This window comes from Prionailurus viverrinus, chromosome A1, assembly GCF_022837055.1.
Source record: "Prionailurus viverrinus isolate Anna chromosome A1, UM_Priviv_1.0, whole genome shotgun sequence".
NCBI lineage: Eukaryota > Metazoa > Chordata > Mammalia > Carnivora > Felidae > Prionailurus > Prionailurus viverrinus.
In genome coordinates, this window is record NC_062561.1 from 84,831,339 (window position 1) to 84,975,517 (window position 144,179).

The 144,179-nt window shown below is 38.5% G+C and overlaps 1 protein-coding gene and 2 pseudogenes across 4 annotated transcripts; 2 read left to right on the forward strand and 1 right to left on the reverse strand.

The window, feature by feature from the left end:
• The first annotated feature begins 35,892 nt into the window (after positions 1–35,892).
• Positions 35,893–72,879, forward strand: PGBD2 (piggyBac transposable element derived 2). Of its 4 annotated transcripts, none has more exons than XM_047879422.1 (4): positions 35,893–36,031; positions 39,363–39,487; positions 51,642–51,705; positions 70,475–72,879. In XM_047879422.1, exons 3-4 carry the CDS (start codon positions 51,689–51,691, stop codon positions 72,234–72,236), a joined length of 1,779 nt encoding a protein of 592 aa, XP_047735378.1. In that variant the 5' UTR covers positions 35,893–36,031; positions 39,363–39,487; positions 51,642–51,688; the 3' UTR covers positions 72,237–72,879. The 4 variants fall into 4 exon arrangements, with proteins under 4 accessions (XP_047735378.1, XP_047735396.1, XP_047735386.1 ...); XM_047879430.1 differs by lacking the exon at positions 35,893–36,031 and adding an exon at positions 38,842–38,870; XM_047879440.1 differs by lacking the exon at positions 39,363–39,487 and having other exon boundaries at positions 35,915–36,031.
• Positions 72,880–73,660: 781 nt separating this feature from the next.
• Positions 73,661–109,326, forward strand: LOC125163847 (vomeronasal type-1 receptor 90-like; annotated as a pseudogene).
• A 16,015-nt stretch (positions 109,327–125,341) lies between these two features.
• LOC125163853 (vomeronasal type-1 receptor 90-like) lies at positions 125,342–126,270 on the reverse strand (annotated as a pseudogene).
• Between the last annotated feature and the right edge of the window lie 17,909 nt (positions 126,271–144,179).

The following is a 144,179-nucleotide window of genomic DNA, read 5'->3' on the forward strand; positions in this document are numbered from 1 at the left end:
CCATTCTGATAACCTATGTCATTTGATTGGAGCATTTAGTCCATTTACATTCCAAGTTTCATAAATATGAAACTAGTGCTATTGTATTACCTGTAAAGTCATTGTTCCTGTAGATTTGTCTGTTTATTTCTAGTCTGTGTTGCTTTTGGTTTCTCTTTCCTGCTCAAAGAGTCCTATGTAATAATTCTTGCAAAGCTGGTTTAGTGTTTACGATCTTCTCTAGTTTTTGTTTGTCTTGGAAACTATTTATCTCTCCTTCTTATCTGAATGACAGCCTTGCTGGATAAAATATACTTGGCTGCATATTTTTCCCTTTTAGCACATTAAATATATCATGCCCCTCCCTTCTGTCTTGCCAAATTTCTGTGGACAGGTCTGTTGTTAACCTTATGTGTCTACCCTTGGAGTCTAAGGACCTTAGTCCCTAGAAGCTTCCAGAATTCTCTCTTTAACTTTGTATTTTGCAAATTTCACTATCATATGTCTTGATGCTCACCTGTTTTTGTTGATATTTAGGGGAATTGTCTGTGCCCCTTTGACTTGAATGCCTGTTTCCTTACAAAGATTAGGGAAGTTCTCAGCTACAGTTTGTTAAAAATAAATCTTGTTCCTTTTTCCCACTTTTCTTCTGGGATTCCCTTGTGAAGGATATTATTGAGCTTTATAGAATAGCTGAGTTCCCTAAGTCTACATATGTGCTGTAATAGTTTTCTTTCCGTCTCCTTTTCAGCTTCTTTATTTTCCATGTATTTTATCTATTACCTATTCAATCCTCTGCTTCTTTTATCCTCATTGTGATTGCATAAGTCAGTTTTGCATCTCAGTTATAAAATTTTTATTTCAGCCTATCTAGTTCTGAGGTCTTTTATCTCTGTAGTAAGGAATCTGTTTTTTTTTCTATGCTTTTCTTCAAACCCAGCTACTATTTTTATGACTATTGTTCTAAATTCTTATTTAGATATATACTTATATTGGTTTCCTATCTTTTAAAATTTTTATTTGAATTCAAGTTGGTTAACATTCAGTCCAATATTCATTTCAGGAGAAGAATTAAGTGATTCACCACTTGCATACAACACCCAGTCCTCATAATAACAAGTGCCCTTCTTAATACCTATGAGCTATCTAGCTGATCCCTGGCCCACCTCCTTCCATCTAAATTCTGTTCTCTATCTCTAAGGGTCTCTTATGGTTTATATCTCTCCTGATTCTTTTTTGCCTCTCTATCATATGCTCATCTCTTTTGTTTCTTAATTTCCACATATTTTGTTAGCATAATACATTCTAGCTCCAACCACATCATTGCAAATGGTAACATTTTATTATTTTTGATGATGGAGTGATATTCCTATATATGTATATCACATCTTTTTTATCCATTTATCAGTCAGTGCTTATTTGGGTTTCTCAATAGTTTGGCTATAGTTGATAATTGTGCTATAAACATTGGAATATATGTACCACTTTGAATCAGTATTTTTCTATCCTATGGATAAATACCTAGCAGTGCAATTGCTGAATCATAAGATAGTTCTATTTTTCAACTTTTTGAGGAACCTCCACACTGTTTTCCAGAGTGGCTGCACTAGTTTCCATTCTCACCAGCAGTGCAAGAGGATTCCCATTTCTTTGCATTCTCACCAACACCTGTTGTTTCTTGTGTTGTTAATTTTAGCTATTCTGACAGGTAGGAGGTGGTATCTCATTTTGGTTTTGATTTGTATCTCCCTAATGATGAGTGATGTTGAACATCTTTTCATGTGTCTGTTAGCCATCTGGATGTCTTGCCTGGAAAAGTGTCTATTCATGTCTTCTGCCCATTTCTTAACTGGATTATTTGTTGTTTGGGTGTTGAGTGTCATAAATCCTTTATATATTTTGGATACTAGTACTTATCAGACATATCATTTGCAAATATCTTCTCTCCTTCTGCAAGCTGCCTTTTAATTTAGGTGATTGCTTCCTTCTCTGTGTAGAAGCTTTTTATCTTGATGAAGTCCCAAATAGTTCATGTTTGCTTTTGTTTCTTTTGACTCTGGCAACATGTATAGTAAGAAGTTGCTATGACTGAGGTCAAAGAGATTGCTACCTGTTTTGTCCTGTAGTATTTTGATGGTTTCCTGTATCAGATTTAGGCCTTTCATTCATTTTGAATTTATTTTGGGGTATAGTGTAAGAAAATGGTCCAGTTTCATTCTTCTTCATGTTGCCCTCAAGTTTTTCCAACACCATTTTTTGAAGAGACTGACTTTTTTTTATTGAATATTCTTTCCTGCTTTGTTGAAGATTAGTTTACCATATACTTCTCTATTTCTGGGTTTTCTATTTTCTTGCATTTATCTCTGTGTCTGTTTTTGTGCTAGTACCATAATATTTTGATGACTACAGTTTTGTAATATAGCTTGAAATATGTAATCATGATATCTCCAGATTTGTTTTTCTTTTTCAGGATTGCTTTGGCTATTCAGGGTCTTTTTTTTTCCATACAAATTTTAAGATTGTTTTTTAAAACTCTGCAAAAAATGCTGGTGGTAGTTTTATAGGGATTGCATTAAATTTATAGATTTCTTTGGTTAGTATAGATATTTTAACATTTTTTTTGTTCCAATCATGAACATGGGATGCTCTTTCATTTATTCCTAGGTATGTTCTTGGTTTTGGTGCAATTGCAAATGGGATTGATTTCTTGATTTATTTTTCTGTTGATTCATTATTGGTGTATAGAAATGCAATAGATTTCTGCATATTGATTTTATATCCTGCGACTTTCCTGAATTAATCTATTAGTTCTATCAATTTCTTGGTGGAGTCTTTTGGGTTCTCTAGAGTATCATGTCATCTGTGAAGAGTGAAAATTTGACTTCTTCTATGTCAATTTGTATGTCCTTTATTTCTTTTTGTAATCTGATTGCTGAGGCTAAGGCTTCCAATTCTATGTACATACTAATTGTGAGAGTGGACATTATTATCTTATTCCTGACTATAGGTCAAAGGCTTTCAGCTTTTCACTATTGAGGGTAATATTAGCTGTGGGTCTTTCATATATGGCCATTATGATACTGAGGTATGTTCATTCTATCCTTACTTTGTTGAGAGTTTTTATCAAGAATGGATGCTGTGTTTTGTCAAATGTTTTTTTCTGCATCTGTTGACAAGATTATATGGTTCTTATCCTTTCTTTTATTAATGTGGTGTATCATATTGATTGATTTGTGAATATTGAATCAGACCTGACGGTCAGGAATAAATCCCACTGAATCATGGTGAATAATTCTTTGAATGTACTGTTGAATTAGATTTGCTAGTATCTTGTTGAGAATTTTATCCACATTATTCATGGATATTGGCCTGTAATTCTACTTTTTAGTGTGGTTATTGTTTGGTTTTGGAATCAAGATAATGAAGGGAAAACTTCATAGAATGAGTTTAGAAGTTTCACTTATATTTCTATTTTTTAGAATATTTTGGGGGGAATATGTATTAACTCCCCTTTAAATTTCTGGTAGAATACGCCCAGGAAGTCATCTAGCCCTTGACTCTTGTGTGCTAGGAAATTTTTCATTACTGATTCAATTTCTCTTCTGGTTATGTGTGTGTTCAACTGTTCTATTTCTTCATATTTCAGTTAAGGTAGTTAGTGAGTTTCTAGGAATTTTTCCATTTGTTTCAGATTACCTAGTTTTTTGGCATATAATTTTTCATAGTATTCTCTTGTAATTATTTTTATTTCTGTGGAGTTGGTTGTGATCTCTCCTATTTCATTTGTGATTTTATCTATTTGGGTCATTTCTCTTTTCTTTTTGGAAAGTCTTGTTAGGACTTATCAATTTTGTTTATTCTTCCAAAGAACCATCTAATAGTTTCATTGATATGTTCTAGTGGTTATTGTTTGTTTGTTGGTTGGTTGGTTGGTTTCTCTATCATTTATTTCTGCTATAATCTTTATTATTTCCCTTCTTCTGCTGTCTGTAGGCTTTATTTTTTCTTCCTTTTTTAGTTCCTTTTGGTGTAAAGTTAGGTTGTGTTTTTTGGACGTTTCTTGTTTATTGACATAGGCCTAAATTACAATATATTTTCTTCTTAGTACTTCCTTTCCTGCAACCCAAAGGTTTTGGACTGTTATGTTTTCATTTTCATTGCTTCCACGTACTTTTCAAATTCTTTAATTTCCTGATTAACATATTCATTCTTTAGTAGGATGTTCTCTAACCTCCATGTATTTGAGAGCTTTCCAATTTTTTTCTTATGGTTGACTTCTAGTTTCATAGTGTTGTGATCTGAAATTACACACTCTATGATCTCAATCTTTTGTACTTGTTGAGGGCTGATTTGCGACCCAGTATGTGATCTTTTCTGGAGAATATTCCATGTGCACCCGAAAAGAATGTGTATTCTGCTGCTTTAGGATGGAATGCTCTGAATATATAGCTCTTAAGATGGTTCAGTCTACTGTGTAATTCCTATACCTTGTTTCCTTGTTGATTTTCTGCTTAAATGATCTGTCCATTGCTGTAAGTGGAGTGTTAAATCCCCTTCTATTATGGTATTATTATCGATGAGTTTCTTTATGCTTGTTATTAATTGATTTATCTTGTTGGGTTCTACTAAAATAGGGGCATAAATATTTACAATTTTAGACCTACTTGGTGGATAGATCCCTTAATTGTCATATAATGCCCTTCTTTATCTCTTTTTACAATCTTTGGTTTAAAATCTAGTTTCTCTAAGTATGGTACTCCATCTTTCTTTTGACATTCATTAACATGAGAGATGGTTCTTTGTGCCCTTACTTTCAATCTGCAGTTGACTTTAAGCCTTAAATAAGTCTCTTGTAGGCAGCATAGAGATGGATCTCATTTTTTTATCTTTCTGATACCCTATGTCTTTTGGTTGGAGCATTTAATGCATTTAAATTCAGAGTTATTTTTTAAAGATTTGAATTTAGTGCCATTATGTTATCTGTACAGTTGGTTTTTCTGGTGATGCTCTCTGGTCCCTTGTAGTTTTCATTCTTTTGGTCTTTTTTTTTCTCCATCTAAAGACTTTCCCTTAAAATATCTTGCAGGGCTGGTTTAGTGGTCCCAAACTCCTTTAGTTAGTTTGTTTGTTGTTTGGTCTGGGAAACTCTTTATCTTTCCTTCTATTCTGAATTATAGCTTGCTGGATGAAGAATTATTGAATGCATATTTTCCCCATTCAGCACATTGAATATTCCCTGTTACTCCATTCTGGCCTGCCGAGTTACAGTGGACACATCTGCTGGCAAACTTACGTGTGTACCCTTGTATGTTAAGGACCTTTTCCCCCCTAGATGCTCTCAGAATTCTCTCTTTACCTTTGTATTTTGCAAGTTTTACTGTAGTATGTTGTGGTGTTTACCCGTTTTTTTTTTTATTTTTTAAAATTTTTTGGAGAGTTCTCTGTACCTCTTAGAATTGAATGCCTGTTTCATTCCTCAGATTAGGGAAGTTCTCAGATATAATTTGTTCAAATAAATCTTCTGCCCTTTTCCCCACTGTTCTCCTTCTAGGTCTCCTATGATATGGATATTATTTCAGTTTATGGAAATGCTGAGTTCCCTATATCTACCTTTGTGGTCTAATTGTTTTCTTTTCAGCTTTATTATTTTCCATAATTTTATCTTTTATATCATCTATTTTCTCCTCTGCTTCTTCAATCTTTGTTGTGATTATTTCCAGTTGGTTTTACATCTCAGTTATAGCATTCTTTAAAATTTCAGCCTGACTAATTTTTAGGTCTTTAATCTCTGCAGCTAAGGTTTCTCTGGTGTCTTCTATGTTTCTTTCAAGGCCAGGTAGTAGGGTTATGACTGTTATTCTAAATTCTTGTTCGTATATATTGCTTATGTCTGTTTTAAGCAAGTCTTTAGTTGTGACTTTTTCTTGACCTTTCTTTTGGGGAGAATTCCTCCACCTTGTAATTTTGGATCAGTTTCTCTCTTTTTTGTGTTTTGAAACTTGTTTTTTTTTTCGCTGTACTTAATAGTAATGCTATATTAAAAAAAGTCTTACCATATTCCTGGCCTGGCACTTCATGAAGTGTTTCTAGTGTGTGCTGTATGTTTCTAGTGTGTCCTGTTGTGTTATGGCTGCTCTTTCCCACTGGTCAATCCTTTGCAGAGTTGCTCCTTGCTTGCATTGAGAACTGTTTGGATATTTAATAGGAGGGCTTTGATATTTTTGGTAAAATAAACCTGGGGAAAAAAAGCAAAACAGGATACTAACAAAAGTCTGATTCAAAAAATAAATAAATAAAAGGAAAATAATGAAAATATCCCAACTGACAATCAAAAAACTGTAAGCCTGATGGGGGGAGGAGGACTCAACATGTCAGAGAAGTAGAGGGATCCATACTTCCTATATCTCTCAAAGAAGTGAAGAAGCCAAAGGACTTTGAACACAAGAGCCTGGGAGTCAAAGAGACGGAATCTACTAGGAAGAAAATGGGAAACCTGGAGAAAAGATAGATGGATGACTGCGAACTGGGGGAGATAAGAAAAGGCCGTGTGGGCATGGAGGGGAGGGACCCCCTTCTGCAGAGTGACAAAGGGAAGATAAAGAGCAGCTAAGGAAGTGTAGGACCATATCTGGACAGGAGAAAGACCTCAGACTGAGACTGATAAATATCCCATCTCTAACTGCAGGGCTTTCTTTGGACTGGGGCTGGCTCCCTGTTTGTGCACCTGGGGAGGAGGGGAGCCAGGGGCCTAGGTGTGGTGGTAGGTCAAGGGCTCAGTTGCAGTTGGAGAAAGTGGTTTCCTCCCTAGAGGGCTGCATGATAATACAAAGCCTGCCTGCATCCGCCACCCTGGCGAGGTCAACGGCTTAGTCTACAGTAGGAGAAAGCAGCCCCCTCCCTGGAGTGCTGTGGGAAAAGACAAAGCCTGCCTGTATCTGCCTGCATCCCCACCCCTGCGGCTCAGAGGTGAGGACAGCATCTCAGTCCATAGTAGGAGAGGGCGGTCCTCCCTGAAGTGCAGTGGCACGGACAAAGCCAGCTGGGACCACATATCAGACCACACTGAAAGGCCTTTCCCCAGTACCAGAGTGAATGAAGTGGGACTTTGAATCCTAGTGAAGCACAGGGTCAGGGGAGTTGGTGAAGTGAGAAAGACTGCCCCTTCTGAACCCGCAGCACAGTGAGGATGACTCAAAAGGAGTCCACCAGGTCCGGTTCTGTGAAGAGACTGGGGGATCACCATTTTCAACACTCCCCCCCCACCACCAAGGCGGGGCCTCAGGGATCACACCGGGGCCCCATAGTGGAGTAGGTCCAGATTACACCAAACCACGCCCCTATGCACTGGGTAACTGTATCAACCAGATCTGCACATACCCTGTGGACAGCTCCTCCCAACAAGCACTGCAGCATTGCCTGGATTAATTTAGGTTAATACCAGATATATATGTATATTCTCCCTCCCCCCCCCATTTTTCCTCCTTACCTCTTCCCTCCCCTAGGCTGGTACTGTGGTTATTGGTTTGTCAAAACAGACATATTTAATCCATTGCCTTGGTACATGTTCTACACCTCCTTCTTTACATTCGTTTTTCTCTCTCTGGAATAATCAAACCATATACTTTCTCTGTCTGGGTAACTTTACCTTTGTTTCGTTTTCCCCACCTCCTTCTTTATTTTCCCTTCTCTATCTATGGATTAAACTTTTTAGTCTCTCTGCCTAGTCAATGTTTATTTTTTTTCTTCCCCCCCCCCCACTCCTGTCATTTGTCTGTTTGTATGTGCTCTTTCATCAGCACAGCCTCCACCCTCTTCTTTACTTGTAGTCAATATTTTTGGGTTTCTTGTTTTGTTTTTAGTCTTTAGTTTTTTTTTGTTTGTTTGTTTATTTGCTTGTTTGTGTTCTTTGTTTCTGTGTTTGCATGTTTTTGTCTCCTGTTTCTCTGTTTTCCTTTCAGGGCTACTCCAAGGAGCAAACCAAAGCACACCTGGTGGAGGTCCAAAATGTCACTAGGAGTAGGGTAATAAAATAACCAAAGTCACAACAACAGAGAGCAAGTAACAATCTCTGAAAAAAAAACGTCTCCTGAAGGGTCAGGCCCTGGACACTGTATGACCCTCTTTTAATATAGCAGTGCTGGCAGGTGCAGAGCACATAACAAGCTTTTAAAATGTGTAAGGGACAGAAAACTAGCCAAAATGATGAAATGGAAGAATTCTCCTCAAAGAAACTCCAGGAAGTAGTGACAGCTAATGAATTGATCAAAACCGATTTAAGCAATATAATAGAACAAGTTTTTAGAATAATAGTCATAAGATTAATCACTGGGCTTGAAAAAGGCATAGGTGACAGCAGAGAATCTGTTGCTGTGGAGATCAAGAAACTAAAAAATAGTCATGATTAATTTAAAAATGCTATAAATGAGGTGCAAAATAAAATGGAGGTGGCCACAGCAAGGATCGAAGACGCAGAGGAGACAATAGGTGAATTAGAATATAAAATTATGGAAAGGAGGACGCTAAGAAAAAGAGAGATAAAAAAATCCAGGAGTACTAGGAGAGAATTAGAGAACTAAGTAATGCAATCAAACAGAACAATATCCATATCATAGGAATTCCAGAAAAAGAAGAGAGACAGAAAGGGGCTGAAGTTGTTCTTAAACAAATCATAGCTGAGAACTTCCCTGATGTGGGGAAAGAAACAGGCATCGAAATCCAAGAGGCACAGAGAACTCCCTTCAGATATAACTTGAATCAATCTTCTACACAACATATCATAGTGAAACTGGCAAAATACAAGGATAAAGGGAGAATTATGAAAGCAGCTAGGAATAAACGGGCCCTAACATACAAAGGTAGACACATAAGGATGTCTACCAGACCTATCCACTGAGACTTGGCAGGTCAGAAAGGAATGGAAGGAAATCATCAATGTGATGAACAGAAAAAAATATGCAGCCAAGAATCCTTTATCCAGCAAACCTGTCATTCAGAATAGAAGGAGAGATAAAGGTTTTACCAAACAAGCAAAAACTGAGGGAATTCATCACCACTAAACCAGCCCTACAAGAGATCCTAAGGGGGACTCTGCGAGTGAAGTGTTACAAGGACCACAAAGTACCAGAGACACCACTACAAGCATGAAACTTACAGATATCACAATGACTTTAAACCCATATCTTTCAATAATATCACTGAATGTAAATGGACTAATGCTACAACCAAAAGACTTGGGTATCATAATGGATAAAAACAAAACAAAAAAAAAAACCCAAAAAACAAAAAAAACCCAAGACCCATCTATTTGCTGTCTACAAGAGAGTCATTTTAGACCTGAGGACACCTTCAGATTGAAAGTGAGGGGATGGAGAACTATATATTATGCTTCTGGAAGTCAAAAGAAAGCTGGAGTAGCCATACTTAGACAAACTAGACTTTAACTTAAAGGCTGTAACAAGAGATGAAGAAGGGCATTATATAATAATTACAAGATCTATCCATCAGGAAGAGCTAACAATTATAAAGGTCTATGCACCAAATTCAGACCACCCAAATATATAAAACAATTAATCACAAACATAAGCAACCTTATTGATAAGAATGTGGTAATTGCAAGGGACTTTAATACTCCACTTACAACAATGGATAGAACATCTAGACAATCAATATCCAGCCCTATCTCAAGAAACAAGAAAAATCCCAAATACAAAATCTAACAGCACACCTAAAGGAAATAGAAGCAGAACAGCAAAGACACCCAAAACCAAGCAGAAGAAAAGAAATAATAAAGATCAGAGAAGAAATAAACAATGCAGAATCTAAAAAAAAACCGTAGAGCAGATCAATGAAACCAAGAGTTGGTTTTTTGAGAAAATAAACAAAACTGATAAACCTCTAGCCAGACTTCTCAAAAAGAAAAGGAAGATGAACCAAATAGATAAAATCATGAATGAAAATGGAACTTTACAACTGATCCCTCAATATAAAAGCAATCATCAGGGAATACTATGAAAAATTATATGCCAACAAACTGGACAACCTGGAAGAAATGGACAAATTCCTAAAGACCCACACACTTCCAACACTCACACAGGAAGAAATAGAAAATTTGAACAGATCCATAACCAGTAAAGACATTGAATCAGTTATCAAAAATCTCCCAACAAATAAGAGTCCAGGACAAGATGGCTTCCCTGGGGAATTCTACCAGACATCCTTCTCAAGCTGTTCCAAAAAACAGAAAGGGAAGGAAACTTCCAGACTCATTCTATGAAGCTAGAATTACTTTGATTCCTAAACCAGACAGATACTCAGCAAAAAAAGAGAACTACAGGCCAATATCCTTGATGAATATGGATGCAAAAATTCTCAATAAGATACTACCATATCAAATTCAACAGCATATGAAAAGAATTATTCACCATGATCAAGTGGGATTCATTCCTGCGTGGCAGAGCTGGTTCAATATTCACGAATCAATCGATGTGATACATCACATTAATAAAAGAAAAGAACCATATGATCCTGTCAATCGGTGCAGAAAAAGCATTTGACAAAATCCAGCATCCTTTCTTAATAAAAACCCTCGAGAAAGTTGGGATAGAAGGAACATACTTAAACATCATAAATGCCATTTATGAAAAGCCCACAGCTAATATCATCCTAAATGGGGAAACACTGAGAGCTTTCCCCTTGAGATCAGGAACACGACAGGGATGTCCACTCTCACCGTTGTTGTTTAAGATAGTGTTGGAAGTGCTAGCATGAGTAATCAGACAACAAAAGGAAATCAAAGGCATCAAAATTGGCAAAGATGAAGTGAAGCTTTCACTTTTTGTAGATGACATGATACTCTCCATGGAAAACCCAATAGACTCCACCAAAAGCCTGCTAGAACTGATACATGAATTCAGCAAAGTCGCAGGATACAAAATTAATATACAGAAATCAGTTGTATTCTTATACACTAATAATGAAGCAACAGAAAGAGAAATAAAGAAACTGATCCCACAATACAATTACACCAATGACCATAAAATACCTAGGAATAAACCAATACCAAAGTTTTCTGTATGCTGAAAACTATAGAAAGCTTATAAAGGAAATTGAAGAAGATACAAAGAAATGGAAAAACATTCCATGCTCATGGATTGTAAGAAGAAATCTTGCAAAAATGTCAATACTACCCAAAGCAATCTACACATTCAATGCAATCCAAATCAAAATTGCACCAGCATTCTTCTCGAAGCTAAAACATGCAACCCTAAAATTTGTATGGAACCACAAAAGACCCTGAATAGCCAAAGTAATATTGAAGAAGAAAACCAAAGCAGAAGACATCACAATCCCAGACTTTAGCCTCTACTACAAAGCTGTAATCATCAAGACAGCATGGTATTGGCACAAAAACGGACACAAAGACCAATGGATTAGAATAGAGACCCCAGAATTGGATCCACAAATATATGGCCAACTAATCTTTGACAAAGCAGTAAAGAGTATCCAATGGAAAAAAAAAGACAGTCTCTTTAACAAATGGTGCTGGGAGAAGTGGACAGCACCATGCAGAATATAGCACCATGCACCACTTTCTTACACCATTCATGAAAATAAACTCAAAATAGATAAAGAACTGGAATGTGAGACAGGAAACCATCAAAACCCTAGAGGAGAAAGCAGAAAAAAACCTCTGGTTTTTTATGCTAAGTGAAATAAGTCAGGCAGAGAAAGACAGAGAGCAAATGTTTTCACTCATATGTGGATCCTGGAAAACTTAACAGAAGACCATGGAAGGGGAAGGGGGAAAAAGTTACAGATAGAGACTCTTAAATACTGAGAAGAAACAGGATTTATGGGGGTGGGGGAGAGGGGAAAGTGGGTGATGGGCGTTGAGGAGGGCACCTGTTGGGATGAGCACTGGGTATTGTATGGAAACAGATTTGACTATATGTGTGTGTGTGTGTGTGTGTGTGTGTGTGTGTGTGTATATATATATATATATATATTTTTTCAAATATATATATTTATATATAGTCAAATATATATATTTATATATAGTCAAATATATATATTTATATATAGTCAAATTTATATATATATATAGTCAAATTGGTATATATATATGGATATATATATACTATAAGCCTTTTTCCAAAGGAAAAAAAAAAGTAGAGAAAAAAAGCCTGATCCAAAGGGAGAGAAAGAGAGAGAGAGAGAGAGAGAGAGAGAAAGGGAATGAAAACAAACGAAAACCTATAAGCCTGATCCAAAGGGGGGGGGCATAGTAAGACTAGTCCTATTTTCACCAGAATTGCAGGGAACATTTTGAAGTACTCTATGATAGTAGCCCTCTTCTGGAGTAGAGCCTCTCCCTGCTGTGTCTATTGTCCTTTGTGCAGAAAACAGTCCCATGCTTATGCATTGCACAGAATCTGTGATGTAGCCCTGCAAAAAGCAGAAACCAGGTTATCTGGCTTCTGCACTTCCCTCTACCCTCTGCTGATGAAAGACATTTTGCTGGCACCTGCAGGGTCTTTTGTCCTTGGAGAGGCATTATACCTTTTTCCAAATGGACTCAGGAAGGGCAGTGTTCTCTTCTAGTGTGACCCAGGAGATCCCTATAGCATGCTATGCACTCCAGGGTCAGAGCCCCCCTTCTCCCCAGGAGTGCACATCACGTCTTTGCTGTGGAGAATGTTGCACACTTCAAAAACCTCAGATTTTGAGGTCTTCCCACTGTTTGCAGAAAACCTGGGACACCCAGTATATTTCACTCCCCAGTGCATGGTTCAGAGAGGTTTTCCTCCTGTGCTAACCTGATGCCACTCTCTGTCATCCCCCCTTTCTTTCTCTCTCTTTTGTCTCTGAACAGAAAGTGTTCCCTCCCCTCTGTGGCACTGCAGATTTTCTCTCCTCCAATTCACTTCCACACACCTTGCACCTGCCACCCTGCCTCCCTCCAACTGTGGAGATCCTCCTGCCACTCTGCAGATTGACTTCATGGGTATTCCAAGTGATCTGACCTCAATACAGCTGTGTTTGTGGGATGAGAAGAGAGCAGGTTTCCCCTACTTTTCTGCCATTTTAACTCTTGTCCTTGACTGTTTGTTAAGAGAAGTGTGATAGAAAAAAATATTTAAAAAGATAACAAATTAAAAATACAAAAAATAAAATATAAAAATTTGCTCCTCTTTGTCCAGGAAACAAACAAACAAACAAGCAAAAAAAAAAAAAAAAGAAAAAAACAAAGGAAGATCAATTGTTTCCTCTAGAGCCAAAGATTTTCACCAATCTATGATTAGTAGACCTAGTACATGGAAAGTATTTGTGCTATTTATCTTGGTGGGCAGGGGGTGGGGGTTGCTGGTGCTCTGATTCTCAGGCCTTCTTGCCCTAGGGGAGATGTGCTTGGAGGATGCAGAGGGGTGGAGCTTGGTGTAAGGGCTCTTGTACTCCCCTTGATGGCACTGTTTAGCTCACAGAGGTTGGTGTTGGTGGGCTAGGGATGGAAAACCTGCCTTCATCCTGTCTGTATCTGAGCTGTCTGCCAGTCAGGTTGTGCTGCCCTCCTGGGTTCTATCTCATGTTTCTAAAGCCCACACTTCAGACACCCCTGTAGCCTGGACTCAAGCTGATCCTCTGGGAGAGGGTCTTGCTGCACTGTGGCAGGTACTGACTTGTCCCAGAAAGCAATCGTGCAACTGCACAGTGGCAGTAGCTCAGAGTTTATGATAAATTGCAACACACAGCCAGTACCAGTGTTTGCTGCCCTCAGCCAGTGTCTTTGTTCCTATACTGGTGAACAGGACAGCACTATGGTGCCCACCATGTCTTATGCTTGTAGACAGGCCTTACCACCTCTACCAAATGTACTCCAACAGGGGAACCGCTTCTCTTTGTGTGACCCAGAGGATCCTCAGAGCTTGCTGCCATTTTCGGGTTTCTACCCTGCTTCCTCACCAGAGCACTGCCAGATGCTGACCTCCAAAACTTTAGACTCTTCACTCTGCTGTTTATAAAAAACTGGTAGTACCAAAACCCTCTCCTTTTCCATGTCAATGGTTTTGATGAATAATTTTCTTGTGCAGTCCCCTGCGTGCGTTTTCACTCTTTTTTCTTCACTCTTAGCTCTTCTTCATGATCGGGGATCCCTTTCCACCCCAATGCCCACAGCTCTTTCTCCCCCAAATAAACTCTCTGCAGTTCCTACCTTCTATGGATAGTTTTTTTTTTCTGTTTTTAGTTGTGCAGCTTTGCTAAGACTTCGGATTGATTTCTTGGGTGTTCACAATGATTTGATATTTATCTAGCTGTTTGCGGGAGGAGGAAAGCTAGGGTCACCCTACTCCTGTACCATCATAAATCTATTTTGAGCAAATCCCTGCCTGTGGTTTCCTCTACATCTTTATTTAAGGGAGAATTCTACCATCTGTCATTTTGTCTAGGTTTCTGTCTTTTGTGTGTTATGAAAACTTGTTATGTTTCTTGCTCCTGAGTGTAATGATATATTAAGAAAGGGTTATACACTGTCCAGAGCCTGGTGCTGCAGGAAGAGTTTCTGGTGTGTGCTATGTGCAACTCTGCTGCCGTGATTTGGCTGCTCTTTCCCCCAGTTCAGTCCTTTGCAGAGTTCCTTCTTGCTTACAGTGGGGTGTTTAGACTTTTAACTAGTTTTTCTTTGATTTGCTTGTTAAAATAAGACTGATTTTTTAAATTTCTGGTCCAAAAAAAAAAGAGAGAGAAAAGGAAAAGGAACAACAACCCAACAAAAAACTTTAAGACAAAAAAAAGAACGAAAGAAAGAAAGAAAGCAAAAAGAAGATAAATAAATAAATAAATAAATAAATAAATAAAGGAGCCTGATCCAAAAAAATCAGAAAAGGAAATAAAACAAGCAAAGAAAGAAAGAAAGAAAGAAAGAAAAGGAAAAGACAGGAAAGGAAAGGAAAGGAAAGGAAGGAAAAGAAAAGAAAAAAGAAAAGAAAAGAAAAAAGAAAAGAAAAGAAAAAAAAAAAGAAAAGAAAAGAAAAGAAAAAAGAAATCCCGGTCCTATTTCCACCAGAATTGAAGCTGATGTTTTGGAGTACTCTGTGATAGTAGACTTGGCACATGCAGGGATGGGGTGGGGGGGCTGTGTTGGCCCTCAGAGGTAGAGGCCCACTGCACTGTCTTATAGTCAGACTTGCACCAGTGAAGATGTCCCTGCAGGGCACAGCAGGGTGGATTTGGTGTAGGTGGCTCCAGCCTCCCCTGGGGATGCTGTGTTGCTCATTGTACTGTGACTGTTCTCATGGGTGGGGGAGAAGGGAAAGATGGTGTCACCCCATTCTCTCTTCCCAGGGGAAGGTAGGTCTTGTCTGCCGATATTCAGGGGGGGTCCTCACAGACCAGCGAACGATCTCCCCCTCCTGTGTTTTAGGCTTCCATCAGATCCCTGTCCTCAACCTCTGTGCCTGGGCCACCAATATGCGTGATGCCACACTTCTTTTGTGTTTGTTTTATCTCTGGTGTGCAGCCAGGATTCAAAACTTCAAATCTTAAAAACAAACAAACAAACAAACAAACAAAAAACCAGCAAAGCCTGGACCCTCTCCCTTTCTCTGGAGGAGAGCATCACAGTTCTGCTCCTGGTGTTGTTCTGTCCCAGAAAAGCAATCGCATGTTGCACAGGTGCCTGGAGTTTATGGTGAAGCAAGGAGGAAAGCTGAAACCAGGTATCCACCCTTTGCTTGTGCCTCTGTCCCCTGCTGTTGAAGCACCACTCAAAGGTACTAGCCTTTTTTTTTTTTTTTTGTCTTCAGAGAGGCAATATAGCTTCTTCCAAATGCATTCCAGGAAGGGGAATGTTTTCTCCCAGTGTGACCCAGGGGATCCCCACACCACACTATCCAGTGTGTGCTCTCAGGCCTCTGGCCTTCTTCTCCCCAGGAACACTGCTATCCCCTTGGTTCTACTTGGGAGAATGGTGCAAACTTTCAAAGCCTCCAAATTTTGGCTCAACTGTTTGCAAAAACTTGTGATAGTCAGTTCCTTCCGATTCCCCGGTGAATGGTTTCGGGTAGTGCTTTTCTTGTGTGAACTCAATGCACTGCTCTCTCTTCCTCTCTTCTCCTCTCTTTGGAAAGGGCTCCCTCCCTTTTGTGGCTCCGTGGCTTTTCGCTTCCCCTTTTCATGTCCCCTCACCTGTACCTGCCACATTTTCTTCCTCAAGACATGAAGATTGTTCTCTTAATTCTCCAATTGATTTCCTAGGTGTTCAAATGATTTGGTGTTGATCTAGCTGTGTTTGAGGAGCAAGGCAAGTCCAGAGTCCCCCTAGTACTCTGCCATTTTAACTCCTTCCCAGTTATAGCATTTTAAAATTTTGGCTTGACTAAGTTTAGTCAAAAAACTAGTGTTTAGTTTTTTTTTTAAATCTGTCATAAGGGTTTCTCTAGTGTCTTCTGTGCTTTTCTCAAGCTCAGCTAGTTACCTTATGATTATTGTTTTAACTTCTGGTTCAGATATCTTACTTATATCTGTGTTGATTAAACACCTGGAGATGACTTCTTCATATTCTTTCTTTTGGGGTGAATTTCCCTATCTTGTCATTTTGTCTGGATCACTGTTGTGTGTGTGTGTGTGTGTGTGTGTGTGATTGTTAGGAAAGTCTGTTTGTGCCTTCTCCTGAAAATAAAAGTTATATTAAGAAGAGGCACAAAAAAAAGGTAGCTAGATCTTATTTCCCCTATATCTGGGGCTATGTAGCACTCTGATCAGTAGACTTTGTGGGTTTAGAGGGGTTTGTGCTGGGCTTCTGGGAGTGGAGCCTGCCGTGATTCTCAGGTGGACTCCCTCAAGTGGAGATGCACCTCCTTCAGGGGGCTGATGTTCAGTGTAAGCAGCTCCAGCCTCCCCTTGGTGGTGCTGTTTTGGTCACTAAAGTTGGTCAGTGCTGATGGATGGGGGGGAGGGGAAATGGCATTGCCCCACTCTTTGGTGCACAGAGCAGGGAGTTGACACTCTTTAGGAAGTTCTCACAGAAGAACCAGCAATCACTTCTCTTATGTCCCCAGCTTCCACCAGATCCCTGTCTTCACCCTGCCTGTGTCCATTGTTCTGTCTGCCTACCAGGTAGCACAACACTCCTGTTTTATCTCAGACACGTGGCTGGGTTTCAAAACTGCAAACTCCAAATTTTAGGGACCCAGACAACAGGGGCCCACAGTGATCCTCTGGGGGAGAGTCTTGCTATGCTTACTCTGTTTGCCAGTTTGTCCTAGAAAAGTGATCACATGACTGTGGATCAGTTCAGAGTTTATGGTAAAGCACAGGACAAGCTAGCACCAGGTTTGCTGTCCTCAGCCAGTGTCTTTGTTCCTATGCCAGGGAACAGGACAGCCCAGTGGTGCTGCTGGTTCCTTTCGTCCCCAGAAAGATCATGCTGCCATTCCCAAATGCACTCCAAGGAGGGGAAATTTTTCTCCCTGTGCGACCCAGGGGATCCTTAGACTACACTGCTTGCTTATGGATCTCTGCCCTCCTTCCCCATGAGAGCACCACTAAGCCTCCTGAAGCATGACCTGGCCAAAAAATGGACTACTAAAACTGCAAATTTTGTGCTCCCTGCTTATAATAACTTGTGGTAATAGATCCCTCTCCTTTTCCTAGTCAATGGTTTTGGGGAAGAGTTTTTCTTATGCAATCACCTGCATGTGCTTTCACTCTTTCTTCCTCTTTCTCTTTTGCTCCTCTCTCCATGATCAGGACTCCCTCCCTTCCACAGCACTTGCCCTTCTTTTCTCCACCAACTCAGCTCTCTGCAGCTCCTACCTTCCATGATGTAGCTGTTTTCCTACCTCTAGATGTGCTGTTTGTTCTCTCAGACTTCAGATCAATTTCTTGGCCATTCAATATGGTTTGATATTTATCTGGATGTATTCACAGGATGAAGCATGCATAGGGTTCCACTACTCCTCTACCATATTAACTCCTCTAATCTAAAAATTTTTGCAAAGTATACATACAGATGGATACAGACACATGAAAAGATGCTCAATGTCACTGATTATCAGGGAAATACAAATGAAAATCACAGTGAGATAACCACCTCATACCTCTCAGATTGGTTACAATTAATAACACAGAAAACAGCACATGTTGGCAAGGGTGTGGAAAAAGGGTAACCATCTTCCATTGTTGGTGTGAATACAAACTAGTGCAGCAACTTTGGAACACAGTATGGAGGTTCCTCAAAAACTTAAAAATAGAAGTACCTTACAACCCACTGATTGCACTACCAGGTATTTTCCCAAAGGATGCAAAAACACAGATTCAAAGGGGCACATGCACCCCAATGTTTATAGCAGCACTAACAATAACCAAAGTATGGAAAATGCGCAAATGTCCATTGACTGATGAATGGATGAAGATGTGTGTGTGTGTGTGTGTGTGTATTTATAATGCTAAATGAAGTAATTCAGTCAGAGAAGGGCAAATGCCATATGATTTCAGTCATGTGGAATTTAAGAAATGAAACAGATGAACTTAAGGAAAGAGAAAACAAGATGGAGACAAACAATAAGAGACTCTTTGTTTATTTGAAAGAGAGAGAGAGAGAGTGGGGGAGAAGGAGAGAGAGACAATCCTAAGCAGATTCCATGCCCAGCGTGAAGCCTGATGTGGGGCTTGATCCCAAGACTCTGGGGTCATGACCTGAGATGAAATCAAGAGTCAATGCTCAATCAAATGAGCCATCCAGGTGTCCTGACTCAATTATGTAGAATAAACTGAGGGTTGCTGGAAGGGAGGTGGGTGGGGGATGGTCTAAATGGGTGATGAGTACTAAAGAGGGCTTTTGTTGAGATGAGCAGTGCGTATTATATGTAAGGGATGAAACACTAAATTCGATTCCTGAAACCAATATTACACTATTTGCTAACTACAACTTAAATAAAAACTTTTAAAAAAGAAAAAAAAAGAAAAATAAATAAAGCTACGTTTCATTGTCACTAAAAAAGTAAGAAAGAAAAATAAAAAAAATCAAACTAGAGTCATCACAATTCCAGACTTCAAGTCTTTTTTAGAAAGCTGCAGTGATCAAAACAGTATGGTACTGGCCTAAAAATATACGTGTAGATCAATGGAACAGAATAGAAAACGTAGAAATAAATCCATAAATATATTGTCAATTAATCTTTGACAAAGCTGTAAAGAATATCCAATGGGAAAAAGGCAGTCTCTTCAACAAATTGTATTGGGAAACTGGGACAGCTACATGTGAAAGAATAAAACTGGACCACTTTTTTGTATCATACACAAAAATAAATTCATAATTGATGAACAATCAAAATGTGAGATCTGAAACTAGAAAAATCCTAGAAGAGAACACAGACATTAACTTCTTTGACATCAGCCCTAGCAACTTGTTTCTAGATACATCTTCTGAGGTACAGGAAACAAAGGGGAAAATGAACTATTTGGATTTCATTCAAGATAAAAATCTTCTGCATAACAAAGGGAAGGCTCAACAAAACCAAAAGCCAACAATCAGAATGAGAGAAGTTATTTGTAAATAATATATCTGATAAAAGGTTAGTATCCAAAATATATAAAGAACTTATGAAACTCACTCAAAAAGCAAATGACCCAATTAACAAATGGATCAAAAGACATGAACAGACGTTTTTCCAAAGAAGACATCCAGATGGCCAATGGACACGTGGAAAGATGCTCCACATCACTCATCATCAGGGAAATACAAATCAAAACCACAATGAAATACCACCTCACAACCTGTTAGTATGGCTAAAATTACAACATAAGGAACAACAGGTGTTGGTGAGGATGTGCAGAGAGGGGAACCCTCTTTCACTTTTGTAGGGAATGCAAACTGGTTTGGCCACTACTGAAAATAGTATGCAGGTTCTTCAATAAGTTAAAAACAGAAGTATATGACAGATCATAGAAGCTCTATGATCCAGCACGTACACCACTATGTATTTACTCAAAGAATACAAAAATACTATTTCAAAGGGATACATGCACACAGAAATTTATAGCAGCATTATCTACAATAGTCAAATTATGGAAACAGCCCATATGCCCATTGACTTTTGAATGGAGAAAGAGGATATGTTATACTTATTTATATTTATATATAATGGAATATTACTCAGTTGTAGAAGGAATGAAGTCTTGCCATTTGCAATGACATGAATGGAGCTAGAGATCATTATACTAGGTGAAATAATTCAGTCAGAGAAAGTCACATACTATATGATTTTACTCCTATGTGGAATTTAAGAAACAAAACAAATTAACAAAGTGAATAAAGAAAGGGAGAAGCAAGCCAAGAAAAAAGACTCTTAACTAAAGATAACAAACTTTTGGTTACCAGAAGGGAGGCAAGTGGGGAGTGGGTTAAATAGGTTATTGGGATAAAGGAGAGCACTTGTGATGAACACTGGATATTGTATGGTAGTGTTAAATTGCTATATTGTAAACCTGAAACAAATACTATACTGTATGTTAACTAGCTGGAATTTAACCAAAACTTAAAAAAAAAACTTATGTGTAGAAAAAAAGAAACATATATAAGTGTTGGTAAATGTTATCATAGTCATTGTTGTCACATGATTAACTTAGTAAAATATGGCACAAAACTTGTTTAAGAGAAGAAAGGAATAGAGTAAAATTTTAACCAAGGCTATAAAAATCTCCATTTGAAGTAAAAATAAGCTACAAAACTGACTTAAACCATTATAAAACAGGATAACTAAAACCCCAATATGCTATGCCCTAAACTAAAATGATAGAACCATTTACTTTTATTTATTTATTTTTGGCCAGAATAGTAGGAGCAATACTTTAAAACTCAGAGGGAGGGTAACAGTGGATGTTTTTATAATAGAAAAGGAGAGAACATACAAAGACACAGTCAGAAAGCCATGTGAAGACAAAGGTATAGATTGGCATAATGTACCAGAAGCCAAGGAAGGTAAGGACATCCATTACTGGTTAGGCCCCATCCTAATCTAGGATGATCTCATCTCAAGATCTTTTTTAAATAACATCTGTGAAGACACTCCAAATAATGTCAAATGTTGAGGTTCTGAGTGGATGTATGTTTTGAGGGAGCACCATGAATCACACTAAGTGATGATTAAGACATTCAATACTGTGAGCAAAGCAAGAGTCTTTATATTAAAAAGAAAATTTCTCAATGCACTCTAAGGAGACATCTCAGAAAAGGAGATAAGACCTGATCTACTAAATGGGTTAACCATCTGGAACCCACCACTCTATCATTCCCCTCTTCCCTCTCTTTACCTCAGTCCATCTTTCCATGACTATTTTTTCTCTCTCATTTTGATTTAAACCCATTTCTCCCTTTATCCTAGGATACCCCTACTCCATATCTCTATAATCCTTAGTAGACCACAGTAGGGATATGATGTTTCTGGTGGTTAGTAAGCTGATTTATTCTGGAAAAGTATTAGCCTGTCATTTTTTTCTTCTTCCATTCCCCATTTGAGCTCATTCATAAATGGAGTCACAGTCTCTAGGACATGTATTGCCATATGAATAATAAAGTTCTTCCTTATGCCCTTTCTATTATCTGAGGAGAGAGGTAGGAAACCAGGGTGAAGGGAGAGGTCTTTGTGTAATACCTCCCCAGGTTAAATTCTGACTTAGCTAGAGGTTATGAATATTTCCATTTCCTGATTCTGAGTAGAACAATCTTGTCAACCAAGGAGGGTCTCAGATTTTCAACTGAACACTTACACAGGAGAAAATGGCTTAGCTAGAGATCCTACCTGTTAATTTGGAGAAAGGTTGGTTATGAACTAGATAGGTATTTATCTCTTAGAAAAGATAAGTCAGTCACCTACACTAACTTGCTAAGCAAGATATCTAATATGTCTAACACCAAAGTCCTGACCTCACATGAAACCCGTTCTTCTGTCATCCCTCCTTTCTCAGTTTATGTCAACACTGTTGTCCCGTGAAAGCCAACACTTTGAGTCTTCCTTGACTCCTTTCTCTTATCTTCTACATTGAATCTAGAAGGAAATCCTTTTGTCTCTACTTTGAAAGAATGTCCAGAGTAACCCTAATTCTCTCCCTCTTTATCATAAGCACCCTAGTCCATTGGCCTGTCCATTATGACTGATATGAACAAGTGTAGTAGCATCCCATCTGGCTTCTTGCTCTGCTTCACCTTATAGGGCACTTCTAAAATCTACATTAGACTGCATTCTTCCTCCACTTTAACATTGAGTGAACACTGAAGCTGGCAATGGCCTATAAGACCCCACACATCAGGCACATTATTTATTACCCCTCTGACTTCATTTCTTTTTTTTTAAATCTCCTTTTTTTCTCACTATAATTCTTAATTTTAATTTTTAAAAATTTGCATCCAAATTTCTTAGCATATAGTGAAACAATGATTTCAGGAGTAGATTTCTTAGTGCCCCTTACCCATTTAGCCCATCCCCCCTCCCACAACCCTTCCAGTAACCCTGTTTGTTCTCCATATTTATGAGTCTCTTATGTTTTGTCCCCTTCCCTGTTTTTATATTATTTTTGTTTCCCTTCCCTTATGTTCATCTGCTTTGTCTCTTAAAGTCCTCATATGAGTGAAGTCATATATTTGTCTTTCTCTGACTAATTTCACTCAGCATAATACCCTCCAGTTCCATCCACATACTTGTAAATGACAAGATTTCATTCTTTTTGATTGCCGAGTAATACTCCATTGTATCTATATACCACATCTTCTCTAGCCATTCACCCATCGATGGACATTTGGGCTCTTTCCATACTTTGACTATTGTTGATACTGCTGCTATAAACATTGGGATGCGGACTTTCGGGGAAGATGGCAGTGTAGGAGGACGCTGGGCTCACTGTGCGTCCTGCTGATCACTTAGATTCCACCTACACCTGCCTAACTAACCCAGAAAACCACCAGAAGACTACCAGAACGGAGTATCTGGAGCCCAGCGCAGACAAGAGGCCCACGGAAGAGGGTAGGAAGGGTGGAGAGACGGTGCGCACTGCACGGACTGGCAGGAGGGAGCTGGGACGGAAGGGCAGCCTGCCAGCCAAGCAGAGCCCCCAAGTCTGGCTTGCAAAATCAGAGGGGACTGATGGAGTGTGTTCTGACAGCAAGCGCGACTTAGCATCTGGGAGGTCATAAGTGAACAGCTCTGCTCAGAAATCCGGGAGGCTGGAGGACGAAGGGAGGGAGAGTTGCTGAGCTCCAAGACTACAGAGCTCAGTTTGGCGGGGAACAAAGGCGCTCGCCAGCAATATCTCCCTCGCCCATCCCCCAGCCAAAATCCCAAAGGGAACCAGTTCCTGCCAGGGAACTTGCTCGCTCTGCAAAAACACCCAACGCTGTGCTTCTGAGGAGCCACCCCTGGGGCAGCAGGTCTGACTCCATCCCGCTGCCACAGGGCCCCTCCTGAGGTGAATCACTTAAGGAGAAGTGAGCTAAGCCTGCCCCTCCTGCCCCCGTGGACCTTGCGACACACCCCAGTTAATACACCAGATCCCCAGCACCACAAGCCTGGCAGTGTGCAAGTAGCCCAGACGGGCCACGCCACCCCACAGTGAATCCCGCCCCTAGAAGAGGGGAAGAGAAGGCACACACCAGTCTATGGCCCCAGCAGTGGGCTGGGGGCAGACATCAGGTCTGACTGCGGCTCCGCCCACCAGCTCCAGTTATACACCACAGCACAGGGGAAGTGCCCTGCAGGTCCGCACCACCCCAGGGACTATCCAAAATGACCAAACGGAAGAATTCCCCTCAGAAGAATCTCCAGGAAATAACAACAGCTAATGAATTGATCAAAAAGGATTTAAATAATATAACAGAAAGTGAATTTAGAATAATAGTCATAAAATTAATCGCTGGGCTTGAAAACAGTATAGAGGACAGCAGAGAATCTCTTGCTAAAGAGATCAAGGGACTAAGGAGCAGTCACGAGGAGCTGAAAAACGCTTTAAACGAAATGCAAAACAAAATGGAAACCACGACGGCTCGGATTGAAGAGGCAGAGGAGAGAATAGGTGAAATAGAAGATAAGGTTATGGAAAAAGAGGAAGCTGCGAAAAAGATAAAAAAATCCAGGAGTATGAGGGGAAAATTAGAGAACTAAGTGATACACTAAAAAGAAATAATATACGCATAATTGGTATCCCAGAGGAGGAAGAGAGAGGGAAAGGTGCTGAAGGGGTACTTGAAGAAATAATAGCTGAGAACTTCCCTGAACTGGGGAAGGAAAAAGGCATTGAAATCCAAGAGGCACAGAGAACTCCCTTCAGATGTAACTTGAATCGATCTTCTGCACGACATATCATAGTGAAACTGGCAAAATACAAGGATAAAGAGAAAATTCTGAAAGCAGCAAGGGGTAAACGTGCCCTCACATATAAAGGGAGACCTATAAGACTCGTGGCTGATCTCTCTTTTGAAACTTGGCAGGCCAGAAAGGATTGGCACGAGATCTTTAATTTGCTGAACAGGAAAAATATGCAGCTGACGATCCTTTATCCAGCAAGTCTGTCACTTAGAATAGAAGGAGAGATAAAGGTCTTCCCAAACAAACAAAAACTGAAGGAATTTGTCACCACTAAACCAGCCCTACAAGAGATCCTAAGGGGGATCCTGTGAGACAAAGTACCAGAGACATCACTACAAGCATAAATCATACAGACATCACAATGACTCTAAACCCGTATCTTTCTATAATAACACTGGATGTAAATGGATTAAATGCACCAACCAAAAGACATAGGGTATCAGAATGGATAAAAAAACAAGACCCATCTATTTGCTGTCCACAAGAGACAGGTTTTAGATCTGAAGACACCTTTAGATTGAGAACTATTTATCATGCAGTGGAAGCCAAAAGAAAGCTGGAGTAGCCCTACTTATATCAGACAAACTAGACTTTAAATTAAAGGCTGTAACAAGAGATGAAGAAGGGCATTATATAATAATTACAGGGTCTATCCACCAGGAAGAGCTAACAATTATAAATGTCTATGCACCGAATACCGGAGCCCCCAAATATATAAAACAATTACTCATCAACATAAGCAACCTTATTGATAAGAATGTGGTAATTGCAGGGGACTTTAACACTCCACTTACAGAAATGGATAGATCATCTAGACACATGGTCAATAAAGAAACAAGGGCCCTGAATGACACATTGGATCAGATGGACTTGACAGATATATTTAGAACTCTGCATCCCAAAGCAACAGAATATACTTTCTTCTCGAGTGCACATGGAACATTCTCCAAGATAGATCATATACTGGGTCACAAAACAGCCCTTCATAAGTATACAAGAATTGAAATTATATCATGCATACTTTCAGACCACAATGCTATGAAGCTTGAAATCAACCACAGGAAAAAGTCTGGAAAACCTCCAAAAGCATGGAGGTTAAAGAACACCCTACTAAAGAATGAGTCCATCAACCAGGAAATTAGAGAAGAAATTAAAAAATATATGGAAACAAACGAAAATGAAAATACAACAATCCAAATGCTTTGGGATGCAGCGAAGGCAGTCCTGAGAGGAAAATACATCGCAATCCAGGCCTATCTCAAGAAACAAGAAAAATCCCAAATACAAAATCTAACAGGACACCTAAAGGAAATAGAAGCAGAACAGCAAAGGCAGCCTAAACCCAGCAGAAGAAGAGAAATAATAAAGATCAGAGCAGAAATAACAATATAGAATCTAAAAAAACTGTAGAGCAGATCAACGAAACCAAGAGTTGGTTTTTTGAAAAAAATAAACAAAATTGACAAACCTCTAGCCAGGCTTCTCAGAAAGAAAAGGGAGATGACCCAAATAGATAAAATCATGAATGAAAATGGATTATTACAACCAATCCCTCAGAGATACAAACAATTATCAGGGAATACTATGAAAACTTATATGCCAACAAAATGGACAACCTGGAAGAAATAGACAAATTCCTAAACACCCATACTCTTCCAAAACTCAATCAGGAGGAAATAGGAAGCTTGAACAGACCCATAACCAGTGAAGAAATTGAATCAGTTATCAAAAATCTCCCAACAAATAAGAGTCCAGGACCAGATGGCTTCCCAGGGGAGTTCTACCAGACGTTTAAAGCAGACATAATACCTATCTTTCTCAAGCTATTCCAAGAAATAGAAAGGGAAGGAAAACTTCCAGACTCATTCTATGAAGCCAGTATTACTTTGATTCCTAAACCAGACAGACCCAGTAAAAAAAGAGAACTACAGGCCAATATCCCTGATGAATATGCATGCAAAAATTCTCAATAAGATACTAGCAAAGCGAATTCAACAGCATATAAAAAGAATTATTCACCATGATCAAGTGGGATTCATTCCTGGGATGCAGGGCTGGTTCAACATTCGCAAATCAATCAACGTGATACATCACATTAATAAAAGAAAAGATAAGAACCATATGATCCTGTCAATCGATGCAGAAAAGGCCTTTGACAAAATCCAGCACCCTTTCTTAATAAAAACCCTTGAGAAAGTCGGGATAGAAGGAAGATTCTTAAAGATCATAAAAGCCATTTATGAATAGCCCACAGCTAACATCATCATCAATGGGGAAAACCTGAGAGCTTTTTCCCTGAGATCAGGAACACGACAGGGATGTCCACTCTCACCGCTGTTGTTTAACATAGTGTTGGAAGTGGTAGCATCAGCAATCAGACAACAAAAGGAAATCAAAGGCATCAAAATTGGCAAAGATGAAGTCAAGCTTTCGCTTTTTGCAGATGACATGATATTATACATGGAAAATCTGATAGACTCCACCAAAAGTCTGCTAGAACGGATGCATGAATTCAGCAAAGTTGAAGGTTACAAAATCAATGTTCAGAAACAGTTGCAGTCTTATACACTAACAATGAAGCAACAGAAAGACAAATAAAGAAACTGATCCCATTCACAATTGCAGCAAGAAGCATAAAATACCTAGGAATAAATCTAACCAAAGATGTAAAAGATCTGTATGCTGAAAACTATAGAAAGCTTTTGAAGGAAATTGAAGAAGATATAAAGAAATGGAAAGACATTCCTTGCTCATGGATTGGAAGAATAAATATTGTCAAAATGTCAATAGTACCCAAAGCTATCTACACATTCAATGCAATCCCAATCAAAATTGCACCAGCATTCTTCTCGAAACTAGAACAAGCAATTCTAAAATTCATATGGAACCACAAAAGGCCCCAAATAGCCAAAGTAATTTTGAAGAAGAAGACCAAAGCAGGAGGCATCACAATCCCAGACTTTAGCCTCTACTACAAAGCTGTCATCATCAAGACAGCATGGTATTGGCACAAAAACAGACACATAGACCAATGGAATAGAATAGAAACCCCAGAACTGGACCTACAAACATATGGCCAAGTATCTTTGACAAAGCAGGAAAGAACATCCAATGGAAAAAAGACAGTCTCTTTAACAAATGGTGCTGGGAGAACTGGACAGCAACATGCAGAAGGTTGAAACTAGACCCCTTTCTCACACCATTCACAAAAATAAACTCAAAATGGATAAAGGACCTGAATGTGAGACAGGAAACCATCAAAACCCTAGAGGAGAAATCAGGAAAAAACCTCTCTGACCTCAGCCATAGCAATCTCTTACTCAACACATACCCAAAGGCAAGGGAATTAAAAGCAAAAATGAATTACTGGGACCTTATGAAGATAAAAAGCTTCTGCACAGCAAAGGAAACAACCAACAAAACTAAAAGGCAATCAATGGAATGGGAAAAGATATTTGCAAATGACATATCGAACAAAGGGCTAGTATCCAAAATCTATAAAGAGCTCACCAAACTCCACACCCGAAAAACAAATAACCCAGTGAAGAAATGGGCAGAAAACATGAATAGACACTTCTCTAAAGAAGACATCCGGATGGCCAACAGGCACATGAAAAGATGTTCAGCGTCGCTCCTTATCAGGGAAATACAAACCAAAACCACACTCAGATATCACCTCACGCCAGTCAGAGTGGCCAAAATGAACAAATCAGGAGACTATAGATGCTGGAGAGGATGTGGAGAAACGGGAACCCTCTTGCACTGTTGGTGGGAATGCAAATTGGTGCAGCCACTCTGGAAAGCAGTGAGGAGGTTCCTCAGAAAATTAAAAATAGACCTACCCTATGACCCAGCAATAGCACTGCTAGGAATTTACCCAAGGGATACAGGAGTACTGATGCATAGGGGCACTTGTACCCCAATGTTTATAGCAGCACTCTCAACAATAGCCAAATTATGGAAAGAGCCTAAATGTCCATCAACTGATGAATGGATAAAGAAATTGTGGTTTATATACACAATGGAGTACTACATGGCAATGAGAAAGAACGAAATATAGCCCTTTGTAGCAACGTGGATGGAACTGGAGAGTGTGATGCTAAGTGAAATAAGCCATACAGAGAAAGACAGATACCATATGTTTTCACTCTTATGTGGATCCTGAGAAACTTAACAGAAACCCATGGAGGAGGGGAAGGAAAAAAAAAAGAGGTTAGAGAGGGAGAGAGCCAAAGCATAAGAAACTGTTAAAAACTGAGAACAAACTGAGGGTTGATGGGGGGTGGGAGGGAGGGAGGGTGGGTGATGGGTATTGAGGAGGGCACCTTTTGGGATGAGCACTGGGTGTTGTATGGAAACCAATTTGACAATAAATTTCATATATTGAAAAAAAAATATATAAATAAATAAATAAACATTGGGGTGCATGTGTCCCTTCGAAATAGCACACCTGGATCCCTTGCATAAATGTCTAGTAGTGAAATTTCTGGGTCATAGAGTAGTTCTATTTTTAGTTTTGTGAGGAATCTCCATACTATTGTCCAGAGTGGCTGCACCAGCTTGCATTCCCACCAACAATGCAAGAGATCCTCTTTCTCTGCATCCTCTCCAATATCTGTTGTTGCCTGAGTTGTTAACATTAGTCATTCTGACAGGGGCAAGGTGGTATCTCATTGTGGTTTTGATTTTTATTTCCCTGATGATGAGTGAGGTTCAGCATTTTTTCATGTGTTGGCCATCTGGATGTCTTCTTTGGAGAAGTGTCTATTCATGTCTTTTTCCCATTTCTTCACTGGTTTATTTGTTTTTAGGGTGTTGAGGTTGATAAGTTCTTTATAGATTTTTGATACCAACCCTTTATCTGATATGTCATTTACAAATATCTTCTCCCATTCTGTCGGTTGCCTTTTAGTTTTGCTGATTGTTTCCTTTGCTGTGCAGAAGCTTTTTATTTTGATGAGGTCCCAGTAGTTGATTTTTGCTTTTGTTTCCCTTGCCTCCATAGACGTGTTGAGTAAGAAGTTGCTGCGGCCAAGATCAAAGAGGTTTTTGCCTGCTTTCTCCGTGAGGATTTTGATGGCTTTCTGTCTTACACTGAGGTCTTTCATCCATTTTGAGTTTATTTTTGTGTATGGTATAAGAAAGTGGTTCAGGTTCATTCTTGTGCATGTCACTGTCCAGTTTTCCCAGCACCACTTGCTGAAGAGAATGTCTTTATTCCATTGGATATTCCTTCCTGCTTTGTCAAAGATTAGTTGGCCGTACGTTTGTGGGTCCATTTATGTGTTCTCTATTCTGTTCTACTGATCTGAGTGTCTGTTTTTGTGCCAGTACCATACTGTCTTGATGATTACAGTCTGTGGTACAGCTTGAAGTCCAGGATTGTGATGCGTCCTGCTTTGGTTTTCTTTTTCAAGATTGCTTTGGCTATTCAGGGTCTTTTCTGTTTCCATAAAAATTTTAGGATTGTTTGTTCTAGCGCTGTGAAGAATGCTCATGTTATTTTGATAGGTATTACACTCAATATGTAGATTGCTTTTGGTAGTATTGACATTTTAAAAATATTTGTTCTTCCAATCCAGGAGCATGGAATATTTTTCCATTTTTTGGTGTCTTCTTCAATTTCTTTCTTAAGGTTTCTATAGTTTTCAGTGTATAGATTTTTTCACCTTTTTGGTTAGATTTATTCCTAGGTGTTTTATGGTTTTTGGTGTAATTGTCAATGGGATCGATTCCGTGATTTCTTTTTGCATAGGAATGCAACCGATTTCTGTGTGTTGAGTTTATATCCTGCAACTTTGCTGAATTCATGAATCAGTTGTAGCAGTTTTTTTTTGTGGAATCTTTTGGGTTTTACATATAGAGTATCCTGTCGTCTTCAAAGAGTGAACTTTGACCTCCTTCTGGCTGACTTCATTTCTTTGACTCTCCTTATTCACTCAGCTCATCATGCTGTTCCTCAAACTTGCTAAGCATGCTTTCACTCCAGGGCTTTTGAACATGCCATTATTTTTGCCTAAATTATTTTTCCTATTGAATTCTGAATGGTTTGTTCTTCATATCTCTTGGCTTTTCACTCAGATATAGTTTTCACAGTGAGGTCTTCCCTGACCACACTATGTAAAACTGGATTTGCTATTCCCTTTCCCACTTTATTTTTTTCCATAGCAGTCTCTAACATATATTTTACTTGTTTGTTTATTGTTTTTCTCACTGGAATGTAAGTACCATGAAGAAAAGGTGTGGTTTTTTTTTTCCTCACTGTTTTAACTACAGTGCTTAGAGGAGAAGAATGAGTGTCACAGAGTGCTATTCATTAGACATTTGTTGAATGGAGGAACAAATGAGACACAGGTTCTGGGGAGTAAAGTAATCTGAGAAACACTACCTTTACATTACCTAAAATAGCACCCCACCCTTATAGCGATCATTCCTTATCCTCTTGCTAAATAAAGCAATACCAAAAAAATGTGTTAAATAAACCACATTTTGACACATTACATACTACTTGTTTCTTGAGTGCCTCCTCTATTAGAAAGTGAGTCCATGAGAACAAGCACATTTTGTTCTCTGTTGTATCTGGTGTCCATGGCCTCACTGCATATAAGTGAAATGAACAATGACAAACTTGAGCGTAACATTGGCTGAGGATGTCACAAATTGTCATAACTTATATTTCTTATGTATATATTTCTTATATATAACTTATATTTTGTAACACACTTTACAATGTTAAATAACAAGAATTCAACCAAGTAAATTTTAGAGACCTGTTTAGCTTTATAAGTTTATTCATGGATCAGGCAGCTCCACATATAGCAAGTAGATGTGATGTCCAAAAAGCTATAGAGAAGGTTTTTAAAAGTAGAAAAAAGAAAATTATTAGCAAAGAATTTATTGTTGTAGGCAAGGTTGCCCTCCTGAGGGGAACAGAGAGTGTCTATCATTAAATTTCCTAAAACTGACTAACAAATCTCCCTGGTGACTGGTTAAAGGCTACATATCTGAGGGAGTTGAAACTGTATTCAAGTCCTCCAAGCATGCATTGTATATTTGCTTTGTAAATGAGTATTCTAAAGGAAAACTATCTTGTCCTTAAAGACAATGCTTCTTATCCCTGCATTCCTTGATGTTACTACTTGTGATTCCTGCCTATATGTTAGTCTATAATATTTGAGTTCTTACAAGATGTAAAAAGTATATAACCCTGTAAAAACATCATTTTCCAGAGCACTCCCTTCTTTGGGAAGATGGTGTTTCTTGGGCAGCTGTCTCAACTCTGGTTCAAATGAAACTTTCTTTCAGAGATTCTAAAAGGTTTGTTCATTTTGCAACTCACTTTTCTCTTCTGCCCTATTTGGGGGCCCCCAATCTGATGGTTACCAAGCCAAATTCCTCAGGACACAAGACATGCTTAGTAAGATTTTGTTGTTTTTGCTAAATATCTGCAACTTTCAGGACTATAGTTCTTGGACATAAAATAAATTGGTATGCTGGAAGGTGTCATGCTTGAATCTAGAACTTAAGGATCCATTAGCTAAGCCTTTGGGTTTCTCAGACTTGAACTACTACCTAAAAGGGATGTCCCACTGGATGGAGGATTGTGCATGTTTTACAATATATCTTGTTGCATGGAGATTTTCTTGCAGTTGGTGGGCAAACTAGTGTGAACCTAACCCATTCCATGACCAACTTATCCTAACATAAGAGTCTTCTTGAAGTAGCAAATGATCTAATAGACTTTCAGTCCTAAACTCACACCCCCCAATTTTGCAGCTTTTTGGTCTCAGAAATGCCCGTTAGCAATAGCCCTTATCTACATAAAACAAGACGAACATCTGCACCTTTTTAATCTTTTTTTTAACCTTTATTTATTTTTGAGACAGAGAGAGACAGAGCATGAACAGGGGAGGGTCAGAGAGAGAGGGAGACATAGAATCTGAAACAGGCTCCAGGCTCTGAGCTGTCAGCACAGAGCCCAACGCGGGGCTCGAACCCACAGACCGCAAGACCATGACCTGAGCTGAAGGCAGACTGAGCCACCCAGGCACCCCACGTGTGCACCTTAATGTATTTACAGTAACCACAAAATGTTAGTGCCTCCTGGTCACAAGAATGCCTTGGGTGCACACTATCACCAATTCCCATGGAAACTGTTGAGATTTTCTACCCAAGCAATTGTGGTCTGAAAGGTCAGAGTTTGGCCCTGGGAACATCCTCTGCCAGCTCAGTTGGGCACCAGGCAAACATGGCAGATCAACTGGGTTCCATATTTATGGAAGCTCAGTTGCCTCTGGGAATATCTCCTGGCAGCTCAAGTTGATGTGCCTCGTAAAAGAATGCCAATTAGATTTGAAAGTTTGAATGCAGAAAGTGTGGAAGTCAGAACTGAGAAGAACTTGCCTATAGCCCTTGGAAATGTGAGAAGGACAGGGACTTCAAAGGATTCATGGAGAGCATGCTTATTTATTTATTTATTTTTTTGCATTGTCCCTGAATGTTGCCAAAAGTTTGCTTCGAATGACACTGCTGATACCAAATCTGTTAAATAACAAGAACTCAACAGAATAAATTTAAAAATCTAATTGGCTTTATATATTGATTCATGAATCACACAGCATCCTGTCTGGAAGGTAGAGGGGAGTTCCAAAGGTCTACAGAAAAGGGAAAAAAAATTAAACGTTTTTTAATTTATTTTTGAGAGAGAGAGAGAGAAAGCATGCATGAGTGGGGTAGGGGTGGGGGGTGGGGGCAGAAGATCCAAGGTGGGCTCTGTGCTGATGTGGGCTTGAGGTCAGGAACTGAACCAAACCATGAGATCATAACCTGAGCTGAAGTCAGATGCTAACCAACTGAGCCACCCAGGCACCCTGGGAAAGGTTTTTAAAGATAGAAAGGAATTGACAAAAAGGAAATTATTGTCCATGAACCCATTGTTTTAGACAAGGTTGTCCTCCTAAGGGGTACTGACGGGGTCTCTCAGTAAATTTCCTAGTGCTGACCAGGAAATCCCCATGTTGACTGATTAAAGTTTACATTTCTGCAGAGTTGAAACTGCAGTTAGGTTAGGTAATAATTGTTGGTTTACTGACTTCAGGCCTTAACTTAAGTGACACCATTTTGATTTTATTTTTACAAACAGTGACAAAACCAACCAAACAAAAAATATCTTCTGGAGAATTGCCAGGGTAGACAAGCAAATGCAAAACCTTTGCTACTTGACTCTCTTGGATGTTTAACATAGGTTGTTCCCAAGAATATTTGTGTTTAGACAGAGCCTTTGAGGCCAAGTCACCCTTTTCTGTGAAGTACGCTGTCCCATGTATCTCATAAAGCAGTAATTCTCAAGCTGTGATGGTACAGGTGGGTTGGAGTAGAGGAGGAATTTTGCCTCCTTGGTGTTAAAAAGGAAACCACAGGCTCAAAATGTGTCACTTACATTGAGTTCCTACATTGGGGATTAATACCAATCTAATTGCAGATTTGGGGTGCCTGGATGACTTCGTCAGTAGAGCATGCAACTCTTGATCTTAGGGTTATGAGTTTGAGCCCCACATTGGGTGCGGAGATTTCTTAAAGAAAGAAAATAGGGGCACCTGGGTGGCTCAGTTAGTTGAGCGTCCAACTTCAGCTTGGGTCATGCATGGTCTTGCAGTTCTGAGTTCGAGCCCTGCATCGAGCACAGCATCAGGCTCTGGGCTAACAAACAGCTCAGAACCTGGAGCCTGCTTCAGATTCTGTATCTCTCTCTCTCTCTCTCTCTCTCTCTCTCCCCTTCCCCTGGTCATGCTCTGCCTCTGTCTCTCAAAAATAAATAAATGTTAAAAAAATTTAAAAAAGAAAAAAGAAAATAAATTGTAAACAAAAAAAATTTAAAAATTGCAATTTCAACCTCCCCCAGAAATGTAGTGTTTGTTTACTGGTAAGTCAGGAATTTTTTTGATCAGTGCCAGTTTTCCATAATAGGCCCTCTCCATCCCCCAAAGGCAGATGAGGTCAATTCCACAATAAAATCCCTTGCCTTTACCCACAAGGAAAGTGGTCTTTCTAGGAACAATCCTTTTCCTTTGCTAGTAATTTTCTTGCCCCACCTTTCTTCTATAAAAAACTTCAATTTTGTAATAACTCCTCAGAAGTTTCCTCCATTTGCTAGAGGGAATGCTCCCCAATTTGTGAATGATTTAATAAAACAACTTAGATCTTTAAATTTAGTCAAATGAATTTTTTATTTAACAATGAGCATACTGGAGACATTTTTAGTGGTCATAACTGGAGGGGCAAGGGTGTGGTGTGCTACTGGCACCTAACAGGTAGAGGCCAGGGATGTTCAAATATCCTATAATCAGAATTTTCAGATTTAGCAAAAAAATACATGTAGGGTAGTGTCTCCAAATAAAATACAGGACTCTCAGTTAAATTTGAATCTTAAATTAACACTGTTGTTTAGTTGAAAATCAAATTTAACTGGTCACCTTGTATTTTATGGTGACTCTACCCATAAAGCACAGGACAGAAGAATTATACAGGCCAAAATGTCCAGAGTATGGAGGTTGAGAAAACTTGTCACAGACCAGTGGTTTTCAAAACCTACTTTGTATCAGGATCACCTCAAGGGATGTTGGGCCTGCCCTCAGTTTCTGATTCAGTAGGTTTGGGGTGGAACTCCAGGATTTGCTTTTTTACCAAGTTCCCAGGTGAAGCAGCTATTGGTCTGGAAAACTGTTACCCAAAACTAAGTTCACCTCTTGGTGGATGTGGAGCCAAAATACACAACGAACCCAAAGAATAGGAAGAGTAAGAGTTTTACTTGCAACAGGTAAAGGGTGGTCTTTCCCAAGAGAGTCTCCTTGAACAACAAAATTGGGTAAATTTTAAGCTAAGGGAGCATGCATACTCCTGAAAGGCTTGCACAATGGGGAAGACAACAAGGAATTAGGGTCAAAGTCATCTTAAGTTGACTGTCTCCAGGTTGAACTCACAAGGTCCAACCAGGTGAGCATTATTAGTTCAATGGCTCCAGTAGGTCTTGTGCCTGAGTGCTCAAAGTGGTTTAGATTCTGTAAAGTTAACTCAAGTATGTGTGTCAGGTCAGTCTTCACTTTTGAGTCAGCACTGGGAGTTTTAGCACTGATTATATTGTCTCTTACGTGACTAGGGTATCTTCTGGCTTGATAGCGGCTATTTGCTTTTAAATTCTTTCACAAGATGGTCAGGGTCTTAAAATGACTTTTCTTATGTAGAGAAAGCGAAGTTTGTACTTTTCCAGAGGCCCCCCCCTAACTCATTCTGTTTACAGAACCACCATCCTAGATAGAAAAAAGCCTCCTGCTTTTGTGACCAGGGGCGAGAAAAGTGCCTAGACTAGCACGGGAGGGAGCAGTGCGAGCGGAGTAAACAGGAGATTCTTCGGACACTTCTGCAGCTCAGACCGGCTCGCGGAGGTACTTCCAAGGTCCCTCTAGGCTCTGCGGAGGCCCTGGCCTCTCTGTGGTTGCTCGGGTCGGGGCGTGGTCGGGGGCGTGGTCGGGGGCGTGACTGGGGCGGGACACAGAAGGCAAGCCCAGGCGCTCAGAGCGCTCTGGTGCCGGACGTTGCGCGGCCGCGACGCCCGAGGCGGGCGCGGCCCGGCGCTTTGGGGTTCCCTGCCTCGCGCTGTGTCCAGCGCAGCCCAGCGAGACTTCAGCCCGCACGGCGCGCAGGTAGGCGTCGGCCCGCTCGCGTTGCGGACCGCCCTGGTTTGGGTTCGGGAGCGGTGGGGCCTGGCGTTGCGTTTTCTCAACGGCATCCCAGGCTTTGGCCCTCAGCGCCGCGCGCGGATAGTGGTTACGAGGGACTGGTATGGGGACAATGGGCTTCTGGGCTCCTAAGGCCGAACAGCGGCACTCCCGCTGTAGGGCGGGAGGCGGGCAGAGGGCGGTGCGGACTCAGCCGAGAGAACCTAGAACCTTTGGGCTGGGCGGTAATGCGCTGAAGCAGGATGTACGGGAGTTGAGTGGTCGCCACCTGTGGGCGGAGTCCCGGCTGCGGAGAGACTTGGTAGGGGCTAGTCTCGGGCCGCGCTCCCTCAGGGGAGGGAGCATCCTCAGGGAGGGGTGACCCTGAGCGGGGACTTGCTGGGTGCTTCTGCCTGCCTCTGCGATCGAGGAGTGCCTTTTGTTTTCCTATTCTCCGTTTGATTTTGTAATGGGGAAGAGGAGGGGAGGGGGCTGGTGTCTCACAAAGGCTTTTCCCTAGCCGTTTTGCACGTGGCTCAACTTTGAGGCATTTCCATTTGTAAAATGTCTTATTAAAGAAATATTTTCGAAATAATTTCAGAATTAAGAAAAAGTTTAGAAACTAGTACAAAGAATTCTCATTCTATTCACTTGGACTCCCCAAATGTTAACATCTAATTTAACAGAACCGCAAAACTAGGACACTAACATCTACGGGTTCTATTCAGATCAGTCTGTTTGTCTAGCCCATTTCTTTTCTGTGGTATAGGATCCAAGTCAGTATTTAGTTGCATTTAGTTGTCTTATTGGACAAATTTACATTTTAACCAGTAGAGGCTCTCTCCCCTTCAGAGTGGCATTGGAAGCACCAGATCTCAAATCAGAGGGTCTTTTCTTCCTCCCTGCCAGGCCCAATAGAGAGTGGCAGCTTTGGTCATCCTCTGTATCTTGACCCATCCTGGTCCTAGCCAGCCTCTCTTGATTCTCCTTCTACTTATCAGGGCTATCTCCTTTTGTCCTCAAATCTCTGAAGATGCCCTCCTTGGCCATCTTCTCTTTCAGTCTGGGCATCTTCCCTGGGTGATCTCTTGTGGCTTTAAGGATTGTTGTGGTTTTGAGCAAACCCAGGTCCAGCCCAGGTCATTTCTCTGTCCCAGACTTGCTTAGCCTGTGGCCTACATGATACGTTTCTGGGTTATCTCAAAAGCATTTCTGTCTCAATATGAGCATAAGGCACCTTGAGCTCACTCACATCTGGTCCTCTTCTAGTGCCCCCAATTTCTGTGAATGACATCACCTTACCCTAGCCACCCAGACACTCCTGGGGAAGGCATCCCTTGTCAGCTCTTCCCCCAGCTCTAGCCTGCAGTCAATACAGATTTGGTTACCTTTTTGAATTCTCCCTGGGCTGGCCCACTTTTCTCTATGGGAACCACCATCCTGCCTTTTGTCTACCTGTACTTGCTTTGGTGCCCTCAGTTGGCTGCACCACAGTCAGAATAAGCTTGTTAAAATGTCCAAGTGATTGTGTCGTATTCTGCCTATAATCTTTAAAGATATTCCTTTGCTAAAAAAAAAAAAAAGAAAAAAAAAAAAAAAAAGAGGGCTTATTTCTCACAGTTTCAGAGAATCTTTATAAGTATATTTTGGCAAGGGTCAATCATATATCAAGAGTTCCTAGTTCTGTTCTGAATAAGTGACTGAAAGTCAAAAGGTGAAGATGAAAATGAAGGCCTGATAAGGTGGATTAGGTTCCCTGAACTATGGCCATTTGCTCATTTGTTCAGTTCGGCAAGTATTTATTGGGTGCATACTGCATGCCAGGAGTTGTGTTGGCTTCTGGGGATATGAAGGTGAATAAATTTACCAGGCAACTGCCTGGCCATGGGGGCACTTGGTGAGGTCAACATGCAGTAACACTTGACTTAGATAAGAACATTGCAGGACATAGGGTGGCCTGAGCCTAGGCAGGGGCTCGGTAGGGGAAGGCTCAGGACCAGGCTGTTTAGTGGCCTTGATCTAATACCAAGGCCTGTGCAGTTGTGATCTGGGAAGGTTCTTGGCAGATTGTGAGGATGGGCCAGTGTCAGAATGACTGATTGGGGGCTGTCACTGAATGTCAGTGAGTGGAAGAGGACCGCCTAGGGCACAACAGAGAAAAAGGTAATGAGCTGAGCTGCTGAGGGTTAGCACGACTGTGAAATGGTAACCAGGTCACATTATCTGACCCCAAACTGGCCAGACGTGTTTGGATTTTATCAAAGTCATACTAAAGCACCCCTAATCAAACACAGGATTTCTGCAGCAAAATGTATGGATACCTATAGTTAGAAATAGAGATTGCAGGGGCTCCTGGGTGGCGCAGTCGGTTGGGCGTCCGACTTCAGCCAGGTCACGATCTCGCGGTCCGGGAGTTCGAGCCCCGCGTCAGGCTCTGGGCCGATGGCTCAGAGCCTGGAGCCTGTTTCTGATTCTGTGTCTCCCTCTCTCTCTGCCCCTCCCCCGTTCATGCTCTGTCTCTCTCTGTCCCAAAAATAAATAAACGTTGAAAAAAAAAAATTAAAAAAAAAAAAAAAGAAATAGAGATTGCAGAGAGCCTCACATCATTTTAGATTTTGCTGCCAGAGTTTGTTGGTACATTTTGAAGAATTGTTCAGTTTTCACAGCATTTTTGACTTCTGAGAATTGTGGGGGAGGGATTGTGGATCTCAAATGATAGCTAACACTTTTAGAGCCAGGCCCCTTGTATGTGCTTCACATGCCTTGACTCTTATCTTCACAGTGACCCCACTAGGATTGGTACCATGAAGATATCATTTTATAGGTGAGGAGATGTGGGCACAGACAAGGTTAGCGACTTACCCATTGTTACAGAGCTTGCCACTGGTGGCTCCATGGTCTACATTCTTACCAGGCTGCAGATTTGTGAATGGGAGGTGGGGAGAGGGGTTGAAGGACCAAGGTCTTTCTCCTACTGTTTAGACACCTAGCATCTATAGCCAGCCTGCCTGAGTGCTGAGGAAGGTCAGAGGAGAAGGGAGGTGGGAGGCCCATAGAGGTTATAGTCACATGCTCAGATACACTAAGGGCTTGTGGGACTTGTTTCCGTGATGCCTGCATCTTGTGTGGTTAGGCTGTAGGGGAATTTATATGCAGTGTCAAGTAGACCAGAGGAAGAGGTGAGGTGGTCAGAGACGCTGTGTGGACAAGCTGGGATGTGGGCTGGCTGGGCTTTGAGAAATAAGGATTCTGTAAAGAGACTCTTCATGAGACTATAGAGTGGGGAGATAACTGTTTTCTAATTTTCTTCCTCTAGTTGTGCAAGATACATGTGTTCTGGAACACCACAGAATACCTTCTGCCTGCCACTCCTTCATCACCGCAGACAGCAATCTTCCTGAGGGGCACAGAGTGGATCAACTCACTAGTATTTGCTCACGGGTGTGCAAATATCCTTGTGCCTTTGTGTGTATCTGTGTGAGTGTGCAAAAAATATATAAAATGCATGTGAACAAAAATAATGAAACAATGTTCAATATCCTGCTCAGTTTAAGAAATGGAACCTTATCCAAACCTTAGAAGTCATTTATCTGTCTGCTCCAGTTCATCTTTTCTCTTCAGAGGTAACCACTGTCCTGAAGTATCTTTTAATCATTTCCTTGCATTTCTTTATGGTTTTACCATGTGTATGTGTGTATTTCCAGATAATACATACTTTAGTTTTGTTTACCTTTTTGGTCCTTATAAAATGAATGCATGTAATGAAGTATGTGGGGTTTTTTTGCTAATGAATTGTTTTGCAATTCATTCAGTGGTGTGTGTGGCTGAAGTTCTTCATTCACTTTTTTTGTTGTATTTTATTATACAACAAAAAAAGGGAGATCCTTTTTTGTTGTCATAACTGGAAAGTGAGGTGCTACTGTCTCTAATGGATAGAGGTCATGCATGCTGCTAAACATTCTGTAATGCACAGGACAGCCTCCCCATCTCCAGCCCTCCCACACACTGAAGAATTGTTTAGTCCCCAGTGTCATTGCTGAGGCTGAGAACTCTTGCCCTAGGGTAAATACTTGGGGTGGATTGCTGGGTGTGGGTTTGGGCATAGATACTAATGCACCTTTTACACTCCTTCCAGCACTGAGGCCTCTTGTATGACTCATGGTCCTCTCCAATACTTGCTAATGTCTGCCTGTAAAATTTTTGCCAACCTAGTGAAGTGATGTGTGAAATGATACCTCAATCGTGATTGAAATTTTTATTTCCCTAATAGTAATGAGATTGACTGTCTTTTCATGTTTGCATGCTGTTTGTATTTCCTTTGAGAAGTACCTGCTGATATCCTTTTACCCATTTTCCTGTTGTGTTATTTGTGTTTTTCTTAATTGTTCCTCTGATTTCTTTGTATATCTTAGATTCTTTGGGTCTCCTAGATACTAATCCCTTATATTTATTACAGATAACTTTTTCTATTTATGAGTTTCTTCTGATGAACTAAGAAGTTCTTAATTTAAATGTGGTGTAATTTATCATTTTCTTTATGGTTAATACTTTCTGTGGAAAGATGTGGTTCTTGCTGGTCCCCAGGTGGATGTGACTGCCTTTGGGACCACATTCAGTCAAGGCTGCAGCTGAACCACAGGACTGCTTCAGGGACCACAGCTGGGACTAAGATTAGCTGGTCTGCCACTGGGGGATTGGATTGGTGTGTCTCCCACTGGTTCCCTGGACCTACCCTAGACTGTGGCAGAGAGAGGCTGAAACCATGTCTCAGGGCTGCTTCTGGGTCCACAGCTGACACTGAGGTCAGCAGGCCTCATACTAGAAGAATGGATGGGTGCTGCTGGGTCCCTGGGTGAGAAGGACTAAGGGCAGACTAGAGCCTGGACACAGGGGTGCTTTGGGATCCGTAGTCTGGTCCAAGGCTGGGGGACCTATTATTGGTGTGTGGACACTGTGGCTCTTCCTGAGTTCCTTGGCACATGGGATTGGTTGCAGGACTATGGCCAGGCAGGCCTGGAGCTCAGTCCCTAGGGTGTTGAGGCTGCCTTTGGTTTGTAGGCCACGCTGCATTTGGTGAACTTGCCACCAGAGTGCTGGCCTTTTTTTCAAAGAAGCTTTCCTTAGTCTTGGTTCACCCCAGTTTAGAAGCCTCCTACCTATCCCAAAGCACCTACAAAGGCACTTTTCTGTGGTTGGCTGCCAAATCATTGTGTAGGGAGACACAAGATAGGGACTTTCTGTTCTTCCATCTTGCTGACATCACTGCTGTTTAGGATAGACCAAACGTTGTCAGTTTTGCTGTTCAAGTCTCAGTAATTTTGTCTGCTTGATCATTAATCACTGAAAGAGGTGTATTGAATCTCTCACTACTGTGATGGATTTGTCAGCTTCTGCAGTTAATTTTTACTTTATTTTGAGGTTGTTATTAAGTGCATAAAATTTAAAATTATTATATCCTTCTAGCAAGTAGGAAATTTTTTTCTCTAGAAGTTACCTTCTTTTTCTCTGATAATTGTAAAAATTAACATAAAATAAAATTTGCCATATTAACTGCTTTTCATTAGTGTTAATGTACTCAAATTGTTGTACAGCCAATCTTGAGAACACTTTTATCTTGCAGCATTGAAACTCTATACCCATTAAGCATCATCTCCCCATTTCCCCCTCCACCCTCCACTGGTGTTAGCAACCACCCTTCTACTTTCTGTTTCTATGAATTGGAGTAATTTAGATACCTCATATAAATGGAATCCTACAGTGTTTGTCTTTTTGTGATTGGTTTATTTAGCATAATATCCTTAAGTTTCATCCATGCTATAACATGTAACAAGATTTTGTTCCTTTTTGAGACTGAATAATACTCCATTGTAAGTATATACCACATTTTCTTTATCTAGCCATATATATATATATATATATATTTAATTTTTTTTAAGTACAAGTTAACATACAGTGCAATATTGGTTTCAGGAGTAGAATAAAATGATCCATCACTTACATACAACATCCAGTGCTCATCATCACAAGTGCCCTCCTTATTACCCAACACCCATTTAGCCCATCCCCACCCACCACTCCATCAACCTTGTTTGTTCTCCATCATTAAGAGTCTCTTGGGGCGCCTGGGTGGCGCAGTCGGTTAAGCGTCCGACTTCAGCCAGGTCACGATCTCACGGTCCGTGAGTTCGAACCCCGCGTCGGGCTCTGGCCTGATGGCTCAGAGCCTGGAGCCTGTTTCTGATTCTGTGTCTCCCTCTCTCTCTGCCCCTCCCCCGTTCATGCTCTGTCTCTCTCTGTCCCAAAAATAAATAAACGTTGAAAAAAAAAATTAAAAAAAAAAAAAGAGTCTCTTATGGTTTTCTTCCCTCTCTTTTTTTTTCCTCTTCCATATGTTCATCTGTTTTGTTTCTTAAGTTGCATATTTAAGTAAAATTATGTGGTTATTTGTTTTTTCCTGAATGAATTATTTCACTTAGCATAAAATACTGTAGCTCCATCCACCTCTTTGCAAATGGCAAGATTTCATTCTTTTTGAAGGCTGAGTGATAATGTCCGTGTGTGTGTGTGTGTGTGTGTGTGTGTGTGTGTGTGTGTTTCCATGTGTCCATTCTTCATCCATTCATCAGTTGATGGACGTTTGGGCTCTTTCTATAGTTTGGCTATTGTTAATAAGTCTGTGATAAACGTTGGGGTGCGTTGACCCCTTTGAATCTGTATTTTTGTATCCTTTGGGTAAATATCTAATAGCACAATTGCTGGATGATAACGTAGTTCTATTTTTAACTTTTTGAGGAACCTCCGTACTATTCTCCAGAGTGGCTGTACCAGTTTGCATTCCCACCAGCAGGGCCAAAGGGTTTTTCTTTCTCCACAGTCGCGCCAATGCCTGTTGTTTCTTGTGTTGTTAATTTTAGCCATTCTGACAGGTGTGAGGTGGTATGTCATTGTGATTTTGATTCATATTTCCCTGATGATGAGTGATGGTGAGCATCTTTTCATGTGTCCATTAGCCATCTGGATGTCTTCTTTGGAAAAGTTTCTGTTCATGTCCTCTCCCATTTCTTTACTGGATTATTTGTTTTTGGGTGCTGAGTTTGGTAAGTTCTTTATAGATTTTGGATACTAACCCTTTATCAGTCAGATATATCATTTGGAAATATCTTCTCCTGTTCCCTAGGTTGTTTTTCAGTTTTGTTGATAGTTACTTCACTGTGCAGGATCTTTCTATATTCATCAAGGTCCAATAGCCCATTTTTGCTTTTGTTTCTGTGCCTCCGGTGATGTATCTAGTAAGAAGTTGCTGTGGCCAAGGTCAAAGAGGTTGCTGCCTGTAATACAGCAAAATTCCTCTAGAATTTTGATGGTTCTCTGTCTCACATTTAGGTCTTTCATCCATTTTGAATTTATTTTTGTGTATGTTATAAGAAAGTGGTCTAGTTTCATTCTTCTGCATGTTGCTGTCCAGTTTTCCCAGCACCATTTTTTAAAGAGACTTTTTTCTATTTGATACTCTTTCTTGCTTTGTTGAAGATTAATGGACCATATAATTGTGGTTCCATTCCTGCATTTTCTATCTGTTTCATTGATCTGTGTGTCTGTTTTTGTGCCAGTACCATAGTGTCTTGATGATTACAGCTTTGTAATAGAGCTTGATATCTGGAATCGTGATGCCTCCAGCTTTTCTTTTCTTTTTCAGGATTGCTTGGCTATCTGGGGTCTTTTCTGGTTCCATACAAATTGTAGGATTCTTTGTTGTAGCTCTGTGAAAAATGCTGGTGGTATGGGGGCAGGGTATTGACAGGGATTACATTAAATGTGTAGATTGCATTGTGTAAAATGTAGACATTTTAACAATGTTCTTCCAATCCATGAACATGGAATGGTTTTCCATTTCTTTGTGTCCTCTTCAATTTCTTTCATAAGTGTTCTGTGGTTTTCAGAGTACAGATCTCTTACCTCTTTGGTTAGGTTTATTCCTAGGTATCTTACGGTTTTTGGTGCAATTGTAAATGGGATTGATTCCTTGATTTCTGTTGTGTCGTTGTTGTTGTTTAATGCAATACATTTCTGTACATTGAAATTGTATGCTCCAAATTTGCTGGATTCATGTATCAGTTCTAGCAATTTTTGGGTGAAGTCTTTTGGGATTTCTAAATAGAGTAACATGTCTTCTGCAAATAGTGAAAGTTTGACTTCTTCCTTGGTGATTTGAATACTTTTTGTTTCTTTTTGCTGTCTGATTGCTGAGGCTAAGACTTACAATACTATGTTAAATAGTATGGTGAGAGTGGACAACCCTGTCTTCTTCCTGACCATAGAAGAAAGGCTCTCAGTTTTTCCGCATTGAGGATTGTATGAGCTGTGGAGTCTTTCAGATACGGACTTTATTATGTTGAGGTATGTTTCATCTATCCCTATTTTGCTGAGGGCTTTTTTTTCAAGAATGTATGCTATACTTTGTCAAATACGTTTTCTGCATTTATTGAGAGGATCGTATGGTTCATGGCTTTTTTTTTTTTAATGTGTATCATATTGATTGATTTGTGAACACTGAACTACCCCTGAATCCAAGGAATAAATACCGCTGATCGTGGGCAATAAATCTTTTAAGTCCTGTTGGATACAATTTGCTAGTGTCTTGTTGAGGATTTTAGTATCCATGATCATTGGGAATATTGGCCTGTTCTCTATTTTAGTGGGTTCTTTTTCTCATTTTTGGATTAAGGTAATGCTGGCCTTGTAGAATGAGACTGGAAGTTTTCCTTCTATTTCTGTTTTTTGGAACAATTTGAGCAGGGTATATATTAACTTTTCTTTAAATGTCTGGTAGAATTCCCCTGGCAAGTTGTCTGGCCTTGGACTTTTGTTTGTTGGGAGATTTTTGATAACATTCAATTTCTTGGCTAGTTACGGGTCTATTCAAATTTTCTATTTCTTCATATTTTAGTTTTGGTAGTTTGTATTTTTCTAGAAATTTGTCCATTTCTTCTAGATTGCCCAGTTTGTTGGCATATAATTTTTCTTAATATTCTCTTAGAGTTGTTTGTATTTCTAAAGTGTTGGTTGTGATGTCTCCTCTTTCATTTGTGATTTTATTTATTTGGGTCCTTTGTCTTTTCTTTTTGATAAGTCTGGCTAGGGGTTTATCAATTTTATTAATTCTCTCAAATAACCAGCTCCTCATTTTGTTGATCTTTTTAAATTTCTATACCATTTATTTGTGCTCTAATCCTTATTATTTACCTTCTTCTGCTGGCTTCAGACTTTATTTGCTTTTCCTTTTCTAGCTTCATTAGGTGTAAGGTTATTGTGTAACCTTGTGTATTGAGACTTTTCTTCCTTTTTGAGGTAGGCCTATATTGTGATCTATTTCCCTCTTAGGTCCGCCTTTGCTACATCCCAAAGGGTTTGGACTGTTGTGTTTTCATTTTCATTTGCTTCCATGTACATTTTAAATTCTTTAATTTCCTGGTTAATCCTTTTCATTCTTCAGTAGGATGTTCTTTAACCTCCAAGGGCTTTCCATATTTTTTCTTGTGGTTGACTTCAAGTTTCATAGCATTGTGATAGGACAGTATGAAGGGCATGATCTCGATATTTCTGTACCTGTTGAGGACTGATATGTGACCTAATGTGATCTGTTCTGGGGAATGTTCCATGTACACTTGAGATGAATATGTATTCTGTTGCTTTAGGATGAAATGTTCTGAATATGTCTGTTAAGTCTCTCTGCTCCAGTGTGTCATTCAAAGCCATTATTTCCTTGTGGATTTTCTGCTTAGGTGATCTGTCCATTACTGTCAGTTGGGTGTTAAAGTTCTCTATCAATGAGTTTCTTTATGTTTGTTATTAATTGATTCTTATATTTGGGAACTCTCAATTGGACCCTAAGTATTTAAAATTGTTAGATCTTTTGTTTTTAATTTTTTAAATGTTTATTCATTTTTGAGAGAAAGAGAGACAGAGAGAGAGAGAGAGAAAGAGCATGAGCAGGGGAGGGTCAGAGAGAGAGAGGGAGACATGGAATCTGAAGGAGGCTCCAGGCTCTGAGCTGTCAACACAGACTGCAACACGGGGCTCAAACCCACCAACCATGAGATCATGACCTGAGCTGAAGTCGGACACTTAACCTCCCCAAATTGTTAGATCTTCTTGATGGATAGACCGCTTAACTGTGATGTAATGCACTTCTTCATCTCCTGTTACAGTCTTTGGTTTATTTTTTATTTATTTTTTTGCTTTATGTTTTTTAAATTTTTTTTAATTTATTTTTTATTTAAATTCAAGTTAGTTAAAATATATTGTAAAAATGATTTCAGGAGTAGAATTTAGTGATTAATTACTTACATATAACACCCAGTACTCATCCCAACCAGTGCCCTCCTTAATGCCCATCACCCATTTAGCGCATCCCCCCATGCAGTATCCCTTCAGCAACCATCAGTTCCCTGTATATAAGAGTCTCTTATGGTTTGCCTCCCTCTCTGGTTTTGTCTTATTTTTCCTTCCCTTCCTCTATGTTCATCTGTTGAGTTTCTCAAATTCCACATATGAGTGAAATCATGATTGTCTTTCTCTGACTATTTTGCTTCACATATACACTCTAATTCCATCCATGTTGTTGCAAATGGCAAGATTTTATTCTTTTTGATCACCAATTAGTATTCCATTGTACATATACACCACATATTTTTTTTTAATATTTAAAAAAGATTTTTATTTATTTTTGAGAGAGAGAGACAGAGTATGAGTGGGGGATGGGCAGAGAGAGAGGGAGACACAGAATCCGAAGCAGGCTCCAGCACAGAGCCTGACGTGGGGCTTGAACTAATGACCTGAGCCGAAGATCCGATGCGAGATCATGACCTGAGCCGAAGTCGGATGCTTAACCAACTGAGCCACCCAGGCGCCCTGATATATACCACATCTTCTTTATCCATTCATCAGTTGATGGACATTTGGGCTCTTTCCGTAATTTGGCTGTTGTCGATAGTGCTGCTATCAACATTGTGGAGCATGTGCTCCTTTGAATCAGCATTTTTGTATACTTGGATAAATACCTAGTGCAATTGCTGGGTTGTAGGATAGTTCTGTTTTTAATTGTTTGAGGCACCTCCATACTGTTTTCCAGAGTGCATTTCCACCAAGAGTGCAAAAGGGTTCCCTTTCACAGCATCCTCACCAACATCTTGTTACTGTCTTTGATTTAAAATGTAATTTGTATGATCTAAGTATGGGTACTGTGGCTTTCTTTTGACAGCCATTAGCATGATAGATGATTCTCCATCCCCTCACTTTGAATCTGCAGTTGTCTTTAGGTTAAAATGACTCTCTTATAGGCAGCATATTGATGGGGTCTTGGTTTTTTCTTGTTGTTGTTGTTTTTAATCTGTTCTGACATCCTGTGTCTTTTGATTAGAATATTTAGTCCATTTACATTCAGAATGGTTATTGAAAGATATGAATTTAGTGCCATTTTGTTACATGTAAAGTTGGTGTTTCTGGTGATGTTCTCTTTTCCCTTCTATCCTTGTTGATTTTGGTTTTTTTTTCCCCCACTCAAAGAGTCCCTGTTACTATTTCTTGCAGGGCTGGTTTAGTGGTCATGAACTCCTTTAGTTTTTGCTGGTCTGAGAAACTCTTTATCTCTCCTTCTATTCTGAATAACATCCTTTCTGAATAAAGTATTCTTGGTTGCATATGATTCCTATTCAGCACGTTGAATATATCATGCTATTCCCTTCTCTCCTGTCAAGTTTCTGTGGACAGATCTGTTGTGAACCTGATATGTTTTCCCTTATAGGTGAAGGACTTTTTTGCTCTGTGCTTTCAGGATTTTTTCCTTGTGTGTATTATTTTGTGTATTTGACTATGATGTGTCTTCATGGTGGCTAACTTTTGTTGAATTTAATGGGAGTTCTCTGTGCTTCTTGGGATTGTGATGTCAGTTTTATTCCCCAGATTAGGGAAGTTTTCAGCTATAATTTACTCAGATAACCCTCTACCTTTTTCTCTGCATCTTCTGGGACTCTTATGTTTTGAATGTTATAACAGTTTAAGGAGTCACTGAGTTCCTAAAGTCTACATTCGTGATCTGAAACCTTTCTTTTCCTCTTCTTTTCAGCTTCATTGCTTTCCATAATTTTAGATTCTGTATCACTGATTCTTACCTCTGCATCCTCTCTGTCATGGCATCCATTCAGGTTTGTATCTCGGTTATAGCATTTTTAATTTTGGCCTGACTAGTTTTTAGTTCTTTTGTCTTTGTAGTAATGGATTCCTTAGTGTCTTCTATGCTTTTTTCAATATCAGCTAGTACCCTTAAAATTGTTGTTTCAAATTCTAGTTCAGACATCTTATATCTGTGTTGATTAAATCTCTGGCCATGAATTTTTCCATTTTTTTCTTTTGGGATGGGATGAATTTCTACTTGTCACTTTGGAGGTCAAAAAAAAAATGAGGGAGAAAGAGAGATAGAGAAGAAAGCAGGTATATCTTCAGTGTGTTTTGGTCTCCTTGTTAAGAGACACTTGATCCAAAATAAAAAAGAAAAAGAAAACAAATAGAATAAAATAATAATTAAAAAAATAAAATAGCGTGTGGGTGGCTTAGCCAGTTAAGTGTCTGACTTTTGATTTTGGCTCAGGTCATGATCTCACAGTTTGTGAGATCGAACCTCACATTGGGCTCTGTGTTAACATTGCAGAGCCTGCTTGGGATTCTCTCCCTCTCTGTTAGTCCCTCCCCTACTCACTTGTGCACATTTTGTCTCTTATAATAAATAAATAAACAATAAAAATAAATAGAAAAAGAATAAACAAAAATTCCTTTCTCTGTATTTATATATACATATGTATATATATGTATGTATATATACACACACATATATACACATACATATATATAAATCCAAAGGAGGCTAGATCCTGTTTCCCCTAGAGCTGAAGCTTTGTAGCACTTTATTATCAGTAGACTTGGTGCATGTGAGGGATTTGTGCTGATATTCTGGGGTAGGAGCTGATTGCTCTGATTCTCAGGAGGACTTGCCCTAGTCAAGTTGTACTTGCAGAGCACAGTGAGGTGAGGCTTGCAGTAAGCGGCTCCAGCTTCCACTTGGTGATGCTATTTTGTTCCCTGAAGTTGGTCAGAGTTGAAGGGTGAGGGAAGAATGGTTTTTCCCTGCTTTCTTTTCTCTGGATCAGGGACCTCATGCATACTGCTCCTCAGGAAGCCCTCACAGATGATCAAAGAGTCACCCCTCCTTTGTTCCAAGCTTCTGTCAGATACCCGTCATCATCCTTTGTATGAACTGTCTGCCTATCAGGAGGCACAGCACTTCTGTGTTTTATCTGTGGCATGACTGAGTTTCAAAACTCACCCTGAGGTGCAGACTTCTGCTGATCCTCTGGGGGAGGGTCTTGCTGTGTGCTGTGGCCAGTGCTGGCAGTCCCAGAAAACAGTCATGTGGCTGCACAGCAGTTTGGAGTTTATGGTAAATCACAGCACAAAGCCAGCACCAACGTTTGCTGTCCTCAGCCATTATCTTTGTTCCTTTGCTGATGAACAGGGCAGTTCAATGGCTCCTGCAGGATCTTTTGCCCCCAGAGAGGCCATATCACCTCTACCAATGCACCCCAGACAGGGGAACTCTTTCTTCCTGTCTGATCCAGGGGATCTGCCTGCTCCTGGGTGTCTGCCGTCCTTCCCCACCAGAACACTGCTAATGCTGCCAGGCATGACCACGGTGATGGCACTGATCTCTGAAACTTTAGACTCTGCACTCTGCTGTTTATAAAACCTCCAATATTAAAACCCTTTCCTTTTGCCACTCAGTGGTTTTGGGGAAGAGCTTTCTTGTGCAATCCCCTGCACATTTTCACTCTTTTTTTCACTCTTTCTCTCATTCTCTTTAACTCTTCTTTGTCCACATTCAGGGCTCCATGTCCTTTGCAGCACCTGCAGCACTTTTCTTTCTTAAATCAGTTCTTTGAACCTCATACCTTCCTCAAGGTGGTCTTTTTTCTGCTTGTAGATGTGCAACTTTGTTCTCTCAGTCCTCAGATTGGTTTCTTGGGTGTTCATAATGATTTGATATTTATCTAGTTGTGGTCGAGGAAGGAGACAAACTTAGGGTCACCCTACTCCTCTGCATTTGTAACCTGGGGCCCAAGATTTTGTTCTTTTTATGGGTGAATAATATTCTATTGTATCACATATTTTTAATCCATTCATCTATTCTTTTTATAGTTCCTAAGATATGAAGTTTTTTTTTTTTTGGATCTTTCTATTTATTTAATGTATGTGTTTATAAACTTCTCTCCTAGAAATCATTTGCTGCATCCTATATGTTTTGATATATTGTGTTTCTTCTTTATTTGTTTCAAGATACTTTTTATTTTTTTTAATATTTTGTTTATTTTTGAGAGAGTGCAAGTGGGGAGGGGTGGAAGGAGAGAGGGACAGAGGATCTGAAGCGGGCTCTGCACTGACAGTAGCGAGCCTGATGTGGGGCTTGAACTCACAAACTGCGAGATCATGGCCTGAGCTGAAGTTGGATGCTCAACCCACTGAGGCACCCAGGTGCCCCTTAATTTTTTTTAACGTTTATTTACTTATTTTTGAGAGAGAGAGCACATGTGCAAGAGTGCAAGCATGAGCAGGGGAGGGGTAGAGAGAGAGGGAGAGAAAGAATCCCAAGCAGGCTCTGTGTTGACAGCGCAGACTCCCAGACCCCGATGCAGGGTTTGATCTCATGAACCATAAGGTCATGACCTGAGCTGAAACCACTTAACCAACTTAGCCACCCATGCACTCCAACAAGATATATTTAAATTTTCTTTTTAATTTCTTCTTTAATTCATTGGTTGTTAAGGAGAATTTTGTTTCATAGTCAGTTCTTTACATATCTAGGACTTCACTGTCAAATGCACTGGCCGCTGGCTAGGCATATATGACTATCTACATTAAAATTAATTGAAATCACATAAAATTAAAAATTCACTTTCTCAGTCACAAGCCATATATCAGATGTTTAATAATCACAGGTGGCTCATGGCTACCATATTAGGTACCAATGATACAAAACATTTCCACTATTATAATAACTTTCATTGGCAATCCTGATATAGAATAATAGTTGTTCACCAGGAGCAATTTTTACCCTATGGGACACTTGACAATATCTGGAAACATTTTTGATTTCTACAAATAAGGGATGGGTATTCTGGTTTCTATTGGATAGAGGGCTGGGGAGCTATTAAACATCCCATAATACACAGGACAGCCCCCCCACCCCTGCCCCCAGCAAAGACTCATTCAGCCAACATGACAATAATTCTGATGGTGGGAAACTCTGCCCTACGATGTATTTTGATGTGAAGTGTGAGGTGGAGATCTTGTTGTTTTTCCCTCTGCTTAACCAGTTGGCTAGACACCATCCCTGTCCCTGTATACTCAGTCCATTTACTCTGCTGGTGAACCTTAAGCTAGAGATGCTTTTTGTTTTTGTTTTTGTTTTCCTTAAATGGTCTAGAAAGTCCTGTTGCCTTTCTACTTAAGATACGATTTTTAAAAATCAATTTTTGTTGCCTTACAGATTCTTTGACTTTGCACATAAAGACCACTGTGTGTTCCCAGTATATCATGGCTTCAACTTCAAGGTAAGTCCTGTTTGATGAAAGACTTTATGCAAGTGATTAATTCTCTTTGAAATGCCCAAGCCCATGACATTTTTAGCCCTTAGTCTTACTGACCTCACTAAGCATTTGGTCTCTAGAAGGAAAAAGTAGGAAGAGAGAGGAGACTGGGAGGATGGAGAAAAGGTGAGGCAGACAAGGTCGGGTGTGTGGGATAGGTGTGGCCCTGTAGTTCCAGTGTCTATACTTGATCTAAAAATGTGATTTACTTTCTGGGGTGCCTGGGTGTCTCAGTCGATTAAGTGTCTGACTTAAGCTCAGCTCATAATCTCATGGTTTGTTGGTTTGAGCCCTGTGTCGGGTTCTGTGCTGACAGCTCAGAGCCTGGAGCCTGCTTCAGATCCTGTGTTTCCTTCTCTCTCTGCCCTTCCCCCACTCACTCACACACACACTCTCTCTCTCTCTCTCTCTCTCTCTCTCTCTGTCTGTCTCTCAAAAATGAATAAGCATTAAAAAAAATTTAAAAATGTGATTTACTTTCCTCATCTTTTAATGCACAAGATGGTAGCTACTGGGGCTGCTTCAGTCCCTGCAAGCCTTCCCACTCCAGGAGTCTTTTTGTTTGTTTGTTTCAAGTTTTATTTAAATTCTAGTTAGTTAACATATAGTGCAATATTGGTTTCAGTAGTAGGATTTAGTAATTCATCACTCACAGATAACACTTAGTGCTCATCACAAGTGTCCTCCTTAATGCCCATCACCCAGTTAGCCCATCTCCCATCCACCTCCAACCCTCCAGGAACCCTCAGTTTGTTCTTTATAGTTAAGAGTCTCTTATGGATTGCATCTCTCCTTTTGTTTTATTCCTTCTTCTATGTGCATCTCTTTTTTTTTTTTCTAATTCCACATATGAGTGAAATCATAAGGTATTTATCCATCTGAATTATTTCACTTAACACACTCTACCTCCATCTATGAATTTGCAAATGACAAGATTTCATTCTTTTTAATAACTAATATTCCATTGTGTGTGTGTGTGTGTGTGTGTGTGTGTCTACACGACATCTTTATCCATTTATCAATTGATGGACATTTGGTCTCCTTCTATAATTTGGCTATTATTGATAATGTTGCTATAAATATGAGGTGCACATGCCCCTTAGAATCTGTGTTTTTGTATTCTTTGCATAAATACCTAGTAGTACAACTGCTGGATCATAGGGTAATTCTATTTTTAACTTTTGAGGAACCTCCATCTCTTTTAGAGTGGCTGCACCAATTTGCATTCCAACCATCAGTGAAAGAGAGCTCCCCTTTCTCTGCATCTTCTCCTATATCCGTTGTTTTCTTGTGTTAATTTTAGCCATTCTGACAGGTGTGAGGTGGTATCTCATTGTAGTTTTGATTTGTATTTCCTTGATGAGTGGTTTTGAACATCTTTTCATGTTTCTGTTAGCCATTGGGATGTCTTCATTGGAGAAGATTCTATTCATGTCCTCTGCCAGTTTTTTAACTGGATTTTTTTTTGGGAGTATTGCAGTTTATAAGTTCTTTATAGATTTGGATACTAACCCTTTATCAATCAGATATGTCATTTGGAAATATCTTCTCCCGTACCCTAGGTTGCCTTTTAGTTTTGTTGATAGTTAGCTTTGCTGTGCAGGACCTATTTATCTTCTTCAAGTCCCAGTAGTTCATTTTCACTTTTGTTTCTGTGCTTCCAGTGATGTATCTAGTAAGAAGTGGCTATGGCCAGCGTCAAAGAGGTTGCTGCCTGTATTCTCCTCTAGGATTTTGATGGTTTCCTATCTCACATTTAGGTCTTTCATCCATTTTTAATTTATTTTTGTGTATGGTACAAGAAAGTGGTCCAGGTGTGTTCTTCTGCATGTTGCTGTCCAGTTTTCCTAACACCATTTGCTGAAGAGTCTGTCTCTTCATTGGATATTCTTTCCTGCTTTATCAAAGATTAGTTTTACATACATCTGTGGGTCTCTTTCTGGGTTCTCTGTTTCACTGATCTTTTTGTCTGTTTTTATGCTAGTACCATACTGTATTGATGACTACAGCTTTGTAATACAGCTTCATGAAATCAGAAATTGTGATGCCTCCGGCTTTGGTTTTCATTTTCAATATTACTTTGGCTATCTGGGGTCTTTTTTGGTTCCATACAAATTTTGAAATTGTTCTAGGCCTGTGAAATATGCTAGAGTTATTTTGATACAGATTGCATTCAATGTAAAGATTGCTTTGGATAGTATAGACATTTTTACAGTATTTGTTCTTCCAGTCCATGAGCATGGAATGTTTCTCCATTTCTTCAGTTTTCTTCAATTTCTTGCATAAACATTCTGTAGTTTTCAGTGGACAGATCTTTTGCTTCTTTGGTTGGGTTTATTCCTACGTATTTTATGGTTTTGCTATAATTGTAAATGGGATTGAGCCCTTCATTTTCTTCTGCTTCGTTATCGGTGTATACAAATTCAATCGATTTCTTTATGTTAATTTTATTTTACTAAAAAAAAATTTTTAATGCTTATTATTTTTGAGAGAGAGAGAGAGAGAGACAGAGCAAGCAGGGAAGGGGCAGAGAGAGAGACACAGAATTGGAAGCAGGCTTCAGGCTCTGAGTTGTCAGCACAGAGCCGAATGTGGGGCTCGAACTCACAGACCATGAGATCATGACCTGAGCTGTAGTCGGCCGCCCAACTGACCGAGTCACCCAAGTGCCTCTACATTGATTTTATATCCTGTGACTTTGCCAAATTCATGTATCAGTTCTAGCAGTATTTTGGTGGAGTTTTTTGAGTTTTCCACATAGAGAGCGTATCATGTCATCTGCAAAGAGTGAAAGTTTGACTTCTTTCTTGCCATTTTGGATGCCTTTCATTTGTGTTGTCTGATTGCTGAGGCTAGGACTTCCATTACTATGTTGAACAACAGTGGTGAGAGTGTACATCCCTCTCATGTTCCTGACCTTAGGGGAAAAGCTGTCAGTTTTTCCCCATTGAGATTGATACTAGCTGTGGGTCTTTCATATGTGGCCTTTATTATGTTGCATTATGTTCCTTCTATCCCTACTCTCTGGAGGATTTTTATCAAGAAAGGATGCTGTATTTTGTCAAATGCTTTTTCTGCATCAATTGAGAGGATCTTATGGTTCTTATCCTTTATTAATGTGGTGTTATGATGTTGATTTGCAAATATTGAACCAGCCCTGCAGCCCAGGAATATATCCCACTTGATAATGGTGAATAATTCTTTCAATGCATTGTTGGATTCAACTTGCTAGTATCTTGTTCAGAATTTTTGCATCCATGTTCATCAAGGAGATTGGTCTTTAACTTTTACAGACACCTTTTTAGCGGGAACTTTGTCTGGTTTTGGAATCAAAGTAATACTGGCTTCATAGAATGAGTTTGGAAGTTTTCCTTCCATTTGTATTTTTTGGAACAGGTCCAGAATAATAGGTATTATCTCTTCTTTAAATGTTTAGTAGAATTCCCTTGGGAATCCATCCACCCTTAGACCCTTGTTTGTTGGGAGATTTTTGATTACTGATTGAATGTCTTTGCTGTTTGAATTTTCTATTTCTTCCTGTTTCATTTTTGGTAGTTTGTGAGTTCCTAGGAAATTGGTCTATCTTCCAGATTGCCCTGTTTGTTGGCATATAATTTCCATAGTATTCTTTTATTATAGTTTTCATTTCTGTGAGTCAGTTGTGATCTCTCCTCTTTCATTCGTGATTTTATTTACTTGGTCCTATTCCTTTTTCTTTTTAATAAATATGGCAAGGAGTTTATCAATTTTGTTAATTCTTTCAAAGAACCGGCTCCTGGTTTCATTGATCTGTTCTGTTTTTGTTTTGTTTTGTTTTTTTGATATCATTGATTTCTGCCCTAATCTTTATTATTTTCCTCTTCTTCTGGTTTTGGACTTTATTTGCTGTTGTTTTTCCAATTTCTTTAGGTATAAGGTTAGGTTATGTATCTAAGAATTTACTTCCTTATTTAGGAATGTCTGGATTGCTATATACTTTCCTCTTATGACTGCCTTTGTTGAATCCCAAAGGTTTTGGACAATAGTGTTTTCCCATGTGTTTTCCCACATGGCTCCCATGTGTTTTTAAATTTCTTTTTTACTTTCTTCGTTAACCCATTCATTCTTTAGTAGGATTTATTTTTTTTTAATGTCCAAATATTTGTGGTCTTTCCAAACATTTTTTCTTGTGGTTGGTTTCAAGTTTCATAGTGTTTTTGTCTAAAAATATGCATGGTATGATGTAAATCTTTTTGTACTTGCTGAGTGCTGATTTGTGACCCAATATGTGATCTTTTCTGGAGAATGTTACATGTGCACTGGAAAAGAATGTGTGTTCTGCTACTTTAGGATGAACTGTTCTGAATATAACTGTTAAGTCCATCTGGTGCATTGTATCAGTCAAAGCGATTATTTTCTTTCTTGTTGATTTTTTGTTTACATGATCTGTCCATTGTTGTAATTTGGGTGTTAAAGTCCCCTACTACTATGGTATTTTTATCAATGAGTTTCTTTCTGTTTGTGATTGATTTATAATTTGGTTGTTCCCAACTTGGCAGCATAGATATTTACAACTGTTAGATCTTTTTTGTAGATAGACCCTTAATTATTATATAATGCCCTTCCTCATCTCTTGTTACAGTCTTTGTTTTAACATCTAGTTTGTCTGATATAGGTATGTCTATTCTGGCTTTCTTTTAATGTCCATTGCCATGATAGATGGTTTTCCATCGCTTTACATTCAATCTGCATATGTCTTTAGGTTTAAAATGAGTCTCTTGTAATTAGGATAGAAATGGGTGGGTTTTTTTTTTTTTTTATCAATTCTGATACCCTATGTCTTTTTATTGGAACATTCAGTCCTTTTACATTTAGAGTGATTATTGGAAGATATTAATTTAGTGCCATTGTGTGTCCTGTAGAGTTGGTGTTTCTGTTGATGTTCTCTCTGGCCCATTCTAATCTTTGTTGCCTTTGGTCTGATTTTTGTTTGTTTTGTTTTTTCTCCACTCAAAAGTCCTCCTTATGATTTCTTGCAGGGCTGGTTTTGTTTGGGGAACTATTTATCTCTTTTTCTATTCTGAATGACAGCCTTTCTAGATAAAGAATTCTTGGCTGCATATTTTTCCTATAAGCACGTTGAATATATACTGCCGCTCCTTTCTGGTCTGCCTTGTATCTGTGGAATATCCACTGCAAGCTTGATCTGTCTTCCCTTGTGGGTTAAGGACTTTTTTCCTTGCTGCTTTCAGGGTCTTTCCTTGTCTGTGTTTTGTGAATTTGACTATGATATGCCGTAGTGATGTTGGTTTTTGTTAAATCTAATGGGAATTCTCTGTGCTTCTTGAATTTTGATGTCTGTATCTTTACCCAGATTAGGAAAGTTTCAGCTATAATTTGCTAACATAAACCTTCTGCCCCCTTTTCTTTTTCCTTATTTTCTGTGATTCCTATGATACAAATGGTATTCCTCTTTAATAATTTATATTCTCTCAGTCTTGTATCATAGTCTTTTGCCTTTGTTTCCTTCCTTTTTCTGTTTCCTTATTTTCCATAATTTTATCTTCTGTATTATTGATTCTCTTCTCTGCTTTGTCTATCTTTGCCAACAAGGTGTCCATTCAAGATTACATCTTGGTTATAGCATTTTTAATTTTGGCCTGACTATATTTTAATTCTTTTATCTCTGCAGAAAGGGATTCTCTGGCATCTTCTGTGCTTTTTTCAACTCCAACTAATATTATTATACTTGTGGTTTGAAATTCTAATTCACTCATGATTCTTATATCTGTGTTGATTAAATCCCTGGCCATCATTTTTTCATGTTCTTTCTTTTGGGGTGAATTCCTCTGTCTTGTCATTTTGGAGGCAAAAAAAAAAATAAAATAAAAAATTAAAATTAAAAAATTACAAACAAGATAATACAATACAAATCAAATAATGGAAGCTAGATACTAGGTGTGTTTCTTTTTTTTTTTTTAATTTTTTTTAATGTTTATTTATTTTTGGCGAGACAGAGCACGAGCAGGGGAGGGGCAGAAGAGGGAGTCACAGAACTTGAAGCAGGCTCCAGGCTCTGAGCTGTCAGCACAGAGCCTGATTCAGGGCTCGAACTCATGAGCTGTGAGATCATGACCTCAGAAGTCAGACACTTAACCAAATGAGCCACCCAGGTGCCCCTAGGTGTGTTTCTGCTTGTTGAGAGGTTGATAGAAAAGAGACAAAAAAAAAGGAAAACAAAAAACTATAAACAAAATTAAAAAATTTTAATGTTTATTTATTTTTGAGAGAGAGACAGAGCATGACTGGGGGAGGAGCAGAGAGAGAGGGAGACACAGAATCGGAGGCAGTCTCCAGGCTCTGACCTGTCAGCATGGAGCCTGACATGGGGCTCGAACTCACAAACCGTGAGATCATGACCTGAGCCAAAGCCGGATGCTCAACTGACTGAGCCACCCAGGCGCCCCTGTAAACAAAATTTTAAGTTGAAAAATACAGTTCTTAAGTAATAGAATAAAATAAGGAAAATAAAAAAAAAATTAAAAATTGCTTTTTCTGTATCCAAGAAAGAGAAAAGAATGAAGGAAAAAAAAAAGATAAGCAAAACCAGAAGGAAAGAAAACGAACAAACAAATGAAGAAGCAAACAGAATGAAACCTGAATGAAGTACATTCATTTTCCCCTAGAATGAAATCTTCGTAAGACACTATAATTCATAGACTAAGTAGGTGGAAGGATTTGTCCTGGTCTTCTGGGGCATGTGCCTAGAGGGCACAGCTGGGTGGGGCGTGGGGTAACTGTTTCTGTTCTCCATTTGGTGGCACTGCTTAGCTTATGGGTGTCGATCAAGGAGTGCATCCATGCATGTATGCTTGTTAGTGGTGAGAATGACTTCACAGAGCTCTCTAGTGTCTGATGTGGGAATTTTTGCCCTTGTGGACGTGCATTTAAGTGCCTCTCCTTGGTCTCAGGCCTCTATCTGCTCCTTGCCTTCACCCTGTCTGTGTCCAAGCTGTGTCCCTTCCAGGTGGCACCTCCCTCCCGAGTTTTATCTCACACAGAGCTGTGTTTCAAAACCCCTCACTTCAGAGATCCCTGTGGCTTGGACCCATGCTAATGCTTTGGGGAAGGGTGTCCACAGAAAACATTTGCACGATCCCACAGCAGCAGAGTTTATGGTGAATCACAGCACATATCCTGTACAGGTCATGGTGCACTCTGGCATCTTTGTTTCAGTACTACAGCTACATGGTAGCTCTCTGGGATATGCCAGGAATTTTGCCCATGGGCAAGCCTATGGCCTCTACCAAGTACACTCCAATCAGGAGAACCACCACTTTTCACCAGGTGGCACATGGACCCCTCAAACCATGCTTCCTGCTCCTGGGGATTCACCTGACTTACTCACCAGAGCACTGCCAAGCACTGAGTTTCTGAAGGACAGAAACTTCAGATTCTGTCCTATTATAGAATATAGCTATATATAGAATCCTGGTGGTATTGAAATCCCCTCCTTTCTTCCATCAGTGGTTTTTGTGAACAGATTTCTTGTCTAGTCCCATGCGAGTGTTTTCACTCTTTCTTTCTCTCCAGCTACTTTTGGGGGGAGTGCTTTTGTTGCATGATCCTGATGTGCTGCCTTCTCCCCAGTCCTCTCTCTGCAAAAATGGCTTCCTACCCTCTACGGCTCCTCAGCTTTTCTCCCCCCAGTCCACCTCTCCACACCATGTACCTGCTAAGTTCTCTGATTCAAATTATACAGATTGTTGCAATAATTCTCAGATCAATTTCCTAAGTGTTCAAAATGGTTTGATGCTGATCTAGCTGTGTTTCAGGGACAAGACAAGCTCAGAGTCCCCTTACTGCTCTGCCATCTTAACTCCTACCTGTCTGGGAAACTCTTTATCTCTCCTTCTATTCTAAATGGCAGCATTGCTGGATAAAGTATTCTTGGCTGCGTATTTTTCCCATTTACTTTGAATATATCATGCCACTCCCTGCTAGTCTGCCAAGTTTCTGCTGATAAGTATGCTAACCTTATTTGTCTTCCCTTATGACTTAGGGATTTCTTTTTCCTTGCTGCTCTCAGGATTTTTTCCTTAACTCTGTATTTTGCAAATTTTTCTACAATATGTCTTGGTGTTGCCCTGCTTTTGTTGACTATGGTGGGAGTTCTCTGTGTGTCCTTGACTTGAATGTTTGTTTCCTTCCCCAGATTAGGGACATTTTCCACAATAATTTGCTCAAATAAGTTTCTGCCCCTGTTTTCCTCTCTTCTTCTGGCACTCCTGTGATACAAATGTTATTACGTCTTATGGAGTTGCTGAGTTCCCTGTGTCTACATTCTGATCTAATGTTTTCTTTCCCTATTCTTCTCAGCTTTATTATCTTCCATAATTTTATCTTACATTATCACTTACTCATTCCTCTGCTTCTTCCATTCTCATGGTCATTTCTTAGAGTCGGTTTCACATCTCAGTTATAGCATTTTTTATTACTGTCTGACTAGTTTTTAGATCTTTTATCTCTGTGTTAAGAGACTCCTTGGTGTCTTCTATGCTTTTCTCAAGCCCAGCTATATCCTTGTGATTGTTGTTTTAAATCCTGGTACAGGCATATTACTTATATCTATTTTGATTAGATCTCTGGCTATGACCTTTTCTTATTTTTTGTTTTGTGATCCATTTCTCCATCTTGGCACTTTGCTTTAGTCTCTGTTTTCTCTGTGTTAGGAAAGCCTGTTATATTTCCTGCTTCTGAGAGTAAAGGCTATATTAAGAAGATGCTATATACTGACCCCGGCTTGGCGCTCCAGGAAGTGTTTCTGGTGTGCAGTTTGTATACTCTGCTTTTGTGTTTTAACTGCTCTTTCCCTCACGTCAGTCCTCTGCAGTTTCACCTTGTCTGTACTGGGTTGTGTTTGGGCCTTGCCCAGTGTGTGGTGAGTTTTAACTCGGTGTGTTTTGGTCTGCTTGTTCAAAAGGCCAGATCCATTTTCCACTAGAGCTGAAGTTTTGCATCACTCCGTTGTCAGTAGACTTGGTAGGTGCAAGGGGTTTGTGCTCGTCTTCTAGCAGAGGGACCTGCTTCTGCTCTGGCTCTCAGGCACAATTGCACTCATGAAAAAGCACCTGCAGAGCCTACAGGGGCGAGTCTTGGAGTAAGTGGCTCAGGCCTCTAATGTGTGTGCTGTGTTGCTCACTTAAGTCTGTCTGTGCTGATAGGTGAGGAATTAATATAGTTTCAGCCCACTGTCTTCCTGCAGAGGCGTTTGCGCCCACTGATGTTCAGGAAACCCTCACTGAAGATCGAACAATCTCCCCTCCTGTGTCCCAGGAATCCCTCAGATCTCTCTGCCTTCACCCATTCTGTGTCTGAGCCTTTTGCCCACCCAGCATCATGGTCCTGTGCTGGACACAACCTGTGCTGAGTTTCAGAACTCCAAAGGGACCTGGCATGGTTGGCCCTGCACTAATCATCTGGGGTGGGGTCTCACTACACTGTGGCTGGTGCCTGCTTGTCTCAAAAGGGCAGTCACAGAATGTGCGGCCACTTGGAGTATGGTAAAGCACAGCGAAAGGCTGATTTTCAGGTTACCTGGTCTCAGCAGGTGTCTCTGCTCCTATTGGAATGAATAGGGTAGCTCAGTGGCACCCGCTGCCAGTGCCACCTCTCTCAAATTCACTGTAAGGAGGAGATCTGTCTGTCCCAGTGTGGCCCAGGGTATCTGCAGACCATCTGTCTTCTCCCAGGCCGCTGCCCTCCCTCTCAACAGAAGCACATCTGTGCTGGTCAGGTTCTGTCTCTGGTCATGGCATGGACTTCTAAAACTTCTGACTTTGAGTTCCACTGCTTGGAAAAACTTGGCAATAGTCAGCCCCAAATGTTTTGCTTCTCAGTGGTTTTGGGGAAGTGTTTTTCTTGTACAGTGCCCTGCATGCACATGCTTTCTCACATGTGCTCGCTGTCTCTGAATCTCTTTCCTGTGTGATCAGGGCTCCTTACCCCCCACAGCACCCATGATTCTTTTCTCGGTAATCACTTCTCTGCACCTCCTCCCTTGCACAGTGTGGCCTCTTTTATCCCTGTAGTTGTGCAGTTTGTTCTCTCAGTCCTCAGATTCATTTCTTGGGTGTTGGAATGGATTTGATATTAGACTAGCTATGTTTGATGGACAAAGTAAGTATAGGGTCCCCCTACTACTCTGACATCTAAATCCTGTCCTACTCCAGGAGTCTTAACAACTATGTACAGAAAGTTTTTGGAGGCATGGGGGCACACAGGAGCTTAGATAGTGAGAGTGGTGGAAACCCTGACTCTATAGGCCTGGATCTGCTGCTCGAAAATAGGAGAGGCTGAGAAGATGGCAAGTTGTCTACTGACCCCTGAGAACCTCCCAGTCTGAGGTCCATGGGAAGTGCTTCAGATTTCCTATCCCTGAAAGCTGGGTTCCCTTTCTGGCATAGCATGAGAAATACCTTGCCTTCCCTGAGGTCAGATCTCCTGTGCCCTAGTAGACTCTAGCACAGAGGCTGATGGAGTCCATGTTCACCAAATGAGGTTGTAGTGAATCTCTAATGCAGTGAACTCCCAAGTCCAAGGGTAGGTCTGTAGAGAAATAACCTTTGCGGTAAAGCTTGTGTCTTCCCTCTGGTTTGAGATTCTTCTCATGTGGAGGTTGGGCCAGAGTGACACAGGGCAGCAGTAGAGCCCACCTTCCTTGCCCGTCCATTCTCATAGCCAGTGATGTGCGTCACTGCCCCTTCTGCATCCTACTAGAGGGCTTCCTGTGACAGCTGAACACTACTGAAAGTCCTCATTATGGCCGATAGAGCCCTGTGGGTCCTGGTCCTGGCAGCCTGTGCTCTGCTCTCCTCCCTTTACTACATCTGAAGTCTCACTGACCTCCTTGCTGTTCACAGTTATCAAGTCCCTTCAGGCTCAGGGCCTTATGCCTACAATTATTTTTCTCTGCCTGGGACACCCTGTTTCTAGCTGTCTGTAAGGCTCCCTCCCTCTTTTTTCAGGCCACCTGTCTGGGAGCCTTCACTTATCATCCATCTAAAATAGTAACCCCAGTCCTACTCCTTTGCTAGATTCTCTGCCCATTGTCCAGGATGGCCCCCATCTTGCATAGCTACTTGTGTGCTGAACTGTCATCTTTCACCTCCAGGTAGACAAGTGCTGTGCAGGTCAGGAGCGGAGTGTGTCCATTGCCAGTTACTGGGAAGTGCCTGCTCGTGGTTGGTGCTCATTAAATATAGGTATCTCTTGTCATCCATTTAGATCCTAGTGCACAGGGAGAGTTAGGATAGACAGGGTTTCCATGTTTTCTAAATCTGTTTGGCTTCTGAATTGCAACTAGTGTATAGTAAGATGTCTGATACTGAGGAAACCATCTGAAAATTTGTCTGAATCTGTTCAGGTCCTGATATTGGGTAGTAAGAGGTCAAGTAGGGAGAGCTTGGAATTTGGGAGGGAGGAACCTTATATTTGCCAAATTAATAAGGGAAAGGGAAGACAAAGGTAAGACTGAAGCATGAAAGTAGAGCTGCTGGGGCCAATGAATCAGAAGACATCAGTGGATGTCACTTCAGCAGCCTAGGCTTCCTTTTTGGTGGTTACTGTCATTTGGGTAATGACAGTGGCACCTGTCATTTATCAGTAAAGGGAATTCTGTATTCAAGACACATTAAGAAGGAAGGAGGTATGTAACATTTCTTTGTTGTTGTTACCTACTTTTTATTTAAATATAGTTAGTTAATATACAGTGCAATATTGGTTTCAGAACTAGAATTCAGTGATTTACAAAGTTGGCATTTTTTTTCCCTAAGATTTTATTTAAATTTAAGTTAGTTAACATATAGGTGTATCAGAAGTAGAATTTAGTGATTTATCACTGACATATAACACCCAGTGCTCATCACAAGTGCCCTCCTTAATACCCAACACCAATTTAGCCTATCTCCCACCATCAGCCCTGTTTGTTCTCTGTTGTTAAGTCTCGTGTGGTTTCTTTTCTTCTCCTTCTTCCCTCCATTCCCATATGTTCATCTGTTTTGTTTCATACATTCCACATATAAGTGGAATCATATAATGTTTGTTTTCTCTGATTGACTTATTTCTTTTAGCAAAATATATTCTAGCTCCATCCACGTCATTGGAAATGGCAAGATTTCATTCCTTTTGATGATAATATTCCATTGTATGTATGTATGTATATATATGTATACATATACACCACATCTTTTTTTAATATTTTTTTAATTTACATTCAAATTAGTTAGCATATAGTGCAACAATAATTTCAGGAGTAGATTCCTTAATGCCCCTTGCCCATTTAGCCCATCCCCCCTCCCAACCCCTCCAATAACCCTCAGTTTGTTCTCCACATTTAAGAGTCTTTTATTTGTCCCCCTCCCTGTTTTTATATGATATTTGCTTCCTTCCCTGTGTCCATCTGTTCTGTATCTTAAAGTCCTCATATGAGTGAAGACATATGATATTTGTCTTTCTCTGACTAATTTTGCTTAGCATAATACCCTCTAGTTCCATCCATTAGATGCAAATGGCAAGATTTCATTCCTTTTGATTGCCTAGTAATATTCCATTGTGTATATATACGTATACCACATCTTCTTTATCCATTCATCCGTGTGTGGACATTTGGGCTCTTTCCATTCTTTGGCTATTGTTGATAGTACTGCTATAAACATGGGGTGCATGTGTCTCTTTGAAACAGCATACTTGTATCCCTTGCATAAATACCTAGTAGTGCAATTGCTGGGTCATAGGGTAGTTCTATTTTTAATTTTTTGAGGAATCTCCACACTTTTCCAGAGTGGCTGCACCAGCTTGCATTCCTACCAGCAGTGGAAAGAGATCCTCTTTTTCCACATCCTTGCCAACATCTGTTGTTGCCTGAGTTGTTAATGTCAGCCATTCTGACAGGGGTGAGGTAGTATCTCATGGTGGTTTTGATTTCTATTTCCCTGATGATGAGTGACGTTAAGCATTTTTTCATGTGTTGGTTGGCCATCTGGATGTCTTCTTTGGAGAAATATCTATTCATATCTTTTTCCCATTTCTTCACTGAATTATTTGGTTTTTTGGGTGTTGTTGATAAGTTCTTTAGAGATTTTGACAACTAACCCTTTATCTGATATGTCATTTGCAAATATCTTCTTTCGGTTGCCTTTTAGTTTTGCTGATTGTTTCCTTCCCTATGCAGAAGATTGTTATTTTGATGAGGTCCCAGTAGTTGATTTTTGCTTTTGTTTCCCTTACCTCCAGAGACGTGTTGAGTAAGAAGTTGCTGCCCCCAAGATCAAAGAGGTTTTTGCCTGCTTTCTCCTCGAGAACTTTGATGGCTTCCTGTCTTACATTGAGGTCTTTCATCTATTTTGAATTTATTTCTGTGTATGGTGTAAGACAATGGTCCAGGTTCATTCTTCTGTATGTCGCTGTCCAGTTTTTCCAGCACCACTTGCTGAAGAGACTGTCTTTATTCCATTGGATAGTCTTTCCTGCTTTGTCCAACATTAGTTGGCCATACGTTTGTGGGTCCATTTCTGGATTCTCTATTCTGTTGCATTGATCTGAGTGTCTGTTCTTGTGCCAGTACCATACTGTCTTGATGATTACAGCTTTATAGTATAGCTTGAAGTCTGGGATTGTGATGCATCCTGCTTTGGTTTTCTTTTTCAAGATTGCTTTGGCTATTCAGGGTCTTTCCTGGTTCCATACAAATTTTAGGATGATTTGTTCTAGCTCTGTGAAGAATGCTGGTGTTATTTTGATAGGGATTGCATTGACTGTGTAGATTACTTTGGGTAATACAGACATTTTAACAATATTTGTTCTTACTATCCAGGAGCATGAAATCTTTTTCCATTTTTTTTTGTGTCATCTTCAATTTCTTTCATAAGCTTTCTATAGTTTTCAGTGTATAGATTTCTCACCTCTTTGGTTAGATTTATTCCTAGGTATTTTATGTTTTTTGGTGCAACTGTAAATGAGATCGATTCCTTGATTACTCTTTCTGTTGCTTCATTGTTGGTGTATAGGAATGCACCCGATTTCTGTGCATTGATTTTATATCCTGCAACTTTGCTGAATTCATGAATTAATTCTAGCATTTTTTTGGTGGAATCTTTTGGATTTTTCATATAGAGTATCATGTCATCTGCAAAGAGTGAAAGTTTGACCTCCTCCTGGCTGATTTAGATGCGTTTTATTTCTTTGTGTTGTCTGATTGCAGAGGCTAAGATTTCCAATAGTATGTTGAATAACAGTGTCAAGAGTGCACATCCCTGTCTTGTTCCTGACCTTAGGGGGAAAGCTCTCAGTTTTTCCCCATTGAGAATATTACCATTATCATTCATATATGACTTTTATGATCTCGAGATAAGCTCCTTCTATCCCTAATTTCTTGAGGGTTTTTATAAAGAAAGGATGCTGTATTTTGTCAAATGCCTTCTCTGCATCTATTGAAAGGATCATATGGTTCTTTCCTTTTTTTAATTGATGTTATGAATCACATTAATTGTTTTGCGGATATTGAACCAGCCCTACATCCCAGGTATAAATCCCACTTGGTCATGGTGAATAATTTGTTTAATGTATTGTTTGATCTGGTTGGCTAATATCTTGTTGAGGATTTTTGCATCCATGTTCATCAGGGAAATTGGTCTATAGTTAGTTCTCCTTTTTAGTGGGACCTCTGTCTCATTTTGGAATCAAGGTAATGCTGGCTTCATAGAAAGAATTTGGAAGTTTTCCTTCCATTCCTATTTTTTGGAACAGCTTCGAAAGAATAGGTGTTAACTCTTCCTTAAATGTTTGGTAGAATTCCCCTGGAAGCCATCTGGCCCTGGACTCTTGTTTTTTAGGAGATTTTTGATTACTCATTCGATTTCCTTATTGGTTATGGGTCTGTTCAAATTTTCTGTTTCTTCCTGTTTCAGTTTTGGTCGTGTATATGTTTCTAGGAATTTGTCCATTTCTTCCAGATTGCCCATTATATTGGCATATAATTTCTCATAATATTCTCTTAGTATTGTTTTTATTTCTGCTGTGTTTGTTGTGATCGCTCCTCTTTCATTCTTGATTGTATTTATTTGGGTCCTTTCCTTTTTGTTTTTGATCAAACTGGCTAGTGGTTTATCAATTTTGTTAATTCTTTCAAAGAACCAGCTTCTGGTTTCATTGTTCTGTTTTACTGTTTTTTTGGTTTCCATAGCATTGATTTCTGCTCTAATCTTTGTTATTTCCTGTCTTCAGCTCATTTTGGGTTTTATTTGCTGTTGTTTTTCCAGCTCTTTAAGGCGTAAAGTTAGGTTTTGTATCTGAGACCTTTCTTCCTTCTTTGGGAAGGCCTGGATTGCTATATACTTTCCTCTTATGACCACCTTTGCTGAGTCCCAGAGGTTCTGGGTTGTGGTGTTATCATTTTCATTGGCTTCCGTGAACTTTTTAATTTTCTCTTTAACTTCTTAGTTAGCCCATTCATTCTTTAGTAGGATGTTATTTAGTCTCCAAGTATTTGTTACCTTTCCAAATTTTTTCTTGTGGTTGATTTCAAGTTTCATAGCATTGTGGTCTGAAAATATGCATGGTATGATCTCAATACTTTTGTATTTGTTGAGGGCTGATTTGTGTCCCAGTATGTGGTCTATTCTGGAGAAACGTTCCATGTGCACTGGAGATGAATGTATATTCTGCTGCTTTAGGATGAAATGTTCTGAATATATCTATTAAGTCCATCTGGTCCAGTGTGTGATTCAAAGCCATTGTTTCCTTGTTGGTGTTTTGATTAGATGATCTGTCCATTGCTGTGAGTGGGGTGTTGAAGTCCCCTACTATTATGGTATTACTATCAATGAGTTTCTTTATGTTTGTAATCAATTGATTTATATATGTGGGTGCTTTCACATTTGGAGCATAAATGTTTACAATGGTTAGGTCTTCTTGGTGGATAGACCCCTTAATTATGATATAATGCCCTTCTTCATCTCTTGATACAGCCTTTAGTTTAAAGTCTAGATTGTCTGATATAAGTATGGCTACTCCGGCTTTCTTTTGTGGACCATTAACATGATAGATGGCTCTCCATCCCCTTACTTTCAATCTGAAGGTGTCTTTAAGTCTAAAGTAGGTCTCTTGTAAACAGAATATACATGGATCTTGTTTTCTTATACATTCTGTTACCCTGTGTCTTTTGATTGGAGCACTGAGTCCGTTGACATTTAGAGTGATAACTGAAAGGTATGAACTTATTGCCATTATGTTGGTTGCAGAGTTGGAGTTTCTGGTGGCGTTCTCTGGTCCTTTTTAGTCTCTGTTGTCTTGTTTGTTTGTTTGTTTATTATTTCATCTTTTCTCCCTTCAGAGAATCCCCCTTAAAATTTCTTCCAGGGCTGGTTTAGTGCTCACAAACTCCTTTAATTTTCTTTTGTCTGGGAAACTTTTTATCTCTCCTTCTATTTTGAATGACAGCCTTGCTGGGTAAAGAATTCTTGGCTGCATATTTTTCTGAATCAGCACATTGAACATATCCTGCCACTCTTTTTTGGGCCTGCCAAGTTTCTTTGGATAGGTCTCCTGCAAACCTGATCTGTCTTCCCTTGTAATTTAGGGACTTTTTCTCCCTTGCTGCTTTCATAATTCTTTCCTTGCCTGAGTATTTTTTGAATTTGACTATGATATGCCTTATTGATGGTCAGTTTTTGTTGAATCTAATGGGGGCCCTCTGTGATTCCTGGATTTTGATGTGTGTGTCTTTCCCCAGGTTAGGAAAGTTTTCTGCTATGATTTGCTCAAAACCCCGTCTAGTTCCATCCATGTAGTTGCAAATGACAAGATTTCATTCTTTTTGATTGCCGAGTAATACTCCACATCTTCTTTATCCATTCATCCATAGAGCTCCTCCTTTCTTACAGTGGAGAGTGTTTGGACCTTTAGCTGGGTTTGCTTTGATTTGTTCATTAAAATAAGCCTGGAAAAACAAACAAACAAACAAACAAAACAAACAATAAAAAACCTGATCCTGTAAAAGAAGAAAGGGAAAAGGAACAAAAAACACCAATCAAAAAACTATAAGCTGAATTCAAAGAGAAAGAAAGCTAAAAAAATAAAAGACAAATAAAAGAAAAAAGAAGCTTGACCCTCCCAAAAAGGAGAAAGGAAATGAAAATAGCAAACTAACAAACATATAAAACAGTATGAGCCTGATTCTAGAAGAAAAAAAAAAGAAAGAAAAACAAATAAACAAATGTGGGTGGGGGGGCTGTGGTAGAAAAAAAGTAAACCTGGTCCTGTTTCCACCAGAACCACATTTGTCATTTTGAAGCATTCAATTTTCAGTACAGTTGGTACATGCAGGGTGCTGCCTATGGTGGTCTTCTACGTGAGAAACTGAAATGGCTCAGAGTCAGTCTTACTCCAGTAAATAAGCAGTTACCAGGCACTTTGAGGCAGGTTGTGGTGTAACTGGGTCCCACCTCTGCTGGGGGCTGCTGTGTTGGTCTCAGAAGTCCCAGTGTGTTGGTATTGGGGGAAAATGACGCCACCCCAATCTTTGTCCCCAGAAAGAATCTCACATCCCTCACCATTCAGGCAGTCCTCACAGATAGTAAGGGCAGTCAACTTGCCCTGCACCACAGCTTTCTTGAGTTTTTCCTTGGTGTGCAGCTGGAATACAAAACTTGAAAACTTAATGGGCACAGCACTACATGGACCTGCTTCCCTCCTCTGGAGTAGAGCCTCTGCATGCTGTGTCAGATGGTTTTTGTCCCAGAAGAATAGTTCCTCGCCAGCATGTTGTGTGGAGTGTATAGTGTAGCACCACTGAAAGCAGCAGCAAGGTCATATGCTATCTGCTGTACCTCTGTCCCCTGCTGATAAAACACCATTAGCTGGCACCTATAGGTTCTTTTGTCCTTGGAGAGGCAATAAACCTCTTCCAAAAGTACTCCAGGAAGGGGAATGTTCTCTCCCAGTGTGCCTTGAAGGTCCCTACACCAGGCTATGCACTCTGGGGCCAGCTCCTTCCTTCCCCCCATGACCACACACTACAGCTCTCTGCTAGAGAGTGACACACTTCCAAAACTTCAGGGTTGAGCTGCACACGCTGTTTGCAAACCACAAAGCATAACAAAAACCTGTAACGCTCAGTACTTCTTGCACCCCAGTCTGTGGTCTAGAGAGATTTTCCTCTTGTGTGAACCCAGTGCTATATATACTCTCTCAACACCTCTCTCTTTCCCTCCCTTCTTTTCTCTTACCAGAAAGGGTTTCCTCCCCCTCTGCAGCACTGCCATTTTTCTATCCACCAATTCATATCCATGTACCTCACACCTGCCACCCTGTCTCCCTCCAACCATGCAGGTCCTTCTGCCACTCTGCAGATCGATTTCCTGGGTGTTCCAAGTGATATGACCTCGGTAGAGCTGTGTTTGGGGGGTGAGAAAGCTCAGGGTTCCCCTATTTCTCCTCTATCTTACCTCCTCCCCCTGGAACTTCTCTTTAGAATGCCTCCTATCATTAAAATACTTTTGCACTTGAAAGAGTAACCTATGTTTGGAAAATTCCCTTAACTGGTACTGTGCCTGGTGGTACTGGTTCCAAAATGCGGTTCAAGCTCAGCTGGTCTGCAGTGGGAGCACCCTCCTCTCAGGTGATGCTTTAACAGAGTTTTCTGCTGAAACACTGTCTCCTGTGTGACCTCGCTTTATTTCGTTTCCTGTCATTGCAGCAGTCCCACTGTTGGGAGAGATGCCAGTTCAAAGCTCAAGTCCATGAAGCTACTTGAGGTTCTGAATGCATTGGAGGAGGAGGGTCCTAGCCACCGCAGGGAAGAGATCTTCATTGCGCCACCTGACAATGCCTCAGGGGATTTCACTGATGAGGACTCAGGTGATGAAGATGGCCAGCGAGGCTCCCATGTGCCCGGTAGTGTGCTGCATGCCTCTGTTGTACCTGAGGACTCTGGCACTGAGGAGGAGGATGACGACCTGCAGCCACCACCAGCCATGAAGAGGCAGAAGGCAGCAGTGGAACCTCAGCGTGTTTGGATCAAAAGAGATATCCAACCCAACTTCCGCAGCTGGACTCCATCAGATCCCCATATAGAGGATCTCAAAAGCCAGGAACTGAGTCCTGTAGGCCTATTTGAGTTGTTTTTTGATGAAGGAACTATTAATTTTATTGTTAATGAAACCAATCGTTATGCTTGGCAAAAAAATGTCAACCTTGGGCTCACAGCCCAGGAATTAAAGTGTGTTTTGGGAATTTTGATTTTAAGTGGGTATATATCCTATCCAAGGAGAAGGATGTTTTGGGAAACATCTCCTGATTCACATCATCATCTTGTGGCTGATGCAATTAGAAGGGACAGATTTGAACTGATCTTTTCATACCTGCATTTTGCAGATAATAATGAGCTGGATGAAAGTGATAGGTTTGCCAAGGTCAGGCCTCTCATTGTCCGAATGAATTGCAATTTCCAGAAGCACGCACCCTTGGAAGAGTTCTACAGCTTTGGTGAGTCCATGTGTGAATACTTTGGACACCGGGGATCCAAGCAGCTGCCAGCAGGGAAACCCATGCGTCTGGGCTACAAGATCTGGTGTGGGACAACCAGCAGGGGCTATCTGGTGTGGTTTGAGCCCTCACAGGGCACACTGTTCACCAAGTCAGACAGGGGCTTAGACTTAGGAGGTAGTATGGTGGTAAAATTTGTGGATGCTCTTCAGGAGCGTGGCTGTTTGCCATACCACATATTTTTTGACAAGGTTTTTACAAGTGTCAAACTCATGTCCATTTTGAGGAAGAAGGGGGTGAAGGCCACAGGAACTGTTCGTGAATACAGGACTGAGCGATGTCCCCTCAAAGATCCCAAAGAACTTAAGAAAATGAAGAGGGGTTCATTTGATTATAAAGTTGATGAGAGTGAGGAGATTATCGTGTGCCGCTGGCATGATAGCAGTGTGGTTAACATCTGCTCTAATGCTGTGGGCATAGAGCCAGTGGAGCTGACCAGCCATCATTCAGGAATAGCCAAAACACGGACCCAAGTCCATCAACCATCTCTGGTGAAGCTGTACCAGGAGAAAGTGGGGGGTGTCAGCCGGATGGACCAGAATATTGCCAAATACAAGGTAAAGATCCGGGGCATGAAGTGGTACTCAAGCTTCATTGGCTATGTCATTGATGCTGCCCTCAATAATGCTTGGCAACTACACAGGATCTGCAGCCATGATGCCCAGGTAGACCTCCTGGCCTTCCGGAGATATGTGGCCTGTGTGTACCTAGAGAGCAATGCTGACATGTCCTCCCAAGGGAGGCGAAGCAGACGGCTGGAAACTGAGAGCCGCTTTGACATGATTGGTCACTGGATCGTCCACCAGGACAAGAGGACTCGGTGTGCCCTTTGCCACTCGCAGACCAACACCCGCTGCGAGAAATGCCAGAAGGGTGTCCATGCCAAGTGTTTCAGGGAGTACCACATTCGGTGATGCAGAATGGACAGAGGGAGCCCTGTGGATGTTTGGTTTATAATGAAATGTTTACAGCTAATTTCATAAAGCAGAGCACTTGTGTTTTATTTGTGTTGGAAAAACAACACCTGAATCGCTAATGATTTGGTCTTGTATTTTCTACCCACCTCCATTAGTTATCTTTTTATTGTCTTCTGTGATACCTACATGTAACATAAATTAATATTTATATTGGTAATTATAGATGTTTGTAAATCTATAGATTATACTGTTACTTATTTCAAATAATGGGCCCCTGTGGGTGATTCCTGTGGGTGATAGATGAGTCCTAGTTAGGAAAATCAAATAGAACCAAAAACTTTAGAGAAACTTTCATGAATAGTAAAAAGATTTTATAATTGTATACTATTGGTTTTAACATAAGATGAGACAATAGTATGTAAGTATGGTATCAATATGATGAAGGAGATTTTAATCATAGTTATTTCACTTTAACACTAGCAAGCTGTTTAGGAATAGATAATCAGCTTTGTGTTTATCCAGAGGGCTAGATTTGTAGACTTTGTATTTCCTTGATAAAAATATTTTCCTAATACAAGTGTATCCTTATGGAATTCATTTTTATAACTAGTGTAAGATAGGTATCTGGTTTTTCCCCCTTAAGCAATGGTTTGCATCATTTATTAAAATATTTATATTTTCCCATTGATTTAAATTCTAATTTTATAAGGGGGGAGTAGTTAAGATGGTGGTGTAGTAAGGGGAACCTGGGCTAGTCTCAGTCCCTCAAACACAGCTCAATCAACATCAAATCATTTTAAACACCTAGGAAATTGACCTGAGGATTAAAAGAACAGTCTGCATAATTTGAGGGAGAGAACATGGCAGGTGTGGAGAGGAGATTTGGGGGAGAGAAAAGCCATGGTGCTGCAGAAGGGATGGGAGTCCGACTTGCAGAGAAGAGAAAGGGAAGTGGGGAGAGAGTAGTGTGTCAGATTCGCATAAGGAAAGCAATCCCCCAAAACCATTGATGGGGGAATTGTGAGGAACTGAATATCCCAAGGTTTTGCAAACAGTGGAGGTGAAATTCTGAGTTTCTGGAAGTCTGTGCTGTTTGCTGTAATAGATCTGGATGGGCAGCAGTGCTCCTGGGGAGAAGGAGGGGAAGCCCAAGAGCAGACAGTGGACAGTGTGGTGCAAAGATTCCTTTGGTCTCACTGGGAGAGAAAGTTCTCCTTCCCCAAGTGTATTTGGAAGAGACTATAATGCCTTTCCAAGGAAAAAAGACCCAGCTGGCACCTTTGAACATGTATTCAACAGCAAGGGACAGGGGCACATGCAGAGGGTGGATGAAGTGGTCGTAGCTTTTCGTTGTGCTTCACCATAAACTCTAGGCACCAGGATGGCCATAGGACTGCTTTTCTGGGACAGAATAGTACCAGATGCAGTGCTGTGAAGCTCTCCTCTGCATTGGGGAGCGGGTCTGTGCCTTGCCTGGTCCTTTAAAATTTGAGAGTTGGGAATCCCAGTTGTATGCCATAGAGCTGTGGCACGAGGCAAGTTGATGGCCCAGGCACAAAAGGGTAAAGGGAAGAATCTGATGAACCATGGGTCACAGGAGAGGAGATTGGTTGCTTGTCTGTGAGGGCTACCTGAACAGCTGCAGGTTCCATCTTTTCTGCCTGGGGAAAAGAGAGTGGTATGGTACCGTCTACACCCACCCACCAGCCCATCACACCAGCCCATCATACACAGCACTCCTAATTGAGGCTACAGCTACTTATAGCAAAGCCTGGCCCCCTGGCCCCTACAATGGTTATCTTACAAGGGCAGGTCTGATTGTGAGCCAGTGCACTGGGCTTTTCCCCCAGAGGAACAACATAGGCTCCCCCACATGCACTAAGTCTAATGATCATAGAGTGCTCCAAAGCATCAGCATCAGTTATGCTGGAAACAAGAAGAGGCCTTTTTTTTTTTTTTTAATCAGGCCTATAGTTTTTTTGTTTCCTTTTCTCATGTTTTGAAACTGACTTCTTTTTCTTTTTTTTATTCTTGAATTCAGCTTATAGTATTTTGTGTATTTGGGTTTTTTGTTTTTGTTTTTGTTTTTTGTTTTTTTTTGATTGCTATACCTTTTTTTTTTGGATAAGGCCTTTTTGTTTTCGTTAATTTGTATTGTTTTTTAAATTGGGCTTATTTTAATAAGTCAAAAGCACACCTGGTTAAAGGTCGAAACACTCCCCGTTACAGGTAAGGAGGAACTCTACAGAGGACTGACCTGGGGGAAAGAGCAGCCAAATCACAACAGGAGATGTATAGTGCACACACCATACACCAGAAACACTTCCTGAAGTACAAGGCCCTGGAGAGTGTATAACGCTTCTTAATATAGTATTATATCCAGGAACAGGAAGCCTAACAAACTTTCATAACACACCAAAAACAGAAACCTAGACAGAATGACAAGATGATTCTTCCACAAAGAAAGATCAAGAAGAAACCACAGGCATGGATTTGTTCAAAACAGATATAAGTAATATATCTGAAGGAGAATTTGGAACGGCAGTCATAACTAGCTGGACTTGAAACAAAACAAAACAAAACAAAACAAAACAAAACAAAACAAAACATAGAAGGCTCCAGAGAAACCATGGCTGTAGAGGTAAAAGAGCTAAAAACTAGTCAGTCTGAAATGAATAATGCTGTAACTGAGATCAAAACTGACTGGGTGGAATTACAACGAGGATGAAAGAAGAGGAGGATTGAATAGGTGATACAGAAGGTAAAATTATAGAAAATAATGAGCCAGAAAAGGAGAGGGGAATAAAACTATTAGATCACAAATATAAACTTAGGGAACTCAGTGATTCTACAAAGTGCAATAATATCCATCTCATAAGAGTCAAAGAATAGCAGGGAAAAGTGAAAGAAGATTTATTTGAATAAGTTATAGCTGAGAAATTCCTTGATATTCAGAAAGGAACAGGCATTCAAATCCAAGAGTCACAGAGAACTCCCCTCAAAATCAACAAAAACAGGTCAAAACCACGACATATAATGAAACTTGCAAAATGCAAAGATAAAGAGAATTCTGAAAGCAGCTAAAGACAAAAGGTCCTTAACCTACAAGGGTAGACACATGAGGTTAGAAGCAGACAAGTCAACAGTATCTTGGAAGGCCAGAAGGGAGTGATATGATATATTTAATGTGCTAAATGTGAAAAATATGCAACCAACAATACTTCCTCCGGCAAGACTATCATTCAGAACAGAAGGATATCTGAAGAGAGTCTAAGAATCTGTAGATTCTTAGCAAAACTCCTTAGCAAAAGCTATAGGAGTTTGTGAACAATAAAACAGTTCTGGAAGAATTACTTTAAACTTTATTTAAATTCAAGTTAGTTAACCTACAGTGTAGTGTTGGTTTCAGGAGAGCCCGGTGATTGATCACTTACATATAGCATCCAGTGCTCCTCCTAATAGGTGTCCTCCTTAATGCCTATCACACATTTTTTTTAAGTTTATTTATTTTGAGAGAGAGAAAGAGGGCAACATTGGCAGGGGAAGGACAGAGGGGGTGGGGGGAGGAATCCCAAGCAGTTTCCATACTGTCGGTACCCAGAGCCCAACATGGGGCTTGATCTCATGAATCATGAGATCATGACCTGAGCCAAAATCAAGTGTTGGACACTTAACCAATTGAGCCATCCAGGCACCCCTGTCTGTAAGCCATTTAACCCATCCCCACCAACCTCCCCTCAAGCAACCCTCAGTTTGTTCTCTGTATTTGAGTCTTTTATGTTTTATCTCTCTTTGTATTTTTATCTTTTCCCCCCCTTCTCCCTTATCTGTTGTGTTTCTTAAATTCCACATGAGTGAAATCATATGATATTTGTCTTTCTCTACTGACTTATCTCATTTAACATAATACCTTCTAGTTCCATCCTTGCCTTATTGCAAATGGCAAGATTTCATTCCTTTTCATTGCCAAGTAGTATTCCATTGCATATATATACCACATCTTCTTTGCCATTGGTCAATTGATAGGCATTTAGGCTCTTTCTGTAATTTGGCAATTGTTGATACTAGTGCCTGTGCCCCTGAAAATCAGCATATTTCTATCGTTTGGATGAATACCTAATAATGAAATTGCTGGGTTGTAGGGTAGTTCTTTTTTTAGTTTTTTGAGGAACCTCCACACTGTTTTCCAGAATGGCCACATCAGTTTGCATTCCCACTGAGGATGCAAAAAGGTCGCCCTTTTTCCTCATCCTCGCCAATATCTATTGTTTCCTGAGTTGTTAATTTTAGCCATTCTGACTGGTGTCTCACTGTGGTTTTGCTTTGTATTTTCCTGATGCTGAGTGATGTTGAGTATCTTTTCATGTGTCTGTTAGCCATCTGGGTGTCTTGTTTGGAAAGTGGCTATTCATGTCTTCTGCCCATTTCACTGGATTATTTGATTTTGGGCGTTGTTTGGTAAGTTTTTTATACATTTTGGATACTGACCCATTATCTGATATTTCATTTCCAAATATCTTCTTCCATTCCATTAGTTACCTTTTAGTTTTGTTGTTTCCTTCACTGTGCAGAAGCTTATTTTGATGAGGTCCCAATACTTCATTTTTATTTTAATTTTGTTGAGGAACCTCCATACTATTTTCCAGAAAGGCTGCACCAGATTGTGACTTTTCATGTGTCTATTAGCCATCTGGATGACTTCTTTGAAAAAGTGTCTGTTCATGTCTTTTGCCCATTTCTTCACTGGATTATTTGTTTCTTGGGTGTTGAGTTTGATAAGTTCTTTATAGATTTTAGATACAACCTTTCACCCGATTACACATTTGCAAATATCTGCTCCAGTTCCGTCAGGTTACTTTTAGTTATCTTGATTGTTCCCTTTTCTGTGCAGAAGCTTTTTATCTTGATGAGGTCCCAATAATTCACTTTTGGGTTTGTTTCCCTTGCCTCCAGAGACATAAGAAGTTGCTGCGACTGAGGTTGAAAGAGTAGACCTAGACCAGCCGACTCCATTTTGTTCTGTGTCCTCCATCACTGGCCGACTCCATTTTGTTCTGTGTCCTCCATCTTGAGTGACTATGTCCCCAACATGGCTCCCTTTCTGGAAAAACCACGGAAAGAAATTCCTGCTCAAACCTCAGACCATGCCTCCTCCCCTTGTGTAACTTCCTGCTCACCCGTTCAAACTTCCCATTCAAACCACACCCAGCAACCTGTGCAACGGGACTCTGACCCTTCCCCAGCCAATTAGCTAAGGCCACGACCATCACCCCCCCAACTGCCCCTAGATCCCTATAAAACCTTTGTGCTTTTGAAACACACTCTCTCTCTCTCCGGCATCTCACCGCTGCGTCGATGCATTTAGGGGATTGAGCTCAAGCTAGCTCGAATAAAGGCTCTTTGCTTTTGCATCGGACTTGGCTCCCTGGTGGTCTTTGGGGATCACGAATTCTGGGCATAACAAGGTCAAAGAGGATTGCTGCCTGTTTTCTCCTCTAGGATTTTGATGGTTTCCTGTCACATTTAGGTCTTTCATCCATTTTGAATTTACTTTTGTGTATGATGTAAGAAAGTGGTCCAGCTTCAGTCTTCTGCATGTCCCTGTTCAGTTTTCCCAAAACAATTTGCCGAAGAGACTTCTTTTTTTCCTTTGGATATCCTTTCCTACTTTTTGAAGGTTAATTGGGCATACATTTGTGGAACCATTTCTTTGTTCCCTATTCTGTTCCATTGATCTATGTGTCTATTTTTGTGCGAGTACCATACCATCCTGATGATTACAGCTTTGTAATACAGCTTGAAGTTCAGAAGTGTGATGCCTCCAACATTGGTTTTCTTTTTCAACATTACTTTGGTTATTTGGGGTCTTTTCTGGTTCAATACAAATTTTAAGATCATTTGTTCTAACTCTGTTGTTGCAGGGAGTATGGCCGGAGTCACAAAGATGAGTCCGCACACAAAGTGCAGTTAAGTGAAGGTCCTCATACTCCAGTCTAAATGAGGCCCTGACTCCAGAATGAAGCCTCTTTTTATTAGGATAATTCCTAAAGACTGTGTGCATAAAGTCAGCTAAGCAAGTGTGTTAATCAATCTAATAGTTTAGCTTTTCAAGGTTGAATTTCAAGTTAATTGGTTCCTATAACACTAGGAAGGGTCAGGTGTGAAGGAGGATCTGGCCCTGGGCAATGTTAATGACTCTAGGCATTCCTTAGGAGCCAAAGCCAAGCTGTAGCCACCTCGCATTCAGCTGTGTAAACATGTCCTAAGGCCTTGCACCTTCTCCAGCCCTTCCCTTTTGAAGTCTTTTCCTTTGATGCTTCTCTCCTGAATCTCCCACTCTGTGAAGAATGCTGTTATTTTGATAGGGATTGCATGAATGTGTGGGTTGCTATGGATAGTATCAACATTTTAACACTATTTGTTCTTCTAATCCATGAGCATGGAATGTTTTTCTATTTCCATTTCTTTGTATCTTCTTCAATTTCTTTCTGAGTTTTCTATAGTTTTCAGTGTACAGATCTTTAACTTCTTTGGATAAGTTTATTCCTGGGTATTTTATGGTTTTTGGTACAACTATCAATGAGATCAATTCCTTGATTTCTCTTTCTGCAGCTTTATTATTGGTGTATAGAAATGCAACTAATTATGTTGATTTTATATGCTGTGACTTACCTGAATTCATGTATCAGTTCTAGCAATTAATTGGTGGAGTCTAGGTTTTCCACATAGAGTATCATGTCATCTGCCAAGAATGAAAGCTTAACTTCTTCATTGCCAGTTGGTATGCTTTTTATTTCCTTTTGTTGTCTGATGGTGAGGTTAGGACCTCCAAGTAGTATGTTGAACAACAGTGGTGAGAGTGGACATCCCTGTCCTGTTCCTGATCTCTCAGTTTTTCCCCATTGAAGATGATAATAGCCGTGGGTCATTCAAATGTGGCCATTATGATGTTGAGGTATGTTCCTTCTATCCCTACTTTCTTGAGGGTTTTTCTTATCAAGAAAGGATGCTGTATTTTGTCAAATACTTTTTCTGCATCTATTGAGACCATCATATGGTTTTTATCCTTTCTTTTACTAATGTGGTGTATCACGTTGATTGATTTGCAAACATTGAACCAGCTCTATAGCCCAAGAATAAATTCCACTTACTCATGGTGAATAATTATAATGTAGTGTTGAATTTGATTTTCTTTTTTCTTCTTTTTTTCTTTTTTTAACGTTTATTTATTTTTGAAACAGAGAGAGACAGAGCATGAATGGGGGAGGGTCAGAGAGAGAGGGAGACACAGAATCTGAAACAGGCTCCTGGCTCTGAGCAGTCAGCACAGAGCCTGACATGGGGCTTGAACTTACGGACCATGAGATCATGACCTGAGCCAAAGTCGGACACTTAACCGACTGAGCCACCCAGGCGCCCCTTGAATTTGATTTTCTAGTATCTTGTTGAGAATTTTTGCATCCACTTTCATTAGGGATATTGGCCTGTAATTCTCCTTTTTAATGGGATCTTTGGTTTTGGAATCAAGGTAATGGTGGCTTCATAGCTGAGCTGGAAGCTTTTCTCCCATTTCTATTTTTTTGGAACAGTTTGAGGAGAATAAGCATTAACTCTTCTTTAAATATCCGGTAGAACTTCCCTGGGAAGCCATAAGGCTTATTGTTGGGATATTTTTAATTATTCAGTTTCTTTGCCAGTTATGAGTCTGTTCAAATTTTTCATTTCTTTCTGTTTCAGCTTTGGTAGTTTATGGATTTCTAGTAATTGATCCATTTCTTCCAAATTGCCCTGTTTGTTGGCATATAATTTTCATAGTATTCTCTTATAATTACTTGTACTTCTGTGTTGTTGGTTATAATCTCTTTTCTTTCATTCATGATTTTATCTATTTGGGTCCATTCTGTTTTCTTTGTGATAAGTTGGCTAGTGGTCTATCAATTTTGTTTATTCTTTCAAAGAGCCATCTCTTAGTTTTCACTGATGTGTTCTACTGTGGGTTTTCTTGTTTGTTTGTTTTTATATCATTTATTTCTGCTCTAATCTTCATTATTTTCTTCTGCTTCTGGCTTAGGCTTTCTTTGCTGCTCTTTTCTAGCTCTTTTAGTATAAGATTAGGTTGCATATTTGGGACCTTTATTGCTTCTTGAGACAGGTCTGAATTGCAATGTATTTTACCCTTAGAACTTCCTTTTCTGCACTTCAAAGGGTTTGGACTGAATTTTTATTTTCATTTGCTTCCATGTATTTTTTGTTTTTTCTTTAATTTCTTGGTTAACCAACTCATTTTTAGTAGGATATTTTTTAAACTTCATGTATTTTTGAGGGCATTGTCTTGTAGTTGATTTCAAGTTTCATAGTGTTGTGATCTGAAAATATGCACAGTATGATCTTGATCTTTTTGTCCATGTTGTAGGCTGATTTGTGACCCAGTATGTGATCTCTTCTAGAGAATGCTCCATGTGCACTCAAGAATAATGTGTATTAGTCTGCTTTAGAATGAAAATTCTGAATATATCTGTTAAGTCCATCTCTTCCAGTGTATCTTTCTAAGCCATTGTTTTATTGTTTTTCTGCTTAGTTGATCTGTCCATTGTTATAAGTGGGTTTTAAAGTCCCCTACTCCTATGGTGTTATTATCAATGTGTTTCTTTATGTTCATTATTAATTGATTTGTATATTTCATTCTCTCAAGTTGGGGGCATAAATATTGGCATTTGTTACATTTTCTTGATGGATAGACCCCTTACTTATGATATAATGGCCTACTTCATCTCTTGTTATGGCCTTTCTTTTAAAATCTAGTTTGTCTGATATAAGAATGGCTATTCTGCCTTTCTTTTGACCTCCATTACCATGACATATGATTCTACATCTCCTCACTTTCAACCTGGTGTCCTTAGGTCTAAAATGAGTCTCTTGCAGGCAGAATATATATTGATCTTGTTTTTTGATCCACTTATATGCTATGTCTTTTTTTTTTTTTAGGTTATATATTTATTTTTAGAGAGAGAGCGAGATGGGGCAGAGAGAGAGAGGGATATGGAGAAACCTAGCAGGCTCTGCACCGAACTCACAAACTGCGAGATCATGACCTGAGCCAAAGTCAGATGCTTAACTGACTAAACTACCCAGGCGCACCTGCCCTATGTCTTTTGACTGGAGCATTCAGTCAATTTTCATTCAGAGTGATTGTGAAAAATATAAATTTAGTGCCATTGTGTTTCCTATAGAGTTGGTGTTTCTGGTGACGTTATCTGGCCCTTTTTAGTGTTTGTTGCTTTGGCCTTCTGGGTTTTTTTCTCCACTCAGAGAGTCCCCCTTAAAATTTCTTCCAGGGCTGGATTAGTTCTCAGAAACTCCTTTCATTTTTGTTTGTCTGGGAAAGTCTGTATCTTTCTATTCAGAGTGACAACTTTGCTGGATAAGGATTCTTGGCTGCATATTTTTCCCACTCAGAATATTAAATATTTTCTACCACTCCCTTCTGGCCTGCTACATTTCAGTGGACAGGTCTGCTAACCTTAGGTGTCCACCCTTGTAGGGTAAGGTCATTTTATCCCTAGATGCTTTTAGAATTCTCTCTTTATCTTTGTATTTTGCCTGTTTCATTATGATATGTCATGGTGTTTACCTGTTTTTGTTGATTTTGAAGGGAGTTGTCTGTGCCTTGTGGACATGAATGTCTGATTCCTCCCCAGACTAGGGATGTTGTAAGCTAAACTTTGTTCAAATAAACTTTCTTCCCTCTTTTCCTACTCTTCTTCTGGGACTCCTATAATATGATATTCCTTCATTTTATGGAATCACAAAATTTTCTAGTTCTCCCCTGGCGATCTAATACTTTCCTTTCCCTCTTTTTTTTCCAACTTTTTATTTTTATTTTTATTTTTGGGACAGAGAGAGACAGAGCATGAATGGGGGAGGGGCAGAGAGAGAGGGAGACACAGAATTGGAAACAGGCTCCAGGCTCTGAGCCATCAGCCCAGAGCCTGACGCGGGGCTCGAACTCACGGACCGCGAGATCGTGACCTGGCCGAAGTCGGACGCTTAACCGACTGCGCCACCCAGGCACCCCATCCTTTCCCTTTTAAAGAACATCCTACTAGAGAATGACTGGATTAACCAGGAAATTCAAGAACTATAAAAGAAACACAGGGAAACAAATGAAAGTGAAAGCATGCCATTCCTCAACCTTTGAGATGTAACAAATGCAGCCATAAGATTGAAGTGTATAGCATTACAGACCTTCCTCAAAAAGGAAGAAAATTTTTGGAGGAGTTAAGATGGCAGAGAGGTAGGGGATTCCTGGGCTTCCCATGTCCCTCAAACATAGCTTTATTGAGGTAAGGTTACTTGGCACAGCCAGGAAATCAGTCTGAAGTGCACCAGAAAGATCTCCACACTTGGAGGGAGACATCTTGGGATGTGCAAGTTGTGTGGATTGAGTTGGGGAAGACAAAATGTCAGAGCTACGGAGGGGAGGGAACCCTTTCTGTAGAGAGACAAAAGGGGGGTGGTAGTTGAGATAGTGCAGCATTAAATGAACACAAGAGGAAAACCTCTCTGGACCATTGACTGGGTGATAAGGTACTGAGTGTCCCAGTACTTTTTTGCAAACAGCTTTGAGAGCTCAAACTTGGAGGTTTTGGAAGTGCATGACTTTCTCCAATGCACTCCTGGCGAGGAGGGAGTTGGCTGCAGAATTCATAGCATAGTGTAGAGATTTCCATGGCCCACTGGGAGGGAATAGTCCCCTTTCTGGAGTGTATTTGGAAGAGGGTTTATTGCATCCCAGGGACAGAAGACCCAGGAGGTGCCAGCCAAAGGCCTTTAATCAGCAGGTGGAGAGGCTCTATTCAGGAGCAGGAGAGTGGAGCTGTGCCATGCCAGTTTTAAGACTTCTCGTTTATCTCAGCCAAGCGCCAAGGAGAAGGCACAGGAAAGATGAGGCATGGGATGAGCTGCCTGCTCTCACTATTCTATGAGAGCCACCAGAACAGCATGGGTTGAAATCTCAGCCTGGGGATGAGAATTGGGATGATGCCATTTTCCTGTCGAATACCACCATTGTAGGACTTCGGAGAACACAGCAGCCCCCAGTGGCAGTGGGACCCCCTTACCTGAAACCCCATATCAGACTGGATAAAAAAAATCCATCCCTATGCTGCTTATAAGAGACTTATTTTATTTTATTTTATTTTATTTTATTTTATTTTTAATGCTTGTTTGTTTTTATAATTTATTTTCAAGTTAGCTAACATACAACGTATACAGTGTAGTCTTGGCTTCGGCAGTAGGTTCCTGTTGTTCACTATTTACATACAACACCCAGTGCTCATCCCAACAAGTGCCCTCCTCAAATCCAATCTCCCATTTGCCCATCCCCTCAACTCCCCACCCCCATCAAACCTCAGTTTGTTCTCTGTGCTTAAGGGTCTCTTATGGTTTGCCTCACTCTCTGTTTGTAACTTACTTTTCCTTCCCTTCCCCTGTGGTCTTCTGTTCAGTGTCTCATATTCCATATAAGAGTGAAAACATGATTATGTGTCTTTTTCTGACTGATTTCACTTAGCATAATACCCTCCAGTTTATCCACGTTGTTGCAAATGGCAAGATTTCATTCTTTTTCATCACCGAGTATTCCATTGTGTACATATACCACACCTTCTTTATCCATTCATCAGTTGATGGACATTAGGACTCTACATAATTTGGCTGTTGTTAATAGTGCTGCTATAAACATTGGGGGTACATATGCCCCTACGAATCAGCACTCCTGTATCCTTTGGATAAATTCCTAGTAGTGCTATTCCTGAAAGAGACTCATTTTATACCTGAGGGCACCTGTAGATTGAAAGGGAGAACTTTTCAGGTCAAAAGAAACCTGGAGAACCTATACTTATATCAGACAAACTAGATTTTATTTTACTATCATTCAATACTATTTTATTTTATTTTATTTTATTTTATTTTATTTTATTTTTAAATATAATTTATTGCCAAAGTGGTTTCCACACAACATCCAGTGCTCATCCCAACAAGTGCCCTCATCAATGCCCAGAACCCACTTTCCCCTCTCCCTCACCCCCCATCAACCCTCAGTTTGTTCTCAGTATTCAAGAGTCTCTTATGGTTTGCCTCTCTCCTTCTTTGCAACTTTTTTTTCCCTTTCCCTTCCCCCATGGTTTTCTGTTAAGTTTCTCAAGATCCCCCTATGAGTGAAAATATATGGTATCTTTCTCTGACTTATTTCACTTAGCATATACCCTCCAGTTCCATCCACGTGGCTATAAATGGCCAGATTACGTTCTTTCTCATTGTCAAGTAGTATTCCATTGTATATATAAACCACATCTTTATCCATTCGTCAGTTGATGGACATTTAAGCTTTTTCCACAATTTGGCTATTGTTGAAAGTGCTACTACAAACATTGGGGTACGTGTGACCACATGAATCAGTGCTCCTGTGTCCCTTGGGTAAAACAAATTTTAATTTTTTGACAAACCTCCAGAGCGGCTGCACCAATTTGTATTCCCACCAACAGTGCAAGAGGGTTCACGTTTCTCCATATCCTCTCCAGGATCTATAGTCTCCTGATTTGTTCATTTTAGCTACTCTGACTGGCGTGGGGTGGTATCTCAGTGTGGTTTTGATTTGTATATACCTGATGAGTGATGTCGAGCATCTTTTCATGTGTCTGTTGGCCATCTGGATGTCTTCTTTGGAAAAGTGTCTATTCATGTCTTCTGCCCGTTTCTTTACTGGATTATTTTTTTTTTTTTGGGTGTGGAGTTTGGTGAGTTATTTATAGGTTTTTGAGACTAGCCCTTTATCTGATATGTCATTTACAAATATCTTTCCCATTCCGTTTGTTGCCTTTTAGCTTTTTTTTTTTTATTGTTTCCTTTGCAGTGCAGATTTTTTTATCTTGATGAGATCCCAATAGTTCATTTTTGCTTTTAATTCCCTTGCCTTTGGAGATGTTTTGAGTAAGAAATTGCTGTGGCTGAGGTCAAAGAGGTTGTTGCCTGCTTTCTCTTCTAGGGTTTATTGATGGCCCTTTCTCATTTTCAGATCCTTTATCCATTTTGAGTTTATTTTTGTGTATGGTGTAAGAAAGTGGTATAGTTTTATTCTTCTGCATGTTGCTGTCCAGTTCTTCAGGCACCATTTGTTAAAGAGACTGTCTTTTTTTCCCCCCCATTGGATACTCTTTACTGCTTTGTTACAGATTAGTTGGCCATACATTTGTGGGTCCAGTTCTGGGTTCTCTTCTATTACATTGGCCTATGTGTCTGTTTTTGTGCCAATACCATACTGTCTTGATGATTACAGCTTTGTAGTAGAGGCTAAAGTCTGGGATTGTGATGCCTCCCACTTTGGTTTTCTTCTTCAATATTACTTTGGCTATTCGGGGTCTTTTGTGGTTCCATACAAATTTTAGGATTGTTTGTTCTATCTTTGAGAAGAATGCTGGTGCTATTTTGATTGGGATTGCAATGACTTTTTTGCTTTGGGTAGTATTGACATTTTAACAATATTTATTTTTCTAATCCATGGGCATGGAGTGTTTTTCCATTTCATTTTGTCTTCTTCAATTTCCTTCATAAGCTTTCTATAGTTTTCAGCATACAGATCTTTTACATCTTTGGTTAGGTTTATTTCTAGGTATTTTATGATTCTTGGTGAAATCGTGAATGGGATCAGTTTCTTTCTTTCTGTTTCAGTTTCTTCATTACTGGTGTATAAAAATGCAATCAATTTCTGCAGTTTAATTTTCTGTCCTGCGACTTTGCTGAATTCATGCATCAGTTCTAGCAGACTTTTGGTGGAGTCTGTCGGGTTTTCCATGTAGAGTATCATGTCCTCTGTGAAAAGTGAAAGTTTGACTTCTTCTTTACCAATTTTGATGCCTTTGATTTCATTTCATTGTCTGATTTATGAGGATAGGACATCCAACCCTATGTCAAACAACAGTGGTGAGAGTGGACATCCCTGTTGTGTTCCTGATCTCAGGGGGAGAGCTCTGTTTTTCCTCATTGAGGATGATGTGAGCTGTGGGTTTTTTGTAAATGGCTTTTATGATGTTGAAGTATGTTCCTTCTATCCCTACTTTCTCGAGGATTTTTATTAAGAAATGCTGAATTTTGTCAAATGTTTTTCTGCATCGATTGACAGGACCGTAAGGTTCTTATATTTTCTTTTATTAATGTGATATATCACATTGATTGATTTGCAAATATTGAAGCAGACCTGCAGCCCATGAATGAATCCCACTTGATCGTGGTGAATAATTCTTTTTATATGCTGTTGAATTTGATATGCTAGTATCTTGTTGAGAATTTTTGCATCCATATTCATCAGGGATATTGCCCTATAGTTCTCTTTTTTTGCTGGGTCTCTGTTTTGGAATCAAAGTAATGCTGATTTCATGGAATGAATCCAGAAGTTTTCCTTCCATTTCTACTTTTTGGCACAACTTGAGGATAAGTATTATCTCTGCTTTAAATGTCTGTAAGAATTCCTAGGGAATCCCTCTGGTCCTGGACTCTTATTTGTTGGGATATTTTTGATAGGTGATTCAATATATTCAGTATATTCACTAGTTATGGGTCTGTTAAAATTTTCTATTTCTTCCCATTTGAGTTTCGGTAGGGTGTGGATGTTTAGGGATTTGTCCATTTCTTCCAGGTTGTCCAATTTGTTGGCATATAATTTTTCATAGTATTCCCTGATATTTGCTTGTATTTCTGAGGGATTGGTTGTAATAATTCAATTTTAATTTTTGATTTTGTCTATTTGGGTCCTGTCTCTTTTCTTTTTTAGAAGCCTGGCTGGAGGTTTAACAATTTTGCTTATTAAAAAAAAAAAAAAAAGAAAGAAAACAACTCTTGGGTTCATTGATATGTTCAACTGTTTTTTGTGGTTTTTTTATTCTTTATTTATGCTCTGATATTTATTATTTAATTTTTTCTGCTGGGTTTTGAGTGTCTTTGCTGTTGTGCTTCTAGTTTCTTAGGTGTGCTGTTAGATTTTGTATTTGGGATTTTTCTTTTTTCTTGTGATAGTCCTCGATTGAAGACCTCTTAGGACTGCCTTTGCTGCATCCCAAAGGTTTTGGATTGTTTTATTTTAATTTTCATTTTTTTCCATATATATTTTTTTAAATTTCTTCTCTAATTGCCTGGTTTACCCACTCTTTCTTTAGTATGATGTTCTTTAACCTCCATGCTTTTGGAGGTTTTCCAGATTTTTTCCTGAGGTTGATTTCAAGTTTCACAGCATTGTCATCTGAAAGTGTGTATGTTACCATACACAATTCTTTTATATTTAAATATCAATTCTTTTATTTTTATTGAAGGCTGTTTTGTGACCCAGTATGTGATCTATCTTGGAAAATGTTCCATGTTCACTTGAGAATAAAGTACATTCTGCTGCTTTGGGACGTAGAATTCTAAATATATCTGTCAAGTCCATCTAGGACCAATGTATCATCCAGGGCATCGTTTCTTTATTGATTCTCTGTCTAGATGATCTGTCCATTGTTGTAAGTGGAGTATTAAAGTCCCCTGCAATTACCACATTCTTTTCAATAAGATTTCTTATGTTTATGATTACTTGTTTTTTGTTATTTGGGGCCTCCCAAAATTGGTCAATAGACATTTATAATTGTTAGCTTTTCCTGATGGGTAGACCCTGTAATTATTGTATAATGCCCTTCTTCATCTTGTTACAGCCTTTAATTGAAAGTCTAGTTTTCCTGAAAGAAGTATGGCTCCTCCAGCTTTTTGTTGTTTTGAACTTCCAGTAGCATGATAGATAATTCTCCATACCCTTACTTTCAATCTTAAGGTGTTCTCAGTTCTAAATGAGTCTCTTGTAGACAGCAAATAGATGCGTCTTGTTTTTTTTTTTTTTAAATCTATTCTGATACCCTGTGTCTTTTGATTGGAACATTTAATCCATATACATTCAGTGTTATTAGTGAAAAATATGGGTTTAGAGCAGGAGCCAAGATGGCGGAACAGTATGGAAGTTTTTTTGTGTCTCACACCCATGAAGTATAACCAGATCAACACTAAACCATCCTGCATACCTAGAAAACTGATATGAGGATTAACACAACAATCTGTACAAGCTGAACCACAGAACTCAGCAGGTACACAGGGTGGAAAGGTGAACTGGGGGAGAGAGAAGCCACAGAGGGCAGGTAGCTCTTTTTGCATGCAGAGAGAGGACAGAGATGGGGGTGAGAGGAATAAGGGAAAAGCACCCCTCCCAAAAGCAGCTGGAAAGTGGAAAAGTGGAAAGAGCCACAGGGACTGAACTAAAAAGGGAGGAAGGAGAGGGATTAAATTCCATTAAGACTCCACAAACAGGAGAAGTGCAGAGTTTGAAATGCTGCAGCTCGATACCTGGTGGCTCTGGTGAGAAGGGTGAATTCCCAGGAGCACAGTGAAGTCCAGGGGTCTTCAGGTCACATGGGGAGAGATGGCTCCCATGCTGGGTGGACACCTGGTAGAGGCTGTGTGGTTCCCCCAAAGGCAAAGGCCCCAGGTTTACCCAGGAGAACAACCACATTCACTCGTGCTGGAACATGGTCGTTAAGGATGAAGCTTGTTGCCAGATGTGTCTTGTGATTTTCCACAATCCCTGAAACCTACTGCTACATGATCATGCAAACTTTTTATGGTGCAGGCTGGCACCCAGTCACAGTCTCTGGGGATTGGCCACAGAATGGTCCTGCAAACATTCCTTGGTGTGGCTGGCACCTGGCCATTGCTTGGTGAGACCCTCCCATAGAGTGTCAGAGCCACAGTCCATCAGAAGTAAGGGGTTGGGAAAACAGCCGCATCTGAGACAAAACTTAGGAGGGAGGTGCTTCCTGGGGTTTGGTCACAGACACTGTAAAAGTGGGAAGTGGGGAGTGTATGGAAGACACTTTGAATACAAAGGAGTTGTGTTCAATTGCTGATCAGGGAGACCAGAGTTCAGATACTAGAGATTGGGTTGCTAGGTAACGTCATTTCACCACTTTTGCACATGTGCATATGCACCTACAAGCGCCAAAACAATCACCCCAGGAAGCTAAGCAGCGCCATCTATTAGAGAATGGAGCCATTACACTAAGTCCCTCCCAACTGGGCTAACCTTGCTCTTCAGGAGCACAAGTCTTTCTGTCTGCTTAGTTTATGGACTATAAAGTGCTTCACAGTTTGACTTCTAGGGAAAAACGAAGTAATTTCAATCACATTTCAGTCTGTTCTCTGGTCTATGTATTAAATTTTCTGTTTTTTTCTTTTTTCTCCTTTTCATTTCTTTTCTTTCTCTTGAATACAGAAAAAAAAACTATTTTTGTTTTCAATTTTAATTAAAATATTTTCTTTAACTCTTTTTCTACTGTTTTTTTACTTTTGTGTAGGTTTTTTCAAATTCTAGTTTAATTCCATCATTTCATTTTATTCTACTACAGGGTATTCATTTTTTTCAAATTTTCAAATGATTTCATATTTTCCCTTTATTTCCCTTTTTATCTCTAATCTATGAAGTCCCTTTCAATACCCAGACCAAAACACACCTATGATCTAGCATCACTGATTTGATTTGTGTGTGTGTGTTGTGTTTAATTTTTTAACTTAAATTTTTTTAAAATAAAAAATTTAATATTAATATCTTTACCTCATCAATTCCTTTTCTTCTTTCAAAATGATGAAATGAAGGGATTCACCCCAAAAGAAAGAGCAGGAATAAATGACATCCAGGGACTTAACCAACATGGACAGAAGCAAGATGTCTGAACCAGAATTTAGAATCATGATAAGAATACTAGTTGGCATTGAAAATAGATTAGAATACTTTATGCAGAGATAAAAGAAGTAAACACTAGTCAGGATGAAATAAAAAATGTAACTGAGCTATAATCTCAAACGGATGCCACGGCAGCATGGGTGGATGAGGCAGAGCAGAGAATCAGCGATATAGAAAAGAAACTTATGGAGAATAATGAAGCACAAAAAAAGAGGTAGACTAAGGCAAAAGAGCACGATTGAAGAATTAGAGAAATCAGTGACTCATTAACAAGGAACATCAGAATCATGGTCCCAGGAGAAGAAGAGAGAGAAATAGGGGTAGAAGTGTTATGTGAGCAAATCATAGCAGAAAACAGACAACAAAATCCAGAAAGCACAGAGGACCCCCATTCGATTCAACAAAAACTGACCATCAACAAGGCATATCATAGTCAAATTCAAAAAATACTCAGGCAAGGAAAGAATCATGAAAGCAGCAAGGGAGAAAAAGAGTCCTTAACCTACAAGGGAAGACATATCATGTTTGTAGCAGATCTATCCACAGAAACTTGGCAGGCAAAAAAGAAGTTGCAGTATATATTCAATGTGCTGACTCAGAAAAATATGCAGCCAAGAATTCTTTACCCAGCAAGGCTGTCATTCAAAATAGAAGGAGAGATAAAAAGTTTCCCAGACAAAAGAAAATTAAAGGAGTTTGTGAGCACTAAACCAGCCCTGGAAGAAATTTTAAGGGGGATTCTCTGAAGGGAGAAAAGATGAAATAATAAACAAACAAACAAACAAGACAACAGAGACTAGAAAGGACCAGAGAACGCCACCAGAAACTCCAACTCTGCAACCAACATAATGGCAATAAGTTCATATCTTTCAGTTATCACTCTAAACATCAATGGACTCAGTGCTCCAATCAAAAGACATAGGGTAACAGAATGTATAAAAAAACAAGATCCATGTATATTCTGTTTACAAGAGACCTACTTTAGACTTAAAGACACCTTCAGATTGAAAGTAAGGGGATGGAGAGCAGTCTATCATGCTAATGGTCCACAAAAGAAAGCCAGAGTAGCCATATTTATATCAGACAATCTAGACTTTCAAATAAAGACTGCATCAATAGATGCATAAGGGCATTATATCATAATTAAGGGGTCTATCCACCAAGAAGACCTAACCATTGTAAACATTTATGCTCCAAATGTGAAAGCACCCACATATATAAATCAATTGATTACAAATATAAAGAAACTCATTGATAGTAATACCATAATAGTAGGGGACTTCAACACCCCACTCACAGCAATGAACAGATCATCTAATAAAAAAATCAACAAGAAAACAATGGCTTTGAATGACACACTGGAACAAATGGACTTAACAGATATATTCAGAACATTTCATCCTAAAACAGCAGAATGTACATTCTTCTCCAGTGCACATGGAACGTTCTCCAGAATAGACCATACAGTGGGAAACAAATCAGCCCTAAGTAAGTACAAAAAGATTGAGATCGTACCGTGCATATTTTCAGACCACAATGCTATGAAACTCAAAATCAACCATAAGAAAAAATTTGGAAAGGTAACAAATACTTGGAGACTAAATAACATCCTACTAAAGAATGAATGGGCTAACCAAGAAGTTAAAGAGGAAATTAAAAAGTTCATGGAAGCCAATGAAAATGATAACACCAGAACCCAAAAACCTCTGGGACTCAGCAAAGCGGTTATAAAAGGAAAATATATAGCAATCCAGGCCTTCCTAAAGAAGGAAGAAAGGTCTCAGATACAAAACCTAACTTTACGCCTTAAAGAGCTGGATAAACAACAGCAAGTAAACCCAAAACCAGCAGAAAACAGGAAATAATAAAGATTAGAGCAGAAATCAATGCCATCGAAACCAAAATAACAGTAGAACAAATCAATGAAGCCAGAATCTGGTTCCTTGAAAGAATTAACAAAATTGATAAACCACTAGTCAGTTTGATCAAAAAGAAAAAGGTAAGGACTCAAATAAATAATATCAAGAATGAAAAAGGAGAGATCACAACCAACACAACAGAAATAAAACCAATAATAAGGGAATATTATGAGCAACTATATGCCAATAAAATGGGCAATCTGGAAGAAATAGACAAATTCCTAGAAACATATACACGACCAAAACTGAAACAGGAAGAAATAGAAAATTTGAACAGACATAACCAGTAAATAAATCGAATTAGTAATAAAAAAAATCTCCCCCAAAACAAGAATCCAGGGCCAGGTGGCTTTCCAGAGAAATTCTACCAAACAATAAAGGAATAGTTAACATATATTCTCTTGAAGCTGTTCCAAAAAAATAGAAATGGAAAGAAAACTTCCAAACTCTTTCTATGAAGCCAGCATGACCTTGATTCCAAAACCAGAAAAAGACCCCACTAAAAAGGAGAACTATAGACCAATTTCCCTGATGAACATGGATGAAAAATCCTCAAGATATTAGCCAACTGGATCCAAGAATACATTGAAAATATTATTCCCCACGACCAGTGGGATTTATACCTGAGATTCAGGGCTAGTTCAATATCCACAAAACAATCAATGTGATTCATCACATCAATAAAAGAAAGGATAACCATATGATCCTCTCAATAGATGCAGAGAAAGCATTTGACAAATACAGCATCCGTTCTTGATAAAAACTGTCAAGAAAATAGGGACAGAAGGAGCATACTTCGAGATCATAAAAGCCATATATGAACAACCCAATGCTAACATCATCCTCAATGGGGAAAAACCGAGAGCTTTCCCCCTAAGGTCAGGAACAAGACAGGGATGTCCACTCTTGCCACTGTTATTCAACATAGTATTGGAAGTCTTAGCCTCTGCAATCAGACAACACAAAGAAGTAAAAGGCATCCAAATCAGCCAGGAGGAGGTCAAACTTTCACTCTTAGCAGATGACATGATACTGTATATGGAAAACCCAAAATGTTCCACCAAAAAACTGCTAGGGCTGACTCATGAATTCAGCAAAGTTGCAGGATATAAAATCAATGCATAGAACTCAGTTGCTTTCCTACCACCAACAATGAAGCAACAGAAAGAGAAATCAAGGAATTGATCTCATTGACAATTGTACCAAAAAACCATCAAATACCTAGGAATAAATCTAACCAAAGAGGTGAAAAATCTATACAGTGAAAACTATGGAAAGCTTATGAAAGAAATCGAAGAAGACACAAAAAATAATGTAAAAATATTCCATGCTCTTGGATAGGAAGTACAAATATTATTAAAATGTTACTACTCAAATCAATTTACATATTCAATGAAGTAACTATCAAAATAACACCAGCATTCTTCACAGAGCCAGAGCAAATGATTCTAAAATTTGTATGGAAAAATAAAAGATGCCAAATAGCAAAAATGTTGAAAAAGAAAACCAAAGCAGGATGCATCACAATTCCAGACTTCAAGCTGTATTACAAAGCTGTAATCATCAAGACAGTGGGCTACTGGTACAAAACAGACACTCAAATCAGTGGAACAGAATAGAGAACCCAGAAATGGACCCACAAATGTATGGCCAACTAACCGTTGAAAAAGCAGGAAAGAATATCCAATGGAATAAAGACAGTCTCTTCAGCAAGAGCAAGTGATGCTGGGAAAACTGGACAGCGACATGCAGAAGAATGAACCTGGACCACTTTCTTACACCATACACAAAAATAAAATCAAAATGGATGAAAGACCTCAATGTAAGACAGGAAGCCATCAAAATCCTCGAGGAGAAAGCGGCAAAAGCCTCTTTGATCTTGGCCGCAGCAGCTTCTTACTCAATATGTCCCCAGAGGCAAGGGAAACAAAAACAAAAATGAACTACTGGGACCTCATCCAAATAAAAAGCTTCTGCACAGCAAAAAAAAAAAAAAAAAAAAAAATCAGCAAAGCAAAAGGCAACCGACAGAATGAGAGAAGATACTTGCAAACGACATATCAGATAAAGGTTTAGTATCCAAAATCTATAACAATCTTTCCAATCTCAGCACCCAAACAAATAATCCATTGAAGAAATGTGCAAGAGACCTGAATAGACACTTCCCCAAAGAAGACATCCAGATGGCCAACTGACAGATGAAAAAATGCTCAACTTCACTCATCAAGGAAATAGAAAGCAAAACCACAATAAGATACCACCTCACCCCTGTCAGAATGGCTAACATTAACAACTCAGTCAACAGATGTTGGCGAGGATGTGGAGAAAGAGGATATCTTTTGCACTGCTGTTGGGAATGCAAAGTGGTGCAGCCATTTTGGAAAACAGTATGGAGGTTCCTCAAAAAATGTAAAATACAACTACCCTATGATCCAGAAATTGCTCTACTAGGTATTTATCCAAGGGATACAGGTATGCTGTTTCGAAGAGACACATGCACCCCAATGTTTATAGCAGCACTATCAACAATAGCCAAAGAATGGAAAGAGCCCAAATGTCCACACACGGATGAGTGGATAAAGAATATGTGATATATGTATACAATGGAGTATTACTCGGCAATCAAAAGGAATGAAATCTTTCCATTTGCAACTATGTGGATGGAACTAGAGGGTATTATGTTAAGCGAAATTAGTCAGTCAGAGAAAGGCAAATATCATATCACTTCACTCATATGAGGACCTTAAGACACAGAACAGATGAACACAAGGGAAGGGAAGCAAAAATTATATAATAACAGGGAGGGGAACAAAACATAAAGAGACTCTTAAATATGGAGAACAAACAGAGGTTACTGGAGGAGTTGTGGGAGGGGGCATGGGCTAAATGGGTAAGGGGCATTAAGGAATCTATTCCTGAAATAATTGTTGCAGTATATGGTAACTAATTTGGATGTAAATTGAAAAAAATAAAATAAAAAGAACAGAAATAAGTAGACAAAAAAAATAAATATTTATCCCCCCATTTTGAGAGAACCCAAATATGTAAATCAATTAATTGCAAACATAAAGAAACTCATTGATAATAATACCATAATAGATTGGGACTTTAACACCCCACTTACAACAATGGACTCACCATCTAAGCAGAAAATCAATAAGGAAACAATGTCTTTGAATTACACACTCGACTGGATGATCTGAACAGCTATATTCAGAACATTCCATCTTAAAGCAGCAGAATACACATTCTTTTAAAGTGCACATGGAACATTCTCCACTATAGATCACAATCTGGTCACAATTCTGCCCTCAACATGTACAAAAAAAGACTGAGATCATAGAATATATATTTCATATCACAACACTCTGAGACTTGAAGTCAACCATAAGAAAAAAAATTGGAAAGCCTCAAAAACTTGGAGGTTAGAGAACATCCTACTGAAGAATTATTGTGTTAACCAGGAAATTAAAGAAGAATTTAAAATCTACATGGAAGCAATGAAAATGAAAATATGACAGTCCAAAGCCTTTGGGATGCAGCATAGGAAGTCCTAAGAGGGAAGTGTTTTGCAACTCAGGCCTATTTCAAGAATAAAGACAGGTCCACAACACAACCTAACCTTATACCAAAATGAGCAATGGACAGATAACCAAAGCAGAAAATCAACAAGGAACAATGGTTCTGAGTGACACACTGGCAATATAGATTTAACAAATACATTCAGGACATTTCATCCTAAAGCAGCAGAACACACATTCTTTTCCAGTGCACATGTAACATTCTCCAGAAAAGATCACATACTGGGTCACAAATCAGTCTTCAGCACATACAAAAAGATTAACATTATGCCATGCATATTTTTAGACAGAAACGTTATGAAACTTAAATTAACCACAAGAATAACATTTGGAAAGGCCACAAATACTTGGAGATTAAAGAACACCTTACTAAAGAATGAGTGGGTTAACCAAGTAATTAAATAGGGAATTAGAAGGTACATGGAGGCCAATGAAATGAAAACACTACAGTCCAAAATCTCTGAGATGCGGCAAAGGTGGCCATAAGAGGGAAGTATAAAGCAATCCAGGCCTTCCTAAAGGAGGAAGAGATGGCTCAAGTACACCAACTAATCTTACACCTAATGGAAATGAAAAAAGAAAAAGAAATAAAGCCCCAAATCAGGAGACAAAGGGAAATAATAAAGATTTGAGCAGAAATCAATGATGTAAAAAAAAAAAACAACAACACAGTAGAACAGGTCAACAAAACCAGGAGCTTGTTCTTTGAAAGAATTAACAAAATTGATAAACCCCTTGCCAGACTTATCAAAAAGAAAAAAGTAAAGGACCCAAATACATACGATCATGAATGAAAGAGGAGAGATCACAACCAACACTTCAGAAATACAAACAATAATAAGAGAATATTATAAGCAATTATATGCCAGCAAATTGGGCAATCTGGAAAAAATGGACAAATTCCTAGAGACATATAAACTACCAAAACTGAAACAGGAAAAAATAGAAAATTTGAACAAACCCATAACAAATAGTAAATAAATTGAATCAGTAATCAAATATCTCTCAAAAAATAAGAGTTCAGGACTGGATGGATTCCCAGGGGAATTCTACCAAACATTTTAAAGAATATATACCTCTTCTTTTGAAGCTGTTCCAAAAATAGAAGTGGAAGGAAAACTTCCAAACTCATTCTATGAGGTCAGCATTACCTTGTTTCCAAAAGCAGGCAAAGGCCCCAATAAAAGGAACATTACAGACCAGTTTTCCTGACGAACATGCATGCAAAAATTCTTAACAAGAGACTAGCAAACAAAATCCAACAGTTCATTAAAGTTATTTACCATGATTAAGTGGGATTTATTCCTGAGCTGCAGTGGTGGTTTAATATCCACAAATCAATCAACATGATACATCACATTAATAAAAGAAAGGATGAGAAACACATGATCTTCTCAATAGATGTAAAAAAGCATGACAAATACACCATCCTTTCTTGAAAAAAGCACTATGGAAAGTAATGATAGAAGGAACATGCCTCAACATCATAAAGGCCATATGTGAGAGACCCACAGGTACTATCAACATCAATGGGGAAAACTGAGAGCTTTTCCCCTAGGGTCCGGAACACGACAAAGATGTCCACTCTCACCCCTGTTGTTCAACATAGTGTTGGAAGTCCTAACCTCAGCAGACAACAAAACAGAAGTAAAAGGCATCCAAATTGAGAAGCAAGAAGTCTTCACTCTTTGGAGATGACATGATATTCTTTGTGGAAAACCTGAAAGACCCCACCAAGACACTGCTAGAACTGATACATGAATTCAGCAAAGTCGCAGGATATAAAATCATTGTAAATAAATCAATTACATTTCTATACACCAATAATGAAGCAGCAGAAAGTGAAATCAAGGAATCAATCCCATTTACAATTGCACCTATAAAATACCTAGGAATAAACCTAACCAAAGAGGTAAAGGATCTGTACTCTGAAAACTGTAGGAAGATTTAAGAAAGAAATTGAAGAAGACACAAAGAAATTGAAAAATGTTCCATGTTCATGAATTGGAAAAACAAATAATGTTAAAATGTTAATACTACCCATAGAAATCTATACATTCAATGCAATCCTATAAAAATAACACCAGCATTGTTTATAGAGCTAGAACAAACGATTCAATATTTGTATGGAACCAGAAAAGGCCTCATGGCAAGGATCCAGAAAAAGGGGAAGACTTTTGTACTGTTCAAACTGGTGCAGCCACTTTGGAAAACAGTATAGTGTTACCTCAAAAAGTTAGAAATAGAGCTGCCCTACAAAAAGTAATTGCACTTCTTGGTATTTATCCAAAAGATACAAAAATGCTGATTCAAAGGTGCACATGCACCTCAATGTTTATAGTAGTACTATCAACATTAGACAAATTATGAAAAGAATCCAAATGTCCATTGATTGATGACTGGATAAAGATGTTATACACACACACACACACACACACACACACACACACAATGGAATATTACTTGGTGATGAAAAAAATTAAAATCTTTCCATTTGGAATAACATGGATGGAACTAGAATGCATTAAGCTAAGTGAAATAAGTAGTCAGTGACACGTAAATATCATATGATTTCTCTCATATGTGGAATTTAAGAAACAAAACAGATAAACATAGGGGAAGGGAAGGAAAATAAGATAAAAACAGAGAGTGAGGCAAACCATAGGAGACTATTAAATATGAAGAATAAACAGAATTGTTGGAGGGGTGTTGGGTGGGGGAATGGACTTAATGAGTGATGGGAATTATGGAGGGCACTTGTTGGGTTGAGCACTGGGTGTTATACGTAAGTGATGAATCACTAAATTCTACTCCTGAAACCATTATTACACTATATATTAACTAACTTGGATTTAAATAAAAATATAAAATTAAGTTAAATTAAATGAAAAAAATAACAAATATTATGAAACTGTCTATACCACACAAAGAAATCTATGAATTCAATACAAGCTTTATCAAAACAACACCTGCATTTTTCACAGAGCTAGAGAAAATAATTCTAAAATTTGCATGGAGTCAGAAAAGACCCCAAATAGCCAAAATAATGTTGAAAAAGAAAACCTAAGTTGAAAAAGAAAACAGAATTCCCAACTTTAATCTGTATTACAATGTTGTAATAATCAAGACAGTAAAATATTGGCACAAAAATAGTCACATAGATCAATGGAGGGGAATAGAAAGCCCAGAGGTGGACCCACAACTATATGCTCAACTAATCTTTGACAAAGCAGGAAAGAATATCCAGTGGAAAAAAGACAGTCTTTTCAACAAATGGTGTTGGGAAAACTGGACAGCAATATGCCAAAGAATGAAACTGAACCACTTTTTTATATCATAAACAAAAATAAATTCAATATGGATGAAAGACCTAAATGTGAGGCAGGAAACCATCAAAATCCTGCAGGAGACACAGGCAGCAACCAACTTCTTACTAGACACGTCTCTGGAGATAAGGAAAACAAAAGCAAACATGAAGTATTGGGACTTCATCAGGATATAAAGCTTCTGCACAGAAAAGGAAACAAGGAAACTAAAATGCAGGCCCATAGAATGGGTGGAGATTTTCACAAATGATATATCATATAAGGGCTAGTCTCCAAAATCTATAAAAATAATTATCACACTTGGGGCGCCTGGGTGGCGCAGTCGGTTAAGCGTCCGACTTCAGCTCAGGTCACGATCTCGTGGTCCGTGAGTTCGAGCCCCGCATCGGGCTCTGGGCTGATGGCTCAGAGCCTGGAGCCTGTTTCCAATTCTGTGTCTCCCTCTCTCTCTGCCCCTCCCCCGTTCATGCTCTCTCTCTGTCCCCAAAATAAATAAACGTTAAAAAAAATTAAAAAAAATAATTATCACACTCAACACACAAAAAAATAATCAAGTTAAGAAATGGGCAGAAGACATGAATACACACTTCTCTAAAGAAGACATACAAATGACTAATAGATACGTGAAATACACTCAACAGCACTCATCATCCATTTGCAACAGCGACGTGCATGGAACTAGAATGTATTATGCTAAGTGAAATAAGTTAGTCAGAGAAAGACAGATACAATATGATTTCACTCATATGTGGAACTTTAGAAAGTAAACAGATGAACATAGGGGAAGGGAAGAAAAATAATATAAAAACAAATTGAGCATGGCTGGAGGGGAGGTGGGTAGGGGGTGGTTTAAATGGGTAAGAGGCATTAAGGAGGGCACTTTGGGGGATGATCACTGTATGTCATATGTAAGAGATGAATCACTTAGTTTTACTCCTGAAGCTAAGACTACACTGAATGTTTACTAACTTAGATTTAAGTTGAAACAAGACAGCAAACTCCAGGGATATATAGATTCAGGGGCGAATTCTACCAAGTAGTTAAAGAATAATTGATACCTATCATTGTCACTTCCCCCAAAATGGCAGAGGAAATAAAACTTATAAATTAATTCTATGAGGCCAAGAGTACACAGGTACCAAAGCCAGACCAAAACACTGCAAAGAGAAAGAAAGAAAGAAAGAAAGAAAGAGAGGAGAGGGAGGGAGGGAGGGAGGGAGGGAGGAAGGAAGGAAGGAAGGAAAAAGAGAAGGAAATACAAGGGAAGGGAAGGGAAGGGAAAGAAAAGCCAAAATTTCTGATGAACATAGATGCAAAAAATCCTGACAAAAATAGTAGCAAACAAAATTCATCATTGCATTAAAACTGTAATTTGCCACTATAAAGTAAGATTTAATTTAGAGACAAAAGGGTAGCTAAATATTCAGAAATCAGTCTTATATATCACATTTATAAGAGGAAAGATAAAAATTATATGTTCATCTCAATAGATACAGATAAAGCATTATATAATGTATAATCTTTGTTTATTCCAAAAACTCTCAGAAAAGTGGGTTTAGAAGACATATACCTCGATCTATAAAGGCCATAATGACAAACCCATGCTATCACTGTATTGACCATACATCTTCATCACTTATTTTGCAACTGACAGTTTGTATCTCTTGATCCACTTCATCTATTTAGCCCCTATTCCCACACCTTCCCATCTGGCAAGTACCAGTCTGTTCTCCATAATTGTGAGTCTGTTTGGCTTGTCTCTGTCTGTTGATTCGTTTTATTACTTATTTAGATTCCACATATAACTAAAATTATGTAGTATCTGTCTTTCTCTGACTGATTTCACTTAGTATAATAACCTCTAGGTCCCATGTTGATGCAAATGGTAGGATATAATTCTTTTTTATGACTCAGTAATATTCTGTTCTCTATATTAACACAAGTTTTCATCCATCCATCCATTGATAGATGTTAAGTTGCTTCCATATTTTAGTTATTGTAAATGACACAATAAACATAGGGATGCATATATATTTGAAATTGGGGATTTTGTTTTCTTTGTGTAAGCCCTCAGAGTTGAATTATTATATAATATTATTTCTCTATTTTTAATTTTTGAAGTATCTCCATGCTGTTTTCTTCAGTGGTTGCACCAGTTTACATTTCCACCAACAGTGTGTGATAGTTCACCTTTTCTCCACATCTGTGCCATCATTTGATGTTTTTGATACCCACTATTCTGATTGGTGGGAAGTGATATTTCTTTGTGTATTTGATTTGTATTTTCTTGGTGATTCATGATGTTAAGCACTTTTTCATATGTCTGTTAATCATTTGCGTATCTTCTCTTTAAAAAAAGATCTATTTAGTTTCTCTATCCATATTTTAATCAATTTGCTTTTTTTGTGTCTTGAATACGCTCTTTAAATATTTTGTATATTAACCCCTTATTGGAAATATCATTTGCAAATGTATTCTCACATTTGTTAGTTTGGTAGGTGGTCTTTTTGTTTTCCTGATTTTTTTTTTTCAGAGCATACATGCTTTTGCATGTAACTGTCCAGTTTTCCCAACAAAATTCATGAAAATTATATTTTTCCATTATCTCTTACTGTCTGCTTTGCTATAAATTAATTGATAATATAGGTGTCATTTTATTGTAGGTCTCTATCCTGTTCCATCTGTATGTCTATTTTTATCAGTACTACACTGTTTGAGATTCTATAGCTTTGTAAAGTATTTTTAAATCTGGAATTGTGATACCTACAGCTTTTTTCTTCTTTTTCAAGATTGCTTTGGGTATTGGAGGTCTTTTGTGGTTCCATACAAATCTTAGATTTTTTTTTTTTTAGTTAGTTGAAAAATGCTATCTGTGCTTTGATAAGGATTGCATTGAATCTGTAGGTTGCTTTGGGTAGTGTGTACATTTTAACTATATTTGTTCTCTCAATTAATAAGCATAGAATATATTTTTATTTGTGTCATCATCAATTTCTTTCATTAATGTCTCATAGTTTCCAGAGTATAGGTCATTTGTGTTCTTGGTTAAATATATTCCTAAAATCTCTTTCTGCTACTTCATTATTTGTGTAGAGAAATACAATGGATTTATGTATATTAATTTTAAATTATACAACTTTATTGAATTTTTTCAATTCTAATATTTTTAGTGGGTTCTTTAGGATTTTCTATATATAATATTGTGCCTTCTGCAAGCAATAATGGTTTTACTTATTCCTTACCAATTTGAATGGTTTTTATTTCTCTTTTTGTCTAATTGTTGTGTGTAGGACTTCCAGTGCTATTTTGAATGAATGTGATGAGAGTGGACAACCTTGTTTGGTTCCTAATTTAAACAAGATTTCACTTTTTCACCATTGAGTGTGATGTTATTGTAGATAATGCTGCTATAAACATAAGGGTGCACGTAGCCCTTACAATTGTATTCGTATTTTTGTATTCTTTGGGTAAATACCTAATAGTGCAATTGTTGGATCATAGGATAATTCTGTTTGTAATTTTTTGAGAAACGTCCATACCATTTCCCAGAGTGGCTGCACCAGTTTGCATTTCCACCAACAGTGCAGGAGTGTTCCTCTTTCTCTCCATTCTCCCTAACACCTGTTGTTTCTTGTGTTGTTTATTTTTTCCAATAAATAGTTACTTTAAATGTAAATAGATAAAGGGACCTTGGGAAGATGGAAGAGTGTGAGGACCCAGAGCCATATTTTCACCTAGGTATCAACCACATATATATCAATAAAGCAGAGCCATCCAAAGACTGGCAGAACAATCTTGACAACAATATATAGAAAAGAATCTGCTTCTGAAAGTTAGGAAAAATAATAAAGGCAGAGACAGGCTGCCTTCAGGATGGAGGGGGCTGCACACACAGAGAGGGTAAGGAAAGGAGGCCTCACACCAGGGAGTTTATGTAGGGAACATTCTCCTACTGTCTGGCTTTGAGAACTAGAGGGTCTGAATTCTGTGAGTTTATAAAACTGTTGGCACTTGGAACCTGGAGCTTTGAAGGTCAGAGGACTCAACACTGAGTGAGCTAGGAGGTCAAGTGATAAAGTCAATGCCCTTAAACAGACAGCATTCTGTGCAGAGGCAACATGAAAATGACAGTTTACACAACACAGAGGGCAACAAGAGACTGATCTCATCATATTGATTTTGGAGCATGTTGAAGGGCTTCTCTGAAAATGAGGAAACTGGCAGGTGTTATTTTCCATCCCCACCCCCATCATAAACACGGAGCCACCTGAGGGAGCCAGAGCTCCACAGATACTTGCTACCTAAGCTGCTAGTACTGAGCCACACCCACACATTCTCCTGGGGACTTGCCCACACCAAACCTGCAAGCCTCAGCCTTTGGCTTAGGGAAAATTTTATTAAGGTCATGCATGCACCCTGACCAGGAACCATGTGGAATTTAATTAATTAATTAACTGGAATTAAAATAAAATGTTAAAAAGGGTGAGTGGTGATTGATTAGATGATTTTAGCTGCAGTGGACAATTTGTGCAGAAAGCACAGAGTGCTGTTGAGATAACTTCTGATCGATAACATTGAAGTGTGTAACAGAATTCACTTGGCAGTTTACAGTGGAAAATGTTCCTCAGTATATGCTTTCAAAAAGTTACGAGTTTTAAAAACATACATATTGTGGTGCCTGGGTGGCTCAGTCAGTTAAGCATCTGACTTTGGCTCAGGTCATGATCTCATGGGTCATGGGTTTGAGCCCCACATCGGGCTCTGTGATGACAGTTCAGAGCCTGGAGTCTGCTTCAGATTCTGTGTCTCCTTCTCTCTCTGCCCCTCTCCCGCTCACGCTCTGTTTCCCTCTCAAAAATAAATAAACATTATTTGTTTTAAATAAATAAAATAGAAGCATACATATCAATAACCAATCATATTATTAATCAATTAGTAAAGCTATATAATTTTATTTGGAAAAATAACATATATAGAGATGAAAATATTACAGAGACACATATATGACATAGAAACAAAATAGAAAAACCCTAACCATAAAAAAGCTAAGAAATTTAGCAAATTATAAAAAGGAGTGTTCCTTGAATAAAACCAATCACTAATGTAGCTTGGGTTTTATAAGATTTCATACCCACCCACAATAGACAGACACATTATAGAACTGTCATGACTCTGTTTAGTTTTGGTGATCTTCAAAAGGGGTTCTGTGTCTTTCATGCCACCAATGGTTCTTTATGTATCTGGTCAACATCAGCTTTGCTACTTAGAGTTTGTCAGATTCAACTGAATTATAAATATAAAATGCCTAGTACGCACTAGTCTTCCAAAGCCCATTGGTCTCAATGGTCCATTGGCAACGTTAAGAGACTCACCAATGTGACTATTCCATTTCAATTTACAGTCATTCAAATAGAAGGGATTTATTACCACTTCCAAAATTTTGTTACAAGAGTTCCAATTCCTGTATTGCCATATAATTCCCAAGTATCAATTAAAAGAGATATCAGCTTTTTTGTATGTAATCCTATGTTGTTGTCAACACTAAGCACCTATAGATTGACATTTAAATAATCCACAATGAGGCTCTCCACCTAAGTCACCAGTTTTATTGGTACATCTTTTCCCTTATTTAACCTAGCCCAGGAAAACCGTGTTTGCTGTTTTTGCTTGTTTTCATAAATATATTCAAAGAACACATTATAATATTTCTGTTTCTAAAAAAGACTAAAGACAAAAACTCTGAACCCCAAATCTTAAAGAACTCGACAAGGTGTAGACCCACACTTTTCCTCTGGAGCACTGAACCTTGTGCCTTTTTGTCCCAGAAAAGCAGTTTCATGCCTGCGCAGGTGCCTGGAGTTTATGTGATAGTTCCTCCTGATTCCCCAGTCAATGGTTTGTGGGGAGTGTTTTTGTGTTAACTCAATACACTGCTCTCTTCCTCCCTCTCTCTTTCTCCTCTCCACAAAAAGGGCTCCCTCCCCTCTGTGGCACCATGATTTTCCTCTCCCCTACTTCATGTATCCGCACTGTGTACCTGCCAATTCTCTCCCTCACATTATGCAGATTGTTCTCTTAATCCTCAGTTCAATTTCCTAGGTATTCAAAATGATGTGATGTTGATCTGTGTAACTGTGGAAAAGGGGGAAGACATGCCCAGGGTTCCCCTTCAACTCAAGCATCTTAACTCCTCTTGATATTACTCTATTTTGAGTTTATATTTCTTTTTTTTTTTAAATTTTTTTTTTTTCAACGTTTATTTATTTTTGGGACAGAGAGAGACAGAGCATGAACGGGGGAGGGGCAGAGAGAGAGGGAGACACAGAATCGGAAGCAGGCTCCAGGCTCTGAGCCGTCAGCCCAGAGCCTGATGCGGGGCTCAAACTCACAGACCGTGAGATCGTGACCTGGCTGAAGTCGGACGCTTAACCGACTGCGCCACCCAGGCGCCCCTGAGTTTATATTTCTATGTGTGACAAAAGAAAGTGGTCCATTTTCATTATTTGCATCTAGCTGTCCAGGTTTTTTTAACACAATGTATCAAAAATATTGCCTTTTCTCCACTCTATAAGTGCTGCCTTCTTCATTATACATTAATTGACAATATAAGTGGGTTTATTTATGAGATCTGTCTCCTGTTCCGTTGATACATGTGTCTAGTTTCTTTTCCACAACCATAATCTTTGGTATTCTATAGCTCAGTAGCCAAACTTAAAGTCTGGTATAATGATAGTCAACCATTTTTCTTCATCTTCAGTATTGCTTTGGCTATCCATAGTCTTTTCTTTTTTACATACAAATTTTATAATTATTTGTTCTTATTCTGTGAAAAATATTATGGGTATTTTGATAGGAATTGCATTGAATCTGTAGATTGCTTTCTGTACTATGGACACTTTAACAATATAATTCTTCTAATGCATGAGCATGGAATACCTTTCTATTTGCTTGTATTTTCTTTTATTTCCCTCATCAATATCCTTGGTTTTGAGAGTATGTCTTTATTCCTAGGCATTTCAATATTTTGGTGCAATTGTAAGTGAATTATTCCTTGGTTTCTCTTTCTGATACATCATTATTTGAGTATGGAAATTCAACAGGTTCCTAGTATTAATTTTGTATCCTACAACTTTCCTGAATTAATTTGCAGTACTAATAGGGCTTTTTTTTGGTGGATTCATTAGGGTTTTGTATATACATATAGTGTTTTCCCATCTGTAAATAGTAAGTTTTAGTTCTTCTTTTCCAATTTGGTTGATTTTATTTATTTTTCTTATCTTATTGCTGTGACTACCACTTTCAACACTATGTGTAATAAAAGTGGTGAAAGTGTAATTCCTGTCTCCTTCTTGATTGTAGAGAAAAATATTTCTCTTTTACCAATGAGTATGATGTTAACATGCTTTGTCCCACATATGGCCTTTTTCATGTAGAGATGTGTTCTTTCTAAACTCACTTTGTTGACAGTTATTATAATGAATAGATATTATATTTTGTCAAAAGCTTTTTAAGCATCATTATAGATGATTGTATGCTTTATATCCTTCATCTTGTTAATGAGATTTATCAAATTGGTTGATTTGTAAAGTAAATTAAAATCACACAATCATCACTAAAATAAATCACATTTGAAAAAAATCTGGTTAATTATTTTTAAATTTTAATATTGAATATGGTTTGGGAAATTTTTGAGGACTTTTTGCATCTATATTCATCAAAGATATTTGCCTGTAGGTTTTTGTTATTGATTTGTTTTTACTTTATTCATGTAATTGTGGTGTCTGTGCAATATTGGACTTGTAAGATATACTTCAAAGTTTTCCTTTTCTTCTTCTTGTTCTTATTCTTTCCTTTTTTTTTGAATAGCTTGAGAATAGTTATTAATTCTTCATTAAATATTTGATAGAAGTCATCTGTGAAACTCTGATCCTGGAATTTTCTTTGAGTGTTTTTTTTTATTACTAATGATTCAATTTCATTACTAATAACCACTCTTCAAATTTTCTATTTATGATTCAGTTTTGAATGATTGTACATTTTTAGTAATTTATCCATTTCTCAATTTTTTTTAGTTTATGGCCATACTTTTTCTCTATATTATTTTATCATTCTTTGCATTTCTATGTTTCTGTTATTTCAACTTCTTTATTTCTGATTTTATTTGATTCCTCTTTTTGTCTAACTCTGCTGAAGTTTTTTCAATTGTGTTTAACTTTTTAAAGAACCAGTTAGTGATTTCATTGTTACTTTCTTTTTCTTTTTTCTTTGTTTGTTTTAGTTTCCATTTTAGATGGTGGATTATTGTTTATATTTCATAACCAGAAAATGCTTGAACGGTTGTGCATGGTCTGGTGAATGCTCAGGTGTCAGGATTGTTGATGGAGAGATTCTTCTTCATGTGGTTTTGTAATATAGTTTACATTTTTAATGTCTTATATTTGAAAAGTACTTTTATTCACAGAAAAACTGAGTGTAAAGTACAGAGAATTTCAGTACACTCTCTACTTCCACACATGCATAGCATTCTCCAGAGTCAACATACCCTATCAGAGTGGTACATTATGTACAATTAATAAACCTACACTGATGCATTATAATAAACCAAAGTCCAGTGTTTACATTATTGTTCTTTCTTATTGTTGTACATCTTTTTGTGTATTTGGAGAAAAGTTTATTGGGTTGTAGCCATCTTAATAGAATTAAACAGAGAATTCTGAGTGTCCTAAAATTCCCCTATAGTCCAAATGTTCCTCCTTCTCTCTGTGTGCAACCACTGATATTTTTACTTTCTTTGTAGTTTCCCTTTAACTAGAATGTCTTATCCTTGAAATCATATACATGCAGGCTTATTGTTAATTCACAAAAAAAAAGTCGCTTCTCAATTGATGTTGTTTGATAAAGGAGTGCACTTGTGATTTGCACTGGGTGTTTTATGGAAGTGTTGAATAACTCAGTGTACACCTAAAACTAATATTGCACTGTATATTAACAAACTGGAATTTAAATAAAAACTATAAAAACTGGACCATGAACACAGCAATCATGATAAAGATTAAAGTAAATCTTAATTATAAAAAGATGTTCTTGACAGGTATCACAAAAGCAAACAATTTGTAAGTTTCTAGAGTTGTTTCCCTATTGCTGCATGAGTGAACTAAAAGAGCCCTATGAGAAGAAACAACTAAGGACTGACAGTTCTGGGTGATGGAATACACCACCACAGGAGCCTATAAGTCTAATCAAATAAGATGCCTTGAGAAGGGGGGGAGTGTATCCCAATCCCAAGTCCTGCTTAAATGGAGATGCACATTTAACGTTTACTAAGTGCACCTGACAGGTGAAGGATTAGATGCTGGAAAGCAGGATACAATTTTCTGACCATGCAGGTGCCCTGGCAATGATGAGTCCCCTATAAAGAAGAATATTTCCCTTAAGTTATCTGGAGGAGACATTTTAATCATTCCCAAAAATGTGCTGTATCTCTAGTTATGCACCTGAAACCAACTTTGAACACGTGTGAAGGCTGCTGAAAGCTCTTAAACCATCAGGGGTACATTGGGCAATCTGACATGGTGTTCTATTAATCTGAGATTAGTGTTATTGAAAGACTTTTTATTTGTTGTTCTCTTCCACATCTTCACGCTCCTTCTGGATTACAGGCATAAGCCCACTGATCTAGTCACCTGTCACTCGGCCTTTGTCCACATAATGAAACTCTTCACTGTACTGTTTTTGTTATTTACAGATCTGTTAGAAACACTTAACTTTATGAATGATTTCAAATGTAAGGCTTTATTCTGTATTAAGAGAGTAATGGAGGGCCTCTCCATGAGCATGTTCTGGGCCATCATCATCAGACCCAGGACCTCCTGGATGGCCAGGTTTAAACATCAATGCACAAGGAATATTTTTCAATTTTTTTTATCATCTTATGTTTTCTCAGTTCATCTATCAGTAGTAACTGCATCATCTGTGCTATTACTTCTTCTAATGAGACCCAGAGTAATCTACTGGATGTCAGTAAATAATACTCAATTTCCCCCATAAACTCCATCATCAGGAGACTGCTTCTCACTTTGACATTATATAGGGATATTTTCTTATAGGAGTCATGCTGCTCTCAAGTGCATATATGATGATTCTCTTGTCCAGACATCAGAGGTGGTGTCAACACCTTCACAGCACCAGCCTGTTCTCAAGAGTCTCCCCAGAGAGAAAGGCCACCCAGACTGTCCTTTTTTGTGTGAGTTCCTTTGTGTCATGTGCTGGGTGACTGTCATCATCTCCTACACAATTCTGTTATGGATATATGACCTAGTCATTCTGGATTTCCAGATGCTTGTTACCAATTTCTATGCCACTGTCAGTGTGTTGATGGTAATTTGTTCTGATAAAATGATAAAAATGTGTTTCAAGAGTGTGTCACCACACTTTGTTAAGGTTTTTATTTAAATTCCAGTTAGTTACCATACAATATATTATTAGTTTCAGGTGCCATTCAACACTTCCATATATCACCTGATATGAATCACAACAGGTGCACTTATTAATCTCTATAGGTCACTTAACCAATTTCTCCATCTGCATTCCCTCTGGTAGCCATCAGCATGTTGTCAAAGTTAAGAATCTGTTTCTCTCCTTTTTCCTTTCTGCTTGTTTAGTGAATTCCACATAAGAGTGAGATCATATGGCATTTGTCTTTCTCTACTGACTTCGCTTAGCATAATACACTCTAGCCTCACCCACATCATTGCAAATGACAAGATTTCATTCTCTCTGATGGCTGAGTAGTGTTCCATTGTATATATATACCATATCTATCTATCTATCTATCTATCTATCATCTATCTATCTATCTATTTATCTATCTATATAACCATTTCATCAGTCGATGGACACTTGGGAATTTTCCAGAATTTGGCTAGTGTAGATAATGCTGTTGTAAACATCAGAGTGCATGCATCCCTTTCAATTAGTATTTTTGTATTCTTTGGATATTTCCTTTTATTTTGTGTTACACAGCTTAACGAACACTTCTGGTTAGTATTTTTATTTATCTATTTTGGTTGCAATGCATTTCTGATGTGTAACATCCTTGTCTAGTTTTGAAATTAGAAACTTATGATTTCTTTTATTATTATTATTGTTATTATTATCATCATATACTCTAGTACAACAATTAAGTGGTTTTTTTCTTCTTATCCCGATCTTTGTATATCTGTAATGACTACTGCATTTTCCATGAATGTCCAGTCTTTAATGTCCTTGGTTTCGATATTTCTGCTCAATATTCTATTTTTCCTTCCATCACCTCAGAATCATTCAATGTTTAGCTGAAATAGTATATATTATTTTATTTTATTTTTATTTTTTATTATTATTTTATACCATTTTATACAATTTTATTATTATTTTATACCATTTTATTTTTCAATGGTTATTGAAAATTAATCTATCTAATAATATTAGGCTCCCTTCCCAATATTCTTCACAAGGGTATAGATTCTCTTTCTGCTTCTTTTGATTTCCTTTTTGTACCATTGTCTTTACTTAAATATTTTGAACATATTACATAGATCTGTATTATGTGACATGTAATTTCTTTGGACTCCTTATTCATTAGCTTATGTATTTGTGTGTATCACTGTTTCTAATATGGTTGTAAAATTTGGGACATATCATGTTTTGGATGTCTCCAGTCTCTTTCTTTCTTTATTCCACTCACACTGGGGGCAAGCTGGACATTGCACACAGGTTCAATCTCCTTGTGGTCAGCTAGGATCTGGATAGAAAAATGGCTACTTACTCTTACTGCTTACTCTTCTAGAGCCTTCTCTTGACTTTCTTCAGACCCTGGAACGTTTTTATATTTACTTATCAACTTTGTTAGCTAACTTTAAGGATTAAGGATTTTAAAGATTATTTTAACCTTTGAGTACTTTTAGTTAGCTGCACTAATGGAATTTTGGAAATACCAAAATCACAAACCTCCAGATTGTAAACATAGAGAAAACATTTCATATAGATATTTTGTGGCAAGAAGCAGTATCTTATAAAAATTTCTCCTTGAAGTATTTCAACCATGTCTTCCATCTTTTAAGTTAGCATATCACAATATAATTTTTAGAACGTGAGTATTTTAATAACATCTGAAAGTATTTTCACGTTTTGCACAAATTTGTGATGCACTAATCATTCACTATTAATGGAGTGTGTCTTTGTGTCACAATGCATTACTGTTTTTCTGTATCATTAAATTACTCTTGGTAGAGCTTGTTTTGTGTAATCAAGTTGTTTTGCTGCACTTAGTATGGTTTCTTAGTACATCTTTGTAGATGTAATTTCACTTTGGATTTTATATCTAGTAGTTATGCAAAAATATCTTATTTGAAATATGCATTTAGGGAGATGCTACTTTGTCACAATGAGTCTGGAGTTCTTTCTTGTATAGTAAGAGAGTGGATGCAGAATTGAATACAAGAGAGGCTAATGTCTAGGAGGAGACAAGAGCCCCAAACATGAGTTTAGTCTATGTGTTTATTAAGCTCACAAGATATTACACACATGGTGAACATGAAGAAAACAATCAGTAATCATTAACTTGTGTAAGGAACAAAGGGTCTGGGGGCAAGTGGTGTTTGTGATCAAGGTACATTAGCACCATGGAAAGTAGTTTCCTGTAGGTGATATACCAAGTTACTTGTGATCTGATTACAATATCTTGCCACCTAGTCTCAGGCACTTTTGCCCCGTGGTGGCAGCTTTCCATCCTAAGCTTTATTCTAACCCATTTATGTAAGTAGAACCTATTTCCCCACACTACTTGTTGATTTTACTTATAGTTTCTGTTGTCATTTCACAGAGCCCAAAGAATATGACATGTAAGATTTCTGCTTTCATATATTTTATGAATTTTAAGCCTTAATGTGTGCCATTTAAATTAATATTCTCTGGCTTGTGTTTCCCTGGCAACCTCTCTTTACTCATCAACAATGATTTCAATTTCTCTGTCTCCTGGGATACTCAAATTGTCTGATGATGGTATCTAACACTTGTAAAGAGTGTATTTGTTTGCTATAATTACTAAACACTTTATTACAATGATGGTTTTATTGTCAACTATAACTGTAAGTGTCTTAGTGTCTGTCTTACATGATTTTATTTTATATATTAAACTCACTTGAATTATATCTATATGTGTATAAGGTTTGGATATTGCCTAACTTATATGTGTAATTGTTTCATTAACTTTTCACATCTCAATGACATTCTTTATTCATGTCATTTTATATGTCTTTATTCAAATTATCTTTTTCTTCTAATTATTGCTGCAAAAGAGAAGGTTGGGTTAGACTCTAGTGTTGATAACTCCAAAATCAAATGACACATTTCCTTATTTGTTTGGATTGTTTGGATTTGTCTCACACAATAAATATTAGTAGTAAATACAGCAGTGGTAGTGATACTTATTTTCTTAAATCAGAAGAACATGTGAGAGTGCTCTTCATAGTTTCCCTGAAATCTCATTCTTTTACATTATTATTCCTTATTTTTCCACCTCAATTGGTAAATACATAAAAAATTAAATACTACAAACTCAGTTTAAATTCTTAAATATGTAAGTACATGTCATTTGACTAAACTCAAGAGGGCATATACTATATGAATACACCTCTAATAAGTAAAGAGATGAAAGAAATATTTCCATACACAAAAAATACCGATTCATATGCATTTCTTCTTAAATTTATGAAACATTTAATTAAAAGTTTAAAAAATACCAGTTCTTTACAAACCCTTCCAAAATATAGAAGGAACTGGGAATTGACCATATCATTTACTAATTCATTTTATGAGACCTGTTATTACCCAGAAAAGAGAGCCAGATAAAACCACCATAAGTAAACTAAAGACCATGATCTTTCATATACATAGACACAAATTATTAAAAAATGTGCAAATTGAATCCAAAAACATAAAATTAATTACATACATTAAGTAATGTATCACGGATTTTTACTCCTGTAACCAATATTGCATTGAATGTTAACTAAGTAAAATTTAAACAAAAGGATAATTACATACAATAAACAAGTAGGATTATCTTTTAAACACAAATTTTCTTTAACAGTCCCAAGTCAATCAATGTAATGCACCATATTGATAAATTATAAAATTAAGTTATTTCCATAAATATGAAAAACACTTGAAACAAAAACCCAATCATTATAAAACCCTCAGAGGGAACTAAGAAGGTGCATAGTAGGAGGACCCTAAGTTAGTCTTGTCCCTCAAATACAACTAGATAACCATCAAATAATTCTGAATACCCATACAATTTACCTGAGGATTGACAGAAGAAAGAGCCCAACCGGAGGGACAGATGATACCACATCAGGAAGTGCAGAGTTATGGCTTGGGGGAGAAACAGATCACAGGTGCTGCAGAAGAAAGGGAACCCTGGTAGCAGAGAAAGGAGAGAGAGCGATGCAAAAAATTGCATGTTTCTCTGGGAACACAGGAACTAGCTGGCACAATTTTCCTCCTCTTCAGCAATAACACAGAGCCACTGACAGGAGTCAATGCAGCACACTCACTGGCTGCCTAATGTGCATACTCCAAGTTGCAAAACACAGCATTCTGGAGGTACTGCCCATTTCAACCAAGCTTGCCACAGTCCCATCATGGTGGGGCCCTCCCAGAAGCTGAAACCTCTACCCACACAACGTCTCCCAGAGAGTTCTGCAGGGATTCTAGTGGATATTCTGCAGCTCTACTGGAGGTAGTATCAGGTCTTATTAAACAAGAAGACAAGAGCATAGCTTGTTAAAACTTCAAGTAAAAACTTGAAGTCAACCACAAACATATATGGAAATACCACAAATACATGGAAGTTAAACACCATGCTAATAAATAATGGCATGGTCTACCAGGAAATCAAATAAATAAGTAAATAAGTACAGGGAAACAAATGAAAATGAAAATTCAATGATCCAAAATCTTTGATATGCAGCAAAAGAAGTCCTATGAGGGAAGTAAATAGCAAAACAGGAGTACCTTAAGAAATAAGAAAACTCTCAAATAACCTAACTTTATACCTAAAAGAGTTAAGAAAAGAACAATAAATGAGGGGCACCTGGGTGGCTCAGTTGGTTGGGTGTCTGACTTCAGCTCAGGTCATAATCTTGCAGTCCACGGGTTCGAGCCCCACATGGGACTCTGTGTTGACAGCTTGGAGCCTGGAACCTGCTTCAGATTCTGTGTCTCCCTCTCTCTCCACCCCTCCCCTGCTCACACACACACACTCTCTCTCTCAAAAATAAAAATTAAGAATAAATGAAAACTAAAGAAAGCAGAAGGCAGGAAATAATGATGCTTAGACCAAAAATAAATGATACAGAAATTTTAAAAAATAGAACACATGAATGAAACCAAAAATGTGCTCTTTGAAAAAAATTGCTAAATTGATAAGCACCTATCCAGAATTATAAAAAATAAAAGACAAGACCCAAATAAGTAAAATAAAAAATGAGAGAGGAGAAATAACAACAAACACCATCAAAATAGAAACAGAATATTACAAAAAATTATATTCCAGCAAATTGGATATTCTCAAAGAAATGGATCAATTCCTGGAAGTATGTAAACTACAGAAGCTGAAACAGGAGGAAATAGATAACTTGAAAAGACTAATAACCAGAAATGTAAGTGAATGAATAATTAAAAAAAAAAAACTACAGAAAACAAAACTACAGGGCCAAATGTTTTCAAAGAGGAATTCTACTAAACATTGAAAGAAGAGTTACTCCCTATTCTTCTAAAATTCTTCCAAAAACTAGAAAAGGGAGGAAAACTTCTAAATTAATTCTATGAGTCCAGAATTACCCATGATACTAAAACCTGATAATGACTGCACTCAAAAAGAAAACTACAGGTCAACATCCTTGATGAACACGGATACAAAAATTCTCAACCAAATCCTAGCAATACTAATCCAACAGCACATTAAAAAACGTCATTCACCATGATCAAGTGGGATTTTTCCCCCCTGGGCTGTGAATGTGATTCAATATTCAGAAATCAATCAATGTGATGATACACCATATTCATAAAAGAAAGAATAAGAACCATTTGATCCTCTAAATAGATGTAGAAAAAGCATTTAACAAAGTAGAATATGCATTCATGATAAAAACCCTCCACAAAGTAAGGTTAGAGGGAATATACTTCAACATCATGAAGGTCATATATGATAAACCCACAACTATTTTCACCCTCAATAGGGTAAAACTGAGAGCTTTTCCTCTATGGTCAAAAACAAGATAAGGATGTCCACTTTTACTACTGCAATTTCCTGAAATTCCTAGCGACAGCAATCAGAAAACACATAGAAATAAGTGGCATCCAAATCGACAAAGAAGTCACACTTTCCCTATTTGAAAATGACATGGTACTCTACATAGAAAACCCAAAAGACTCTACCAAACAATTGCTAAAATGGATACACGAATTCAGCAAACTTGCAAGTTACAAAATCATTGTATAGAACTCTGTTGCATTTCTATACACCAATAATGAAGCAGCAGAAAGAGACATCAAGGAATTGATCCTATTTACAAATGCACCAAAAACCATAAGATACCTAGGAAGAAACGTAACCAAAGAAGTAAAAGATCTGTACCCTGAAAAGTATAATGCATTGTTGAAAAAAATTGATGGACACAAAGAAATGGACAAACATTCCATGCTCATGGATTGGAAGAACATTTTTAAAATGTCAATATTGCCCAAAGCAATCTACGTTTTAATACAACCCTTACCAAAATACCAAAAATATCTTTCACAGAGCTAGAACAAACAATTCTAAAATTTGCATGGAACTGCAAGACCACAAATAGCAAACACAATCTTGAAAAAGCAAAGCCAAGCCAAAGGCATGACAATTCTGGACTTACAGTTACAGTACAAAGGTGTAGTAGGGAGGAGTTAAGATGGCGTGGGAGTAGGGGGTCCCTGGGCTTTCTTTGTCACTCATACTCAGATGTATTGAGGTCAGATCACTTGAAACACCCAGGAATTTGATCTGCGGAGTGGCAGAAGGATCTCCACAGTTGGAGAGAGGGTGAGGTAGAGTAGTGTAGAGACTTCCAAGGATCCCTGGAAGATAACGTGCCCCTTCCTAAAGCACTTTTGGAAGAGGGTTTATTGCATCTCAAAGGACAAAAGACCCTTCAGGTGCTAGCCAAAGACCTTTCATCAGCAAGGGGACAAATGTGCACCCAGAGGGAATATAGACTTTTTTTGATTTTTATAGTGTTACACCATAGATTCTATGCTCTGTGCAGTCCTGGAACTATTTTTCCGGGACAGGGGGATTCAGACACGGCATGGAAATATGCTCGACTACACAGGAAAGGATCAGATCTATGTAGTGCTGGGTCCTTTAAGGCCTCATGTTTTGAATAGCTGGCGTGTGTTGAAGAAAAAACATAGTACAGTTGTGGCACAGAGTGAGCCGACTGCCCTTGGTATCCTGTGAGGGTTTCCTGAACAATACAGGGTGGAAGATCAAGGGTCTCTCAATGATATATAGGAGAGGAGCCATTTTTGTCCCAACACCAACAAGATGGAACTTCAGAGAGCAACACAGCAGCTCCCAGGGGAGGCAAGACTAGCTTACACCAAACCCTGACACCCTATGCCTATCAAGTGCTTATTCACTGGGTCAATACTGACTCTGAGCCAGTGCAGCAAACCTGTCCTCCAGACCAGCACAGCCAGTACCTCCCATTTACCATGTGCACTGAAAATAGGGTGCTTCCAAATAACACCTGCAGTTTTCTCTTTCTTTTTCTTTTGGAATCAGGTATATAGTTTCAATTTTGTTTGTTTGATTGTTTTACTTCCATTTCTCTCTCCTCCTTTCTCTCTTTTTGTTTATTTTTGTAATAAGGCTTTTTTTTAAATTTTCCCCTTTACTTTCTCTAAGAATCAGCCATATAGTTTTTAGATATTCTGTATGTGTGTGTGTTTTTCTTTGTTGTTGTTCCCTTTACTTTTCTCTCCCTCCCCCTCTTTTGGATCAAGCATTTTAATGTTTATTTATTTTGAGAGAAAAAGAGAAAGAGTGAGGGAGGGTGAGGATCCCAAACAGGATTTTCACTGTCGGTACAGAGCCTGACATGAGGTTTGATCTCACAAACCTTGAGATCATGACCTGAGGCAAAATCAAAAGTCACATGCTTAACTGACTGAGCCACACCGGCACATTTGGATCAGATAATTCCCCCCTTTTTCCTGGCCTACTTCACAAAAGAATAAAAGCACACCTAGTTAAAAGTCAAAAAGCCTCACTGCACTAAGGAGGAGCTCAGCAGAGAAGTGACCAGTGGTAAAGTAAAGCCAAAATAAAACAGCCAGTTGCACAAAGCATACACCAGAAACATTTTCTGAAATGCCAGGTCCTAGACAGTTTACAGCCCCTTTTTAATATAGTATTTCTCTCAGGTGTAAGAAACATAATAGGTTTCAAAACATGCAAAATACAGAAATTTAGCCAAAATTACAAGACAGAGGAATTCTCCCCAACAGAAAGGCCAAGAAGAAATCACAGCCAGAAACTTGCTTAATAGAGATATAAGCCAAATATTTGACCATGAATTTAGAATACCAGTCATAAGACGACTAGCTGAGTTTGAAAAAAAAGCACAGAAGAAACCAGAGAAATCCTTGCTGCAGGGATCAAAGACCTAAAAACTAAGAGTGAAATAAAAAATTCTGTACCTCAGATTCAAAACTAACCGCATACAGTCCCAAAAAGGTTTGAAGAACTGAGGAGAGAATAGGTGATATAGAAGATAAAATTATGGAAAATAATGAAGCTGAAAAAAAGGGGGAGATAAAACTTTTAGATCACTAAAGGAGACTTAGAGATCTTAGTGTTTCCATAAAACAAAACAGAATCTGTACCATAAGAATCACCAGTGAATGGAGGGAAGCCAGAAGATTTCTTTGAGCAAATTATAGCTGAGAACTTCCTTATATGGTGAAGGAAACAGGCATTCAAGTCCAAGAGGCACAGAGAACTCCCCCTCAAATCAATAAAAACAGGGCAACACCATGTCACACTATCACAAAACTTATAAAATATAAAGGTACACAGAGAATTCTGAAAGCAGCCAGGGACAAAGTATCCTTAACCTACTACGGTAGACACATAAGGTTAACAGCATGCCTGTCCACTGAAACTTAGAAGTCCAGAAGGGAGTGGCAGGAGGAATTGGCAAGAAATATTCAATATGCTGTATAGGAAATACATAACCAAGAATTCTTTATCCAGCAAAGTTGTCATTCAGAATAGGAGAGATAAAGATTTTCCCAGACAAAAGACAATAACAAAAAAGAAATAAAGAAAGAAAGAGAAAGAAAAAAGGAAGAGGAAAGGAAAGAAAAGGAAAATAAAAGAAAAGAAAAGAAAAGAAAAGAAAAGAAAAGAAAAAAGAAAAGAAAAAGAAAAAAAGAAAACCTAAGAGTTTGTGATCACTAAACCAGCCCTGCAAGAAATTTAAAGGCGGTCTCTTGGACTGGAGAAAGAAACAAGATCAACAATGAAATTTAGAAAGGACCAGAGAACATCATCAGATACACCAACTCCACAGATGACAAAAAGGCACTAAATTTGAATAAACACTCTGAATATAAATGGGTTAAGTGCACCAATGAAAATACATAGGGTTTCAATGGTATTAAAAACAAACAAACAAAAACAAGAGCCCTTTATATGCGGCCTACAACAGACTCATTTTAGAGATAAATGCACCTCGAATTTGAAAGAGAGGGGATGGAAAACCACCTATCATGATAATCAACATCAAAAGAAAGTCAAAGTATCAATACTTAGACAAACCAGTCTGTAGAGGTGCCTGGGTGGCTCTTTGTTAGGAGTCCGATTTTGGCTCAGGTCATGATCTCACCATTTGTGAATTCAGGCCCCATGTCAGGCTCTGTTCAGACACCTCAGAGTCTTGAGCTTGCTTCAGATTTTGTGCTTCCCTCTATCTCTGCCACTCTCCCATTCAGTCTCTGTGTCTCTCTCAAAAATAAATGTTTTAAAAAAAGTAAAACAAAGACTGTAACAAGAGATAAAGAATGGCATTGTATCATAAGTAAGGGGCCTCTCTATTAAGAAGATCTACCAAATGTAAATATATATGCCCCCAACTTATAGGAATGCAAATATATGAATCAATTAACAACAAACATTAAGAAACTCACTGAAAATGATACCAAAATAGTAGGATAATTTAATGCACCACTTATAGCAATGGACAGATCATTTAAGCAGAAAGCCAACAAGCAAAAATGCCTTCGAAAGACACACTGGAACAGATGGACTTAACAGATACATTCATAACATTTCATTCTAAAGTAGCAGAATACATCTTTCTTTAATGCACCTGGAACATACTCCAGAATACATCCCATGTTGGTTCACAAATCAGCCCTCAATAGGCACAAAAAGGTGAGATCATATCATGGATATTTTAGGATCACAGCACTATGAACTTTGAAATCAATCACACACAAAAATTTGGAAAGCCCTCAAACTCATGGAGGTTAAAAAATATACTATCAGAGCATAAATAGTTTAATGTGGAAATTAAAGAAGAAATAAAAAAAAACTTCATGGAAACAAATGAAAATGCAAACACGATATTACAAACCCTCTGGGATGTAGTAAACACAGTTCTAAGGTAAAAGAAATTGCATTCAGGCCTATCTAAAGAAACAAGAAATTTCCCAGTTACACAACCTTACCTTACACCTATTGGATCAAGAAAAGGAAAGGTAAATAAAGCCTAAAGCCAGTAGAGTTATGGAAATAATAAATATTAGAACAAAAATAAATGATATGGAAACAGACAAAAAATAGTAAAACAGATAAATGAAACTAAATGCTGGTTCTTTGAAAGAAAAAACAAAAATGATAAACCCTAGCCAGACTTATCAAAAAGAAAACAGAGAGGACCCAAATAGACAAAAGCACAAATGAAAGAGGAGAGATCACAACCAACACCACAGAAATACAAACAATTATAAGAAAATACCCAGAAAATTACATGCCATCAAACTGTGCCACCTGGAAGAAATTTACAAATTCCTACAAACACACATATTGCTAATACTGAAACAGGAAGAAATAAAAAATTAAAAGAGACCCATGACCAGCAAAAGTGAACTAGTTATCAAAATTTCCCAAAAAACAACAGTCCTGGGCCAGATAGATACTCAGGGGAATTCTACCTGACATTTAAAGAAGAATTAATACCGACTCTTCTCAAACTGTTCCAAAAATAAAATGGAAGGAAACTTTCCAAACTCATTCTATGGAGTGAGCGTTACCTTGAATCCAAAAGCAGACGAAGACCCCACTAAAAAAGAGAATTACAGGTCAATATCTCTGATTAACATGGATGCAAAAATTCTCAACAAGATACTAGCAAATAACATTCAATATTACATTAAAATACTTATCCACCATAACAAGTGGGATTTATTTTTGGACTGCAAGACTAGTTCCATATTCACAAATGAATCAATGTGATACACCACATTAATAAAAGAAAAGATAAGAAACATATGATCCTCTCAAAAGTTGCAGAAAATACATTTGACAAAATACAGCATCATTCCTTGATAAAAACTGTCAGAAAATAGGGATAGAAGGATAATACTTCATCATAATAAAGGCTATATATGAAAGACCCATAGGTAGATCATCATCAATGGAAAAAAACCCACAAAACTGAGATCTTCCCCCACTAAGGTCAGGAACATGACAGGATGTCCACTCTTACCACTGTTGTTCAATATAATACTGGAAACTGTAGCATTAGCAATTAGACAACACAAAGAACTAAAATTTGTACGAATTGGCAAAGAAGAACTCAAACTTCTATTCTCCAAAGATGACATGATACATCACATGGAAAACCCGAAAGCCTCCAACAAAAAACCTAGACCTGATACATGAGTTCAACAAAGCTGCAAGATATAAAGTCAAAGCATGGAATTTGGTTGCATTTCATTACACCAATAATGAGGCAGCAGAAAGATAAATCAAAGAATTCCATTTACAAATGCACCAAAACCAATAAGGAACCTAGGAATAATCCTAACAAAAAAGGAAAAAAAAAATTCTTTATGCTTAAAACTATAGAAAGTTTATGAAAGAAATTGAAATAGAAGCAAAGAAATGGAAAAACATTCTATTCTCATGGATTGGAAGAACAAATATTGTTAAAATGTCGATAGTGCCCAAAGCAATCTACCCATTAAATACAATACTCCTCAAAATACACCAGCATCTTTGCAGAGCTAGAGGAAACAATTCTTTTTGTTTTGTTTTGTTTTTGAATACTTCATTTCTCTTTAGTCTAATAAGATGATGCCTTTTTTCTTTTTTGTTAAACTAATTTTATTTATTTATTTATTTATTTATTTATTTATTTATCTATTTATTTTCATTCTATTAATAATTTTAAAATTTAAATCCAAGTTAGTTAGTATATAGTGCAACAATGATTTCAGGAGTAGATTCCTTAACATCCCTTACCCATTTAGCCCATTCCCCATCCCACCACTCCTCCAGCAACCCTCTGTTCCTTCTCTATATTTAAGAGTCTCTTATGTTTTTGTCTCCCTCCCTGCTTTTATATTGTTTTTATATTATTTTTCCCTTCCCTATGTTCATCTGTTTTGTATCTTAAATTCCCCATATGAGTGAAGTCATGATATTTGTCTTTCTGTATTTTCACTTAGCATAATACCCTCTAGTTCTATCCATATAGTTGCAAATGGCAAGATTTCATTTGTTTTGATTGCTAAGTAATACTCCATTGTATATATACCACATCTTCTTTATCCATTCATCCATCTATGGACATTTGGACTATTTCCATACTTTGGGTATTGTTGATAGTGCTTCTATAACATTGGGGTGCATGTGTCCCTTCAAAACAGCATACCTGTATCTCTTGGATAAATACCTAGTGGTGCAATTGCTGGGTCATAGGGTAGTTTCATTTTTAGGTTTTTGAGGAATCTCCATACTGTTTTCCAGAGTGACTACAACAGTTTTACATTCCCACCAGCAGTGGAAAAGAGATCCTCTTTCTCTGCATCCTCACAAACATCTGTAGTTGCCTGGGTTGCTAATGTTAGCCGTTTTGACAGGTGTAAGGTGATATCTCATCTTGGTTTTGATTTGTATTTCTCTGATGACTGATGTTGAGCATTTTTTCATGTGTCGGTTGGCCACCTGTATGTCTTCTTTGGAGAAGTCTTTATTCATGTCTTCTTCCCATTTCTTCACTAGATTAGTTGCTGTTTGGGTGTTGAGTTTGAGAAGTTCCTTATAGATATTGGATACTAACACTTTCTCTGATATGTCATTTGCAAATATCTTCTCCCATTCCATCAGTTGCCTTTTAGTTTTTCTGATCATTACCTTTGCTTTGCAGAAGCTTTTTATTTTGATGATGTCCCCATTATTCATTTAGCTTTTGATTCCCTTGCCTCTGGAGACGTGTTGAGTAAGAAGTTGCTGCGGCTAAGATCAAAGTGTTTTTTGCCTGCTTTGTCCTCTAAGATTTTGATGGCTTTCTGCCTTCTATTTAGGTCTTTAATCCATTTTGAGTTCATTTTTGTGTATGGTGTGAGAAAGCGGTCCAGGTTCTTTTTTTTTTTTTTTTTTTTTTTTTTTGCATACTGCTCTCCAGTTTTCCCAGCACCATTTCCTGGAGAGACTATCTTTATTCTACTGGATATTCTTTCCTGCTTTGTCAGCGATTAGTGGGCCATACGTTTGTGGGTCCATTTCTGGGTTCTGTATTCTGTTACATTGACCTATGTGTGTGTTTTTGTTCCAGTACCATAATGCCTTGATGATTACAGGTTTGTAATACATCTTGAAATCTGGGATTGTGATGCCTCTAGCTTTGTTTTTCTTTTTCAAGATTGCTCTGGCTATTTGGGGTCTTTTCTGGTTCCATAAAAATTTTAAAATTGTTTGTTATAGCTCTGTGAAGAATGCTGGTGTTATTTTGATAGGTATTGCATTGAATATGTAGATTGCTTTGAGTAGTATCAATATTTTCACAATATTTGTTTTTCTAATCCAGGAGCATGAAATATGTTTCCATTGTTATGTGTCTTCTTCCATTTCTTTCATAAGTTTTCTGTATTTTTCAGCGTATAGATTTTTCACCCTTTTAGTTAGGTTTATTCCCAGGTATTTTATGGGTTTTGGTGCAATTGTAAATGGGACCCATTCCTTGATTTATATTTCTGTTGCTTCATTATTGGTGTATGGGAATGCAACCAATTTCTGTGTATTGATTTTATGTCCTGCAACTTTGCTGAATTCATGGATCAGTTCTAGCAGTTTTTTGGTGGAATCCTTTGGGTTTTCCATGTAGAGTGTCATGTCATCTGTGTAGAGTAAAAATTTGACTTCCTCCTGAGTGATTGGATGTCTTTTATTCCTTTGAGTTTTCTGGTTGCAGAGGCTAAGACTTCCAATACTATTTTGAATACCAGTGGCAAGAGTTGACATCACTGTCATGTTCATAGCCTTAGAGGAAAAGCTTTCAATTTTTCCCCATTGAGAATGATATTAGAGTGGGTCTTTCATATATGGCTTTTATGATCCTGAGGTATTATCCTTCTATCCCTACTTTCTTGAAGGTTTTTATAAAGAAAGGATGCTGTATTTTGTCAAATATGTTCTCTGCATCCATAGAGAGGATCATGTGGTTCTTGTCCTTTCTTTTATTGTTGTGATGTATCACACTGTTTTGTGGATATTGAGCCAGCCCTGCATCCCAGGTATAAATACCACTTTGTCGTGGTGAATAATTCTTTTAATGTATTCTTGGATCCAGGTGGCTAGTATCTTGCTGAGGATTTTTGCATCCATGCTCATCAGGGAAATTGGTTTATTTTCTTTTTTAGTGGGGTCTTTGTCTGATTTTGGAATCAATGTAATGCTGGCTTCACAGAATGACTTTGGATGTTTTCCTTCCATTTCAATTTTTTGAAACAGCTTCAAAAGAATAGGTGTTAACTCTTCTTTAAATGTTTGGTAGAATTCCCCTGGAAAGCCATCTGGCCCTGGACCCTTGTTTTTTGGCAGATTTTTGATTACTAATTCACTTTCTTTACTGCTTATGGGTCTGCTCAAATTTTCTATTTCTTCCTGTTTCAGTTTTGGTAGTGTATATGTTTCTAGGAATTTGCCCATTTCTTCCAGGTTGCCCATTTTATTGGCATATACCTGCTCATAATATTCTCTTATTATTGTTTTTATTTCTGCTGTGTTGGTTGTGTGCATTTCTCCTCTTTCATTCTTGATTGTATTTATTTGGGTCCATTCCTTTTTCTTTTTGATCAAACTGGCTAGTGGTTTATCAATTTTGATAATTCTTTCAAAGAACCAGCTCCTGGTTTCATTCATCTTTTCTACTGTATTTTTTTTATTTCAATAACATTGATTTATGTTCTAATCTTTAATATTTCCTGTCTTCTGCTGGTTTTGAGTTTTAATTTCTGTTTTTTTGTTCCAGCTAGTTAACATGTAAATTTAGGTGTGCATCTGAGACATTTCTTCCTTCTTTGGGAAGGCCCGCATTGCTATATACTTTCCTCTTGTGACTGACTGCCTTTGCTGGTTCCAGAAGTTTTGGGCTGTGTTGTTATCTTTTTCATTGGCTTACGTGTACTTTTTAATTTCCTCTTTAACTTCTTGTTTACTCATTCATTCTTTAGTAGGATGTTCTTTATTCTCTAATTATTTATTTTTCCAAAATTTTTTTGTGTGTTTGATTTCGAGTTTCATGGTGTTGTGGTCTGAAAATGTGTATGATCTCCATGGTTTTGTACTTGTGAGGGCTTATTTGTGTCCCAGTATGTGATATATCCTGGAGAATGTTCCATGTACACTGGAGAAGAATGTGTATTTCACTGCTTTAGGATGAAATGTTCAGAATATATCTGTTAAATCCATTTGTTCCAGTGTGTCATTCACTGCCATTGTTTCCTTGTTGATTTTCTGTTTAGATGATCTGTCCATTGCTGGAAGTGGGGTTGTTGAAGTCCCCTATTATTATAGTATTATTATCAATGAATGTCTTTATATTTGTGATTAATTGATTTATATATTTGGGTGCTGTCACATTTGGAACATAAACATTTACAATCGTAAATATCAAATCTTCCTGAATACTAAACTATTGAACCTGGAGTGTCCTTGGCATCATAGATTTCAAATATATTTAGATAAAGTAAGATATAATTTGAAGTTACATGTAAGTTAAATTATACTTGTTTGTGACATAAATAAATATTCTGTCATATGAATTAAAGCAAAAATATCCAGTTTTGGTATAAATATTTCATGAATAAGTAGTTATAAATTGATTGTAATGTATTCACACTTTTGAAACACATTTCTATCCTTTTATCAGAACAAATTACCACCAACACACTGACAGTGGCATAGACATTAGACACAAGCTTCTGGAAATCTAGGATGACTGGATAATATGTCCATAACAGAGCTGCAGAGAAAGAGATGATGGCATCCACCAAGTATATGGCCACAAAGAAACTCAGCCAAAACAGTACATTCTGGGTGGTCTTTCTCACTGGGGAGACTCTTAGGGAGAGGCTGGTGCTGTGATGGTGGTGGCACCACCTCTGATACCTGGACAAGGGAATCATCAGGTATGCACTAGAGAGTAGCATGACTCCTATGAAGAAACATCCCTGGATAATGTCAGTGTGAGAAGTAGAACCCTGATGATGGACCTTATGGGGGGAAATGAGCAGCATTTACTAACATTCAGTAGATTATTCTGGGTCACATTAGAAGAAGAAGTAGCAATATACAAGATGCAGTTACTATTGAGAGACAAACCGAGAAACCATAAGATGATAAATGAATGGAAGATGTACTTTGTGCATTTAGGTTTAAAACTGGCCAACCGGGAGGTACTGGGGCTGATGATAATGGCCTGGAGGATGCTCAGAAGGCAGGTGGTCCTCATGCAGGGGTCCCCCATTACTCTGATCACGCAGAATAAAGCCTTATATTTTAAATCATTCAGAAAGTTCAGTGATTCCAACAGGGTTTACACAATAAAAACAATGAAATGGAGAGTTTCATTATGCAGACAAAGGCCAAATGACAGGTGATTAGGTCAGTGGGCTTAGACCTGTGATCCAGAGGATCATGAAAACATGGAAGAGAAAGAGGAAGGTGTTGGTGGAAATTCCAATGCCTACTGGTAAAAATTGGCATATTTTAATAGTCAAATGAATGGAAGATGTGATCATGATAGGTGCAAAAACATATTTATCTGGAAAAAATAGACCTCACATGATCATTGTAATTAATTTTGTTGCCATACTCACCACCACATCACAGTTTTCATTTTAACCAAATCTATTTTACAAAATCAATGTAAAACCTATGTTGTATGAAGTCTTAGTATAGTCTCAACATAATTTGCACACCAATTTGAGTGTGAATGTTATTTTATAGTCATACATATCTATCTGACATCTATCTATCTATCTATCTATCATCTATATATCTATCTAAAATCTATCATCATATGTATTATCTAACAAGGGAGAGAGGGGGAAAGATGAAAAAGAGAGGGTGGGAAAGAGAGATAATACACACAACATAACCAAAATCATGGCAGGACAATGTACCCATTTCTCTTGCTCCAATGTACATGCATTTCTTTTGATTTCTGTTCTGCATTACCCTGACTCATATTCAGCATGAAGAATACTAATAGCCATATAAAGAATGCATAGGTATTTTTCTTTATAATTGAACTGTTGTAAATTTTATGCTAATGGGGAAAGAATTACCAAACAATTGAGAAAAAAAATATCCAAGTGTGTTCTCCATCACATACTATCACTTTCTATTCTTCATCCTTCAATATTTAGAGACCGTTATGAAACATTTGTCATAACCTGACAATTCATCATAATCTCACTTTAAAATCAGATAATTATTAAACATCCTTCTATCTACAACTGTAATTCTCATTGTCATACAAGCTAATGTATTAATATCATGGATGTGAATATTTGGTTGTAGACACACAATTGGGGTGAGAATTACAAAATTGATTCAACTTGAACATGGCTCACTCCCCTTTATTGTCAATTAAAGAGATTCATTTTGTAATCTCTTTTTATATCAGTAAGGAATTGCCAAAGATAGATACCAATTTTCTAGAAAAGAAGAGGACAAACACATGATTCTCCACCTTGTGAAATTCACAAATTTGTATTAAATGTTTATATGAAGATTATTTCATGGGACTCCATTAATAAAAGAATATATTCCCATGCTTTTAATGCTGCTACATTCGGGGGAAGATGGCAGCGTAGGAGGATGCTGGGCTTACCGCGTCCTGCTGATGACTTAAATTCCACCTACACCTGCCTAAAACCCAGAAAACAGCCAGAAGACTAGCAGAATGGAGTCTCCAGAGCCAAGCACAGACAAAAGGCCCATGGAAGAGGGTAGGAAGGGCGGAGATGTGGTGCACGATACACGGACTGGCGGGAGGGAGCCGGGGCAGAGGGGCAGCCCTCTGGCAAAGCAGAGCCCCCGAGTCTGGCTTGCAAAAGCGGAGGGGCCGGAGGGAGTGTGTTCTGACAGCAAGTGGGACTTAACATCTGGAAGCTTATAGCTAACAGCTCTGATTGGAGAACGAGAGGGCTGGATGACAACAGGAGAGAGTTGTTGAGCCCAGAACAACAGAGAGCAGCTTGGCGGGGAACACAGGTGCTTGCCAGTGCCATCTCCCTCGCCCATCCCCCAACCAAAATCCCAAAGGGAACCAGTTCCTGCAAGGGAACTTGCTTAAATTGCGCAAACACCCAATGCAGTGTTTCTGTGGATCCATCCCTCCAGGGGGTCAGACTCCCTCCCGGTGCCTCAGGGCCCCTCCCAAAGCGGATCTCCAAAAAAAGCGAGCTGAGCCTGACCTTCCCGAAGCTGTTCACCTTGCCAAACTACCCCAACTAATACGCCAGATCCCCAGCACCACAAGCCTGGCAGTGTGCAAGTAGCCCAGACAGGCCACGCCACCCACAGTGAATCCCGCCCCTAGGAGAGGGAAAGAGAAGGCACACACCAGTCTGACTGGCCCCAGTGGTGGGCTGGGGATAGACATCAGGTCTGACTGCGGCCCTGCCCACCAACGCAAGTTATTCAAGAACCACAGGGGAAGTGCCTCGTAGTTACACACCACTCTAGGGACTATCCAAAATGATGAAACGGAAGATTTCCCCTCAAAAAAAAGTCCAGGAAATAATGACAGCTAATGAACTGATAAAAGACGATTTGAACAATATAACAGAAAGTGAATTTAGAAGAATAGTCATAAAATTAATCACTGGGCTTGAAAACATTACAGAGGAGAGCAGAGAATCCATTGTTACAGAGATCAAGGGACTAAGGAACATCCAGGAGGAGGTAAAAAATGCTATTAATGAGCTGCAGAATAAAATGGAGATGACCACAACTCAGACTGAAGAGGCAGAGGAGAAAATAGGTGAACTAGAAGATAAAATTATGGAAAAAGAAGAAACTGAGAAAAATAGAGATAAAAAAATCCTGGATATGAGGGGAAAATTAGAGAAATAAGTGATGCACTAAGGAGAAATAATATATGCATAATTGTTATTCCAGAGGAGGAAGAGAGAGGGAAAGGTGCTGAAGTATACTTGAAGAACTAATAGCTGAGAACTTCCCTGATCTGGGGAAGGAAAAAGGCATTGAAATCCAAGAGGCACAGAGAACTCCCTTCAGATGTAACTTGAATCGATCTGCACAACATATCATAGTGAAACTGACAAAATACAAGGATAAAGAGAAAATTCTGAGAGCAGCTAGGGATAAACGTGCTCTAACATATAAAGGGAGACCTATAAGACTCGTGACCAATCTCTCTACTGAAACTTGGCAGGTCAGAAAGGAACGGCAGGAGATTTTCAATGTGATGAACAGAAAAAATATGCAGCTGAGAACCCTTTATCCAGCAAATCTGTCATTTAGAATAGAAGGAGAGATAAAGGTCTTCCCAAACAAACAAAAACTGAATGAATTTGTCACCATTATACCAGGCCTATGGGGGGATCCTGTGAGACAAAGTATTAGAGACATCGCTACAAGGATGAAACCTACAGACATCACAATGACTCTAAACCCATATCTTTCTATAATAACACTGAATGTAAATGGACTCAATGTGCCAACCAAAAGACATAGGGTATCAGAATGGATAAAAAAATAAGCCCCTTCTATTTGCTGTCTACAAGAGACTCATTTTAGACCTGAGGACACAGTCAGATTGAGAGTGAGGGGATGGAGAACTATTTATCATGCCACTGGGAGTCAAAAGAAAGCTGGAGTAGCCCTACTTATATCAGACAAACTAGACTTTAAATTAAAGGCTGTAACATGAGATGAAGAAGGGCATTATATAATAATCACAGGGTCTATCCATCAGGAAGAGCTAACAATTATAAATGTCTATGCGCTGAATACAGGAGCCCCCAAATATATAAAACAATTACTCACAAAAATAAGCAACCTTATTGATAAGAATGTGGTAATTGCAGGGGACTTTAACACTCCACTTACAGAAATGGATAGATCATCTAGACACATGGTCAATAAAGAAACAAGGGCCCTGAATGATACATTGGATCAGATGAACTTGACAGATATATTTAGAACTCTGCATCCCAAAGCAACAGAACATACTTTCTTCTCGATTGCACATGGAACATTCTCCAAGACACATCACATTCTGGGTCATAAAACAGCCCTTCACAAGTATACAAGAATTGAAAACATACCATGCATACTTTCAGACCACAATGCTATGAAGCTTGAAATCAACCACAGGAAAAAGTCTGGAAAACCTCCAAAAGCATGGAGGTTAAAGAACACCCTACTAAAGAATGAGTGGGTCAACCAGGCAATTAGAGAAGAAATTAAAAAATATATGGAAACAAACGAAAATGAAAATACAACAATCCAAACGCTTTGGGATGCAGCGAAGGCAGTCCTGAGAGGAAAATACATTGCAATCCAGGCCTATCTCAAGAAACAAGAAAAATCCCAAATACAAAATCTAAAAGCACACCTAAAAGAAATAGAAGCAGAACAGCAAACACACCCTAAACCCAGGAAAGGAGAGAAACAATAAAGATCAGAGCAAAAATGAACAATATAGAATCTAAAAAAACTATACAGCAGATCAATGAAACCAAGAGTTGGTTTTTTGAAAAAAATAAACAAAATTGACAAACCTCTAACCAGTCTTCTCAAAAAGAAAAGGGAGATGACCCAAATAGATAAAATCATGAATGAAAATGGAATTATTACAACCAATCCCTCAGAGATACAAACAATTATCAGGGAATACTATGAAAACTTATATGCCAACAAATTGGACAACCTGGAAGAAATGGACAAATTCCTAAACACCCACACACTTTCAAAACTCAATCAGGAGGAAATTGAAAGCTTGAACATACCCATAACCAGTGAAGAAATTGAATCAGTCATCAAAAATCTCCCAACAAATAATAGTCCAGGACCAGATGGCTTCCCAGGGGAGTTCTACCAGACGTTTAAAGCAGAGATAACACCTATTATTCTCAAGCTATTCCAAAAAATAGAAACGGAAGGAAAACTTCCAGAGTGATTCTGTGAAGCCAGTATTACTTGGATTCCTAAACAAGACAGAGACCCAGTAATAAAAGAGAACTACAGGTCAATATCCCTGATGAATATGGATGCAAAAATTCTCAATAAAATATTAGCAAATCGAATTCAACAGCATATAAAAAGAATTATTCACCATGATCAAGTAGGATTCATTTCTGGGATGCAGGGCTGGTTCAACATTCGCAAATCAATCAATGTGATAAATCACATTAATAAAAGAAAAGGTAAGAACCATACGATCCTGTCAATCGATGCAGAAAAGGCCTTTGACAAAATTCAGCAAACTTTCTTTTTTTCTTTTTTTTGTTTTTTTTTACACAGTGAATTTCAGACATTTTATTTTTTATTTATTTATTTATTTATTTTTGGTTTTGTTCACTTTAATTTTTTTTTCCAATTTAGATCTGCTGTTTCTTTTTTTTTTTTTTTCTGAAATTTATTGACAAATTGGTTTCCATACAACACCCAGTGCTCATCCCAAAAGGTGCCCTCCTCAATACCCATCACCCACCCTCTCCTCCCTCCCACCGCCCATCAACCCTCAGTTTGTTCTCAGTTTTTAAAGTCTCTTATGCTTTGGCTCTCTCCCATTCTAACCTCTTTTTTTTTTTTTTTCCTTCCCCTCCTCCATGGGTTCCTGTTAAGTTTCTCAGGATCCACATAAGAGTGAAACCATATGGTATCTGTCTTTCTCTGTATGGCTTATTTCACTTAGCATCACACTCTCCAGTTCCATCCACGTTGCTACAAAAGGCCATATTTCATTTTTTCTCATTGCCACGTAATATTCCATTGTGTATATAAACCACAATTTCTTTATCCATTCATCAGTTGATGGACATTTAGGCTCTTTCCATAATTTGGCTATTGTTGAGAGTGCTGCTATTAACATTGGGGTACAAGTGGCCCTATGCATCAGTGCTCCTGTATCCCTTGGATAAATTCCTAGCAGTGCTATTGCTGGGTCATAGGGTAGGTCTATTTTTAATTTTCTGAGGAACCTCCACACTGCTTTCCAGAGCGGCTGCACCAATTTGCATTCCCACCAACAGTGCAAGAGGGTTCCCGTTTCTCCACATCCTCTCCAGCATCTATAGTCTCCTGATTTGTTCATTTTGGCCACTCTGACTGGCGTGAGGTGATACCTGAGTGTGGTGTTGATTTGTATTTCCCTGATAAGGAGCGAAGCTGAACATCTTTTCATGTGCCTGTTGGCCATCCGGATGTCTTCTTTAGAGAAGTGTTTATTCATGTTTTCTGCCCATTTCTTCACTGGGTTATTTGTTTTTCGGGTGTGGAGTTTGGTGAGCTCTTTATAGATTTTGGATACTAGCCCTTTGTCCGCTATGTCATTTGCGAATATCTTTTCCCATTCCGTTGGTTGCCTTTTAGTTTTGTTGGTTGTTTCCTTTGCTATGCAGAAGCTTTTTATCTTCATAAGGTCCCAGTAATTCACTTTTGCTTTTAATTCCCTCGCCTTTGGGGATGTGTCGAGTAAGAGATTGCTACGGCTGAGGTCAGAGAGGTCTTTTCCTGCTTTCTCCTCTAAGGTTTTGATGGTTTCCTGTCTCACATTTAGGTCCTTTATCCATTTTGAGTTTATTTTTGTGAATGGTGTGAGAAAGTGGTCTAGTTTCAACCTTCTGCATGTTGCTGTCCAGTTCTCCCAGCACCATTTGTTAAAGAGGCTGTCTTTTTTCCATTGGATGTTCTTTCCTGCTTTGTCAAAGATGAGTTGGCCATACGTTTGTGGGTCTAGTTCTGGGGTTTCTATTCTATTCCATTGGTCTATGTGTCTGTTTTGGTGCCAAAACCATGCTGTCTTGATGATGACAGCTTTGTAGTAGAGGCTAAAGTCTGGGATTGTGATGCCTCCTGCTTTGGTCTTCTTCTTCAAAATTCCTTTGGCTATTTGGGGCCTTTTGTGGTTCCATATGAATTTTAGGATTGCTTGTTCTAGTTTCGAGAAGAATGCTGGTGCAATTTTGATTGGGATTGCATTGAATGTGTAGATAGCTTTGGGTACTATTGACATTTTGACAATATTTATTTTTCCAATCCATGAGCAGGGAATGTCTTTCCATTTCTTTAAATCTTCTTCAATTGCCTTCATAAGCTTTCTATAGTTTTCAGCATACAGATCCTTTACATCTTTGGTTAGATTTATTCCTAGGTATTTTATGCTTCTTGGTGCAATTGTGAATGGGATCAGTTTCTTTATTTGTCTTTCTGTTGCTTCATTGTTAGTGTATAAGAATGCAACTGATTTCTGTACATTGATTTTGTATCCTGCAACTTTGCTGAATTCCTGTATCAGTTCTAGCAGACTTTTGGTGGAGTCTATCGGATTTTCCATGTATAATATCATGTCATCTGCAAAAAGCGAAAGCTTGACTTCATCTTTGCCAATTTTGATGCCTTTGATTTCCTTTTGTTGTCTGATTGCTGATGCTAGAACTTCCAGAACTATGTTAAACAGCAGCAGTGAGAGTGGGCATCCTTGTCGTGTTCCTGATCTCAGGGAAAAAGCTTTCAGTTTTTCCCCGTTGAGGATGATGTTAGCTGTGGGCTTTTCATAAATGGCTTTTATGATCTTTAAGTATGTTCCTTCTATCCCGACTTTCTCAAGGGTTTTTATTAAGAAAGGGTGCTGGATTTTGTCGAAGGCCTTTTCTGCATCGATTGACAGGATCATATGGTTCTTCTCTCTTTTTTTGTTAATGTGATGTATCACGTTGATTGATTTGCGAATGTTGAACCAGCCCTGCAGCCCAGGAATGAATCCCACTTGATCATGGTGAATAATTCTTTTTATATGCCGTTGAATTCGATTTGCTAGTATCTTATTGAGAATTTTTGCATCCATATTCATCAGGGATATTGGCCTGTAGTTCTCTTTTTTTACTGGGTCTCTGTCTGGTTTAGGAATCAAAGTAATACTGGCTTCATAGAATGAGTCTGGAAGTTTTCCTTCCCTTTCTATTTCGTGGAATAGCTTGAGAAGGATAGGTATTATCTCTGCTTTAAACGTCTGGTGGAACTCCCCTGGGAAGCCATCTGGTCCTGGACTCTTATTTGTTGGGAGATTTTTGATAACCGATTCAATTTCTTTGCTGGTTATGGGTCTGTTCAAGCTTTCTATTTCCTCCTGATTGAGTTTTGGAAGAGTGTGGGTGTTCAGGAATTTGTCCATTTCTTCCAGGTTGTCCAATTTGTTGGCATATAAGTTTTCATAGTATTCCCTGATAATTGTTTGTATCTCTGAGGGATTGGTTGTAATCATTCCATTTTCATTCATGATTTTATCTATTTGGGTCATCTCCCTTTTCTTTTTGAGAAGCCTGGCTAGAGGTTTGTCAATTTTGTTTATTTTTTCAAAAAACCAACTCTTGGTTTCGTTGATCTGCTCTACAGTTTTTTTAGTTTCTATATTGTTTATTTCTGCTCTGATCTTTATTATTTCTCTTCTTCTGCTGGGCTTAGGCTGCCTTTGCTGTTCTGCTTCTAGTTCCTTTAGGTGTGCTGTTAGATTTTGTATTTGGGATTTTTCTTGTTTCTTGAGATAGGCCTGGATTGCAATGTATTTTCCTCTCAGGACTGCCTTTGCTGCGTCCCAAAGCGTTTGGATTGTTGTATTTTCATTTTCGTTTGTTTCCATATATTTTTTAATTTCTTCTCTAATTGCCTGGTTGACCCACTCATTCTTTAGTAGGGTGTTCTTTAACCTCCATGCTTTTGGAGGTTTTCCAGACTTTTTTCTGTGGTTGATTTCAAGCTTCATAGCATTGTGGTCTGAAAGTAAGCATGGTATAATTTCAATTCTTGTAAACTTATGAAGGGCTGTTTTGTGACCCAGTATATGATCTATTTTGGAGAATGTTCCATGTGCACTCGAGAAGAAAGTATATTCTGTTGCTTTGGGATGCAGAGTTCTAAATATATCTGTCAAGTTCATCTGATCCAATGTCTCATTCAGGGCCCTTGTTTCTTTATTGACCGTGTGTCTAGATGATCTATCCATTTCTGTAAGTGGTGTATTAAAGTGCCCTGCAATTACCACATTCTTATCAATAAGGTTGCTTATGTTTATGAGTAATTGTTTTATATATTTGGGGGCTCCGGTATTCGGTGCATAGACATTTATAATTGTTAGCTCTTCCTGATGGATAGACCCTGTAACTATTATATAATGTCCTTCTTCATCTCTTGTTACAGCCTTTAATTTAAAGTCTAGTTTGTCTGATATAAGTATGGCTACTCCAGCTTTCTTTTGGCTTCCAGTCACATGATAAATAGTTCTCCATCCCCTCACTCTCAATCTAAAGGTGTCCTCAGGTCTAAAATGAGTCTCTTGTAGACAGCAAATAGATGGGTCTTGTTTTTTTATCCGTTCTGATACCCTATGTCTTTTGGGTGGCGCATTTAATCCATTTACATTCAGTGTTATTATAGAAAGATACGGGTTTAGAGTCATTGTGATGTCTGTATGTTTTATGCTTATAGTGATGTCTCTGGGACTTTGTCTCACAGGGTCCCCCTTAGGATCTCTTGTAGGGCTGGTTTAGTGGTGACAAATTCCTTCAGTTTTTGTTTGTTTGGGAAGACCTTTATCTCTCCTTCTATTCTAAATGACAGACTTGCTGGATAAAGGATTCTTGGCTGCATATTTTTTCTGTCTAGCACCCTGAAAATCTCATGCCAATTCTTTCTGGCCTGCCAAGTTTCAAAAGAGAGATCAGTCACGAGTCTTATAGGTCTCCCTTTATATGTGAGGGCACGTTTACCCCTTGCTGCTTTCAGAATTTTCTCTTTTTCCTTGTATTTTGCCAGTTTCACTATGATATGTCGTGCAGAAGATCGATTCAAGTTACGTCTGAAGGGAGTTCTCTGTGCCTCTTGGATTTCAATGCCTTTCTCCTTCCCCAGTTCAGGGAAGTTCTCAGCTATGATTTCTTCAAGTACCCCTTCAGCACCTTTCCCTCTCTCTTCCTCCTCTGGGATACCAATTATGCGTATATTATTTCTTTTTAGTGTATCACTTAATTCTCTAATTTTCCCCTCATACTCCTGGATTTTTTTTATCTCTCTTTTTCTCAGATTCCTCTTTTTCCATAACTTTATCTTCTAGTTCACCCATTCTCTCCTCTGCCTCTTCAAGCCGAGCTGTGGTGGTTTCCATTTTGTTATGCATTTCGTTTAAAGCGTTTTTCAGCTCCTCGTGACTGTTCCTTAGTCCCTTGATCTCTGTAGCAAGAGATTCTCTGCTGTCCTGTATACTGTTTTCAAGCCCAGCGATTAATTTTATGACTATTATTCTAAATTCACTTTCTGTTATATTATTTAAATCCTTTTTGATCAGCTCATTAGCTGTTGTTATTTCCTGGAGATTCTTCTGAGGGGAGTTCTTCCGCTTGGTCATTTTGGATAGTCCCTGGAGTGGTGAGGACCTGCAGGGCACTTCCCCTGTGCTGTGGTGTATAACTGGAGTTGGTGGGCGGGGCTGCAGTCAGACCTGATGTCTGCCCCCAGCCCACCGCTGGGGCCATAGTCAGACTGGTGTGTGCCTTCTCTTCCCCTCTCCTAGGGGTGGGATTCACTGTGGGGTGGTGTGGCTCGTCTGGGCTACTTGCACCCTGCCAGGCTTGTGATGCTGGGGATCTGGCGTATTAGCTGGGGTGGGTAGGCAAGGTGCTCAGGGGCAGGAGGGTCAGGCTTAGCTTGCTTCTCCTTAGGTGATCCACTTCAGGAGGGGCCCTGTGGCAGCGGGAGGGAGTCAGATCCGCTGCCGGAGTTTTGGCTCTGCCGAAGCGCAGAGTTGGGTGTTTTCGCGGAGCGAGCAAGTTCCCTGGCAGGAACCGGTTTCTTTGGGATTTCGGCTGGAGGATGGGCGGGGGAAATGGCGGTGGCGAGCGCCTTTGTTCCCCACCAAACTGAGCTCTGTTGTCAGGGGGCTCAGGAGCTCTCCCTCCCTTTGTCCTCCAGCCTTCCCGCTTTCCGAGCAGAGCTGTTAATTTATGACCTCCCAGACGCTAAGTTGCGCTTGCTGTCGGAACACAGTCCGCCCGGCCCCTCCGCTTTTGCAAGCCAGACTCGGGGGCTCTGCTTGGCCGGTGAGCCGCCCCTCCACCCCGGCTCCCTCCCGCCAGTCTGTGGAGCACGCACCGCCTCGCCGCCCTTCCTACCCTCTTCCGGTGGCCTCTCGTCTGCGTTTGGCTCCGGTGACTCTGTTCTGCTAATCCTCTGGCGGTTTTCTGGGTTATTTAGGCAGGTGTAGATGGAATCTAAGTGATCAGCAGGACGTGCGGTGAGCCCAGCGTCCTCCTAAGCCGCCATCTTGCCGCAACTCAGCAAACTTTCTTAATAAAAACCTTCGAGAAAGTTGGGATAGAAGGAACATACTTAAACACCATAAAAGCCATTTATGAAAATCTCGCAGCTAACATCATCCTCAATGGGGAAAAACTGAGAGTTTCCCCCTGAGATCAGGAACATGACAGGGATGTGCACTCTCACCGATGTTGTTTAACATAGTGTTGGAAGTGCTAGCATCACCAATCAGACAACAAAAGGAAATCAAAGGCATCAAAATTGGCAAAGATGAGGTCAAGCTTTCGCTTTTTGCAGATGACATATTATACATGGAAAATCCGATAGCCTCCACCAAAAGTCTGCTAGAACTGACACATGAATTTAGCAAGGTTGCAGGATACAAAATCAATGTACAGAAATCAGTTGCATTCTTATACACTAATAATGAAGCAACAGAAAGACAAATAAAGAAACTGATCCCATTCACAACTGCACAAAGAAACATAAAATACCTAGGAATAAATCTAACCAAAGATGTATAAGATCTGTATGCTGAAAACTATAGAAAGCTTATGAAGGAAATTGAAGAAGATATAAAGAAATGTAAAAACATTACCTGCTCATGGATTGGAAGAAAAAATATTGTCAAAATGTCAATACTACCCAAAGCTATCTACACATTCAATGAAATCCAATCAAAATTGCATCAGCATTCTTCTCGAAACTAGAACAAGCAATCCTAAAATTCATATGGAACAACAAAAGGCCCCTAATAGTCAAAGTAATTTTGAAGAAGAAGGCCAAAGAAGGAGGCATCACAATCCCAGACTTTAGCGTCTACTACAAAGCTGTCATCATCAAGACAGCATGGTATTGGCACAAAAACAGACACATAGACCAACGGAATAGAATAGAAACCCCAGAACTAAACCCACAAAAGTATGGCCAACTCATCTTTGACAAAGCAGGAAAGAACATCCAATGGAAAAAAGACAGCCTCTTTAACAAATGGTGCTGGGAGAACTGGACAGCAACATGCAGAAGGTTGAAACTAGACCACTTTCTCACACCATTCACAAAAATAAACTCAAAATGGATAAAGGACCTAAATGTGAGACAGGAAACCATCAAAACCTTAGAGGAGAAAGCAGGAAAAGACCTCTCTGACCTCAGCCGTAGCAATCTCTTACTCGACACATCCCCAAAGGCGAGGGAATTAAAAGCAAAAGTGAATTACTGGGACCTTATGAAGATAAAAAGCTTCTGCACAGCAAAGGAAACAACCAACAAAACTAAAAGTCAACTAACGGAATGGAAAAAGATATTTGCAAATGACATATCGGACAAAGGGCTAGTGTCCAAAATCTATAAAGAGCTCATAAAACTCCACACCCGAAAAACAAATAACCCAGTGAAGAAATGGGCAGAAAACATGAAAAGACACTTCTCTAAAGAAGACATCTGGATTGCCCACAGGCACATGAAATGATGCTCCTCGTCACTTCTCATCAGGGAAATACAAATCAAAACCACACTCAGATATCACCTCATGCCAGTCAGAGTGGCCAAAATGAACAAATCAGGAGACTATAGATGCTGGAGAGGATGTGGAGAAATGGGAACCCTCTTGAACTGTTAGTGGGAATGCAAGTTGGTGCAGCCACTCTGGAAAACAGTGTGGAGGTTCCTAAAAAAATTAAAAATAGACCTACCCTATGACCCAGCAGTAGCTCTGCTAGGAATTTACCCAAGGGATACAGGAGTACTGATGCATAGGGGCACTTGTACCCCAATGTTTATAGCGGCATTCTCAACAATAGCCAAATTATGGAAAGAGCCTAAATGTCCATCAACTGATGAATGGATAAAGAAATTGTGGTGTATATACACATGGAGTACTACATGGCAATGAGAAAGAACGAAATATTGCCCTTTGTAGCAACATGGATGGAACTGAAAAGTGTGATGCTAAGTGAAATAAGCCATACAGAGAAAGATACCATATGTTTTCACTCTTATGTGGATCCTGAGAAACTTAACAGAAACCCATGGGGGAGGGGAAGGAAAAAAAAAGAGGTTAGAGAGGGAGAGAGCCAAAGCATAAGAGACTCTTAAAAACTGAGAACAGGGGCGCCTGGGTGGCGCAGTCGGTTAAGCGTCCGACTTCAGCCAGGTCACGATCTCGCGGTCTGTGAGTTCGAGCCCCGCGTCAGGCTCTGGGCTGACGGCTTGGAGCCTGGAGCCTGTTTCCGATTCTGTGTCTCCCTCTCTCTCTGCCCCTCCCCCGTTCATGCTCTGTCTCTCTCTGTCCCAAAAAAAAAAAAAAAAAAAAAAAAAAAAAAAAAAAAAACTGAGAACAAACTGAGGGTTGATGGGGGGTGGGAGGGGGGGAGGGTGGGTGATGGGTATTGAGTAGGGCTTCTTTTGGGATAGCACTGGGTGTTGTATGGAAACCAATTTGACAATAAATTTCATATATTGAAAAAATAATAAAAAAAGAAACACTATTAGCAAGGGGAAAAAATGCTTCTACAAAAACTTACTCATTATCATGTCTGATCAGGATATTAGACCACTCTGTGAAAGATACATGAATAATTTTGCAATAATTTTTTCATGGTATTTGCCATGTATACATGCATAATTATTCATCTAATTAATGTGATCCAGGGCTTAAATTTTTTAACTGTATTACTTATTTTGTTTATTTTTCTCCTGAAAGAGTGCTTACTTTTGTTTGCAGTGAAGAAATTTTGAGAGTTAGTGTTCTTGGATGAGACTTAGAATGTCATTGCTGAGGTAAAGTATTGCTTTATAATTGCCTGATATATGTGATTTTATAAAACAATAATTTATAAAACAAATCTTTGATTAAATGGCTATAACTATTTTTCCAAATGTTTAATCTATGATATGACAAATTTATCTTCAATTCTCTTAATCACTATTAGCAGCCACAAATATATATCTCTATTCACAGAACACTTGGGTTCTGCTGTCATGTTGGACCCCAGAGAGTTTGATAATATTGGCTTAGAGGCACAATGATATCCAAAGCTTAGGGTCAGCAATCCAGTATGATAAAATATCATTTGGTGTTGGCCACTAATATATGTGTAATTATTCAATAACTGTATATGTAAATCATTTTAAAGATACAAAGTATGTATTAAAAATCATATACCAAAATAGATAATAGAATCCATTCAATAAAATGACATAGATAAAAATTATAATGTTAAATTTTACCAGATCATGGCATATGTGGTTGGCCACGTCTAGTTCATGCCTGCTTTGTATAAATGGTTATAAATTGAATAAGTGTATTCCTGTAGTTTTTTCCACTGACAATCTTGAGGGCTTGAGTGCTGAGCCTGGACAGGAAAATGCCATGCTTCCCATAGATTCAAGGTGAGCAATAAAGTATAAGTTAAATTTGATTATCAAACATATGATATGTACTTTTTTAGTATATGTATGTCCCAACTATCACATACACATATTACATGTAAGTAAGTAAACATAGTAGAGTGGTACAAGTTATTGTTGGATTTCTGAATTTCAAACTACTCTATATTTTATGTTTATATTTGGTAAATCTGGCAACACTACCATGGAAAAATTATGGTATTTTTTAAAACATTGATTGTATCAGTAGAAATGAAATATTAAAATCTAAAGAATTGATAGGCTGGTGATAGTGCAAAGGGAAACTTGGTCCCAGCTTAAATCTTGACAACGTATAAGTCTAAAAGTACATCTCAGCCAGTCACTCTGAGAAAAGGGAGCTGGATTTTCCTGGGTTGAGGATGAAATCCCTGAGCAGTCTCAGAAGGCAGTTATACCGCTGAAGATCCTCCTCATTTTTATATTCTCATTTCAGGCTATTCTCAATATTATTTTTATATTTAAACCCCAATTATGCACTTAGTCATAGATGATAGTGGGCAAATATCACCATTAAATAAACCTGAGACAAACATTCATTTTAAATTATTTGGAATGACATCAAATGTCTGAAATAATAAGGTGTAATGAAAGGAAGAAATAATTTATAAGAATCCAAATGATATTACTCAGTAGATTTTATGTTATTTAGAAGAAAGTAAAGTTTAATACAATGTATTTCCTCATATTTATAAAATATTTTGCATTTAGAATTATATTTTAATACATTATAAAATATTCATACAGTCCTTCACCGTCTGAAACACAGACATACACACATTCACATACACACCATCTATATAATATATATGACAAAAATCACATCTTATCTTTGTTGTATTATTGCATTAGTAAATAACATCATTATCCCCATTAGTTTTACCATATTCTATAAAAAAATTTCAAATCCCATAACTAGTTATTGATAGCATAAAGTCATTATGAGAATTGGAAGTGACAAGGTGCAGGTAAGTTGATTTGTTCAGTGGTGATAGTGACACCATGAGAAACGGAGCTAGCAATTTCAAAAAGAAAAAAGAAACTTTTTGAATAGGTAAGTTCTATGAAAATGTTTTTGTAAAATGTAAAAATGCCAAAATAACAAGTATGTTAATCATCAGATACCACTGAATAACTGAAAAGCATCTACTGTTTTTTGGCAATTGTACACTGGAGATGAAAACAATGCTGGCTGACAAAGACATCATTCTTTTAAAGCATTTACTTTTCAGCAACATTGGAAGAAAAGCCTAAGGAATGAAAGTGAGAAAAACTAAAAAGCATTCAAATTCAAATTGAACATCACAAAAATAAAAATATCATTCCAGAATCTATAAATTTCTAAATTTATATAATAAATAAATGTAAATTTAAATAAACAAACATAAATTTAACTTTATAAATTTATATAATTTAATAACTTTAACTAAATTTACCTTTAATCTGGTTATATCAACTGGTGATAGTTATAATTCAATAACATATACAACCAAAATATGAGTATTGAATTCTATGACTTTAACAAAGAAATTCTCCCTTAATTCACCTCCCATATGACTCTTGACCACTCACTGGTAATGAAGCTGAGAAAAACTCAACTGAGACTTTAGAGTGAGTCTGACTGCATGAGATGGGACTACAAGAAGTGGTTATTGGGAAGGGATGTCCTCAGCTCATCTCTATACCCATAAGTGTCATATTGCCAATAGAAGCAGGACAGCCCTATCTTTGGGATATTATATGAAGGAGAGACACCACAGAAAAAAGTGAAATTACCTAATTCCTGGATAATAGTGGATGAGAAACACCTGGCTTCCAACATTTTGTTTATGTAAAATATTTTTCATAGATAACCCTTCTGGGGAGTTGTATGGAACCTGTCATCCAACCAAAAGTCTTTCAGTAACACTAATTTTGAATGAGTAAAACACCATGTCAGATTTCCCAAGGTATCTCAGATGGTGCAAGAGCTTTGACAGTCTTCACATGTGTTCTAAATTGGTTTCAGGTGCATAGCTAGATGACACAGAACATTTGTGGGAATGAGTAAAATTTCTCCTCCACTTCATAGGTGAAGTGATTACCTATTAGAAGCTCCACTTCATAGGTGAAGTAATTACCTACCTGAAGAAGCTATTACTTCTATAGGTGAAGTAATCTTCATAGGGGACTCAGCAATGTGCCTGGTCACATGCATGGTTAGAAAATTGTAGCTTGCCTTCTAGCATTGAATCCCACACCTGTTTGGCCAGGTGCACTTAGTAAATGTTAAAAGTGAATCTCCATTCAAGCAGGTTTAAGATTAATATATACCTCCCCTTACCAAGGTATTTTATTTGACTAGACTTACAAGCTCCTGTAGTGGTGTATTCCATCTTTCCTGACCCTCCATCTCCTCAGTTGTTTCTTCTCAGGGCTTTTTTTTATTTCACACATACAGCAAAACGGAAACAACTCTAGAAACCTACAAATTATTCACTTTGTGACACCTGTCAAGAGCAGCATTTTATAGCTAAGCTTTACCTTAATCATTATCATGATTGCTGTAGTCATGGTCCGTTTTTAAAAATTATTTAAATCCCAATTTTTTAAATATACTGTGTAATATTAATTTTAAGTATACAATTTTGTCATCCAACACTTCCATACCTCACCCAGTTCTCATCACAAATGCACTCCTTTATCAAACAACATCTAGTATTCGAGTAGCAAATTTTGTAAACTAGTAATAAGGCTGTGTCTATATGATTTCTACTATAAGACATTTTGGATAAAGAAAAACTACAAAGAAAGTAAAAAGTCCAGTGGTTTCAAAGAAAAGAGAGAGAGGAATATTTGGAACATAGGGAACTTTTAGAACAATCAGAATATTCAGTTTAATTCTATAATTATGCATACAACTCAATATAATTTTCTCCAAACACTCAAAAAATGTGCAGCACTAAGAATGAACAATAATGTAAACTCTGGACTTTGGTTGATTAAAATGCATCAATATAGGCTTATCAATTGTAAATAATGTATCACTCTGGTAGGGTATGTTGATTCTCGAGGATGCTTTGTATGTGTGGAAACAGAGACTATGCTGAAATTCTCTATAATTTGCTCTCAGTTTATGTGTGAATAAAATTACTTTTGGAATATAAGATCTTAAACATGTAAGCTGCATTACATAATCACATGAGGAAAGGTCTCTCCATCAGCAACACATGCTATCTGAGCATGCATCAGGCCATCAACAACACCCCCAGCATTTTCTTGTTATGAGATTTAAACAATAATCCACAGTTTTAAAATATAAACTAAAAGAAATAGAAAATAGCAATGAAATCAAGATGTATTTCTTTAAGGGGGTAAACACAACTGAAAAAAATCAGCCAGACTTATAAAAAAAGAGAACTCAAATAAATAAAATCAGAAATAAAGGAGATGAAATAATAACAGAAACAGAAATGCAAAGAATTATAAAATAATGTAGAAAAAAATTATGTGCCAACAAATGGAAAAACTTGAAGAAATAGGTAAGTTACTAGAAATGTATAATTGTTCCAAACAGAATCAGAAAGAAGTGCAATATTTTAACAGAGTGGTTATTAGTAATGAAATTGAATAAGTAATAATAAAAGAACACAACCAAACAGAGCAAATTCCAGGATCATATAGCTTGACAGGTGAATTCCATCAATATTAAAGCAGAATTAATAATATTCTCAAG

Coding starts and splice junctions, on each gene's coding strand:
- PGBD2 (XM_047879415.1), top strand. CDS start 65,087: ATGGCTTCCTGTCTTACATTGAG. Junction 65,110..70,474: donor GCTTCCTGTCTTACATTGAG/GTCTTTCATCTA, acceptor CTGTCATTGCAG/CAGTCCCACTGTTGGGAGAG.